General features: G+C 47.8%; 2 protein-coding genes across 3 annotated transcripts; one reads left to right on the forward strand and one right to left on the reverse strand.

Moving 5' to 3' along the window:
- Nucleotides 1-7880: 7880 nt before the first annotated feature.
- On the forward strand, nucleotides 7881-48122 carry PLPPR2 (phospholipid phosphatase related 2). Of its 2 annotated transcripts, XM_063931210.1 has the most exons (8): nucleotides 7881-8288; nucleotides 13832-13917; nucleotides 27055-27243; nucleotides 36098-36221; nucleotides 36317-36564; nucleotides 38017-38193; nucleotides 44066-44181; nucleotides 44709-48122. In XM_063931210.1, exons 1-8 carry the CDS (start codon nucleotides 8279-8281, stop codon nucleotides 44812-44814), a joined length of 1056 nt encoding a protein of 351 aa, XP_063787280.1. In that variant the 5' UTR covers nucleotides 7881-8278; the 3' UTR covers nucleotides 44815-48122. The 2 variants fall into 2 exon arrangements, with proteins under 2 accessions (XP_063787280.1, XP_063787279.1); XM_063931209.1 differs by lacking the exons at nucleotides 7881-8288; nucleotides 13832-13917 and having other exon boundaries at nucleotides 27025-27243; nucleotides 44066-44197.
- A 3938-nt stretch (nucleotides 48123-52060) lies between these two features.
- Nucleotides 52061-94942, reverse strand: EPOR (erythropoietin receptor). Its single transcript, XM_063931214.1, has 9 exons — nucleotides 94587-94942; nucleotides 72099-72225; nucleotides 71342-71380; nucleotides 69262-69437; nucleotides 63632-63804; nucleotides 59083-59233; nucleotides 55940-56024; nucleotides 55308-55395; nucleotides 52061-55214 (listed from the first exon to the last, which is right to left on the reverse strand). Exons 1-9 carry the CDS (start codon nucleotides 94708-94710, stop codon nucleotides 54576-54578), a joined length of 1602 nt encoding a protein of 533 aa, XP_063787284.1. The 5' UTR covers nucleotides 94711-94942; the 3' UTR covers nucleotides 52061-54575.
- Nucleotides 94943-144179: the final 49237 nt, after the last annotated feature.

Genomic DNA, 144179 nt, shown 5'->3' on the forward strand with positions numbered 1-144179 from the left:
GGGACAGGGAGCTTGCAGTGTGTGAGTGCAGAGGGGTAGGGGGATCGCAGTGTGTGAGTGCGGTAGGGGAGGGAGCTTGCAGTGTGAGAGAGTGGAGGGATAGGGAGCTCGCAGTGTGAGTGCAGAGGGACAGGGAGCTTGCAGTGTGTGAGTGCAGAGGGGTAGGGGGCTCGCAGTGTGCGAGTGCAGTAGGGGAAAGAGCTCGTAGTGTGTGAGAGCGGAGGGATAGGGAGCTCGCAGTGTGAGTGCAGACGGACAGTGTGCTTGCAGTGTGTGAGTGCAGAGGGACAGGGATCTCACAGTGTGTGAGTGTGGAGGGGCAGGGAGCTCGCAGTGTGTGAGTGCGGAGGGAAAGGGATCTCACAGTGTGTGAGCGCGGAGCGACAGGGAGCTCGCAGTGTGTGAATGCAGAGGGACAATGCACTTGCAGTGTGTGGGTGCAGCGGGACAGGGAGCTCGCAGTGTGTGAGTACAGAGGGATAGTGAGCTCGCACTGTGTGAGTGCAGAGGGGCAGGGAGCTCGCAGTGTGTGAGTGCAGCGGGACAGAGAGCTTGCAGTGTGTGGGTGCAGCGGGACAGGGAGCTCGCAGTGTGTGAGTGCAGAGGGACAGTGAGCTCGCACTGTGTGAGTGCAGAGGGGCAGGGAGCTCACAGTGTGTAAGTGCAGAGGAACAGAGATCTCGCAGTTTGTGAGTACGGAGGGAGCAGTGTGTGAGTGCAGAGGGGCAGTGAACTCGCAGTGTGTATTTCCATGAAGACAGTCATGAGTGCACAGACACTGAGTTGGACAAGAGATAGTAGCTATTCATCAGAGGCCAAAAGCTCTTTTTCCTACCTGTTTTCACTGTACTCCATGGGGGTCATTCAGACACCGCCGCTGATGCGGTCCACAATGCAGTTTGCCAGTGGCAGCAAACTACGCAGACATACACATTGCAGCTGCATTTCTGAAGAATGCGGCCACAATGTGATTGACAGCGGTGAACGTTCATGTGGCGGCGACATTGGCAAGGCGGGGCGAACGGGGACGGAAAAAATTGGCCACCGACCACCTGACAGCGCTGCCAGGCTGTGCTGCTAGGGGTCAACCTTAGTTCCGACACGTCCGCAATTTAATTCGAGATTCGGCCTCACACATGCTGGTCGGTCGTTCCCTGTGCTGGGAGGCCCTCAGCATGTGCGGAGATGAACGCAGATCTGGCTGCATTCATCTCTGAATAGACCCCTATATCCTTATTGGGCTCCGCCAATAATGAACCCACTGGCACAAGGTAACATCGGTTCTTGCCAATTTATCAACTATTGCGGTGTTTGTTATTCTAGATTTTAAAAAAAAGTATCCGCATGATTAAACTGCCCTTTTCAACCATTTTTTTTAAATAATAAATAATAAGAATTTACTTACCGATAATTCTATTTCTCATAGTCCGTAGTGGATGCTGGGAACTCCGTAAGGACCATGGGGAATAGCGGCTCCGCAGGAGACTGGGCACAAAAAGTAAAAGCTTTAGACTAGCTGGTGTGCACTGGCTCCTCCCCCTATGACCCTCCTCCAAGCCTCAGTTAAGATACTGTGCCCGGACGAGCGTACATAATAAGGAAGGATCTTGAATCCCGGGTAAGACTCATACCAGCCACACCAATCACACCGTACAACTCGTGATCTGAACCCAGTTAACAGTATGATAACCGTAGGAGCCTCTGAAAAGATGGCTTCCAACAATAAACAACCCGATTTGTTTGTAACAATAACTATATACAAGTATTGCAGACAATCCGCACTTGGGATGGGCGCCCAGCATCCACTACGGACTATGAGAAATAGAATTATCGGTAAGTAAATTCTTATTTTCTCTGACGTCCTAGTGGATGCTGGGAACTCCGTAAGGACCATGGGGATTATACCAAAGCTCCCAAACGGGCGGGAGAGTGCGGATGACTCTGCAGCACCGAATGAGAGAACTCCAGGTCCTCCTCAGCCAGGGTATCAAATTTGTAGAATTTAGCAAACGTGTTTGCCCCTGACCAAGTAGCTGCTCGGCAAAGTTGTAAAGCCGAGACCCCTCGGGCAGCCGCCCAAGATGAGCCCACCTTCCTTGTGGAATGGGCTTTTACAGATTTTGGCTGTGGCAGGCCTGCCACAGAATGTGCAAGTTGAATTGTACTACAAATCCAACGAGCAATCGTCTGCTTAGAAGCAGGAGCACCCAGCTTGTTGGGTGCATACAGTATAAACAGCGAGTCAGATTTTCTGACTCCAGCCGTCCTGGAAACATATATTTTCAGGGCCCTGACTACGTCCAGCAACTTGGAGTCCTCCAAGTCCCTAGTAGCCACAGGTACCACAATAGGTTGATTCATGTGAAACGCTGAAACCACCTTAGGGAGAAATTGAGGACGAGTCCTCAATTCCGCCCTATCCGAATGAAATATCAGGTAAGGGCTTTTATAGGATAAAGCCGCCAATTCTGATACGCGCCTGGCTGAAGCCAGGGCCAACAGCATTACCACTTTCCATGTGAGATATTTCAAATCCACTGTGGCAAGTGGTTCAAACCAATGTGATTTTAGGAACCCTAAAACTACATTGAGATCCCAAGGTGCCACTGGAGGCACAAAAGGAGGCTGTATATGCAGTACCCCTTTGACAAACGTCTGAACTTCAGGCACTGAAGCCAGTTCTTTCTGGAAGAAGATCGACAGGGCCGAAATTTGAACCTTAATGGATCCTAATTTTAGGCCCATAGACAATCCTGCTTGCAGGAAATGTAGGAAACGACCCAGTTGAAATTCCTCCGTAGGGGCCTTCTTGGCCTCACACCACGCAACATATTTTCGCCAAATGCGATGATAATGTTTTGGAGTTACATCCTTCCTGGCCTTGATCAGGGTAGGGATGACTTCATCTGGAATGCCTTTTTCCTTCAGGATCCGGCGTTCAACCGCCATGCCGTCAAACGCAGCCGCGGTAAGTCTTGGAACAGACAAGGTCCCTGCTGGAGCAGGTCCTTCCTTAGAGGTAGAGGCCACGGGTCCTCTGTGAGCATCTCTTGCAGCTCCGGGTACCAAGTTCTTCTTGGCCAATCCGGAGCCACGAGTATCGTTCTTACTCCTCTCCTTCTTATGATTCTCAGTACTTTTGGTATGAGAGGAAGAGGAGGGAACACATATACCGACTGGAACACCCACGGAGTTACCAGAGCGTCCACCGCTATTGCCTGAGGGTCCCTTGACCTGGCGCAATATCTGTCCAGTTTCTTGTTGAGACGGGACGCCATCATGTCCACCTTTGGTTTTTCCCAACGGTTTACAATCACTTGGAAGACTTCTGGATGAAGTCCCCACTCCCCCGGGTGGAGGTCGTGTCTGCTGAGGAAGTCTGCTTCCCAGTTGTCCACTCCCGGAATGAACACTGCTGACAGTGCTATCACATGATTTTCCGCCCAGCGGAGAATCCTTGCAGCTTCTGCCATTGCCCTCCTGCTTCTTGTGCCGCCCTGTCTGTTTACGTGGGCGACAGCCGTGATGTTGTCCGACTGGATCAATACCGGTTGACCCTGAAGCAGAGGCCTTGCTTGACTTAGGGCATTGTAAATGGCCCTTAGCTCTAGGATATTTATGTGAAGAGACGTTTCCATGCTTGACCACAAGCCCTGGAAATTTCTTCCCTGTGTGACTGCTCCCCAGCCTCTCAGGCTGGCATCCGTGGTTACCAGCATCCAATCCTGAATGCCGAATCTGCGGCCCTCTAGAAGATGAGCCTTCTGTAACCACCACAGGAGAGATACCCTTGTCCTTGGAGATAGGGTTATCCGCTGATGCATCTGAAGATGCGATCCGGACCATTTGTCCAGCAGATCCCACTGAAAAGTTCTTGCATGGAATCTTCCGAATGGAATCGCTTCGTAAGAAGCCACCATTTTTCCCAGGACTCTCGTGCACTGATGCACTGACACTTGTCCTGGTTTTAGGAGGTTCCTGACTAGCTCGGATAACTCCCTGGCCTTCTCCTCCGGGAGAAACACCTTTTTCTGGACTGTGTCCAGAATCATCCCTAGGAACAGTAGACGTGTTGTTGGAATCAGCTGTGATTTTGGGATATTTAGAATCCACCCGTGCTGACGTAGCACTACCTGAGATAGCGCTACTCCGACCTCTAACTGTTCCCTGGACCTTGCCCTTATCAGGAGATCGTCCAAGTAAGGGATAATTAATACGCCTTTTCTTCGAAGAAGAATCATCATTTCGGCCATTACCTTGGTAAAGACCCGTGGTGCCGTGGACAATCCAAACGGCAGCGTCTGAAACTGATAATGACAGTTTTGTATCACAAACCTGAGGTACCCTTGGTGAGAAGGGTAGATTGGGACATGGAGATAAGCATCCTTGATGTCTAGAGATACCATATAGTCCCCTTCTTCCAGGTTCGCTATCACTGCTCTGAGTGACTCCATCTTGAATTTGAACCTTTTTATGTAAGTGTTCAAAGATTTTAGATTTAAAATTGGTCTCACCGAGCCGTCCGGCTTCGGTACCACAAACAGCGTGGAATAATACCCCTTTCCCTATTGTAGGAGGGGTACCTTGATTATCACCTGCTGGGAATACAGCTTGTGAATAGCTTCCAATACTGCCTCCCTGTCGGAGGGAGACGTTGGTAGAGCAGACTTCAGGAACCGGCGAGGGGGAGACGTCTCGAATTCCAATTTGTACCCCTGTGATACTACCTGCAGGATCCAGGGGTCCACTTGCGAGTGAGCCCACTGCGCGCTGAAATTCTTGAGACGGCCCCCCACCGTGCCCGAGTCTGCTTGCAGAGCCCCAGCGTCATGCTGAGGACTTGGCAGAAGCGGGGGAGGGCTTCTGCTCCTGGGAAGAGGCTGCATGGTGCAGTCTTTTTCCCCTTCCTTTGCCCCGGGGCAGGAACGAGCGGCCTTTTTCCCTCTTGCCCTTATAGGGACGAAAGGACTGGGTTTGAAAAGACGGTGTCTTTTTCTGCTGAGAGGTGACCTGGGGTAAAAAGGTGGATTTTCCAGCCGTTGCTGTGGCCACCAGGTCCGATAGACCGACCCCAAATAACTCCTCCCCTTTATACGGCAATACTTCCATATGTCGTTTGGAATCCGCATCACCTGACCACTGTCGCGTCCATAACGTTCTTCTGGCAGAAATGGACATCGCACTTACTCTAGATGCCAGGGTGCAAATATCCCTCTGTGCATCTCGCATATATAGTAATGCATCCTTTAAATGCTCTATAGTTAATAATATACTGTCCCTATCCAGGGTATCAATATTTTCAGTCAGGGAATCCGACCAAGCCACTCCAGCGCTGCACATCCAGGCTGAGGCGATCGCTGGTCGCAGTATAACACCGGTATGTGTCTATATACCTTTTAAGATATTTTCCAGCCTTCTATCAGCTGGTTCCTTGAGAGCGGCCGTATCAGGAGACGGTAACGCCACTTGTTTTGATAAGCGTGTGAGCGCCTTATCTACCCTAGGGGGTGTTTCCCAACGTGCCCTAACCTCTGTCGGGAAAGGGTATAGTGCCAATAATTTATTAGAAATCAGCAGGTTTTTTTTTCGGGGGAAACCCACGCTTTATCACACACCTCATTTAATTCATCTGACTCAGGAAAAACCACTGGTAGTTTTTTCACACCCCACATAATACCCTTTTTTGTGGTACTTGTAGTGTCAGAAATGTTCAATGCCTCCTTCATTGCCGTGATCATGTAACGTGTGGCCCTACTGGACATTACGTTTGTCTCGTCACCGTCGACACTGGCGTCTGAGACGCCTGAACAGGCACTAATTGATTTGTCGGCTGTCTCATGTCGTCAACAGTTTTTTGCAAAGTGCTGACATTGTCACGTAATTCTTTAATTACTACCATCCAGTCAGGTGTCGACTCCCTAGGGGGTGACATCACTAACACAGGCAATTGCTCTGCTTCCACATCATTTTCCTCCTCATACATGTCGACACAATCGTACAGACACCCAGCACACACACAGGGAATGCTCTGATAGAGGACAGGACCCCACTAGCCCTTTGGGGAGACAGAGGGAGAGTTTGCCAGCACACACCAGAGCGCTATATATATACAGGGATAACCTTATATAAGTGTTACTCCCTGTTATAGCTGCTGTATTTATATATTAGCTGCCAATAGTGCCCCCCTCTCTGTTTTACCCTGTTTCTGTAGTGCAGGACTGCAGGGGAGAGTCAGGGAGCCGTCCTTCCAGCGGAGCTGTGAAAGAAAATGGCGCTTGTGTGCTGAGGAGAAAGGCTCCGCCCCCTTCACGGCGGCCTTTTCTCCCGCTTTTTTCAGGAAACTGGCAGGGGATAAATGCATCCATATAGCCCAGGAGCTATATGTGATGCATTTTTTTTAGCCATATATGGTTTTTATATCGTTTTTATTGCGTCTCAGGGCGCTCCCCCCCAGCGCCCTGCACCCTCAGTGACCGGAGTGTGAAGTGTGCTGAGAGCAATGGCGCACAGCTGCAGTGCTGTGCGCTACCTTATTTGAAGACAGGAACGTCTTCTGCCGCCGCTTTCTCCGGACCTCTTCGCTCTTCTGGCTCTGTAAGGGGGCCGGCGGCGCGGCTCCGGGACCCATCCAGGCTGAACCTGTGATCGTCCCTCTGGAGCTAATGTCCAGTAGCCAAGAAGCCCAATCCACTCTGCAGTCAGGTGAGTTCGCTTCTTCTCCCCTTAGTCCCACGATGCAGTGAGCCTGTTGCCAGCAGGACTCACTGAAAATAAAAAACCTATTTAAACTTTTACTTCTAAGCAGCTCAGGAGAGCCACCTAGCTTGCACCCTTCTCGTTCGGGCACAAAAATCTAACTGAGGCTTGGAGGAGGGTCATAGGGGGAGGAGCCAGTGCACACCAGCTAGTCTAAAGCTTTTACTTTTTGTGCCCAGTCTCCTGCGGAGCCGCTATTCCCCATGGTCCTTACGGAGTTCCCAGCATCCACTAGGACGTCAGAGAAAAATAAATAAATATATAAATAGATGTGTTTTATTTATTAATTTATTTTATTAAAGAGCTAAGGGTCTATTTATGAAGCAGTGAAAAGTATGGAGAAGTGAAATAGTGGAGAAGTTGCCCATGGCGACCAATCATCATTGAAGTAACACTTATAATTTGCATACTATACAATTGTACGGAGCAGCTGATTGGTTGCCATGGACAACTTCTCCACAGGCTCACTTCTCCACTCTTTCACTGCTTCATGAATAGACCCCTAAATGCTGAAATATGGTCTTTCAGTTTACAGAGGAGTTTAGAGAGAGATAAAATATCAGCTCCCAACTGTCATTTATTAAACACAAGATGTAGCATGGCAGTTAGGAGCTGATTAGTTGATACTTTATTTCTCTCCACTGTATCTCTCTCCATGCTTTGATAAATCTCCCCCTACAGTATATACGCCAGCTGGCGTATACAAGGGAGGTGACAACAACACAAAATATCTCTGTATCCTACGTTGCTTATATATAAACTTACTGCATATTATGCTTTTCATTCAGAACCACATCGCCTGAAGGGTCCGATCGCAGAACCCAGAACAGAACTCTGCAAACTGTACGTGTCGCTGGGACAAATATAAAACAGGACCCCATTTGGGAATGTTATAGGAAATACAGAGTAGATGCCCTCAGTTGTCCGTGGGATGCCACTAGTAACACTTTGCTAATACTGACTGACATAATACCTTTGTAGGGAAATGATTATATAGTATAGTCTTTCCCTGAGATATACAGCAGGGGGCGCTGTTCCTGTAGCCAAACTCAGGTACAGAGAGGTGGGTGTCATAGTCATACAGCATATGCCGTCAGATTACTAATGAGATCCCCCATGGCTGTTATACTCCTCCTTTTCTGCCCTCCATCGCTCCATTCTTTTCCTCTCCTCTCATTGTCTGTCCCTCTCCATCTATCCCCTCTATTGCCTCATTCATTATTCCCTGACATTCCCCATTCCCTGACATTCCCTTCTCCCTGCAGTTACCTCTCCTGTCACTTCCCTCCTTTTCCTCCTATTATCTCCTATTCTCCCGATTGATATCGCTCCTGTCTGTATTTCCCTCTCTCCCCTCACTCCATCCTTCAGCATCCTTCTCTATTCCCTGTACATTCCCTTTGCTCCCTCCTTATCCTTGTAGGCTGTGTTCAGGGAGGGAAAGGACATGTCTGCCAGCTGTCTCTCCTCCCTATGATCTGACACCCCGAAGCGTGATAGGGAGAGAGAGAATATCTGCACGATGCCAGCAGGTCTGTGATAAACTGGGGATTAGAGGGTATACCCAAATTATCTGGGGATGTTCATCACACTTCTCCTAACACTCTGTATATGACAGAGCTAATCATTATTACAGTACCCCAGCCCCTAAATGTCTTATTACCCCTGTAATATCCCATTACATTAAACCAGATCCTGATTGTCTTATTACCCCTGTAACATCTTATTACAGTAACCCAGCACCTGAGTGTCTTATTACCCCTGTAACATCTTATTTCAGTAACCCAGCTCCTGAGTGTCTTATTACCCCTGTAACATCTTATTACAGTAACCTAGCTCCTGAGTGTCTTATTAACCCTGTAACATCTTATTACAGTAACCCAGCTCCTGAGTGTCTTATTACCCATGTAACATCTTATTACAGTATCCCAGCTCCTGAGTGTCTTATTACCCCTGTAACATCTTATTACAGTAACCCAGCTCCTGAGTGTCTAATTACCCCTGTAACATCTTATTACAGTAACCCAGCTCCTGAGTGTCTTATTACCCCTGTAACATCTTATTACAGTAACCCAGCTCCTGAGTGCCTTATTACCCTGTAACATCTTATTACAGTAACCCAGCTCCTGAGTGTCTTATTACCCCTGTAACGTCTTATTGCAGTAACCCAGCTCCTGAGTGCCTTATTACCCCTGTAACATCTTATTTCAGTAACCCAGCTCCTGAGTGTCTTATTACCCCTGTAACATCTTATTTCAGTAACCCAGCTCCTGAGTGTCTTATTACCCCTGTAACATCTTATTACAGTAACCTAGCTCCTGAGTGTCTTATTAACCCTGTAACATCTTATTACAGTAACCCAGCTCCTGAGTGTCTTATTACCCATGTAACATCTTATTACAGTATCCCAGCTCCTGAGTGTCTTATTACCCCTGTAACATCTTATTACAGTAACCCAGCTCCTGAGTGTCTAATTACCCCTGTAACATCTTATTACAATAACCCAGCTCCTGAGTGTCTTATTACCCCTGTAACATCTTATTACAGTAACCCAGCTCCTGAGTGCCTTATTACCCTGTAACATCTTATTACAGTAACCCAGCTCCTGAGTGTCTTATTACCCATGTAACATCTTATTACAGTAACCCAGCTCCTGAGTGTCTTATTACCCCATGTAACATCTTATTACAGTAACCCAGCTCCTGAATGTCTTATTACCCCTGTAACATCTTATTACAGTAACCCAGCTCCTGAGTGTCTTATTACCCCTGTAATATCTTATTACAGTAACCCAGCTCCTGAGTGTCTTATTACCCCTGTAACATCTTATTACAGTAACCCAGCTCCTCAATGTCTTATTACCCCTGTAACATCTTATTACAGTAACCCAGCATCTGATTGTCTTATTACCCCAGTAATATCTTATTACAGTAACCCAGCTCCTGAGTGTCTTATTACTCCTGTAACATCTTATTACAGTAACCCAGCTCCTGAGTGTCTTATTGCCCCAGTAACATCTTATTACAGTATCCCAGCTCCTGAGTGTCTTATTACCCCTGTAATATCTTATTACAGTAACCCAGCTCCTGAGTGTCTTATTACCCCTGTAACATCTTATTACAGTAACCCAGCTCCTCAATGTCTTATTACCCCTGTAACATCTTATTACAGTAACCCAGCATCTGATTGTCTTATTACCCCAGTAACATCTTATTACAGTAACCCAGCTCCTGAGTGTCTTATTACCCTATAACATCTTGTTACAGTATCCCAGCTCCTCAATGTCTTATTACTCCTGTAATATCTTATTACAGTAACCCAGCATCTGAGTGTCTTATTACCCCTGTGACATCTTATTACAGTAACCCAGCTCCTGAGTGTTTTATTACCCCTGTAACATCTTATTACAGTAACCCAGCTCCTGAGTGTCTTATTACCCCTGTAACATCTTATTACAGTAATACAGCTCCTGAGTGTCTTATTACCCCTGTAACATCTTATTACAGTAACCCAGCTCCTGAGTGCCTTATTACCCCTGTAACATCTTATTACAGTAACCCAGCTTCTGAGTGTCTAATTACCCCTGTAACGTCTTATTACAGTAACCCAGCTCCTGAGTGTCTTATTACCCCTGTAACATCTTATTACAGTAACCCAGCTCCTGAGTGTCTAATTACCCATGTAACATCATATTACAGTATCCCAGCTCCTGAGTGTCTTATTACCCCTGTAACATCTTATTACAGTAACCCAGCTCCTAAGTGTCTTATCACCCCTATGACATCTTATTACAGTAACCCAGCTCCTGAGTGTCTTATTATTACCCCTGTAACATCGTATTACAGTAACCCAGCTCCTGAGCATCTTATTACCCCATAACATCTTAGAACAGTAACCCAGCTCCTGTGTGTGTTATTACCCCTGTAACATCGTAGTACAGTAACCCAGCTCCTGAGTGTCTTATTACCCCTGTAACATCTTATTACAGTAACCCAGCTCCTGAGTGTCTTATTACCCCTGTAGCATCGTATATCAGTAACCCAGCTCCTGAGTGTCGTATTACCCCTGTAACATCTTATTACAGTATCCCAGCTCCTGTGTGTTTTATTACCCCTGTAACATTTTATTACAGTAACCCAGCTCCTGAGTCTTATTACCCCTGTAACATCTTATTACATTAACCCAGCTCCTGAGTGCCTTATTACCCCTGTAACATCTTATTACAGTAACCCAGCTCCTGAGTGTCTTATTACACATGGAACATCTTATTACAGTAACCCAGCTCCTGAGTTTTATTACCCCTGTAACATCTTATTACAGTAACCCAGCTCCTGAGTGTCTTATTACCCCTGTAACATCTTATTACAGTAACCCAGCTCCTGAGTTTTATTACCCCTGTAACATCTTATTACAGTAACCCAGCTCCTGAGTGCCTTATTACCCCTGTAACATCTTATTACAGTAACCCAGCTTCTGAGTGTCTAATTACCCCTGTAACGTCTTATTACAGTAACCCAGCTCCTGAGTGTCTTATTACCCCTGTAACATCTTATTACAGTAACCCAGCTCCTGAGTGTCTTATTACCCCTGTAACATCATATTACAGTAACCCAGCTCTTGAGTGTCTTATTACCCCTGTAACATCTTATTACAGTAACCCAGCTCCTGAGTGTCTAATTACCTCTGTAACATCTTATTACAGTAACCCAGCTCCTGAGTATCTTATTACCCCTGTAACATCTTATTACAGTAACCCAGCTCCTGAGTGTACCACTAAACTGTTTAACGCCATTATATGATAATCACGACTTGACCTCTTGTATAGGGAATTATTACTTCTAGTTATTGCTTCTGGAATGGTTCTGTGGGTATGGGTTGTTGGGTCGACCCAACTTAGGTCGACACTCATTAGGTCGACCACTGAAGGTCGACATTGCCATTAGGTCGACATGTATTAGGTTGACATTGGTGCTAGGTCGACTTGTACTAGGTCAACAGGTCAAAAGGTCGACATTAGGTTTTTTACTGTTTTTGGTGTTGTTTTCTCCATAAAGTGACGGGGAACCCAAATTGGTGCACCGTGTCCCCTCACATGGCTCGCAATCATAGTCCACGTGGATCGTTAAGTATGAAAAAAAAAATGGGAAAAACTCATGTCGACCTTTTGACCTGTCGACCTAGTACATGTTGACATAACAGCCATGTCGACCTAATGGCATTGTCGACCTTCAGTTGTCGACCTAATGAGTGTCGACCTAAGTTGTGTTGACTTAACGACCGTAACTCGGTTCTGTTCATACGTTACCTCTACGCGTTTGCTTTTTTGTTGTTGAACAAACAATGGCAAAGTATAATCTGATATATGTGATTAAAATGGCCTGATTTTAGGACTTGGCGAAGACTTGATAATTGGAAATGTAGGGCCTAATTCTGAGTTGATCGCAGCAGCAAATTTGTTAGCAGTTGGGCAAAACCATGGGGGTCATTCCGAGTTGTTCGCTCATTGCCGATTTTCGCTATGCTGCGATTTGTTGCTAACTGCGCATGGTACGCAGCGCGCATGCGCTAAGTTAATTAACACAAAACTTAGTAGATTTGCTAGTGTTCGAGCGACGATTTTCAGTCGCACTGCTGATCGGTGAATGATTGACAGGAAAGGGGCGTTTCTGTTTGGTAACTGAGCGTTTTCCGGGAGTGTGCTAAAAAAACGCAGGCGTTTCAGGGAAAAACGCGGGAGTGTCTGGAGAAACTGGCCGAACGCAGGGCGTGTTTGTGATGTCAAACCAGGAACTAAACAGACTGAGCTGATCGCAATCTAGGAGTAGGTCTGGAGCTACTCAGAAACTGCAAGAAAATATTTACCGTTTCTGGGCGGTAATTGAGCGTTTTCCAGGAGTGTGATAAAAAACGCAGGCGTGTCAGGGGAAAAGGCGGGAGTGTCTGGAGAAACGGGGGAGTGGCTGGCCAAACGCAGGGCATGTTTGTGACGTCAAACCAGGAACTAAACGGACTGAGCTGATCGCAATCTGTGAGTAGGTCTGGAGCTACTCAGAAACTGCAAGGAATTATTTAGTAGCAGTTCTGCTAATCTTTCGTTCGCTATTCTGCTAAACTAAGATACACTCCCAGAGGGCGGCGGCCTAGCGTGTGCAATGCTGCTAAAAGCAGCTAGCGAGCGAACAACTCGGAATGAGGGCCCACGTGCACTGCAGGGGGGACAGATATAACATGGGCAGAGAGAGTTAGATTTGGTTGGGGTGTATTCAAACTGAAATCTAAATTGCAGTGTAAAAATAAAGCAGCCAGTATTTACCCTACACAGAAACGAAATAACCCACCCAAATCTAACTCTCTCTCTGCAAATGTTATATCTGCCACACCTGCACTGCACATGGGGGGTAATTCCAAGTTGATCGCAGCAGGAAATTTTTAAGCAATTGGGCAAAACCATGTGCACTGCAGGGGAGGGACAGATATAACATGTGCAGAGAGAGTTAGATCCTGTCAATCACTTTACGATCACCAGAACGAAGAAAAAACCTTGTAATGCCGTGAGTAAAATTCCTAACTGCATAGCAAATTTACTTGGCGCAGTCGCAGTGCGAACATTGCGCATGCGCAATTAGCGGAAAATCGCTGCGATGCGAAGAAAATTACAGAGCGAACAACTCGGAATGACCACCCATGTGCACTGCAGGGGGACAGATATAACATTTGCAGAGAGAGTTAGATTTGGGTGTGGTGTGTTCAAACTGAAATCTAATTTGCAGTGTAAAAATAAAACAGCCAGTATTTACCCTGCACATAAATGAAATAACCCACCCAAATCTGACTTTCTCTGCAAATGTTATAACACCTGCAGTGCACATGGTTTTGCCCAATTGCTAACAAACTTGCTGCTGCGATCAACTCAGAATTACCCCTGTAGTGTCCTATGTCTGTGTAGAGTGTATTATGGTCATGTCCAGTGGTCAGGTCATGTTAGGGGTGGTTGGATCGGTGTAATGTGCAGTTGATGACGTGTCCCTATAAATGGGCCCTTTGAATGGTTCATAATGTCTCTCCTTGGTTCCAGGTTATGTCGGAGTGCCACACATGGCAGCACATGAGACTGAGATTAAGAGCAGCACCTCGATCATCCCATGTTTCCTGTTCGTGGAGGTACTGACTAGTTCTCATGCCCCCTCCTCTCAGTCTAACACCTTTCTCCTATGTAGTCTCAGCCCCCCTTTGTCTTCCCCTCCCGCCTCTCTCTGGCTGTCTCTCAGCGCTCTCCTCCTGCCACTGATGGACAGTACTTATGTATTTGCTCATTGTGCGTTAGAGTGTGAACAGCGATCGGGGAGAGCGTGGCTGGTGGTGAGCGTGAGCTGAGATGATGTGACAGAGAGTGGAAGTCTCCAGGGCCGTCTTAACAGTAGTGTAGGCCCCTGGGCACAGCAATGCGCTGGGCCCCCTACCCATCCTTAAGAGGTAGGCGTGTGGATGCTATCAGCGGCAGCTTTGATGTCCCGCGGGCGGTAGGGGGTGTTCTATCTTCTGCTCAGCATGTAGGACCTGGAGCAATAATTTCTGCTAATTTCGCCTTTACTGCACAGATGGGGCTAAACTATAGAAGGGGGCATTGGGCTGAATGAAGGGGCCCTGGTGCATGACTTCCAGGGTGGTAGGGGGGTGTTTAACACGTAGGGAAGGGGTGGATAGTGGAGTGGGCTTAATATTTATAATTTTTTGGTGGGAGGGCAGCTTGCTTGACTGCAGATATCTCAAGTTCCTGAAAATATATTTCTTAGCTTTAAATGGGATACAAAACTAGAGAGTCCCACCTTTCAGATAGTTCTGGTGACTTGGGGATCAGAGTTCAGGAGCCAGAGCAATTCACCAATGAAATTCTAAAACTGCATACTAGCCGTGTGGAGCTGGAGCAGGGACCATCTGCTTGAAGGTTGATATCTCTGGTTTTGGGCATAGTAGAGACTAGCTGCCAGTGTATTCTGAAAGGGGAGAGTCACAGCTTTTGGATTATACCCTCAGACAAACTCTAAGTTAGACAGAACCGGAGATATCCGGCTGGGAAGAGCAATTAACAGGCTTGGATGGGGAACACTGCTTTCAAGTCGGATATCTCCGGTTCCCCAGGGCCGATTTTCAAAAATCTGGTACCCGTGGAAAGAGGGGACCCTCAGCTATCAGCCTAGGGCCCTTATACTGCTGGGGCCCTTGGGCAAGAGCCCATTGAGCCCATACGAAAAGACGGCCCTGGAAGTCTCCTATGAAGATATGAATAATGAAAGACAATGGAATAATAATTAGAATAACAACAATAATAAATTGAGGAGATTCAGATGGGAAGCAGTCAGGATCCCGGCTGTCGGGAACCCGACAGTCAGAATACATATGCCGGGATCCCGACACTAGTCTGAATGCCGACACCGGCATTCAGAAAGGGGGCAACATCCAGGCACCGGAGTCCCGACAACCGGGATCCCAAACAAGGAGGCACCGCGGTGCTGCAGAGGTAAGCCGTGGAGGGGGAAGGGGGGGGAAGGTTAGGTTTAGGCTGCATCCCGGGAGGTTAGGGTTAGGCTGCAGAAAGGGGGGTTAGGGTTAGGCACCCTTCTCGGTGGGTTAGGGTAAGGCTGCGGTCGGGAGGGTTAGCTTTAGGCACGGGGATGGAGGGTTAGGATTAGGCACCTATGTGGGGTTGTTAGGGTTAGGCACAAAGTGGGAGGTTAGGGTTAGGCTGTGGGTAGGGAGGGTTAGGGGGGTTGAGGAGAATCTAGAACACCCTTTACTCGCCCCTGTCACTATTTTAAACTCCTGGATCCCGGCGTCGCTATTTCGCACACCGGGATACCAGACGTTGGGATCTTATACTGATACCATACAGACAAGTGACATACAGGGCATGATGTAAAGTCACACGTATACTAGAGATGAGCGGGTTCGGATTCTCTGAATCCGAACCCGCCAGAACTTCATGTTTTTTTTCACGGGTCCGAGCGACTCGGATCTTCCCGCCTTGCTCGGTTAACCCGAGCGCGCCCGAACGTCATCATGACGCTGTAGAATTCTCGCGAGGCTCGGATTCTATCGCGAGACTCGGATTCTATATAAGGAGCCGCGCGTCGCCGCCATTTTCACACGTGCATTGAGATTGATAGGGAGAGGACGTGGCTGGCGTCCTCTCCGTTTAGAATAGATTAGAGAGACACTTGATTTACTAATTTTGGGGAGCATTAGGAGTACTCAGTACAGTGCAGAGTTTTGCTGATAGTGACCAGTGACCACCAGTTTTATTTATAATCCGTTCTCTGCCTGAAAAAAGCGATACACAGCACACAGTGACTCAGTCACATACCATATCTGTGTGCACTGCTCAGGCTCAGGCCAGTGTGCTGCATCATCTATTATCTATATATAATATTATATATATCTGTCTGACTGCTCAGCTCACACAGCTTATAATTGTGGGGGAGACTGGGGAGCACTACTGCAGTGCCAGTTATAGGTTATAGCAGGAGCCAGGAGTACATAATATATTATATAGTGAGTGACCACCAGACACACAGTGCAGTTTATTTAATATATCCGTTCTCTGCCTGAAAAAAGCGATACACACAGTGACTCAGTCAGTCACATACCATATCTGTGTGCACTGCTCAGGCTCAGGCCAGTGTGCTGCATCATCTATATATATTATATATCTGTCTGACTGCTCAGCTCACACAGCTTATAATTGTGGGGGAGACTGGGGAGCACTACTGCAGTGCCAGTTATAGGTTATAGCAGGAGCCAGGAGTACATAATATTATATTAAAATTAAACAGTGCACACTTTTGCTGCAGGAGTGCCACTGCCAGTGTGACTAGTGACCAGTGACCTGACCACCAGTATATATAATATTAGTAGTATACTATCTCTTTATCAACCAGTCTATATTAGCAGCAGACACAGTACAGTGCGGTAGTTCACGGCTGTGGCTACCTCTGTGTCGGCACTCGGCAGCCCGTCCATAATTGTATATACCACCTAACCGTGGTTTTTTTTTCTTTCTTTATACATACATACTAGTTACGAGTATACTATCTCTTTATCAACCAGTCTATATATTAGCAGCAGACACAGTACAGTGCGGTAGTTCACGGCTGTGGCTACCTCTGTGTCGGCACTCGGCAGCCCGTCCATAATTGTATATACCACCTAACCGTGGTTTTTTTTTCTTTCTTTATACATACATACTAGTTACGAGTATACTATCTCTTTATCAACCAGTCTATATATTAGCAGCAGACACAGTACAGTGCGGTAGTTCACGGCTGTGGCTACCTCTGTGTCGGCACTCGGCAGCCCGTCCATAATTGTATATACCACCTAACCGTGGTTTTTTTTTCTTTCTTTATACATACATACTAGTTACGAGTATACTATCTCTTTATCAACCAGTCTATATATTAGCAGCAGACACAGTACAGTGCGGTAGTTCACGGCTGTGGCTACCTCTGTGTCGGCACTCGGCAGCCCGTCCATAATTGTATATACCACCTAACCGTGGTTTTTTTTTCTTTCTTTATACAGACATACTAGTTACGAGTATACTATCTCTTTATCAACCAGTCTATATATTAGCAGCAGACACAGTACAGTGCGGTAGTTCACGGCTGTGGCTACCTCTGTGTCGGCACTCGGCAGCCCGTCCATAATTGTATATACCACCTAACCGTGGTTTTTTTTTCTTTCTTTATACATACATACTAGTTACGAGTATACTATCTCTTTATCAACCAGTCTATATATTAGCAGCAGACACAGTACAGTGCGGTAGTTCACGGCTGTGGCTACCTCTGTGTCGGCACTCGGCAGCCCGTCCATAATTGTATACTAGTATCCAATCCATCCATCTCCATTGTTTACCTGAGGTGCCTTTTAGTTGTGCCTATTAAAATATGGAGAACAAAAATGTTGAGGTTCCAAAATTAGGGAAAGATCAAGATCCACTTCCACCTCGTGCTGAAGCTGCTGCCACTAGTCATGGCCGAGACGATGAAATGCCAGCAACGTCGTCTGCCAAGGCCGATGCCCAATGGCATAGTACAGAGCATGTCAAAACCAAAACACCAAATATCAGTAAAAAAAGGACTCCAAAACCTAAAATAAAATTGTCGGAGGAGAAGCGTAAACTTGCCAATATGCCATTTACCACACGGAGTGGCAAGGAACGGCTGAGGCCCTGGCCTATGTTCATGGCTAGTGGTTCAGCTTCACATGAGGATGGAAGCACTCAGCCTCTCGCTAGAAAACTGAAAAGACTCAAGCTGGCAAAAGCACCGCAAAGAACTGTGCGTTCTTTGAAATCCCAAATCCACAAGGAGAGTCCAATTGTGTCGGTTGCGATGCCTGACCTTCCCAACACTGGACGTGAAGAGCATGCGCCTTCCACCATTTGCACGCCCCCTGCAAGTGCTGGAAGGAGCACCCGCAGTCCAGTTCCTGATAGTCAGATTGAAGATGTCAGTGTTGAAGTACACCAGGATGAGGAGGATATGGGTGTTGCTGGCGCTGGGGAGGAAATTGACCAGGAGGATTCTGATGGTGAGGTGGTTTGTTTAAGTCAGGCACCCGGGGAGACACCTGTTGTCCGTGGGAGGAATATGGCCGTTGACATGCCAGGTGAAAATACCAAAAAAATCAGCTCTTCGGTGTGGAGGTATTTCACCAGAAATGCGGACAACAGGTGTCAAGCCGTGTGTTCCCTTTGTCAAGCTGTAATAAGTAGGGGTAAGGACGTTAACCACCTCGGAACATCCTCCCTTATACGTCACCTGCAGCGCATTCATAATAAGTCAGTGACAAGTTCAAAAACTTTGGGTGACAGCGGAAGCAGTCCACTGACCAGTAAATCCCTTCCTCTTGTAACCAAGCTCACGCAAACCACCCCACCAACTCCCTCAGTGTCAATTTCCTCCTTCCCCAGGAATGCCAATAGTCCTGCAGGCCATGTCACTGGCAATTCTGACGAGTCCTCTCCTGCCTGGGATTCCTCCGATGCATCCTTGCGTGTAACGCCTACTGCTGCTGGCGCTGCTGTTGTTGCCGCTGGGAGTCGATGGTCATCCCAGAGGGGAAGTCGTAAGCCCACTTGTACTACTTCCAGTAAGCAATTGACTGTTCAACAGTCCTTTGCGAGGAAGATGAAATATCACAGCAGTCATCCTACTGCAAAGCGGATAACTGAGTCCTTGACAACTATGTTGGTGTTAGACGTGCGTCCGGTATCCGCCGTTAGTTCACAGGGAACTAGACAATTTATTGAGGCAGTGTGCCCCCGTTACCAAATACCATCTAGGTTCCACTTCTCTAGGCAGGCGATACCGAGAATGTACACGGACGTCAGAAAAAGACTCACCAGTGTCCTAAAAAATGCAGTTGTACCCAATGTCCACTTAACCACGGACATGTGGACAAGTGGAGCAGGGCAGGGTCAGGACTATATGACTGTGACAGCCCACTGGGTAGATGTATGGACTCCCGCCGCAAGAACAGCAGCGGCGGCACCAGTAGCAGCATCTCGCAAACGCCAACTCTTTCCTAGGCAGGCTACGCTTTGTATCACCGCTTTCCAGAATACGCACACAGCTGAAAACCTCTTACGGCAACTGAGGAAGATCATCGCGGAATGGCTTACCCCAATTGGACTCTCCTGTGGATTTGTGGCATCGGACAACGCCAGCAATATTGTGTGTGCATTAAATATGGGCAAATTCCAGCACGTCCCATGTTTTGCACATACCTTGAATTTGGTGGTGCAGAATTTTTTAAAAAACGACAGGGGCGTGCAAGAGATGCTGTCGGTGGCCAGAAAAATTGCGGGACACTTTCGGCGTACAGGCACCACGTACAGAAGACTGGAGCACCACCAAAAACTACTGAACCTGCCCTGCCATCATCTGAAGCAAGAAGTGGTAACGAGGTGGAATTCAACCCTCTATATGCTTCAGAGGTTGGAGGAGCAGCAAAAGGCCATTCAAGCCTATACAATTGAGCACGATATAGTAGGTGGAATGCACCTGTCTCAAGTGCAGTGGAGAATGATTTCAACGTTGTGCAAGGTTCTGATGCCCTTTGAACTTGCCACACGTGAAGTCAGTTCAGACACTGCCAGCCTGAGTCAGGTCATTCCCCTCATCAGGCTTTTGCAGAAGAAGCTGGAGGCATTGAAGAAGGAGCTAAAAGGGAGCGATTCCGCTAGGCATGTGGGACTTGTGGATGCAGCCCTTAATTCGCTTAACAAGGATTCACGGGTGGTCAATCTGTTGAAATCAGAGCACTACATTTTGGCCACCGTGCTCGATCCTAGATTTAAAGCCTACCTTGGATCTCTCTTTCCGGCAGACACAGGTCTGCTGGGGTTGAAAGACCTGCTGGTGACAAAATTGTCAAGTCAAGCGGAACGCGACCTGTCAACATCTTCTCCTTCACATTCTCCCGCAACTGGGGGTGCGAGGAAAAGGCTCAGAATTCCGAGCCCACCCGCTGGCGGTGATGCAGGGCAGTCTGGAGCGACTGCTGATGCTGACATCTGGTCCGGACTGAAGGACCTGACAACGATTACGGACATGTCGTCTACTGTCACTGCATATGATTCTCTCAACATTGATAGAATGGTGGAGGATTATATGAGTGACCGCATCCAAGTAGGCACGTCACACAGTCCGTACTTATACTGGCAGGAAAAAGAGGCAATTTGGAGGCCCTTGCACAAACTGGCTTTATTCTACCTAAGTTGCCCTCCCACAAGTGTGTACTCCGAAAGAGTGTTTAGTGCCGCCGCTCACCTTGTCAGCAATCGGCGTACGAGGTTACATCCAGAAAATGTGGAGAAGATGATGTTCATTAAAATGAATTATAATCAATTCCTCCGCGGAGACATTGACCAGCAGCAATTGCCTCCACAAAGTACACAGGGAGCTGAGATGGTGGATTCCAGTGGGGACGAATTGATAATCTGTGAGGAGGGGGATGTACACGGTGATATATCGGAGGGTGAAGATGAGGTGGACATCTTGCCTCTGTAGAGCCAGTTTGTGCAAGGAGAGATTAATTGCTTCTTTTTTGGGGGGGGTCCAAACCAACCCGTCATATCAGTCACAGTCGTGTGGCAGACCCTGTCACTGAAATGATGGGTTGGTTAAAGTGTGCATGTCCTGTTTTGTTTATACAACATAAGGGTGGGTGGGAGGGCCCAAGGACAATTCCATCTTGCACCTCTTTTTTCTTTTCTTTTTCTTTGCATCATGTGCTGATTGGGGAGGGTTTTTTGGAAGGGACATCCTGCGTGACACTGCAGTGCCACTCCTAGATGGGCCCGGTGTTTGTGTCGGCCACTAGGGTCGCTAATCTTACTCACACAGTCAGCTACCTCATTGCGCCTCTTTTTTTCTTTGCGTCATGTGCTGTTTGGGGAGGGTTTTTTGGAAGGGCCATCCTGCGTGACACTGCAGTGCCACTCCTAGATGGGCCCGGTGTTTGTGTCGGCCACTAGGGTCGCTAATCTTACTCACACAGCTACCTCATTGCGCCTCTTTTTTTCTTTGCGTCATGTGCTGTTTGGGGAGGGTTTTTTGGAAGGGCCATCCTGCGTGACACTGCAGTGCCACTCCTAGATGGGCCCGGTGTTTGTGTCGGCCACTAGGGTCGCTAATCTTACTCACACAGTCAGCTACCTCATTGCGCCTCTTTTTTTCTTTGCGTCATGTGCTGTTTGGGGAGGGTTTTTTGGAAGGGCCATCCTGCGTGACACTGCAGTGCCACTCCTAGATGGGCCCGGTGTTTGTGTCGGCCACTAGGGTCGCTAATCTTACTCACACAGCTACCTCATTGCGCCTCTTTTTTTCTTTGCGTCATGTGCTGTTTGGGGAGGGTTTTTTGGAAGGGCCATCCTGCGTGACACTGCAGTGCCACTCCTAGATGGGCCCGGTGTTTGTGTCGGCCACTAGGGTCGCTAATCTTACTCACACAGCTACCTCATTGCGCCTCTTTTTTTCTTTGCGTCATGTGCTGTTTGGGGAGGGTTTTTTGGAAGGGCCATCCTGCGTGACACTGCAGTGCCACTCCTAGATGGGCCCGGTGTTTGTGTCGGCCACTAGGGTCGCTAATCTTACTCACACAGCTACCTCATTGCGCCTCTTTTTTTCTTTGCGTCATGTGCTGTTTGGGGAGGGTTTTTTGGAAGGGACATCCTGCGTGACACTGCAGTGCCACTCCTAGATGGGCCCGGTGTTTGTGTCGGCCACTAGGGTCGCTTATCTTACTCACACAGCGACCTCGGTGCAAATTTTAGGACTAAAAATAATATTGTGAGGTGTGAGGTAGTCAGAATAGACTGAAAATGAGTGTAAATTATGGTTTTTGAGGTTAATAATACTTTGGGATCAAAATGACCCCCAAATTCTATGATTTAAGCTGTTTTTTAGTGTTTTTTGAAAAAAACACCCGAATCCAAAACACACCCGAATCCGACAAAAAAAATTCGGTGAGGTTTTGCCAAAACGCGTTCGAACCCAAAACACGGCCGCGGAACCGAACCCAAAACCAAAACACAAAACCCGAAAAATTTCAGGCGCTCATCTCTAACGTATACCGTGGCCAATTTCATTAATATTTAGACACCCACTTGCAGCATCTTGCGGCGTTGCAATTCCATCTCGCTGCATATGTAGGGGCACCAGGGAAACGTGCACCAGCCCCGTAGCAGGTGCCCGGCCCTGCAGGCCCTATACAGGACAGTCACACATTTTGGTATCTGAAAGAACTAATGGGAAAAGACGCTGTGTGATGGGACCTAATGGGAAAAGACGCTGTGTGATGGGACCTAATGGGAAAAGACGCTGTGTGATGGGACCTAATGGGAAAAGACGCTGTGTGATGGGACCTAATGGGAAAAGACGCTGTGTGATGGGACCTAATGGGAAAAGACGCTGTGTGATGGGACCTAATGGGAAAAGACGCTCTGTGATGGGACCTAATGGGAAAAGACGCTGTGTGATGGGACCTAATGGGAAAAGACGCTCTGTGATGGGACCTAATGGGAAAAGATGCTGTGTGATGGGACCTAATGGGAAAAGATGCTCTGTGATGGGACCTAATGGGAAAAGACGCTCTGTGATGGGACCTAATGGGAAAAGATGCTCTGTGATGGGACCTAATGGGAAAAGACGCTATGTGATGGGACCTAATGGGAAAAGACGCTGTGTGATGGGACCTAATGGGAAAAGACGCTCTGTGATGGGACCTAATGGGAAAAGATGCTGTGTGATGGGACCTAATGGGAAAAGACGCTGTGTGATGGGACCTAATGGGAAAAGACGCTCTGTGATGGGACCTAATGGGAAAAGACGCTGTGTGATGTGACCTAATGGGAAAAGACGCTCTGTGATGGGACCTAATGGGAAAAGATGCTGTGTGATGGGACCTAATGGGAAAAGACGCTCTGTGATGGGACCTAATGGGAAAAGACGCTCTGTGATGGGACCTAATGGGAAAAGACGCTGTGTGATGGGACCTAGAAGTGGATCAGCATACTCTTAATCGTCAGAATTTCAGTGCTACAGCCCTGATTCACAGACCCCAAAAGGAGTAGGGGCTTATCGTATACCAGATGTTACCCATAATATGAAAGCTGATTAGTAAAATCGGGGTATGATTATTTTATCTCGGTTTAGCATTTTTCCAGTTCGGGAGATATGGTGAGGGCGGTTCTGGACATTGTTAGACTCATTTGGTGCAGTCTACTTTGTCTTCAGTTTCACTTTCAAGTTGGCAATATTGGCAGGTGTGATGGAACGGAGGGAGTGAGGAGATAATGGCAGGATGGGGGAGGGATGAGGGCATAGGAAGCCATTGACTTGTGTGATGGATCCTATATCTTAGTGTGATGGTAGCGGGCAGCCTGTGATATGATGCAGTGTGAATAGGGAGCCTGTGATAGGATGCAGTGGGAGTGGGCAGCCTGTGATATGATGTAGTGGGAGTGGGGAGCCTGTACTATTATGTAATGTCAGTAGGGAGCCTGTGATAGGATGCAGTGGGAGTGGGCAGCCTGTGATATGATGTAGTTGGAGTGGGGAGCCTGTGATATGATGTAGTGAGAGTGGGGAGCCTGTACTATTATGTAATGTCAGTAGGGAGCCTGCGATATGATGCAGTATGAGTGGGGAGTCTGTAGTGGCAGTGGTGAGCCTGTGTTATGATGTAGTGAGAGTAGGGAGCCTGTGATAGGATGTAGTTGGAGTGGGGAGCCTGTGATATGATGTAGTGTGAGTAGGGAGCCTGTGATATGATGTAGTGGCAGTGGGGAGTTTGTGATATGATTCAGTATGAGTGGGGAGCCTGTGATATGATGCAGTATAAGTGGGGAGTCTGTGATAGGATGTAATGGCAGTGGGGAGCCTGTGATAGGATGCAGTATGAGTGGGGAGCCTGTGATATGATACAGTATGAGTGGGGAGCCTGTGATAGAATGTAGTTGGAGTGGGGAGCCTGTGATAGAATGTAGTTTGAGTGGGGAGCCTGTGTTATGATGTAGTGGCAGTGTGGAGCCTGTGATATGATTCAGTATGAGTGGGGAGCCTGTGATATGATGCAGTATAAGTGGGGAGTCTGTGATAGGATGTAGTGGGAGTGGGCAGCCTGTGATATGATGTAGTGGGAGTGGGGAACCTGTAATAAGACGTAGTGGGAGTGGAGAGCCTGTGAAAGGATGTAGTGGGAGTGGGGAGCCAGTGATATGATGTAGTGGGAGTGGGGAGCCTGTAATAGGATGTAGTGGGAGTGGGGAGCCTGTGAAAGGATGTAGTGGGAGCGGGAAGCCTGTGATAGGATGTAGTGGGAGTGGGGAGCCTGTGATATGATGTAGTGTGAGTAGGGAGCCTGTGATATGATGCAGTATAAGTGGGGAGTCTGTGATAGGATGTAGTGGGAGAAGGGAGCCTTTGACAGGATGCAGTATGAGTGGGGAGCCTGTGATAGGATGTAGTGGAACTGGGGAGCCTGTGATAGGATGTAGTGGAACTGGGGAGCTTGTGATAGGATGCAGTATGATTGGAGAGCCTGTGATAGAATGTAGTTGGAGTGAGGAGCCTGTGATAGGATGCAGTGGAACTGGGGAGCCTGTGATAGGATGTAGTGGGAGTGGGAAGCCTGTGATATGATGTAGTGGGAGTGCGGAGCCTGTGATAGGATGTAGCTTGAGTGGGGAGCATGTGATATGATGTAGTGTGAGTTGGGAGCCTGTGATATGATGCTGTATAAGTGGGGAGTCTGTGATAGGATGTAGTTTGAGTGGGGAGCCTGTGATAGGATGTAGTGGAACTGGGGAGCCTGTGATAGGATGTAGTTGGAGTGGGGAGCCTGTGATAGGATGTAGTGGGAGTGGGAAGCCTGTGATATGATGTAGTGGGAGTGCGGAGCCTGTGATAGGATGTAGCTTGAGTGGGGAGCCTGTGATATGATGTAGTGTGAGTTGGGAGCCTGTGATATGATGCTGTATAAGTGGGGAGTCTGTGATAGGATGTAGTGGGAGAAGGGAGCCTTTGACAGGATGCAGTATGAGTGGGGAGCCTGTGATATGATGTAGTGGGAGTGCGGAGCCTGTGATAGGATGTAGCTTGAGTGGGGAGCATGTGATATGATGTAGTGTGAGTTGGGAGCCTGTGATATGATGCTGTATAAGTGGGGAGTCTGTGATAGGATGTAGTTTGAGTGGGGAGCCTGTGATAGGATGTAGTGGAACTGGGGAGCCTGTGATAGGATGTAGTTGGAGTGGGGAGCCTGTGATAGGATGTAGTGGGAGTGGGAAGCCTGTGATATGATGTAGTGGGAGTGCGGAGCCTGTGATAGGATGTAGCTTGAGTGGGGAGCCTGTGATATGATGTAGTGTGAGTTGGGAGCCTGTGATATGATGCTGTATAAGTGGGGAGTCTGTGATAGGATACAGTATGAGTGGGGTGCCTGTGATAGGATGCAGTTGGAGTGGGGGGCCTGTGATAGGATGTAGTGGAACTGGGGAGCCTGTGATAGGATGTAGTGGAAATGGGGAGCTTGTGATAGGATGCAGTATGAGTGGGGAGCCTGTGATAGAATGTAGTTGGAGTGAGGAGCCTGTGATAGAATGTAGTTGGAGTGGGGAGCCAGTGATAGAATGTAGTTAGAGTGAGGAGCCTGTGATAGGATGTAGTGGGAGTGGGGAGCCGTGTAATAGGATGTAGTAGGAGTGGGGAGCCTGTGATAGGATGTAGTGGGTAGCCTGTAATAGGATGTAGTGGGAGTGGGGAGCCTGTAATATGATGTAGTGGAAGTGGGGAGCCGTGTAATAGGATGTAGTAGGAGTGGGGAGCCCGTGAAAGAATGTAGTGGGACTGGGAAGCCTGTGATATGATGCAGTGGCAGTGGGCAGCCTGTGATATGATGCAGTATGAGTGGGGAGCCTGTGACTTGATGTGAAGGGAGTGGTGATTGCTCCAGGGTCCTTCACTCACTTTCCAGAATCCTTCCACAAGTCTCTGACACATCGCTAGCTTTGTCTGTCTTCACTGTCTTTTGCGCCTTCATTTATTCGTCTCAACTCCTTCCATTTTCCTTATTTATATCTGTATTTGTATTAGATTTTTAGCTCTCCCTCTCTCTCATTATATCCCCACCCTACATCTGTATGTACTGTATTCTATACATCCTGTAATAACCCCTCATCTTCCCATTTGTACACTTAACTGTCGCTTATTATTCTTTTTTTCTCGTCTCTGTCACCCCTTTCTCATTTTTTGCCATTGTCCCTCCAATCATTTTCCTTGTCTCTGTCGTTGTCACCTCACATGTAGTTTTCCTGCCTCAGGCACTATAGTTATTATCTCTCTTTTTCTTATTGGGCTAGTGTGTTGTTTCACCTCATATAACTACCTCCGCAGTGTCTCCAGCCTCTCTGCGTGCCACCTCTCCGGTATACTGGTTCTATCTCTCCCCTCATCTCTGTATATTATTACCTCTCCTGTGGGGTTTCTTTCCCGTTTGTTCCCTTCATCTGGGTACCCACCTCTGTCTCTGTCCATCCCGTCTTCCTGTACCCACATGACAATTTCCCTCTCTCACTTACCCCTCCCTGTGTGTCTCTTTCACCTTTTGTGCTTGTCTGCTCTCCCTAATGTCATTCTGCGCTCCCTTCTTCCATCCCCTGTCACTTGCTGTTCTCCTTCAGCCCCCTCTGTCAGTGTTTCTTGCTCCTCTGAGAAGATGCTCTATTTCCAGCTTGTTCTTATGGCCGGCACGGTGATCCTCTCCTACCACTTTGAGTACACAGACACGTTCCCCATCCACTCCCAGGGATTCTTCTGCTACGATAGCACCTTGTCCAAGCCTTATCCGGGCCCTGAGAGCGCCAGCCGGGCCCCACCGCGACTTCTGTACCCGCTGATCACTGTGCTGCCTGTCCTTACGGTATGTATACCTGCTGTTGGAGTGCACACTGAATGTGGGGACTCTGCACTTGGGTGTAGAACTTACAGACGCGCTGTCTGTAGCCGACACACTGTGACATAATGTAACCGGACTGTAAAAAATTCTCATTGCACAATTTTTTCATGCTGAATATGCCCCACAGAGGCCGTATGACAGCAGGGGTTCCGTGCAGCACTCATACAGGACAGGAAGACTGTGTACTGACCTGTTTATTGTGCCTGTGAGACTGTGTGGACCGCGGCAGACGCTGATCATTTCATACTTTAATGCACATTTCCTCCCTATCCTCAGTGGGCATAAAATTCTCTAATATACATCATATATAAGTGTAGATGTAAGACATATAGAGGCAAAGCAAAAAAAAAAAGTAACTTTGCACCTGGACAACAAACCATGTTGCACTGCAAGGGGTGCAAATACATGGATTTATTTTGCATGCAGGGTAACTACAGGCTTCTTTTTGCATGTAGTCCACAAATGCTGGACAGCTTTATAGTGACACTACAATTTAGATTTGAGTTTGGACACGCCACTCCACAAATGCAAATATTTACCCACATTTTCTTCCTCGTCTCCTTCTCCAGGAGCAGCCTAGAGAGGACACGTACTGTAGGTAACCTCTTAAGTAGGAGGTTGTTGGGATAGGGAAGATCTAGCCCCTCTGCTGGGTGTATGGATAGCCATTGGTGTTAAACATCGATTGGTACCATCGATGGTTAACCTCGATGGTGTAAAACTATCTGCAAGAGAACCATCGATCATTTAACCCACCGATGGTCATCCATGCTCTTCTATTTACCGGGCTGCAGGCCAATCAGAAGCCTGGGGCAGGGTTTTGTGGTTATCCGAGGGCGGAGCTAGGCTCCATGTCTCCGGTACCTTGTCGGAAAAAAACCCACATCGGGTTGTTTAATACTGTCAATGGTAGGAAACAATCATGTTCTCCTTCATCGATGATAACAGTATTCATCATCGGTTATAGACCATCAATGATATTGATTTATCGATAGTCGATGGCCATCCCCGCTTGGGTGTCCAGGTGCTGCCCAAAGAATCGTGAGTCTCCCACACCATGTATGTCTGCCCCTCCTGCAGTGCAGTGTGGTTTTACCAAGGTGCCAAGTTACTTGTTGTTTTTGCTTCACTCCCAACTCTGACTCAACTCTTCATGTATTAATTAAATCTTGAACTACGCCCTGTGGCTGTGTAGCATATTGCGCCTACATTTCAGCTGACCACTGTTATAGATTAAACAATAAATATTAGAAAGTAGCTCTCATGTGTGGGTGTACTCAGGTACTGAGGTAATGGTCAAGTAGGATACTTGAGAACAGCATACAGGTAAGTGTAAATATGTGCTAATGCTATGTGTATTTAACAGCTGTTTGTTAATGAGGGTGGTGGTGCACTATAAGCCCCTACACCTGCCTTGTAGTATTTGGGTCACCACCCAGCCGCCGTAGCTCTCACTGTGTGGGTGTCCTCCTCACTTAAGAAGTAAATGGTCAAGTAAGACACTGGTGAACTTGAGAACAGCATACATAAGTGTAAACGTGTTTATGCTATGTTTATTTAGCAGCTGTTTGTTAATGTGGGTGGTGGTGCACTAATTGCCGCTACCCCTGCCTTGTAGTATCTGGGTCACCACCCAGCCGCCGTAACTCTCTCCCTTGTCAGGCTCCTGTAAGTCACAGGTGACAATTAGGTTTCCACAGCACATGCACATGATAACGGCTAGGCAAATGTAGCGTAGAGGCAGGTGCAGAAGTGCACAGCACTTCTAATGGCAAAGAATGGGAGCCGGCTCATCTAATGATAGGGGTCCGGTATATGAGGACCACAGTGGCCATGTCGATACCTTCATTGTGTTGACATTTCTAATGTGTCCCTAACCCTAATGCTAACCCCTAACCCAAACCCTAATGCTAATGTTGACATTTCAATCTTATCATTCTGAAAATGTCGGCAATTTCCAGATATCGACATGTTAGATATTAACACCATGTCAAGCTGCTGGTGTCGACATTTATCAATGCCGACATAGGAAATGTCAACTATGCGACTGAATACCAATGATAGGATAAGCAATGTAACTGTGAAGTGGAGAAGTGAGCCAGTGGAGAAGTTGCCCATGGCAACCAATCAGCATTGACGTAACATTTATAATTTCCATACTATCAAAGTATACAGAGCAACTGATTGGTTGCCATGGGCAATTTCTCCACTGGCTCACTTCTCCACTTTTATCACTGCTTAGTACATGTCCCTCTTTATTTGTATCCGCCTATAGCTTACGGGTAACTGCAGTCTTGTGTTTCTGAGCAAGCACTCACATTGTCATACTTATACTCACATGCAGGTAAAGGCTGTATCCCAACAGGATCTCTGCAGCCTATTTATCACAACCCAGATCAAGTGGTGAAGCTGATTTTTATTTCACAGCAATAAATAAATCTCTTATCACCGCAGTTTAACCAAATATATCGCCAGAGCAGCTGAGAGGCTAAAATCCCCTGCAGATACTGGCCTAGACTGGTAAGGGTTAATAATGTGCTGCTTTGCCTGGCCGCTCTTTGCAAAGGAGCTCATGCATGAGACTGATTTGTGCTCTCAGTCCCACTAATGTGTGTGTGTGTGTGTGTGTGTGTGTGGGGGGGGGGGGGGGTTCGAATATTTAGAAATGGAGTAGTTATTTACTTTAAAAAAAGGCCCTCTGTGTATTGAAAAGACTTTATGCAAAGAGCATAGTTTTTTTTTTAATGTTTATAACAGAAACATTTAGAATGATTAAAATAATACAATCAAGATATGTGTTACTTATATATATAATCTTTGTATTATTCTGATCATTTTTAAAGTCCGAACTCCGGTGGGAATACAGGGACTGTCAGGGGGGAAGGAACAGAGCTGTGGAGCTGCTGTGGCCAATAATGCAGAACACAGCACAGGGGGAGGAGCTATCAGAACTGCCTCACTAAGGGGGTGGAGCTTGAGGCAGTCTCATGTGACCTACTCAGGAAGTTCCATACCTCCCAACTGTCCCATTGGGGGACAGTCCTGTTTTTCTGGGACTATCCATCCCACCTGTGGGTCGCACTGTCCAGCGGTGAATGGGGGGGGAGTCAATGCGCATAGCGTCTATTTACCATGAGAGGGCCTGGGGGCATGGCCAACAGCTCAAAGAGCGCTGGTCATGCCCCTACAACGGCGAAAACGGGGCGATTGCGGAACTTCCCATGAGGCCATTCCCCCTAGCCTGGAGGCCACACCCTAAGAACCCAACCAGGAGCAGCCAATGTGAATGAGAAGCTGATGACCAGGACAGCTAAAATACAGGGGAATGTGCTGGTGAGTGGCTGCTGGCGCTGGGTAAGGGGGGCACAGAAACATGTTCATCACATCAGACTAGTCTATCTATTCTCATAAATGATACAAAGAGCAATTGATTTATATTCAAACAGCAAGGTATCTGCAAATTATTTCATATTTAGAATATTCACTAAAGCCCACTGTATAATTTGATAAGTTATGAAATATAGAGAAACCTGATTCCAGAAATAATAAAGACTATCTTCATTGCAGATCTTAGACTGGTGTTACTGTCCTATGGCACACTAGGGGTTTCTTTATTTGCTAGGAGTTTTAATATACTCAATGTTCCTGTGCATAGTTATACACTATACAGCATAATGCATTTTCAGAATATAATAACAATTGGTGTGGGCTGATGCCTTGAATCATATGATCTGTTGTTGTACTGACCTGTTTCTGTTAGGTTAGGCTGCAAGGATCTGGCATATAGCAGAGAGACTTAGGGTGGGATGTATTAAAATACATTGCCGTCCCTCGCCACCTACCGCAGCAATGCCAATCGCACATGTACTTACATATGCGATTAACATCGCAATGCGGTGACGGAGGCCCCCCGCGATACCTGTGAGAATGTGTGCGTGGGGTCTTGTCACCTCCCTGGTCTCTCCCTCTCCTCCCTGGCCGGGAAGCAGACAGCAGGCTGTCCTGGGCACTAACTCCTCCCTGCAGCTGGAAAGACCTCAGGCTGTGTTGCTAGGGCGAGGAGGAGTTTAGCTTCTGGGACCAGGGCTGCCTGGACTGAGGTATGCCGGGGGGGGTGGAGGCATCAGCGGCGTAGGGTAGAGGAGGCATTCGGGGCGATACCCTCAGGGGCAAAAACGCGGCAGCCGGAGGTTAGTACATATGAAAATGCAGTAAAACCCTGAAAATGTGGTTTTACAGCATTTTTTCCTTTAGTACATCCCGCCCTTAGACACAGTAGGATTAGAGCATATAGCAGGGGGACAGAGACACAGTAGGATTAGGGCATATAGCAGGGGGACAGAGACACTGTAGTATTAGGGCATATAGCAGGGGGACAGAGACACAGCAGGATTAGGGCGTATAGCAGGTTGACAGAGACACAATAGGATTAGGGTGTATAGCACGGGGACAGAGACACAGTAGGATTAGGGCATATAGCAGGTGGACAGAGGCACAGTAGGTTTAGGGCATATAGCAGGGGGACAGAGTCACAGTAGGATTAGGGCGTATAGCAGGGGGACAGAGACATAGTAGGATTAGGGCATATACCAGGGGGACAGAGACACAGTAGGATAAGGGTGTATAGCAGGGGGACAGAGACACAGTAGGATTAGGGCGTATAGCAGGGGGACAGAGGCACAATAGGATAAGGAATGGGGGAGGTCATTATCATTGGGGACTTTAATTACCCGGACATAAATTGGAACACCGAAACAGTAATACAGCTAGGGGTAACAGGTTTCTTAAACATTCTAAAAGATCATTAATTGTCCCAGGTAATCGAGGAACCAACTAGACATAGGACTATACTGGACCTAGTACTAACTAATAATGTGGAGATAATATCAAACTCTAAAGTAGGGGAGACCTTGGGAAATAGCAATCATAATATGATCACATTCGATATTAGCTTCCAAAAACAACACTTTAGGGTCTAACTAAGACTTTTAACTTTAGAAAAGCTAATTTCAACTTGCTGAAACAAGCAATGAAGGACATCAATTGGGAAACTGTATTTCATGGTAAGAATACTGCTGAAATGTGGGATGTTTTTACAACTGTGCTCAATAAGTACACTTATTTGTTAATTCTCAAGGTCAACACAAACAGTAGTAGTAAATTCAGACCGATGTGGCTTAATAAGAAGGTCAAGGAACAAATGGATAAAAAGAGGCATGCTTTCAAAACATTTCAAGGAACAAATGGATAAAAAGAGGCGTGCTTTCCAAGCATTTTCTGACAGGAAGACGGAATCATTCCAGTACTACAAGGAATGTAACAACAAATGCAAAAAAGAAATCAGAGCAGCTAAAATAGAAAACTAAAAACAAATCGTCAAGGAGAGTAAAACAAACCCTAAAAAGTTCTTTAAGTATATAAATGGCAAAAAAGTTAAAAAAGGAGAATATTGGACCATTAAAGGGCGAGTTGGATGTCTTGATTAATGATGATAGGGAAAAAGCAGATTTATTGAATAAATTATTTTCATCAGTATTCATGAGAGAGGACTGGTTGACGGGAGTAGTGCACAACATAAGCTATGATAGCGACCCATTGCTAAGTACTTGGTTAAACGAGGAAGTAGACTTGGAGAGACTAAGTAAAATTAAGACAAATAAATCTCCTGGGCCGGATGGACTTCACCCTAGGGTTCTTATGGAACTTAGCTCAGAGCTATCGAGGTCCCTATATTTCATTTTCAGTGAGTCAATTACATAAGGAATGATACCGAAGGACTGGCATATAGCAGAGGTAGTCCCAACATTTAAAAAGGGAATTAAAACTCATCTAGGTAACTATAGACCAGTAAGTTTGACATCTATAGTGGGGAAAATACTGGAATGTATAATAAGGGACAGCATACTAGAGTACTTGGATACCTCCAAGGTTATTAATAGGAATCAGCATGGTTTTGTGAAGGACAGGTCATGTCAAACTAGCTTAATAAGCTTCTACGAGAAAGTGAGCAATAATATTGATCAGGGTAAAACACTGGATGTGGTCTTTTTGGACTTTGCTAATGCCTTTGACAAAGTCCCACATAAGAGACTGATTTTCAAATTAAGAGAGCTTGGGGTAGGAAACACTATTTGTACTTGGGTGAGTAATTGTCTGTACAACAGGGAACAGCAAGTGGTGATTAATGGGATGTTCTCTGAATGAGCCTCGGTGCTTAGTGGAATACCGAAGGGTTCAGTACTTGGGCCATTGCTGTTTAACATATTAATTAATGACCTAGGAGTGGGCCCGGAAAGCACAGTGTCAATTTTAGCAGACTATTCTAAACTGTGTAGAGTAATTAATTCAGACAAGGATGTTGAGTCTCTACAACAGTGATTTTCAACCTTTTTTTACTCGCAGCACACTGAACAATATTTTAAAATTGCCAAGGCACACCATCAGTTCCCCACAGAAAAAAAAACAAAAAACACACATTGGCCCTCATAGTAAAAAAAAATCCACACATATATTGGCCTACACAGAAAAAACAATAACATTGCTCCCCACATAAATCATATTACTCCCTATATAAATCCTATTGCTCCCCACATGAATTATTCACATTGTTCCCCCCATAAATCCTTATTCTCCCCACATAAATCCTATTGTTCCCCACAGGAGACAAAAAAAAAACAAATATTAGCCCCTACTGGTCAGCTGTCCTCCTCCCTGACCATCAGTGGTGGGGGTTGTTCATAGTGGAGTGCTGCGAATACTGAGCAGCCGGCGGTCGGGCAGGTGTGGATGTGGGTGGGCAAGGAAAGCTGTGTATGCAGGCAGGAACTGGAAGATGTGTATGCAGGCGAATGGGCTGACTGGATGGTGACCTATGATATCACACTGCTGCGTCTTCAAGGCATACGTCACGGCCGGAGCACGACTGATCCTCTAAGAAGAGCCCGGGCCAACAGTTCACTCTGAGGGTGCAGGAAGCTGCTCTGGCTCCGCGGCACACCTTACAACTGGTCTAGTGTGCCACGGCACACTGGCTGAAAAATCCTGCTCTACAGAATGACTTATCTAGACTTTAGGTCTGGGCAGACAAATGGAGTATGAGGTTAATATAGAAAAATTTAAAGTTATACACTTTGGGGCTAAGAACAATCGGGCAGCCTATAAATGAAATGGGGAAAATGTAGAGATAACGGTAATTGAAAAGGATTTGGGTGTGCTCATCGATAATAGACTTAGTAGCAGTACGCAATGTCAGAATGCAGCAACAAAAGCTAATAAGGTGTCAGCATGCATAAAACGGGGAATGGAGACAAGGGATGAGAGTGTAATCCTGCCACTGTATAAATCATTGGTACGGCCACACCTGGAATATTGTGTACAGTTCTGGGCACCTCACTATAAAAAGGATATCTTGGAACTAGAAAGGGTTCAGAGGCGAGCCACTAAACTGGTTAAGGGGTTAGAGCAGGCTTTTTCAACCAGTGTGCCGTGGCACACTAGTGTGCCGCGATCAGTTGAAAGGTGTGCCGTGGAGCCAGAGCAGCCTTTGCAATTTCAAGATGAACTGTTGGCCAGGGCTCTTCTTAGAGGATCAGTCATGCTCCGGCCATGACCTATGCCTTGGTGACGCGGCGGTGTGATATCATAAGTCACGGCCGCCGCGTCTCACCACTCAGCCATCCTACACATCTTCCAGTTCCTGCCTGCATCCACAGCTTTCCTTGCCCACCCACATCCACACCTGCCAGACGCCTGCTGCTCAGTATTCGCAGCACTCCACTATGAACAACCCCTGCCACTTAGGGACAGGGAGGAGGACAGCTGACCGGTGGGGGCTAATATTTGATATGTTATTTCTCCTGTGGGGAGCAATAGGAATTATAGGGGGAACAATGTGAATAATTCATGTGGGAAGTAATAGGATTTATGTAGGGAGCAATAGGATTTATGTAGGGAGCAACATGATTTATGTGGGGAGCAATGTGATTGTTTTTTCTGTGTAGGCCAATGTATGAATTTGTTTTTTACTGTGAGGGCCAATGTGTGTGTTTAGTTTTTTTTCTGTGGTGAACTGAGGGTGTGCCTTGGCAATTTTAAAATATTGTTTGGTGTGCCGTGAGTAAAAAAAGGTTGAAAACCACTGGGTTAGAGGCACTGAATTATGAGGAAAGATTTACAAGGTTAGTTTGCTTACACTGGAAAAGAGGCGGCTGAGAGGAGACATTATTAATATTTATAAATACATAAAGGAACAATACAAGGATTTATCAGACGATCTGTTTATCCAAAAAAACATGCTACACAGAACACGAGGACACCCCCTGAGGTTAGAAGGGGGAAAAAATCATATACAACGGAGGAAAGGGTTCTTCACAGTAAGAGCAGTAAGGATTTGGAATTCTCTGCCAGAGAAGGTAGTAATGGTGGATTCAGTCTATGGGGGAGATTCAAATGTTTGAAAAGTCAGTTGGGAGTCTGTTTTTTTCCTATCTAATAGACAGGAAAAACAGACACCCAACCGACTTTTCAAACATTTGAATTCCACCCAATAAGTTTAAAAATGGATTGGATAAATTCCTAACTGAAAGAAATATCCAAGGATATAGCATTTAAATGAAATAAAATTTTATAATACAGGTTGAACCCCATGGACTTTTTGTCTTTTTTCAACCTTATCAACTATGTTACTATGTAAGGGTGCCCTCTGGTGGCATAGTAGTAAGCAGACAGCTGTGCTTGTTAGGCCAGCCAGGATAAACCACAGAGACTGGGCCTGCATTTTCTTGCTGACACTGAATTAGATGGTTTTGTCTCACTACAGGTACTGCTGGGAGAGGTGACTACAGTCCTGATCAATCCGCGCTGGAGCAGCAGAGAGAGGATCATTTCCTGTGGAGACTGCTGTTTCTTCAACCCTCTGCTGCGCCGTGTAGTCAGGATCCTGGGTGAGGCTTCTGGCTTGATGACTTAAAAAACGGCCTAATGCGGGATAATGTTTATAATTAGAGTAACTGTACTGTCCGCTCTCTTTATTTCCCAGGACTATTCTCATTTGGTCTCTTTTGCACGGTCATCTTTGCCGGAGCAGTTCAGACAGTCACTGGGAATCAGACCCCTCATTTCCTGTCCGTGTGTCGCCCTAACTACACTGTTCTGGGCTGTGTGTCCCATACTCAGTATATATCCTCATATGCCTGCACTGGGGACCCTGATCTCATCAACGAGGCCCGAAAAGCATTCCCCTCCAAAGCTGCAGCCCTGGGCTGGTACTCTGCTGTGTATACAACGGTCAGTCCTGCTGTTTTTTATTGGGCATATTGTGTTGTGATAACAATTATAATAGGTGTGTGTGGGCCTTAACTTAAAATCTGTATCGTCGCTTATGGTGCCAATATGGATTGTAGTTGCGTTGCAATTCCTCTGTGTGTCACTGTGGAGTAAGCTTATTGTACCAAGCAAAGCCTTTCTAGCCTTGCAGGTCCTCCATTGCCAGGTATTAAGTTATGCCAACTGTAGAAGGTGATTCCTAGCTGCAGAAAGCAGGATATATAGCCACTGGCTCTGTGCTTAAGACTAATGGGCCCTACACATTAGGCGATGTGCCGCCGAGGTGCCCGACGGCCGATACGGCCGACGGGCGACCCGGCGGCGGGGGGGCAGTGACGGGGGGAGTGAAGTTTCTTCACTCCCCCCGTCACCCGGCTCCATAGACGTGCAGGCAAATATGGACGATCTCGTCCATATTGGCCTGCATGCACAGCCGACATGTCACCAGCGATGAACGAGCGCGGGGCCGCGCATCGTTCATCGCTGGTGACTCCACACTGCACGATATGAACGTTATCTCGTTCATTAATGAACGAGATCGTTCATATCGTGCAGTGATATCGGCATGTGTGTAGGGCCTATTACAGGTCAGATCTACCTGCGTCCTAGATCATGGTACTTGTCTTGGCAACAGTGTTGGACTGGAGCATGAAGGACCTACCAAGGAATGCAGTGGTAGGGGCCTAAGCTTAAGGGGTGTGGCCGGTCACTAGAGGGGGTGTGGCCAGCCATAATAGAGCAGCTTCGCCAACCATTAGAGATGACACGCAATGAACAGGGCCCCTTTATAAAGGAGGGGATAGGGGTGTGTCAGTACCACTCACTTTCATCCTTGATCCTGCCCCACCAAGTTACTGACCTTAGAGGAGGGGGTGGGACCTCAGGGAGTGGGGCCTACCATGGATTTCCCCTGTACACCGGTAAGCCAGTCCAACCCTGCTTGGCAATATATTCTATGCAGGTAGATTTATGTTGTTGTTTTTTCTACACATTATAGCTTTGAATATAGTTATTTTATTGTTGCTGAGTGCTTGCGCTAAAATTCTTATTTATTTTTGTACTGTTTTCATAGAGTTATTTATTGTCTATACTGACATTATATCGCTGTCACAATATTCTATATATTATTATTGATATCAAACTTAGGGGCAGATGTATTAACCTGGAGAAGGCATAAGGAAGTGATAAACCAGTGATATGTGCAAGGTGATAAACACACCAGCCAATCAGCTCCTCACTGTTACTTTACATATTGGAACTGATTGGCTGGTGCGTTATCACCTTGCACATATCACTGGTTTATCACTTCCTTATGCCTTCTCCAGGTTAATACATCTGGCCCATTATGCTTTGAGTGACGATATTGTTTGTGTACACTAATTGATTCTCTGCTTATTGTACGTGTGTGCACAGATGTACGTCACCCTCGTTCTGAAAGTAAAAGGTTCCCGGCTGGTGAAGCCCTCCCTGTGCCTGGCGCTTCTGTCCCCCTCATGGCTCCTCTGTCTGCTACGTGTGGCTGAATACCGGAACCACTGGAGAGACGTTCTTGCCGGCACTATTACTGGATCGGCCATTGCCATTTTCCTGGTAAGACATGGGGGAGGGGGGAGCAAAAATAAGCTCTGGACAATGCTCTAGAAAATCTTTGATTACACTGCGCACTATGATAAAATGATGGAAAATGTATAATAATTTGGATTGGAAACAATATCTAAAATTTGGCCTGAGTTGCACATATACTATAGTGGTCACAATTGTGGCCACTAATAGTGATCAGAGACCCATGTGAACAAACACCTGTATTCTGAGTCGTGGGCATCTATGTAACAGCGCCACAGCCAGCCCTTTGCGTGTGAGAGCAGCTGCCATGGCCAATATCTGCATTTGCTCAAGCACTAACCTTGGTGCAGGAGACCCGACTGAAATCAGATGGAACTCTGCATACACTTACCTGTAACTCTTGTCTGCACGCCCAGGAAATGCTTCCTCTACAACATAAGGTATTTCATACCCCAGCGTCTGGCGGTAAGGGGCACACTATCTTTCCCAGGTACATATAATGCCCAAACCCCCCCCCCCGCCCCTCTTCCTCCTCACTCCCCTCCACGTGCTTTTGTCACCCCTGGCCTTGAACTTGAAGGAGAAGTTGGAGACAAAGAGAGGTAGACAACAATAGGAGCTCACATGACCTACTATTGAATTAGTAATTGTTAAATCATTGGGAATTGTCCAAAGTAAACCTTCTCTTTGCTTTGTGGTCACCAGGTTCCTGATAGTGTTACAGGAATATTCAGTTTCTCTTTCTCATGATTGTTTCTGATGTAAATGGAACTAAACACAATAAAACTAAAATGTGCTAAATGCCTTACATTGCCCCTACCGGGACAGCTTATGTATTTATCCCATCAGGTGGCTTGGGGTGTGTGAGTATTTGCAGAGATCTGTCAGTGCCCACCGTCCTGTAGGACTTCCTGAGATTACGGTGATCTGAGGTGTAAGGGCCGGGCTAGTCCAGCTCACCCACCTTCTCTCCTTTAGGGGGTCATTCCGAGTTGATCGCTCGCTAGCAATTTTTAGCAGCCATGCAAACGCTATGCCGCCGCCCACTGGGAGTGTATCTTAGCTTAGCAGAAGTGCGAACGTTTTTATCGCAGAGCGGCTGCAAAAAATTTTTGTGTAGTTTCAGAGTAGCTCAAAACCTACTCAGCGCTTGCGATCACTTCAGACTATTCAGTTCCGGATATGACGTCACACACCCACCCAGCGTTCGCCCAGACACGCCTGCATTTTCCCTGGCACGCCTGCATTTTACCTGGCACGCCTGCATTTTTCAAACACTCCCTGAAAACGGTCAGTTGCCACCCAGAAACGCCCACTTCATGTCAATCACTCTGCGGCATCCAATGCGACTGAAATGCATCGCTAGACCCTGTGTGAAACTACATGGTTCGTTGTAATAGTACGTCGCGCGTGCGCATTGCGCCGCATGCGCAGAACTGTCGTTTTTTAGTCTGATCGCTGCGCTGCGAACAAATGCAGCTAGCGATCAACTCGGAATGACCACCCTAGTTCTTTCCTGATAGTAAGTACATAAAGCATTCTTGGTGTGAGAGGCTGACTCTGTTAGATGAGAGTAATACCTGCCAGTAGTCCCGATGTCTGTGAGTCACTGTCACCTCTCACTGCGTTTCTCAGGTGGATGTTTAATATAAGGGCCGGGGTTGCATAGGACATTCCAATTTCCGAAGTCAATGTTGCCCTCAGCTTTCAGAAAGGTTACAGATTGACTGAATCACCACCAAAACAGTTCTCTGACACCCATACACACCTGTGTCTGCCTCCACCTATTGAAGGAGGACACCACAATACTGTCACACAAATGTACCTGCTGATACACACTATGCTTTTCGTGAGTTAACACTTAATTCACCAGCATCCAAAGGGTTAATGTAGCCTGCACTAGAATGCAAAGCGTTAAAACAGTCAAGCTATCACTGACATAAAATAATTTTCTTCATTAAAGGCCTATGGAGTCACTAGGAGAAAACATATTGCATTTTAGATTTAATATCACAAGGTGCAGAGCATTGAACAGGTTGCGCAGACGCGTCGTACAGGTACAAAGCGGATCGTTGCTGTGCGATGGATTTAACGAAGAATCCATTCACACAGCCGATCGCAAGGAGATTGACAAGAAGAGGGCGTTTGTGGGTGGCAACTGACCGTTTTCAGGAAGTGTTTGGAAAAACGCAGACGTGTCCAAGCGTTTGCAGGGCGGGTGTCTGACGTCAATTCCGGGACCAAAAAGACTGAAGTGATTGCAAGGGCTGAGTAAGTCCAGAGCTACTCAGAAACTGCACAAAACTTTTTCGTCCCGCTCGGCTGCACACGCGTTCGCACACTTGCAATGCGAAGATACAGTCCCCCGTGCGCGGCGACTATGCGTTTACATGGCTGCTAAAAGTAGCTAGCGAGCGATCAACTCGGAATGAGGGCCCTAGTAATAAACAAAAGGATTACAACAATACAGAAATGTAAAGATTGACATTTTCCAATTTGATTTTACCAAGACCTGACCGTTTTCAATCTTAAGGGGGGTACACATGGGGCAGATGTGTGCTGAACGATCTAGCATAGACCGCTCAGCACACATCTCTCCTCCCACTCATCACACAGTGCCCAGCGGTGAAGTGGGCGATCTAACTAGATTGTGCCTGCATGCAGGGATCAGTACTAAATGCCGCCGGTCGGAATCCCGGCGGTCGAAATATCGACGCCGGAATCCCGACCACACAATCCCGACAGGGGTGGTGAGCGGAACGCAGCCCCTTGCGGGCTCGCTTCGCTCGCCACGCTGCGGGCACGGTGCCTCGCTACGCTCGGCACACTATTATATTCTCCCTCTATGGGTGTCGTGGACACCCACGGAGGGAGAATATGTCGGGATTGTGGCGGTCGGGATTCCGGCGTCGGTATTTCGACCGCCGGGATTCCGGCCGGCGGCATCTTGACCGCATCCCTGCATGCAGGCCAATCTAGGGGAGTCATTCCAAGTTGATCGCTCGCTAGCTATTTTTTACAGCGCTGCGAACAGATAGTCGCCGCCTACAGGGGAGTGTATTTTTGCTTTGCAAGTGTGCGACCGCATGTGCAGTCGAGTGGTAAAAAACATTTTGTGCAGTTTCTGAGTAGCTCAGAACTTACTCAGCCGCTGCGATCACTTCAGCCTGTCCAGGGCCGAAATTGACGTCAGACACCCGCCCTGCAAATGCTTGGACATGCCTGAGTTTTTTCTAACACGCCCAGAAAACGGTCAGTTGACACCCACAAACGCCTTCTGATGTCATTACCGTGTCACTCATCGCACCAATCATCACACAGGATAAGTAGCTAAGAGGGCTGGTCTTGTTTTGCACAAAATGTGTTTGCAGGCGCTCTGTTGCACAGGCGTTTGCACTCCTGCAAAGCGAAAATACACTCCCCCGTGGGCGGTGACTATGCGTTTGCACGGCTGCTAAAAACTGCTAGCGAGCGATCAACTCGGAATGACCCCCAATATTGGATAGGAAATGCCCCCTGGTTGTGAATTATAGCTGGTCAAATATTGGCCCTCATTCAGAGTTGATCGCTCACTAGATACTTTTTGCAGCCGTGCAAACACATAGTCGCCGCCCACGGGGGAGTGTATTTTCGCTTTGCAAGTGTGCGATTGCATGTGCAGCCGAGCGGTACGAAAGAGTTTTTTGCAGTTTATGAGTAAGTCTGAACTTACTCAGCCCTTGCGATTACTTCAGCCTGTCCGGTCCCGGAATTGACGTCAAACACCCGCCCTGCAAACGCTTGGACACGCCTGCGTTTTCCCTACCACTCCCAGAAAACGGTCAGTTGACACCCACAAACGCCCTCTTCCTGTCAATCTCCTTGCGATCGGTTGTGCGAATGGATTCTTCACTAGAAGTATTGCACAGCAACGATGCTGTTTGTACCCGTACCACGAGCGTGTGCATTGCGGTGCATACGCATGCGCAGTTTTGCCGGGTTTTTTTACTGATCGCTGCGCTGCGAAAATCGGCAGCGAGTGATCAACTCGGAATGACCCCATAGTCCAAACCCTTTTACATTGTATAAACTCTGATCGCTCACAGAACTCCCCATCATTAAACCAAGCTTAATCTTCTGCACATTTTCATATAGAAATTATATTTTTACTATTAGTTTCCTATGTATCTGTCATTTATAAGACTCACACATTCCGCATTTCTTGTATCTGTACTGAAATTGTCCCTCAGATTCCCTGAATCCTGATATATAAAGCCGTGTGCTGTCCGTTATATTTCCTGTGATCAGCGTATAATATATGCATGTTGTGTATTTCTCCTACGCCTCCTTATTAATTAGCAGGAAGGACACTTGCTGATAATCCTATTGGTACAGAATAGGCGACACTTGTTTGAAATTCACAGGCCCCTAAACTGTATGTTACGCTATTTATCTGACCACTGACCACTTGTCCCCTTTAAATTCTATTATTAATACAACATGTAGTGGCAGCTGGCCAGGCTGTGGGGAAGGGGGGGTTCTGAGCAACTGGAACTCCCCCTGCCCCCCCTTGAGTTTGCCTATGCTTGCCACTTAATCAACGCTAATATTTTGAGAGATCTTTTATAGACAGAGATATTTTCAATATGAATTCTTTGCTTGCACTTTTTGTCACAATTTCCTGCGTCTTACAGGAATGCGGCCTACTGGGAAAGGGGTGCTGCCGCTCTATGATGGGTTTGGTCTGGGAGTAGTGGTAATGGTACAGGCTGATGGGTGATGTGATTTTGCTATGTGGGCAGGTAGGAGGAAGCCATTATGTGGGGATATAACATAAAAGCACGGACAGGCCTAACGCTTTGGAGTCCTCAAAAACTAATATGAAGTTTTGTGAAATCTTTAGCTGCCCATAAGGTTGCCTGTTCTGTGCTCAATACCAATAGGATTGTCTGGAAAATGGCGGAAAATGTGGTCAGGAAGTGATTACTATTGGTCTGTGTATGAAGCATTCCCCTGACTGTGCTAAATGTGCCCAGTGCAGCCAGAAGTGATGCGGATGTTTGTCCCAAAACGTGAAAACATTTTTGGACACCCATTTACATGGACAAATAAAATGATGGTTCTGTAGCCGGGTTCTCGGTTCGTCGGCGCAGTGTGTCTCCTTATACGGTAACATCTGCATGCCAGTTACAGTTACATTGGTTATGTCATTTGCTGTATACACATTCCTGCCAGAAAATCCGAATAGTATGGGAAGAAGAGGTAGGTATAACATGACATTTGTATCATCTAGTGGATGAGGCAGATGATGACATTTGTTGAGGTGGAAAGGGCTTGAACTGATTTCTGTCACCATGGGAAGCCCCTGCCCACCTTGCAGGTAAGTAAGCATCATTGCGGGAGATTGGCCTGCTCACTTGGGACTCTGGGAAGTCTTAGCCTAGTTCGGGAGTCTACTGGTCATTGTAGGAAAGTACAGGGCACGTTGATGAAAATGTCCCCTCTCCTGCTATAAACCAACTGTGGCCCAGATTGATTAAGCCTTGGAGAGTGATAAATTGCCGCTGTTAAAGTACCAGCCAACCAGTTCCTGTCATTTTTCAAACACAAGCTGTAACATGGCAGCTAGGAGCTGATTGGTTGGTACTTTATCACCGAGCTATTTATCACTCTCCAAGGCTTCATAAATCTGGGCCTTAAAGCGGTTTTAAAAAACAGTTTCTTTAATTCAATATATTGTAGCGTTAGCGGAGCCATGCTCAACTAACCGCTTCAGTAGACCTTAGTCTGTGCAGATGTGCTTATGATGAATGAGCTGGATTGCCAGATTGCCCACACACGCCATTCCGAGGTGAGGTAACTGGTATCGCCAGCGTTCTGTGCCGGCGCTGCTTTCTCTGACCGTCTCTTCTGATTCCAGGTGACCTGTGTGCTGAATAATTTTGGGAGCTCAGCACCAGAAGAGGGAGACTTCCACCAAAAAGAGATGGAAGGAGTCCCTGTGTCTGAGAACCCTCTTCCGCCAGCATGTGATAAGTTAAGTGTGGTAAAGGTAAGGGGGTGACCCCATATGTTTTATCTAGAGCACTGGTTCCCAAACTTGGCCCTTAAGGACCCCCAACAGTTCATGTTTTCCAGTTTACCTAGCAGGTGCACAGGTGTACTCATTACTCACTGACACATTATAAAGATCCACAGGTGGAGCTAATTATTTCACTTGTGATTCTGTGAGGAGACCTGGAAAACGTGAACTGCTGGAGGTCCTTGAGGACCGAGTTTGTGAACCACTAATCTAAAGGAATAAGGATCAGTTGAACTGTGGTACAATGTGACCGTATAACAGGGGCATTTCATGCGTATCCAGAGGAGGCAGACATTTTGTGAGCTGAACAGGTGAAGGCAGCCATTTTGTGTGCTGAACAGGTGAAGGTGGGCTGAATGGATTCAGTTTTAGCAGCAAGTTTGAGAGTCACATGACCAGGATCATAGATATAAATTTGAATCCTTGGTGAATTTTATCCTTAATAAACATCTGTGACATCATCTCTCTCTCATCCTCACAGGATCCCGGGAATGCACCCCCAGATGTCACCTGACCCTCCTCCATGCCTCATTCCTGTCACCCCAGATGTTCTGATACCCTCCAACTGTATGACCAGCCAAGTATGAGACCCCGGCAGAGATCTGGGCCCGGATGGTGCTGAGGTTCATAGCTGGTGGACCCTGGCTGGTACATGGCAGCAGGAACGTCCAACATGCATGTCAGAGAATGAACTGCACCCTGTATCTCCACTCTGACACCTGTAATATAACACACAATGTTTTGTAGATTTTCAAACCGAGTTTCAGATTTCTCAAATCAAAATGAGCCCCCAATCTTAAGTACGTCACTTGCCATGTGCCATTGCAGTATTAAAGGAAACATACCCTACTTTTTTTTATAAAAGAATGTTGCTTAAATCATTTAGGCTCACAGCACGATGCAAAGGAATCACAAAGTCTACGACATTTGCACATTTGCATAGAACCCATAAAAATCGTGGCATAACAAATCTCCCAGCACTAGGAAGATTTTATATCGCCCACTCTGGTGGAATGTCCAGGAGACTCCTGAATTTGGAGGGAGAATAGGTGATTGTCCAGGAGAGTGCTTCCCTGCTGCAAAGTAGGTGGAGACATGGAGAAAATCACAAGTGAGCTCCACCCTCCTCCTTTCTTATGGCGCCCATACATCAGCAATCCATTGGGGCAATTCTGTCTTTTGCAGATGATTGTGTAAAATAAATCAACAATGTATGAGATTCATCAATCTCCAATTCCACAGAAAAAGTGATCAGAATCAGCGAATCACCGACCAGTCGGGACTGTAGATTGTACTGTAACAATCAGCCGATTTGCAGACCATTACTAGTATTTTACTAGTAAAAAGGGCATCTTCATGATTTGCAGATCTGCTCTATGGAGCTCATATTTACAATAGTTACTACCTATGCCAGTGGTTCTCAAACTGTTTGCCGTGGTACCTTGGAGTGCCTCGGGACACTTGCAGGGGTGCCCTGGGTTGGTGGTCCAGGACCAACTCAAAATATTTATGGTCAATATAATAGGCAAAACCAGCGCTGGTGGCTGCCAGTCATAAAATACTTGGACAAGCAGAAGCAAATCTTGTTCCTCACCACACAATTGAACCTAAGGATGACATACAAACACAATTTACAATCTCTCAATAAGAAACTTTTGGCCTAGGGGTGCCGTGAAAAGAATTCTGATACTCTAGGGTGCCGTAACTCAAAAAGTTTGAGAACCACTGACCTATGCGCATCACTGTATCACTTATAGGAAGGGGAGGAAGGGGTGCAGGTGAAAGGGTGTAAAACCTATCCACAATTAATGTATGAAGCCTTAAGGAGTGGTCCCAGGCTCATGTGTCTGATTGCACCAATGGCTATTACTGTTTGGAAGGAAAGAGTGTAAAGGGGGGTACACATGGAGAGATCCGTGTTTAAAATCTAAGCAATCTGACTTGATTGCTTAGATTTTAAGCACGGATCTGCCGTGTGCATGCCCGCCAGCGATAGCAATGCGCGGCCCCACACATCGCTATCGCCGGTGCAGGCTCAATCTAGTGGGTCGCTCACTTCAGCGCTGTGTGAAGTGAGCGCCCCCCCCCCCCCGCCCCCCTCGCTCAGCACACAATACGCTGTTAAGTCCTTGATTACTAGCTGTAGACAGAACGGTGCCATGTTTTCACTAATGCTTCTCCGTCCATGTATCTACCTTTATTCTGTCCTGTGATACAGACTCTTTCTATCAGCTGAGATGAATATAAGTGGAGCAAGGATTCTTTTGGACAATTTTGGGCGGTTTAGTAAAAAAGATGGGAAGCAGTGGCAGATGCAGAGATGAAATTGCAGTGCCATCCAGAATTCAAGTAGGGGAGCCACACCAACTGCCAGTGAGTCCCGGCTGGTGATGTTCGGCACTGCATTGGGTGGCAGTTGGTGTGTCGCCTCTATTTGGATTTTGGACCCCACCTCTGGAGTACCAGCCAATCAGCTCCTAACTGCAATGTTGCAGGCTGGGTTTGAAAAATGACAGTTAGAAGCTGATTGGCTGGTACTTTGGGGTCTATTTACTAAGCCTTGGATGGAGATAAAGTGCCAGCCAATTGGCTCCTAACTGCTATGCCACGGACTGTGTTTGAAAAATGACTGTTAGGAGCTGATTGGCTGGTGCTTTATCTCCAGTGACTTTATCTCCGTCCAAGGCTTGGTAAATAGACCCCTAAATCTCTCCACCCACTTTATCTACATCCAAGGCTTAGTAAATAGACCCCAATTATCCCACTTTATCTCCATCAAGGCTTAGTAAATAGACCCCAAATTATCCCACTTTATCTCCATCCAAGGCTTAGTAAATAGACCCCAATTATCCCACTTTATCTCCATCAAGGCTTAGTAAATAGGCCCCCTCCTCACACACAGTCATGTTAACTGTACGCGTTTTACAACCATCCTAACACCTGAAAAACGCGTGTTTGAAAAATACTGCCCAGTTTCCCTATATGTATTGGCGTTTTTACTAGTGTTTGGATGCATTGAAGTGGTAAGCACTTATTCCCATCCACTCGCAGTTGCTGCTGGTAGTGGCTGTGATGAAGGCTAAGCGCACAGTATTGCGGAATATGATTGCCGGTTCCTAGGACTGTAACATGGATGTGACATGGATGCAGGAAGGACAATGAGGAGCGCTCACAAATAAACATTTCAGCTCTGCAGATTGAGTCTGTCTAACTGTTCCGTAGACATAGAATCTGCATCATACTTGCCTACCCTCCCGGAATGGGCGGGAGGCTCCCGAAATTCGGGTGACCCTCCCAGCCCCCCGGAAGAGCAGGCAAGTCTCCCGATATCAGGGGTCACCCCCTGCCCGGCCGCCTACTTAACGAGGAAAGTGGGCGGTCCAGGCAGGCCATGACGCGATTCTTGTTGAATCGCGTCATCATAGCCACGCCCCCTGCCGTATAATGCCGGTAATAGCAGCATTACACAGCAGGGGGCGTGGCTTACATGACGCGTCCATCAGCCACGCCCCCGTTCTGCCTCTGGCCCGCCCCCCTCAGCACGTCACTCTCCCGGAGAGGGCAGCCCAAAAGTCAGCAAGTATGATCTGCATACATCATAGTCAGTTATCCGGATCGTTCCTCATTCTCTCACTCAGGAGAACTGATTACTGTGCTGCCATCAGTTCTCTGTCCAGAGGAATCGCAGCTGAGACGCACATCTTCATACTGTAGGCTAGAATTCCCCTTTCAGGTATATTATTAGTGATCCTTACGCCAGGCCATTTTGGGACCTGTATGAGCGCCGCTGTTGTAGTTGTTCCGTCCTCTTAGTCCTCTGCTTCGTATTATTTATACATTTTTATGTGAGTGTTACACAATGATGGCTTCTATTAAAATTGATACTGTCTTGTAAGCTGCGTTGGAGTCATTTAAATATTCCAATTTAGTGTTTTTGGGGGTCTATTTTCTAAGCCTTGGATGGAGATGAAGTAGATGGAGGTAAAGTACCAGCCAATCAGCTCCTAACTGACATGTCACAGGCTGAGTTTGAAAAATGAAAGTTAGGAGCTGATTGGCTGGTACTTTATCTCCGTCTGATTTATCTCCATCAAAGGCTTAGTAAATAGACCCCTAAGTCTTAAATACTGTAGGCATCATACCAGCGCTTTAAACATGGATGCCGCCAATAATGTGGGGTTTAATGTTAAACGTAAAGAGCAAATTCAAAATTGCTTTTACTGTACCATACCAAGGCCTCAGTGGCGTTTTAAGAGAGGAGGGGACCGGCGTGCAGCCTATGTTGCAGGCCCCCTCCTCTCCACCAGCAAGTAATAATGCCAGAGTCTACTGCACATGCGCAGGTATCCGGGAACATGGTGCTCGCGCTTTGTTCCTGGGGACATCTCCAGTGCACATGTGCAAATCACTTAGAAATGGCTGCGGTGGCCATTTTCCAAGTGATTTGTGCCCCCACTGCAGGGACTCCGGACGGCTTAAGAATAATATATAGGTGCAGGGTGTGCGGTATGGGTTCCCCTGGACCCAGGAGCCTGTGTACATCACACACACTGCACCCATTATAGAAATGCCTATGCAATGCCTAAAGATGTCCCTGTTGTATAGACTGTAGGCCCTCATTCCGAGTTGTTCGCTCGTTCTTTTCCTTCGCATCGGTGCGATTTTCCGCTAACTGCGCAAGCGCAATGTTCGCACTGCGGCTGCGCCAAGTAAATTTGCTAAGAAGTTTGGTATTTTACTCACGGCATTACAAGGTTTTTTCTTCGTTCTGCTGATCGGAGTGTGATTGACAGGAAGTGGGTGTTTCTGGGCGGAAACTGGCCGTTTTATGGGTGTGTGTGAAAAAACGCGGGAGTGGCTGGAGAAACGGGGGAGTGTCTGGGTGAACGCTGGGTGTGTTTGTGACGTCAAACCAGGAACGACGTGCACTGAACTGATCGCACTGGAAGAGTAAGTCTCGAGCTACTCAGAAACTGCAAAGAAAAATCTTTTTGCAATATTGCGAATACTTCGTTCGCAATTCTGCTAAGCTAAGATTCACTCCCAGAGGGCGGCGGCTTAGCGTGTGCACTGCTGCGAAAAGCGGCTAGCGAGCGAACAACTCGGAATGAGGGCCATAGAGCGACACATTCTGGGAAGGTAACAAGGTGCCTGTGTGACTGCACCTGGCAAGGTCGGTGCCTGTTGTAGAATGTAGCGGCTAGCATTTCTGCAAATAAAGTTTTGAAGAGCGATACGAGGCCTGATGCAGGTGTGAACGGAGAGAAGCAGCAGCGCCGCAGCTCTGTCCGAGAAGCCAGGAAATCTCTGTCGGAAGATAGAGACCCTGACCTTGTCACTCCCAGAAAACAAAGGCGACACACCTCCGTTTTGTAAAAACGGCTGCAGTAACCAAGCCCAAAATGGCTGTAGACTGTCAGTCACTTGATGATGCAGGACCAGTACAGCACATAGGTGCCTACCTTGCTGCACCCTATTCTGGGAGGCTGCAGCGTGGTAGGCTAATGGGGGCATGTCCTGCGGCAATGTGGGCAGCACAGGGGCGTGGCTGGCAGGAAAGTGAGCCATCTGGGGGCGTGGCATCATGATAGCATCATCGTGGCCCCGCTAGACAGTGCCGAGAAAATAGGCACTGTACAGCAGGGGGCAGAGCTACGATGACACAATTCAGCGCAAATCGCGCCACTGTATTCCCCTCAGACCGCCCACTTGTTCTCTGCTGTGGGTGGCCAAGGGGGAGTGCGGGGGGCTGCCAGCAAAAGCGGGAGACTTGCCCACCTTTCCAGGGGGCCGGGAGGGCCACTCAATTTCCGTGAGCCTCCTGGCCATTTCGAAAGGGTAAACAATAATTGTACAGCACATGCACAGTACAGGTCCGGCGCAAAGTAACGGCCATCAGTACTTTGCGTACTTTTCCCTTTTACGTTGGTACCTGAATCAGGCACACAGTTTGCATTATGGGAAAGGATAAAGTGAGCAAATGTAATATTGCAAATGTCACGTTACAGTTGCAGGTCATATATGATATTGTTTCTCTGTGGATCATTTCAAGTTGTTAATTTTACCCATACAAAGCAAAAGCATGTAGCGCCCTCTGTAGACTGAGGCCAGGTACTACGGCACTGTCAACTAAACAGTCACTGCTACCATGTAGAGTAGGCCTGGCCAACCTGTGGCTCTCCAGCTGTTGTGAAACTACAAGTCCCAGCATGCTCTGGCACAGTTTTGCTACTAGGGAATGGTAAAACTGTGGTACAGCATGCTGGGATGTGTAGTTTCACAACAGCTGGAGAGCCACAGGTTGGCCAGGCCTGAGTAGAGTATCAGCCGCAGGTGTTTCAGGGGTGATTGGAAATGCAATAGTTGTAAATAAGTTGTATATTGTACCGCCACAGGCTAAGATGGCAGTGGTATATTATGTCAACATTAGGAATGCCGACAACATAATGTCAACGTGGGTTGGATGACGACATTTGAGATGTCAACATTCAAAATGTTGGCACACTAAGTATGCCGACATTTAACAAGTCAGCATTCACAATAACGGCACTGACAAAAAGTCGTCGTTACACAAAGAATTTCCCCACACACACACACTTGAGGTATGAAAAAGGTTTTCCACCACAATACATTTCTGATAGTAATATACAGATTATTAATAAATAATCCATTAGTATAACAGCATAACATACAATTCTAATATTGTTTGATCAAGGTATTATTAAAATCTAAATATGAGCCTAATACCGGTGTACAACATAAGACAAAAAAAAAAAAAAAGACAATAAAAAAAACAAGACAAATACACACATATGGAAGTCCGTAAAAATTAGAGATGAGCGGGTTCGGATTTACTCGGTTCTTAATTCCAGAATTATCGCAAGTTCTTTTTTTCTGGATTTTTCTTATTGGCTAACCAAAAAGGAGATTCGGGTAAATCCGAGTAAAAGCGAACCCGCTCATCTCTAGTAAAAATATATTGTATTCAATCACAATAAAAATGATTCTTCACTCTAAAAGGTCCAAAATTGTGAAAGCATGTAGCTAACTCCAATTGTCATATCCAGTCATAATGCTCCATACGGTCACTGGTATAATAAGTCTTTTGTGGTCTTAAGTCCACTTACCCTCCTCCAGTGTGGTCAGTGGTAAATACCTTCTATAAACCACAATCAGGGCTGGATATAAAAGAGGTTTGCCAGCAAAACAATGGATTATGTACACCAGGTATGTATACTGGTTTTATAAATAAGAGGTTATGCACTGGGATATTCTTTGTGTAATGTATTCTATTAAGGGGTGGAGGACCCTTGCATTACCGAAGGCAGCAAACCATAACAACACCAGAACATTTTGGGAGCACAGCCTACAGCCATATTATGTAGCACATAAAGTCAACATTGCCAGAATGTCGACAGTGAGATGTCTAACTCTATCCCTAATTACAATTACATGTTGACATTCTCACAACGTTGACATTATGTCAGCGTCAACACCGTGAATGTCAATATTTTTACTATTTTGACATAATGACTACTGGGGACTATCTCTGAAGCAGTGAACAGAGTGAAGACGTAAGTCAGTGGAGAAGTTGCCCATGGCAACCAATCAGTGTTGAGGTAACATTTATCAAGTGGATTCTATAAAATTAGGCATAGCAGCTGATTGGTTGTCATGGGCAACTTTTCCACTGGCTCACTTCTCCACATTTTTCACTGCTTCATGAATAGACCCCTATGTACCAGGAAATACATTGCTTCCAGCCTGCGTATAATACAGAACTGTCATCTGCCTCCTCACTTATCACATTACAATTGGACAAATAATCGCACCTTTGGTAAAAAATAAAAATGTTTATTACAAAATGTATTTATAAAAAAACAAAACACAACACATAATCTCTACATATGAGCTGTAGGACACGCCATGCAGCCTATAGAACACCTGCAGCCTTATAAGCAGGACTGGAGGGGATTATTTACATGGCAAGGCTGTGGGTACAGGCAGGAGCCTATAGCTGTGACATAGGAAATAATGCACGACCTATTGTAAATTATATGCACACTAGGGATTACCAGCCATATATGCACTAGGGACTAGGCTATGGGATGATTCCCAATATTCCACATTACTCTATGTTTACGGCATTATTTCTTATAATACACAATATTTTGCACATAGAAGTGATGACTGTTTATAGACATTATTTGTAGGAATTTCTACATTTATATACATGATTTGTGTATTGTGTTATATATTGTGTTCTTGGGATTATTCCTTTCTACTCTGTAGAAGATACAACAGCCCATGTTTAGGGTGGTATTCATGTGATCTGCGGTCTGCTGACCGACAGTCACATGACCTCCTCCACCATCCCGCCGGCTCAGTATCCCGATGGTCGGCATGCCGACCAACAGGGACTATTTCCACTCGTGGGTGTCCAGGACACCCATAGAGTGGGAATAGAACCCGTAGCGACCGCAGGTCGCCACCAAGCCCGCAAGGGGCTTGCTGCACTCGCCCCTCCCCGCCGGGATCCCGGCGTCGGTATGCTGCCGGGATCCCGGCGTCGGTAAGCTTACCGGCGGTCAGGAGACCGCCGGTCAGCCATACTACACCCCATGTTTATATATACAGTATAGCTATTGGTAAAGCAGGACAATGTGCCACAGATATTTGTATATACTGTCACATTTATTCTCTCTGGCATCTCATTGTCACCTACAGATGCACATGGCTGAGGCGGCCATTTTGTTAGCTTGGCCAATACGCAGAATGCAGTAGAAGGCAAAGGCTTACTGATATGACCGGATTATAGTGCTTTTACAGATGCTTCATCTCCTGTAAAATGCTTCAGCCCTCACAGGCTTCATACACTGTGTGCAGGTGACCTGTGCATTATAAAGGGCTTTTATTTATTTATTTAAATATGGTAAAATGTGTGCGATATTTGCCTCAGGTATTTATTATGAGTTACTTTTTATATACAATACTGTCATAACAGCGTTTACCACAGATTTGCTGCTAGAGGACAATGTTTTTTAATGCAGTTTACACGTGCAAGATTACTCTATACTTGGCTAGAGATTGGCTGAGCATGATGGGTAAACAGGGTGTCCCCATGCTGTGCCTCCTGTGACTAGTATTCGGTTATAACAACATGCACAGAGGTCTAGTAGGGTACAGCAGGGATTTATGACTGAGGGGCCAGAATAGGAAATCCGCACTTTCCCCAGCTCCTCTCTGCTCTGTTCATCAAGGCCTATGAGGTGTCTACAACAATAGCTAAAGGCTCTTTACACGACCTATGTCTATAGCGGAAGGAATATCTCTTCAGGACAGGGTCGGACTGGGCCATAGGTGTACAGGGAAAATCCCCGGTGGGTAACACCCCTCCTCTAGTGGTCAGTAACTTGGTGGAGCAGGATCATGGATGAACTTGGGTGCTTGTTTTTTTTTCTCTATTGAAACTACACCAAGATTAGCCTTCCTGCCAATCAAAGTGGGTGGTCCTGACACACACCTGTTCCCGCTTCTTTGCATGTCCTCTTGTTGACCAAGTCCCTCCCTGGTGGCTGGCCGCAACCTCTCTGGTGGCTGGTCACACCCCTTACGCTTGGGCCCCTACCACTGCATTCCCTGCTGGGCCATCATGCCCCAGTCCAACACTGCTTCAGAATACACTGAATGACCACATTAATTATGTACATAAATGTCCGGCAGTAATCAGCTATTTTATGTAGTGATATAAGCAGGTATTCTATAAACAGGATGGGATCTGAAAATATCCTTAAATATCTGTGATGGAACGATTATAAATCTTTATACCGAATTCTATTATAAAGTAATTTTTTTACTTTTTCTTAGATCACAATAAAAACACACTTCTTTCCCCTTAGTGTTTTTGTTGCCTTGCCGTAAGACATTTTTGGTAGTCATTCTCTATCCCCCTCATACTATTTTTTTAAGAGCGTAGAACTGAATTATGAAAGAACGTTTCACTGTGGTATTAAGTTAGCCACGCCCACTCTGTGCTCATTAACACAAGACCTAGAAGTGCCTTAAAAATGGCAGCATAACATTATATACTAAGAAGAATAAAGAAAGACCATTTAAGGTAAATATCCCATTGCTCCACCATTATAGAATGAACCTCATAGTGTTATTCTATTTACAATCCACATTATCTCTAAATGTCCACAAACTCTGGCATCAACCTTTTTTTTTTTGTTATCTCCTCAATCTCTGAATGTGTCACCCGGGGTTTTGTTTGGCCAAGGACAGTTCCGTTTTCCCAGTGTGAGAGGCCTTGTCCATGACTTCTCTTTTTCATCATGACGCACAGTAACTAGCACTGGGAGTAGACCGGGGATAGGAAATGGCCACAAGGGCTGTTCTGGTAAAAAGTTGAAGACGGTGGAGGAGTTTCATCCCCTGACTCTGACATACCTAGGTATGCATACTTCAGAGGCTGCCGTGGAGGAATGGAACGTGTTCTTGGGGATAAGAGACCATCACATGTCTCCAAGACTGTGTACTCAAAGCTGGATCCTGGGCTCTGCTTTCCTTCCTCGGAATTCAGGGAGTCCCCTCTCACAATGATCCTGCATCCAGGCGCACCATTAAGAAGCTCACTTTTGCCCTCATCCACAGCGCTCTCCTCACCACTGGCTTCCTCCCGCAGACTAGACTCTTTTGGTCTTGCCTCTGGCCTCAAGGTCTTTTCCTCGCTTGGCACAGCTGCTGTACTGGGCTGCTCCCTCCGTACCTGTATTTGCCTCTGAGATACTACCCAAGACGAGAAGTGGGGCATCATATTCTCATCCAAACTGACATAACTGTCCTTGGGAGGCAGTTGTACAGAAGGCGGGAGGGATGGTGCTGCGTTAGGGAGCTCAGACAGCACTTCCACAGAAGAGACGGTGCCTTCATCAAATATATTCCTGGAGATCCATGTGAGGTAAGAGTCCGTCTGGTCTAACCACAGCTGCATGCAAATAATAAAACACATCAGCGAGCAGCCCTCCGGTGGAGAAGACAACATACCCGTACCACATTCAGCAAGGGATCTCATTGTTACCTTAAAATTTCCTTTGTGGGTTGTGTAAAGTTCCTTAAAGTGATGCTCAGGGCTAGGGATATTTGGCCAAGCTTTGCTCTTGAGGAACCTGAGGGGAGAAACTCAGTGAGTGTTTAAGATTCACAAGTACCATAATATGCCTAGCTTAAACCACATCTAGGTGTGGTCGGAGAAACGCGCTAGTCCTTCACTGTTCAGTCTTGCGGCTTCCCTATCCTTTACTCAGCGGGAACCCATGCAACTGCATCACTGGAGCCCCGCAGCAGTAGGGATCACTAAGGACCACCATGGAAGTAATCAAGATTTAATCAGGGCCCATGAGTACCGCTCCTTGGTGATTATTCAAGCTAACGCTAATTTTTAATATGCTACAATAAGATCTACTGCTTCCATTACACGCTGTCCTCAACTAAACTAAGATGAACTCCATACATACATGCGTATTTATCAACATCTAAGTGGCCACCTGTCTTTTATGTTACCAATTAACACTGATTTAATGGTACATCAGAGATTGAGATTGAATGTATTATTTTAACAAGTACTAGTCCTATTTATTTGTACATGTACCGCGTAGCCTCTCTATTTTATTTGTCATTTTGAACTACCACAATATAAAGAAGTTCCCTTACCTTCCATGGTATAAGGACACCAGGATGATTGCGGCAACTGGGATCAGACCACCGATGACAAATAACACGATGTGGAGTACATCACCTGGCAAGCACAGAAATAACTTATCATTCACCTGACTTCTCCTCCATAATCAATGTTGCATCCGCCCTTCCTTAATGCTTTCACCTTCTATCTGCCTCAACCAATGCACTATGAACATTCGAGTTGTTCACTACTGTCCCATTATAAGTGGAGGGGGCTGTTTCTCAGCACTTGCAATACCTATTTGTTGAGGAATCAGACTAATACCCCGTTCAGATTGCAATTGCCGGATCACACCCGGGAATTGGATACGGGTCCTTTCCGGGTGCGACCCGGCAATGGACCCTGTGAAAATGCTTCCTGACCCGGCAATATGCCGGTCGGGTTGCCATCTGCGGGCGGGGGCCGCGGCAGCATCTGGGGGGAGGGGGTGCGGAGGCGGCGCTGAATATGAGATCATCTCCGCGCCACCTCTCCCTATGCTGTGAAGGGGTACCGGGTCGCATCGACCCAGGTAACTTGTTCACACTGCTCCTGACACGGTAATTTCCCTGCAATAACCCTTCTTTATTCCCGGGTTGAATTATCGGACCAGGCGACCCGGGAATTCAGCAGTGACCAGTTCACACCGTACAGCGACCCGTGTCAATCCGGCAATATACCAGGTCAATGCAGGGTTATTTGTGCAGTGTGAACGTGTATTAGTGTGCCTGATTCAGATGTGGCTGGAGGTGCTGTTGGCAGCAGTGATAGTGCTGTATGGTAATTCAGCAGAAGGCATCTGGTATAAGTAGATCACCTGTGACACCATCGGCTGGATGCGGGACCGTGGGGGTTGCACTGGCCGGACGCTGCAGACCCAACAAAAGAGGCCAGGAAATCTCTGTCCTCTTATGGAGATCCTGGCGACACACCTCCGTTATGGGAAACGTCCGCCTTTGCCGCCTCCTACCGCTCCCAAACGGCAGCAGAGCGTCAATCACAGTTTGATCGACCTCTACAACAATTACAGAATATACTGTGCAATAAGCAGAGACTCTGAACGCTAGAAGGCTACTGTGATAATGTAGGGAAAAAAAAGAGAAAAGTTTTAAAACCAAAGACTAAAAAAGGTAACACTGTAACTAGGGAAGAAAACTTCCAGTTATTAGTAAAGTTGCATATAAAAAGGAGTCTTGCAGGGCTCTAAATGCTTGTAAAAAAAAGATTAGTATTAGTAGATGGTTGAATTTTATATAAAAATCCTGTGCTAATAAAATCCTCAAAATAATTCAGCAATTTATATTCTAATTTTTCAGCTGCTGCATTTCAGTGGTAGATTAGCGCAATAAAATCCACTTGGACAGAAAAGACAATATGTTCAGATATGATCCAGGGCTATTTAGAATAAGTACACCAATATAGGTGAATAAATTCACGACTCTGCAAATAAATGTATATAGAAAAATGTAGGTCAACAAAACCCCCAAAAAAATTTGAGTCTTTATTTTAATGACTATTTTCTCTATATCGAAAAATAACCAAAACCTTCGTTTATTTTTTAAAAACTTTGCTTTTGTCCATTTAAAATATTAAAGTCTTTGAATGACCATATAAGAAGAAGCGTGTTTTAGTAAGTAATGGAGGGGATGAGCGGGGGGAAAGCAAGTGGTATTCTGACCCTCATTACATGTAAGCAGTTTGTAACTATTCAGATAGCTAAACCATGTCCATGTCTCAATGGATGGACAATGAGATTTCTGGAACTGTAAACCTTTTATTAATACAGACTGGAATGATTGTCCATATAATATAGCTGTAGTTCTGCAGAATAGATCACTGTACATGTAACACATAAGAGAATAAACAGTGCATGGAAGTAAGATATAAGTCTCTGGGGTAGAGGAGACTTAACACAGCCTGTCAGCAACTCATGCACAGATAACTGAGTAGCAACAAACATGGAGTATGAGGGTGGATTATATTTGGGGCTAATACGTGAAAGTCCGTACAATTACAGAAGAAATACGAAAAATATTCATTTCTAAACTGTTTTTTTAATATTCTGTTACAGTAGTTTTTTTTTAAGTAATTCAAGTTTATAACAAAAGTTTGTTTTATTTTTACATACAATAAAGTTATGAAAATAGGGACATTTTCTTAAAATCCATAATTTCATTCTGATAGCTACAAAAGCAAACTTTTTCAGGTAAAACTAATTTTTCTTTAATTAGTAATGTGGAAGAAATAAAAATCAGATATGCAAAATCCAGACTCAAAATTCGTGTTGACCGGTGAATTATCACAATAAAAATATGTATCATTTACAGCGCGGATGGTGTAACACATTTATTAAACAGATACTCCCAGTTGTTCTTTCTCTTTTTCTTCCTTCTTAGGGGTTAGCCACCACTTTCTGGTGACTAGCGTTCAGACTCATCCACTCATCACACTGAAAACTGAGGTATCCACACTCTAAGTCGACACCAGTTAGGTCGACACCCATTAGGTCGACACCCATTAGTCGACAGTGGATAGGTCGGCACTAGAAATAGGTAAACACGGCCTTTAGGTCAACATGAACAAGATCGACATGAAAAAAGGTCGACATGAGTTTTTCCAAATGTTTTTATTTTTTTGGACTTTTTCATACTTTACGATCCACTACGATTGGGAACGGTAACCTGTGCCGAGCGCAGCGGTAGCGGAATGAGGCACCTGGCCCGCAGCCATGCAAGGGGACGCGGTGCACTAATAGGGGTTCCTGGTCACTTGACGGAGAAAACAACACAAAAAAACCCATAAAAAACTCACGTCAACCTTTTTTTCATGTTGGCCTTGTTCAGGTCAACCTAATGGCCGCGTCGACCTATTTCTAGTGTCGACCTATCCACTGTCGACCAATGGGTGTTGACCTAGAGCCCCATACCCGAAAACCGAAGGGCCTGGAATTGTCTTGTTTCCATTTGACAATGGGTTCAGTCTCATTTCTCACTACAAGCTGTTGATTGGTAACTGGTTCGGGCTTGTCTCCCTACTAGATGTATCCTTGGTATTAGGATTAGTGTAGGCCCACATTTGGTAACAGGTGAAGCCAATCACTAGAATCTGTCTGCATGTAATTGGAGCCACCACTCACCATTTGACGTCTGGAAAGTGACAACAGACCATTCGCTCCAGTAGCTATCATAGGGTATGTCAGTTTTGACCCTCACACTGACGGTGTATGTTGTTCTTTTGATAAGGTCACTGAGGAAAAGCTTCACATAACCATCTGTGTCCGCTGCAACCTAACAAGATGACAAAGTGGTGTATATACTGATATCAGCATGGAGACATATTACACTGGTCATGTCTGCATAGTACTCACACACAACATCATGCTGAGCTTGTATACACACATACAGCCTTATCACACATAGGAGAGAGCAGGGGTAAATGCACCAGGTTTATGCCAGGAGACAGCAGGGTAAATCCACCAGGGTTATGCCAGGAGAGAGCAGGGGTAAATGTGACAGGTTTACCCCAGGTGAGAACAGGGGTAAATATGACAGATTTACGCCAGGAGAGAGCAGGGTAAATGCGACAGGTTTACGCCAGGAGAGAGCAGGGTAAAGGTGACAGGTTTATGCAGGAGAGAATAGGGGTAAATGCACCAGGTTTACCCCAGGAGAGAGCAGGGGTAAATGTGACAGGTTTCCCCAGGAGAGAACAGGGGTAAATGTGACAGGTTTATGCAAGGAGAGAGCAGAGTAAATGCGACAGGTTTACCCCAGGAGAGAGCAGAGTAAATGTGACAGGTTTACCCCAGGAGAGAACAGGGGTAAATGTGACAGGTTTACGCAAGGAGGGAACAGAGGTAAATGCAACAGGTTTACGACAGGAGAAAGGAGGGGTAAATGTGACAGGTTTACGACAGGAGAGAACAGGGGTAAATGTGACAGATTTACACCAGGACAGAGCAGGGTAAATGCGACAAGTTTATGCCAGGAGAGAGCAGGGTAAATGTGAGGTTTATGCCAGGAAAGAGCAGGGGTAAATACACCAGGTTTACGCCAGGAAAGAGCAGGGTAAATGTGACAGGTTTACGCCAGGAGAGAACAGGTGTAAATGTGACAGGTTTACGTCAGGAGAGAACAGGGGTAAATGTGACAGGTTTAGTCAGGAGGGAACAGGGGTAAATGTGACAGATTTACACCAGGACAGAGCAGGGTAAATGCGACAAGTTTATGCCAGGAGAGAGCTGGGTAAATGTGAGGTTTATGCCAGGAAAGAGCAGGGGTAAATACACCAGGTTTACGCCAGGAAAGAGCAGGGTAAATGTGACAGGTTTACGCCAGGAGAGAACAGGTGTAAATGTGACAGGTTTACGCCAGGAGAGAACAGGGGTAAATGTGACAGGTTTAGTCAGGAGGGAACAGGGGTAAATGTGACAGATTTATGCAAGGAGAGAGCAGGGTAAATGCGACAAGTTTACGCCAGGAAAGAGCAGGGTAAATGTGACAGGTTTACGCCAGGAGAGAACAGGTGTAAATGTGACAGGTTTACGCCAGGAGAGAACAGGGGTAAATGTGACAGGTTTAGTCAGGAGGGAACAGGGGTAAATGTGACAGATTTATGCAAGGAGAGAGCAGGGGTAAATGCAACAGGTTTACGCCAGGAGAGAACAGGGGTAAATGTAACAGGTTTACGCAAGGAGAGAGCAGGGAAAATGTGACAGGTTTACGCAAGGAAAGAGCAGGGGTAAATGTGACAGGTTTACACCAGGAGAGAGCAGGGGTAAATGTGACAGGTTTACGCCAGGAGAGAGCAGAGGTAAATGTGACAGCTTTACGCCAGGAGGGAGCAGGGGTAAATGTGACAGCTTTACGCCAGGAGGGAGCAGGGGTAAATGCAACAGGTTTACGCCAGGAGAGAACAGCGGTAAATGTGACAGGTTTACGCCAGGAGAGAGTAGGGATAAATGCGACAGGTTTACGCCAGGAGAGAGCAGGGGAAAATGCAACAGGTTTACGCCAGGAGTGAGCAGGGGTAAATGTGACAGGGTTACACAAAGAAAGATCAGGGGTAAATGTGACAGGTTTACTCAAGGAGAGACAAGGATTAAGTGTACTAGGTTTACGCCAGGAGAGAACAGTGGTGAATGCGCCGGGTTTACATCAGAAGCAGTGGCGCTTTAAGAGAGGAGGAGGCCCGTGTGCATTCTCCTCCATTCATGCCCCCTCCTCTCTGCCGGCAGCACTGAGAATCTGAGCACTAGAGGGCTCAGACTCTACTGCGCATGCACAGATCTCCGGGAAAATGGTGCGGCAGCCATTTTCCCAGTGATTTCTGTACTGCACATGTTCAGAACTCTGTGAAAATGGCTGCTGCATCATTTTCACTGTAATTTTAACAACGCTGCTGACGTCGGCGCGAGACTCCGGAGGGGTGAGTATTTAAAAAAATGGGTGCAGCGTGTGCATCAGTGACGAGAAGAGAACAGTGGCATATGTGCCAGGTTTATGCCAGGAGAGAAAAGAGGTAAATGTGCCAGGTTTACACTAGGAGAGAACGGTGGTAAATGCACCAGGTTTATACCGGGAAACAGCAATGGTACATGCCCCAGGTTTACGCTAGTAGAGCGCAGTTGTAAATGCGCAAGGTTTACACCAGGAGAGAGCAGGGGTAAAAGCAGCAGGTTTATGCCCGGAGAGAACAGTGGTAAATGCACCTAGTTTAAAGGTAGGATAAAACAGTGATATATGCTCCAGGTCTGCTCCGGAGATACAGGGGCAGATGTATTAACCGGGAGAAGGCATAAGGAAGTGATAAACCAGTGATATGTGCAAGGTGATAAAGGCACCAGCCAATCAGATCCTAACTGTTAATTTACATATTGGAGCTGATTGGCTGGTGCCTTTATCACCTTGCACATATCACTGGTTTATCACTTCTTTATGCCATCTCCAGGTTAATACATCTGCCCCACTGTCCAGATTTATCAGACATTGGAGCGTGATAATTTGCATGGTGATACACTGCCAGCCAATCAGCTCTTAACCGTCATGTCACAGGCTGTGTTTTAAATATGATAGTTAGGAGCTGTTTGGTTGGTACTTTATCACCGTGCAATTTATCACTCTCCAAGGATTGATAAATCTGGTTCTAGTGTGACAGAGTTAGCATCCAATGCTAAAGTTACCGTTCCCACAGTAAGTACAATACTATAATGAAGTGTCATAAACACAATGCCTGTGTGACTGTGAACAGTGTGATTAATGTGTACCATGTCAATCACAATTAAATACAGACCTTCTGTTCCCCTTTAAAAACCAATCTTCTGGCCGATTGCAAATATCACTGAATTACTGTGAACAGATTGCAGGAGACACCATAATAATTTGTGTACAATCAGTGGGAGGGATCCAGATGCACTCAGCCAATCAAGAATGTTTCAAAATCATCATACACATCAGGGCTTTAACTTGCAAGCTACGCACCTCTTGTGTATTTGGTGCGGTCCGGCTAAGTCGCATTTGCATGAACACGGCTTTCCTGTACCCTACCAGTGCTTGCACCCACCATCCTATGTTCTACTTCTCTAAGTGCAAGGAGTTGTAAGCACAAGACACACATGGACGGAGGCATAAGACTTTCTGCACGCATGTGTAGTATGAAAATGTGTGTTTCACACAAAAAGATGACACGTACGTCCAGCTCTGCATCAGTCGTCTAGTCAGGAAGGGATGCCGTTACCATGTCGACAATCAGAAAGTCGACACCACAAATTAGACAGTTATGATGTTGGCATTGTTGATATTTCTAAATCTGCAGAATGTTGACATGAGGATTAGGGTTAGGCAGTAGGGGGAGGGTTAGGCACTGAGGGGAGGTTTAGTGACAAGGGGTTAGGGATGGCCATCAACCATTGATGATTCAAAATAACTGGTGTTCTATGGCCGATTTAGAGTAGTTTTTCTCATCGATGAGGGAGAACCAGATGGTTCCCCGCCATTGATGATAGACAACCACTGAATTTTTTAAGGTGTCAGGACAAGGAGCCTAGCTCCGCCGCTGAAACTCCTATGAAGCCCCGCCCCATGGCTCTGGTTGACCTGCAATTAAATAGTAAAGCCAGGATGACCATCTGTGGGTGAAACCATCAATGGTCCCTTGCAGATGGTTTCACACCAATGGATGGCCATCCCTACAAGGGGGAGAGTTAGGGTTAAGCACTAGGGGCCGGGTTATGCACTAGGGGGAGGGTTGGGAAAAGAGGGAGGGTTAGGGTTAGGCACTAGAGGGAGGGTTAGGGTTGAGAACTAGGCTGAGGTTTAGGTACTACGGGGAGGGTTAGGCATTAGTGGGAGGGTTAGGGTTAGGCTGTAGGAGGTGCGGTTAGGGTTACACATATCCGGATAACAGCTGGAAATTACCACCAGGTGACCGTCAGACCCAGAAGACATAGCCAGAGCTGCTGGAGATCTGATAGCAGGTAAGTGAACGCTGCACTGGGACAGACCGTTTTGATGACATTCTAATCATGTCTATATTTCATCTGTGTTAACAAGGTCAATGTCAACATGCTGCACCCCAACATTACTTTCATGTCAAATTTCTCATGATGAACCTCAACAAAATTTACCGACCCCGTCAAGATATGTTGTAGCACTGTCCTTGCACAAGAAATAGTCTGTATTACTTACCAAGTCAAACATCTTTGTTTTCTGTAATTCGCTTTTGGTGGTTGAATAATTCACTTGGTATACAAAGGCAGTAGTCAGAGGAAAGGTATTGGAAGGGTCTTTCACGATGACCAGCAGTCCCAGTGGGGTCACCTGTTCCCTAACTGTCACGTTTTTCAATGGCTGCAGATATACTTCATAGAGAAAAAGGGAAACGTTATCAGTTTACAATCCGCTGCAATCCCTGCTGCACCTGAGTATAATATATTTGTTTATTAACAGTTATGTTTATAGCGCACCCATATTCCACAGCGCTTTACAGAGAATACTTGCCCATTTACATCAGTCTCTGCCCTAAAATTCCCTTATCACTATAGGTCTGCTTCATGTGGATAGGTTTGAACATTAGAGTGCAAGCTCTGCGGACACAATTTAATTTTCCCAATATTAATGATTTTATCATGTGTTCTCTCTTTAATGAGACCCGAGCTTTGCGGGGCATGGCTGTAGATGAGTGATGCACTTAAGCGAGGTTCAGTTTGCAACAGATTTTGACAACTTTGAAAGTGAAGAATCTACAGTACTTACAAACACCTTGCAAGACATTAACACATATACAGATGTGTCCTCAGACGTATGCAACAGACTTGGCATAATTTAGACACTCCAACGTGGGCAGCGTAGCATATATCTTGCTCCAATGACTGCGTATCAGCCACATCATAGCCACACACAAATCCGCTCACAGTGTACCAGAAAGGCATTGTATGGGAGCAGTATTTGGAAGACATTCTGTTCCTTGTAGTGCTAATGGGAGATCCTGGGGGTGGCTCCCGGGTAAGTTAGCTCTCTGTCTGGATGTGTTTTAGTAATAGCCTTTATCATGAGGCCCTACTGTAGACAAATCACATGGCCCTATGAGGGCATTGCTATTATGTAGTGTTAGGACTGCTGATATGAGAGATGCCGTGAAGTGGCTCAGCAGCTAGATATGCGTTTGCAAACATGTGTGACCAATTCTTTGAATTTCTATTACCAGATACTGTAGGTTCAGTTATGGTTACAGGTGATATTTAGTGTGCTGGGGGAATACCAGGGGGGGGGGGGAGTGCCCCCCCCTGTCTGCTGTTTGTTTGTGACCCCTCCCCCTTTCTAGCACCTGATATATAATTATCTCCAGGAATGATTGAGCAACTGCCATTGTTTGTCTGTTAGTGTACCAGAGATGCCAGGTTGCGACTTTGGCCGCTAAGGAATTGGTATAACTTATGTCCAGAGTCGCGGCATAGCAGAATATTGCGGGAGGAAGAGCCATGGCTGCTTGTATCAGAACCCTTTTTACTCAATTTAGCCACACATATATATGCAAGCACCGTACCACATGCCCCAGTGCTCAGTGTACGACAGCAGTTTAGATTTATCACACCTTATAGGTTTTAGCAGTGTGAATAAAATACCAGCTTTGAAAAGAGGGGAAGCAGCTAGCTTCCCGACAGACGGGATCCTGAAGTCAGAGGCAATGCCGGCGCACGGGATGACGGCGTCACATTACCAACAGCCAGCATCCCGATCGTCCGCACATCCTGGGGATCAGCAGCACCACTGTGTGTATCACAGCCACCGCTGTAACAGCTGGGATGCAGCTTTCAGACTCCCATTGGCTAGTTATAAAGTATATTAGAGTGTAACCTCAGCAGGAGTGTAACCTCAGCAGGTCAGTACATTGCAATGATTAGGCATATTTGCCGACATCATGGCTGCTCTCTCCGGGAGAGAGAAGCTAGGTCAGCTCAGCAGGGGGATGGGGCAGGGCTATGATGCACAGAGGGGGTGGGACGTGTTGTCAGAGTGCACTGGGCTATCTGGTGCAGTGACGTCAGTCCACACACTTAGGGGCATATGTATTAAGCATGGAGAAGTGATAAAGCAGTGATAAGTGCAAGGTGATAACGCACCAGCCAATCAGCTCCAATATGTAAATTGGCAGTTAGGAGCTGATTGTCTGGTGCGTTAGCACCTTGCACTTATCACTGCTTTATCACTTTTCCAGGCTTAATACATCTGCCCCTTAGTGACTTAAACAGTAATGCAGGTTTATTTAGTAAACACAGGTGACTCAGATGTAACACTGATAACGGTAATCAGGAGCCCATATATCACACAAGGATACAGCATTAGGTAGTGGTACTTATCAGGAGATGTCTGTGGTGGTAAAGCATGGAGGACTGCACAGCCGTGCAGTCTGACTCCTACGGTAGAGAAGATGATGCATGCACTGGAAACGCTGTGAGTCTCTGTAGCTGAGATCTGCTCCCAGTCTCAGCTCTGCACACTTGTACACCAGGACTCTGTCTCTCAGTCTCTGTGTGTGTCACGCTCTCCTCACTCTCTCTGAGATGGAGGAACAGGAGCTAACATCATATAACTCCGCCTCCGAGTGACTCCTGGCACTAAAGGTCTAACACTAGGGAATGCACCTATAGACTGGTACACAGAAGGAGACAGGTACAGAGCACACCATGGGGGTCATTCCGAGTTGATCGCACATAGCAACTTTTTGCTGCTCGTGCGATCAACTAGACGCCGCCTATGGGAGAGTGTATTTCTGCATAGCAGGGCTGCGATCGCTTGTGCAGCCCTGCTATGCAAAAAAAGATTCCTGTAAAACATGACCAGGGTAAGAGTTACTTACCCTGTGCGATCGATCCAAGCGATGCAGGTCCCGGGATTGACGTCAAACGTCTGCCCTCCAAACGCCAGGACACGCCTGCGTTGAACTCACCACTCCCCGAAAATGGTGATTATCTGCCCCGGAACGCCTCCCCACTGTCAATCTTCTTGCGATCGCGCTAGCGATCACTTTCTTCGTTCTTCTGGTCGTTGCCCGGCCACGGCTGTCACTGGGCAATGACGCACGTGCGCATTGCGGGTGGGTGACAACCAGCAGCGTGCGAACGGGTCGGTATGACCCGCCATATCCTAACAGGACGGAGGCAGAATGGGGGCGAAGGCGGAATGAGGGCGTGGTTACTGCATTGTGCCATTTAAGCCACGCCCTCGCTTTGTAATGCCGATATTACCGGTATTACACTGCGGGGAACGTGGCTATGATGATGCGATTCAGTTAGAGTCGCGTCATCGAGTGCCCGGACCACCCACTTTACTCACTAAGTGAGCGGTCAGGCAGGGGGGACCTTTAAAATTGGGAGACTTGCCTGCTCTTCCCGGGCGGTTGGGAGGGTCACCTGATTTTCTGGAGTCTCCCTTTCAATCCGAGAGAGTAGGCAAGTCTGTTATTAGGTCTTTATTTCCCTGCAACTGCTCCACCAAGGGCTCGCACAGTACACATGGGGTCTGATTCTGGGTCGTTTGAAATGCCAGTAGAGATTAATGGGGCAGATGTATTAACCTGGAGAAGGGATAAAGAAGGGATAAAGAAGTGATAAACCAGTGATAAGCGCAAGGTGATAAAGCATCAGCCAATCATTACAGGTTTGAAAAATGACAGTTAGAAGGTGACTGGCTGGTGCGTTATCACCTTGCACTTATCACTTCTTTATCCCTTCTCCAGGCTTCATACATCTGCCCCAATAAGCCTTATGAAGAAAGAGCCACTAGTATGAGGTGTTCATGGACCACTGGGCTGAGTGCAAAATCAAATACATTGGTTGCCATGGAGACAGAGGCTATGCTGTAAAGCATGGGTCTTCAACCTGCGGCCCACCAGCTGCTGTGGAACTACACATCCCAGCATGTCCTGCCTCAGTTTTAGCATACCTTAATAGCAAAACTGTGGCAGGGCATGCTGGGATGTGTAGTTTCACAGCAGCTGGAGGGCCACAGGTTGAAGACCCATGCTGTAAAGGGTGTGGGGTGATTGGTGTTGTTAATAATGTTTTGGCAACACCACTCTGCACTGTTTTCACCAATGGGGATGGCTGCTCCATTTGCACCTAGGGGTAAATTTACTAAGATGGGAGTTCTATTTCAGATGGGATGTTGCCCATAGCAACCAATCAGATACCAGGTATTATCTTCTAGAAGGTGCTAGATAAATGAGAAGTAGGATCTGATTGGTTGCTATGGGCAACATCCCCTCTGAAATAGAACTCCCATCTTAGTAAATTTACCCCCCAGTGTTCACTTTGGCAGCACGTTCTGCATAGGGATCAATGATCGATGTAACAAGCCCTCAACAGAAATAAAGTGGAGGAGTTGCCCACAGCAACCAATCAGATCCTGTCTATCATTTAATAGAATGCAATAGTGAAATTATAGCTAAAATCTGATTGGTTGCTATGCCCAACACCTCCACTTTTCATTTTTAGGGCGGGATGTACTATCCTTCGCCCCCCACGTTAAGTGCCGTTTTCTCTCCGTTCACACTCACCGCTCCACTGCCCGCCGCTTCCCCTTAACTCCCCCATTCTGCTTTCTTATTTCCCTCTCCCTCCTCTTCACCGCTGCGGCCACGGAGTTCTACTATCGCAGCGCTCCCCCTGTCGGTTGGCGCATGCGCACCACTCACTTTTTATTTGTATTTTTTTAGGGCATGCGCACCTAGCCTTTCTGGACGGGTCCTGGAGGCTTCCTGCGCCGCAGTTGCAGCTTCCGGCCTTGCGCATGCGCCAACCGCCATGGGGAGAGGGAAATAAGAAAGCAGACGGGGGAGTTAAAGGGGAAGCAGCGGGTAGCGGAGCGGTGAGTGTAAACGGAGAGAAAACGGCACTTAACGTGGGAGCGAAGGATAGTACATCCCGCCCTTAGAAGCTTTAGTAACTCTACCCCTGGGACTTACATAAAGGTGGAAGTACTGATCTGTCCTTGATGCATAAAATACATTTTGACACTAAATGGTCCATTCATACTTGATGTTGGGCTTCAGGGGCTAAAACACACATTTACTAACATTTAATAAATCAATATAAAAAAATCCGCTGTTAGGAAATGTGTGCTTTAAGGGCCAATTTATCCATCCACCATCCACATCCAATGCAGATGGCATGTGATAAAATCAACCCAATCCCCGCGCTTTAATAATTTATTACATTGCCCAGATGTATCAATTATCGCATGCACGTAAAAAATACCCTGATGTCCTGCTGTGCATGTGCCATTACCGCCGACACCAGCGCTACCGCCGCCGCCGGGGCGTCTTCTCAATCAGATCCCTCCCAACGTCCGCTGTGGTGCGTATCATTCGGAACATATACAGGGTATGCAGGTAGCATACCGACAGTCGGAATCCCGGCAGCCACAATACAGACGCCGAGATACCGACGAGGGCACCATACCACCGCCCGTATACCGGAACAGAACCTGTAGCGAGTGTATCGAGCCCGCAAGGGGCTTAGTTGCGCTCGCCCCCCTGCTGGCATTCCACCGCTCTGGATGCCGATGTTGGCATATTGACATTAGGCATCTCGGGCGGCGGTAAATCAGACTGAACCCAAATACAGAAGGACTCCCGGGGTCATAAACCTGGAAATCCTATCATTGCAAAGGACAGATGTTTTCGGGAGAGCTGTCCTTTGCAACTGTTATCGTAATTCTAGGTTATTAATGCCGGTATGTACCTGATAAGTGGTGGGATGTATCGCATCCACAATGTGATGCGTAGTACATCCAGCCCCAAGCGTTGTGTCTCTTACCGATGTCTGTTGGGAAGAACTCTCTCTTCCACATAGTGGTGTGTTCCCGGTTATCCATCACTGATATGGCATAGGAGGACATTGCAAAGTACTCCACATGATCCACCGGAAACTGGCACATGTGCCACCATGTGTCATTAGAGGCTGGCACCACCGTCAGGTTGCATGGTTCCATTCTGGAAAAGAAAATAATGGTGACGTCACATTACAGTGCAATTCTTCTTAGGCTCATTACCGTCCGCACATTTCTAGTCTGTTTTTCTGGCCTGACACACTTAACGGAAGGACGTCAGAGGAGGTGAGAGAAGGGCGGCATTTTTTAAGTTGATATTATACCATATATAAAGTGCAAGGTAAGCAATGTGCTCACTGTATTGCGCACTTAGGGGGTAATTCCAAGTTGATCGCAGCAGGAAATTTTTTTAGCAGTTGGGCAAAACCATGTGCACTGCAGGGGAGGCAGATATAACATGTGCAGAGAGAGTTAGATTTGGGTGTGGTGAGTTCAATCTGCAATCTAAATTGCAGTGTAAAAATAAAGCAGCCAGTATTTACCCTGCACAGAAACAAAATAACCCACCCAAATCTAACTCTCTCTGCAAATGTTATATCTGCCTCCCCTGCAGTGCACATGGTTTTGCCCAATTGCTAAAAGATTTCCTGCTGCGATCAACTTGGAATTACCCCCTTGGTACATAAATGTACTGTATTGTATATGATACAGAAGGGTAAGCATTTTATCAGCATTTCCGATTGAAAAAAGACAGTGTTCTGTTTCCGTTAATTCTTGTTTTTTTTGGTGGGTCCAGAACCTAAATGATTTAGAGGTCTATTTATTATTATTTCTTACTAAAATAATGTGAAAAGGGGTGTTTTCACACCCTTTTCACATTATTTTAGCAGCACCTAAATGTATTAAAGGGCATTTGGAGCAGTTTTCATGAAAAAACTGCTCCAAACCCTTTAATTCACTTTTTTTTAGTAAGCCACATCGCATTCGCCATACTTATAATGGGAAATGCGATCTGACCAGATTTACTAAAAAAAAAATGTGAAAAAACACCGCAGTGTGCCCTGTGATAATCTCACCAGCTCAGGCTGGCGAGGTCACAGGGCAGCACTGCGATAGGGAGGCATTTGCCCAGCTTTCTCTGCCCCTGGCAGAGAAAGCTGAGCGGGACCGGGCTACAGTGATCAGCTATGTGTATCCGATGCACACACAAGCTGATCAATGTGTAAAAAAAAATAAAAAAAACATACTCACCTGTCCAGGGAGCCGGTGTCTGCTGCTCCGGTGAGCGCTGCCGGGCACCGGCCCCCATGTGCCTCATTGTGACCCCGGTGCAGTAAAGTGACGAAGTCATCGCAGCACACAGGATCTGGCGCCCGGCAACACAGCAGAAGCAGCACGGACCAGCTCCCTGGGCAGGTGAGTATATTATCCTGCTGAAGGCGGAATCCGTGGCGCGCGGGGGTAGTCAAGACGGGGGGGGGGGGGGGTTGACCAGGCGACGGCGGTAGCGGCGATGTTGGCGGGGGTGGCATATGCGCAGCAGGACATCGGGGTATTTTTTTATGAAAAATACCCGGATGATGCTACGAAGAGGCATCGCAGGGACAGAGCTTGACCGCAGCTGGTACTTTGTCTCCGTCCACTTTATCTCTCTCCAAGGCAGCTCCCATACATGAGCAATCACAATGTATTGTTTCACAGATCCTGTGATTTTTTTTCCCTTTTCCTATTCACATGTAGAAAGTGTAAGTAATGGGTGGTGCTACTGCTACTACCCACTGTCCCCACTACTACCACAATGAAGCCTTCTGTTATAAAGTACTAGTTACCAGCCCAGTAATGTTAGCGCCGACAGCTGTGCCGCCCAAACAGAGCAAGACTTCAATTGCTCCATTGGGCGCCTTCTAGTGGCTGCCGGCGTGCAAAGCACTTGAATCCCCCCCATAGAGATGAGGAGCAGCGTTAGCCTTTTATTATATAGGATTGTGGTGTATAGAAGACTCACTAAGGTTGTAAAGTGATTTAAAGCCTTATAGCATTATACCACATTAAATACATGCAACTTACCTTTTATTCTGCGTTGTTTGGTTTTGAGAACTGAAGACCCTGAAAGAAGAAGAGGCCAGGTATATTTTTCATACAGGACTGTAGCAATGTGGGTTAATGTATAATAAGCTCATCATACAACACGGGTAATACAGCATATGTAGGCAGTCCCAAGCCAGTCTAGGTAGTTATACAATATACTGTACTAAAATAGCTTGGGCGAAGTCACTATAGACTTAACTAGGTAAAGAGGGGGTTACATCATATTGGTTGAACCCCTCCCCCCCTCGCAGTACACCATACTCTCCAACTGTACCTTTTTGGCAGGTACAGTACCTTTTTTTTATGGTCTGTACCGATTTTTGGCTCTCCAAACCTCCATTGAAAGTATAGGAAAAGGGGCGTGACCATGCCCCCTTTACCGTGGCCATGCCCTTTCCTAATTTGTACCAAGTTTTATGTTTCAAATGTTGGAGGGTATGAGTACACTCTGTTCCACCCTGCCCCCCCCCCCTTTCCACTGCTCCACCCCATTTCTTCCCCTGCTATGTATCCGCCTTCCACTTTGCCCCACCCCCTCCCCCTGTATAAATGTAGCCCTCCCTGGTGCACACTCCATCTGAGATCTCTACTGCGGTCCCCCCATGTTAAATTCTGGGGATCCTTTATTTATTCTAAATCCCACCCCCACACACACACACACATGCCTCCTTTCCTCAAAATAGTTAGAAATAATTTAGTAACTGTGCCGCTTATAGCCGGAATTGATAGAACTCACGGTGCATAATAGGAGAAGGTGTAACTTGAGACGTCCGATGAGTTGCTCTCCCAGAAACATGTCAGATCATACAGGTGAGTTGTGAAGCAGAAGGGAAGTACAGACTTATTTTCAATGACTTTGTACACTGTAAGAAAATAAATGTATATTATTATGTGGTATGTAAAGGTAATGCTATACATATAATATTGCAGATAGTATATACATTGTCATTTCTGCTGCTGCTACAAATCTGAACTGGATAGGTCACACTTCATAGCATTAGAATCGGTGAGAGGGCTTGGTGATTATATCAGAATACATAAGAAATGCCGGCGGTTGGGATGCCGGCGGTCACATGATTGACCACGGCATCCCGACACTGAAGATGACGACATTGGTGGGGGTATTTCTACCCCCCTTCCTCCCTTCGGCCCCTACTCAAACCCTTGGGGCCAACCCTCCGGAGTGTCTGCTATGGCTAACACTCCCTCTAGTGCCTAACCCTAATCCCCCTGGTGCCTAACCTTAACCTTCCCCCCCCCCCCCCCCCCCCCCCCCACCTGTGCCAGGAAAAGCGTGAGACTTACCTACCTTTCTGGGGGACTGGGAGAGTCACATGATTTTCGGAAGCCTCCCGTCCATTCAGGGAGGGTAAACAAGTATGCTCTAAGCCTGAAACCCAATACTCACCTTCAGGATGGAATAGGAATATACACAGCGCTATAAAAACTGGATATGGAAAAATAATAATCACAATTTATTATAAAAAATTGTTGCAACAAATAAATTCATATATATAAAAACATTTCTTTGTCAATTAAAAAAGTGTCAGAATAGGGCAGGCACAGCAGATTTGTTTGGTAAGTTACCACACGAGGAAGCCGGGCATGATACACTGGTACGAGTCCCTGGAATAGTAGCCACAGTCCTGGGTGCAGTTTTCAATGCTAGCAGATAGAGTCCAAGTGCAGAGGCAGACCTTTACGTGCTTAATTCCGGACTGGAATGGGTCCTATTTGAAAGCTGGATCTATTACGCCTTAATGGACTTCTGCAGTTTTCCCAATTTGCCAGTCCGGAATTAAGCACGTAAAGGTCTGCCTCTGCACTTGGACTACTATTCCAGGGACTCGTACCAGTGTATCATGCCCGGCTTCCTCGTGTGGTAACTTACCAAACAAATCTGCTGTGCCTGCCCTATTCTGACACTTTTTTAATTGACAAAGAAATGTTTTTATATATATGAATTTATTTGTTGCAACAATTTTTTATAATAAATTGTGATTATTATTTTTCCATATCCAGTTTTTATAGCGCTGTGTATATTCCTATTCCATTGTCTATCCAGGGACTAACTATCCCTTTAACAGCAGCTTAAAGGTCAAGCATACCTTCTTAACAGCGCCGGACAAATTACCTCAGTAATTTTGTTTTCTGCACTCACCTTCAGGATGTTGACTGTCGGTGATCCGGCGCCGGTCTCCTGAATAGTATTGCGTTTCCGGCGTCAGTCACATGACCGCCGGCATCCTGACAGCCAGGATGCTAAACGCATCCATTATCTCCTAGCAGTGTAATAACTAGTGATGAGCGGGTTCGGATCCTCGGGATCCGAACCCGCCCGAACTTCACCTTTTTTTTCACGGGTCCGAGCAACTCGGATCCTCCCGCCTTGCTCGGTTAACCCGAGCGCGCCCGAACGTCATCATCCCGTGGTCGGATTCTCGCGAGATTCGTATTCTATATAAGGAGCCGTGCGTCGCCGCCATTTTCACTCCTGCATTGGAGATGATCGTGAGAGGACGTGGCTGGCGTCCTCTCAGTTTGTATGTTCAGAGGGCTGCAAATTGTGCTGCAAATATCTGTACTCAGTGTGCTGCAAATATCTGTGCTCAGTGTGCTGCAAGTGCAAATATCTATGTTCTCTGCCTGAAAAACGCTCCATATCTGACTGTGCTCAGTGTGCTGCAAATATCTGTGCTCAGTGTGCTAATTGCTTTATTGTGGGGACTGGGGACCAGCAGTATTATATAGTAGGAGGACAGTGCAGAGTTTTGCTGACCAGTGACCACCAGTATTATACGTTCTCTGCCTGAAAAACGCTCCATATCTGTGCTTCATTGTAGTATATAGTAGGAGGACAGTGCAGAATTTTGCTGACCACCAGTATAACTATATATATAGCAGTACGGTACAGTAGTCCACTGCTCTACCTACCTCTGTGTCGTCAAGTATACTATCCATCCATACCTGTGGTGCATTTCAGTTTTGCACAGTTTGCTGACCACCAGTATATACTATATAGCAGTACGGTACAGAAGGCCACTGCTCTACCTACCTCTGTGTCGTCAAGTATACTATCCATCCATACCTGTGGTGCATTTCAGTTTTGCACAGTTTGCTGTCCACCAGTATATAATATATAGCAGTACGGTACAGAAGGCCACTGCTCTACCTACCTCTGTGTCGTCAAGTATACTATCCATCCATACCTGTGGTGCATTTCAGTTTTGCACAGTTTGCTGACCACCAGTATATACTATATAGCAGTACGGTACAGTAGGCCACTGCTCTACCTACCTCTGTGTCGTCAAGTATACTATCCATCCATACCTGTGGTGCATTTCAGTTTTGCACAGTTTGCTGTCCACCAGTATATACTATATAGCAGTACGGTACAGTAGGCCACTGCTCTACCTACCTCTGTGTCGTCAAGTATACTATCCATCCATACCTGTGGTGCATTTCAGTTTTGCACAGTTTGCTGTCCACCAGTATATAATATATAGCAGTACGGTACAGTAGGCCACTGCTCTACCTACCTCTGTGTTGTCAAGTATACTATCCATCCATACCTATGGTGCATTTCAGTTTTGCACAGTTTGCTGTCCACCAGTATATAATATATAGCAGTACGGTACAGTAGGCCACTGCTCTACCTACCTCTGTGTCGTCAAGTATACTATCCATCCATACCTGTGGTGCATTTCAGTTGTGCGCAGTATATATAGTAGTAGGCCATTGCTATTGATATATTACTGGCATATAATTCCACACATTAAAAAATGGAGAACAAAAATGTGGAGGGTAAAATAGGGAAAGATCAAGATCCACTTCCACCTCGTGCCGAAGCTGCTGCCACTAGTCATGGCCGAGACGATGAAATGCCATCAACGTCATCTGCCAAGGCTGATGCCCAATGTCATAGTAGAGAGCATGTAAAATCCAAAAAAATAAAGCTCAGTAAAATGACCCAAAAATCTAAATCAAAATCGTCTGAGGAGAAACGTAAACTTGCCAATGTGCCATTTACGACACGGAGTGGCAAGGAACGGCTGAGGCCCTGGCCTATGTTCAAGGCTAGTGGTTCAGCTTCACCTGAGGATGGAAGCACTCATCCTCCTGCTAGAAAACTTAAAAGACTTAAGCTGGCAAAAGCACAGCAAAGAACTGTGCGTTCGTCTAAATCACAAATCCCCAAGGAGAGTCCAATTGTGTCGGTTGCGATGTCTGACCTTCCCAACACTGGACGGGAAGAGGTTGCGCCTTCCACCATTTGCACGCCCCCTGCAAGTGCTGGAAGGAGCACCCGCAGTCCAGTTCCTGATAGTCAAATTGAAGATGTCACTGTTGAAGTACACCAGGATGAGGATATGGGTGTTGCTGGCGCTGGGGAGGAAATCGACAAGGAGGATTCTGATGGTGAGGTGGTTTGTTTAAGTCAGGCACCCGGGGAGACACCTGTTGTCCGTGGGAGGAATATGGCCATTGACATGCCTGGTCAAAATACAAAAAAAATCACCTCTTCGGTGTGGAATTATTTCAACAGAAATGCGGACAACTGGTGTCAAGCCGTGTGTTGCCTATGTCTAGCTGTAATAAGTAGCGGTAAGGACGTTAACCACCTAGGAACATCCTCCCTTATACGTCACCTGGACCGCATTCATCAGAAGTCAGTGACAAGTTCAAAAACTTTGGATGACAGCGGAAGCAGTCCACTGACCACTAAATCCCTTCCTCTTGTAACCAAGCTCCTGCAAACCACACCACCAACTCCCTCAGTGTCAATTTCCACCTTACACAGGAATGCCAATAGTCCTGCAGGCCATGTCACTGTCAAGTCTGACGAGTCCTCTCCTGCCTGGGATTCCTCCGATGCATCCTTGAGTGTAACGCCTACTGCTGCTGGCGCTGCTGTTGTTGCTGCTGGGAGTCGATCGTCATCCCAGAGGGGAAGTCGGAAGACCACTTATACTATTTCCAGTAAGCAATTGACTGTCCAACAGTCCTTTGCGAGGAAGATGAAATATCACAGCAGTCATCCTGCTGCAAAGCGGATAACTCAGGCCTTGGCAGCCTGGGTGGTGAGAAACGTGTTTCCGGTATCCACCGTTAATTCACAGGGAACTAGAGACTTGATTGAGGTACTGTGTCCCCGGTACCAAATACCATCTAGGTTCCATTTCTCTAGGCAGGCGATACCGAAAATGTACACAGACGTCAGAAAAAGAGTCACCAGTGTCCTAAAAAATGCAGTTGTACCCAATGTCCACTTAACCACGGACATGTGGACAAGTGGAGCAGGGCAGACTCAGGACTATATGACTGTGACAGCCCACTGGGTAGATGTATTGCCTCCCGCAGCAAGAACAGCAGCGGCGGCACCAGTAGCAGCATCTCGCAAACGCCAACTCGTTCCTAGGCAGGCTACGCTTTGTATCACCGCTTTCCATAAGAGGCACACAGCTGACAACCTCTTACGGAAACTGAGGAACATCATCGCAGAATGGCTTACCCCGATTGGACTCTCCTGGGGATTTGTGACATCAGACAATGCCACCAATATTGTGCGTGCGTTACATCTGGAAAAATTCCAGCACGTCCCATGTTTTGCACATACATTGAATTTGGTGGTGCAGAATTATTTAAAAAACGACAGGGGCGTGCAAGAGATGCTGTCGGTGGCCCGAAGAATTGCAGGCCACTTTCGGCATTCAGCCACCGCGTGCCGAAGACTGGAGCACCAGCAAACAGTCCTGAACCTGCCCTGCCATCATCTGAAGCAAGAGGTGGTAACGAGGTGGAATTCAACCCTCTATATGCTTCAGAGGATGGAGGTGCAGCAAAAGGCCATTCAAGCCTATACATCTGCCTACGATATAGGCAAAGGAGGGGGAATGCACCTGACTCAAGCGCAGTGGAGAATGATTTCAACGTTGTGCAAGGTTCTGCAACCCTTTGAACTTGCCACACGTGAAGTCAGTTCAGACACTGCCAGCCTGAGTCAGGTCATTCCCCTCATCAGGCTTTTGCAGTAGAAGCTGGAGATATTGAAGGAGGAGCTAAAACAGAGTGATTCCGCTAGGCATGTGGGACTTGTGGATGGAGCCCTTAATTCGCTTAACCAGGATTCACGGGTGGTCAATCTGTTGAAATCAGAGCACTACATTTTGGCCACCGTGCTCGATCCTAGATTTAAAACCTACGTTGTATCTCTCTTTCCGGCAGACACAAGTCTGCAGAGGTTCAAAGACCTGCTGGTGAGAAAATTGTGAAGTCAAGCGGAACGTGACCCGTCAACAGCTCCTCCTTCACATTCTCCCGCAACTGGGGCTGCGAGGAAAAGGCTAAGAATTCCGAGCCCACCCGCTGGCGGTGATGCAGGGCAGTCTGGAGCGAGTGCTGACATCTGGTCCGGACTGAAGGACCTGCCAACGATTACTGACATGCATGTCATCTACTGTCACTGCATTTGATTCTGTCACCATTGAAAGAATGGTGGAGGATTATATGAGTGACCGCATCCAAGTAGGCACGTCAGACAGTCCGTACGTATACTGGTAGGAAAAAATAAGAATTTACTCACCGGTAATTCTATTTCTCGTAGTCCGTAGTGGATGCTGGGGACTCCGTAAGGACCATGGGGAATAGACGGGCTCCGCAGGAGACTGGGCACTCTAAAGAAAGATTCAGTACTATCTGGTGTGCACTGGCTCCTCCCTCTATGCCCCTCCTCCAGACACCTCAGTTAAGGAAACTGTGCCCGGAAGAGCTGACATTACAAGGAAAGGATTTTGGAATCCAGGGTAAGACTCATACCAGCCACACCAATCACACTGTACAACTTGTGATAAACTTACCCAGTTAACAGTATGAACAACAACTGAGCATCACTCAACTGATGCTTCATAACCATAACCCTTTGTTAAGCAATAACTATATACACGTATTGCAGAAAGTCCGCACTTGGGACGGGCGCCCAGCATCCACTACGGACTACGAGAAAGTCCTCCAAGTCACGAGTAGCCGCAGGCACCACAATAGGTTGGTTCAAATGAAAAGATGACACCACCTTTGGCAGAAACTGCGGACGAGTCCGCAATTCTGCCCTGTCCATATGGAAAACCAGATAGGGGCTTTTACATGACAAAGCCGCCAATTCTGACACACGCCTAGCTGAAGCTAAAGCCAACAGCATGACCACTTTCCACGTGAGATACTTTAGTTCCACGGTCTTAAGTGGCTCAAACCAGTGGGATTTCAGGAAATCCAACACCACGTTAAGATCCCAAGGTGCCACTGGTGGCACAAAAGGGGGCTGAATATGCAGCACTCCCTTAACAAACGTCTGAACCTCAGGCAGTGAAGCCAGTTCTTTTTGAAATAAGATGGATAGGGCCGAAATCTGGACCTTTATGGACCTGGAATTTTAGGCCCATAGTCACACCTGACTGTAGGAAGTGCAGGAATCGACCCAGCTGGAATTCCTCTGTAGGGGCCTTTCTGGCCTCACACCAAGCAACATATTTTCGCCATATACGGTGATAATGCTTTGCTGTCACGTCCTTCCTAGCCTTTATCAGCGTAGGAATAACTTCATCCGGAATGCCCTTTTCTGCTAGGATTCGGCGTTCAACCGCCATGCCGACAAACGCAGCCGCGGTAAGTCTTGGAACAGACAGGGCCCCTGTTGCAACAGGTCCTGTCTGAGAGGCAGAGGCCATGGTTCCTCTGTGAGCATTTCTTGCAGTTCCGGGTACCAAGTCCTTCTTGGCCAGTCCGGAACAATGAGTATTGTTTTCACTCTTCTTTTCCTTACGATTCTCAGTACCTTGGGTATGAGAGGAAGAGGAAGAAACACATAGACCGACTGGAACACCCACGGTGTTACCAGTGCGTCCACAGCTATCGCCTGAGGGTCCCTTGACCTGGCGCAATACCTTTTTAGCTTTTTGTTGAGGCGGGACGCCATCATGTCCACCTGTGGCAGTTCCCACCGACTTGCAATCTGCGTGAAGACTTCTTGATGAAGTCCCCACTCTCCCGGGTGGAGGTCGTGCCTGCTGAGGAAGTCCGCTTCCCAGTTGTCCACTCCCGGAATGAACACTGCTGACAGTGCTTGCACGTGATTCTCCGCCCAACAAAGAATCCTGGTGGCTTCCGCCATCGCCACTCTGCTTCTTGTGCCGCCCTGGCGGTGTACATGAGCCACTGCGGTGATGTTGTCTGACTGAATCGGCACCGGTTGGTTGCGAAGCAAAGGCTCCGCTTGACTCAGGGCGTTGTATATGGCCCTTAGTTCCAGGATATTTATGTGCAGACAAGCCTCCTGACTTGACCACAACCCTTGGAAGTTTCTTCCCTGAGTGACTGCCCCCCATCCTCGGAGGCTTGCATCCGTGGTCACCAGGACCCAGTCCTGTATGCCGAACCTGCGGCCCTCGAGAAGGTGAGCACTCTGCATCCTCGCATGGAACCTGCCGAAGGGAATGGCTTCGTATGATGCCACCATCTTTCCCAGGACTCGCGCGCAGTGATGCACCGACACCTGTTTCGGTTTTAAGAGGTCTCTGACTAGAGTCACGAGCTCCTGAGCCTTCTCTGCCGGGAGAAACACCTACTTCTGGTCTGTGTCCAGAATCATGCCCAGAAAGGGCAGACGCGTCGTAGGAATCAGCTGCGATTTTGGGATATTCAGAATCCAGCCGTGCTGTTGCAACACTTCCTGAGAGTGTGCTACGCTGATCAGCAACTGCTCTCTGGACCTCGCCTTTATGAGGAGATCGTCCAAGTATGGGATAATTGTGACTCCTTGCTTTCTCAGGAGCACCATCATTTCCGCCATTACCTTGGTAAATATTCTCGGTGCCATGGAGAGCCCAAACGGCAACATCTGGAATTGGTAATGACAGTCCTGTGCCACAAATCTGAGGTACTCCTGATGAGGTGGATAAATGGGGACATGCAAGTAAGCATCCTTGATGTCCAGAGACACCATAAAATCCCCCTCTTCCAGGCTTGCAATGACCGCTCTGAGCGATTCCATTTAGAACTTGAATTTCTTCAGATAAATGTTCAGGGATTTTAAATTCAAGATGGGTTTGACCGAACCGTCCGGTTTCGGTACTACAAACATAGTGGAATAGTAACCCCTTCCCTGTTGAAGGAGAGGAACCTTTACAACCACCTGCTGGAGGTATAACTTGTGAATTGCTGCCAGCACTACCTCCCTTTCCATGGGGGAAACTGGCAAGGCCAATTTTAGGTAACGGTGAGGGGGCGTCACCTCGAATTCCAGTTTGTATCCTTGAGACACAACTTGTATAGCCCAAGGATCCACCCGTTAGCGAACCCACTGGTGGCTGAAATGTCGGAGACGCGCCCCCACGGCTCCTGGCTCCGCCTGTGGAGCCCCAGCATTATGCGGTGGATTTAGTGGAAGCCGGGGAGGACTTTTGTTCCTGGGAACTAGCTGCGTGGTGCAGCCTCTTTCCTCTACCCCTGCCTCTGGCAAGAAAGGATGCACCTCTGACTTTCTTGCTCTTTTGCGAACGAAAGGACTGCATTTGGTAATACGGTGCTTTCTTAGGCTGTGGCGGGACATAAGGCAAGAAATTTGACTTCCCAGCCGTAGCTGTGGAAACTATGTCTGAGAGACCGTCCCCAAACAATTCCTCACCCTTATAAGGTAAAACCTCCATGTGTTTTTTAGAGTCGGTATCCCCTGTCCATTGCCGAGCCCATAAGACCCTTCTGGCAGAAATGGACATTGCGTTTACTCTAGAGCCCAGCAGGCAAATGTCCCTCTGGGCATCCCGCATATATAGGACCGCGTCCTTGATATGTGCCAGGGTCATTAGAACAGAGTCCCTGTCCAGGGTATCTAACTCCTTAGACAGAGTATCCGTCCATGCTGCTACCGCACTACACATCCAGGCCGAAGCAATTGCTGGCCTCAGCAGCGTACCAGAATGTGTGTAAACAGACTTCAGGATAGCTTCCTGCTTTCTATCCGCAGGATCCTTTAGGGCGGCCGTATCCTGAGACGGCAGGGCCACCTTCTTAGATAAGCGTGTCAACGCCTTGTCTACCCTGGGGAAGATTCCCAGCGTAACCTGTCCGTTGGCGGGAAAGGATACGCCATCAGCAATCTCTTGGAAATTACTACCTTCCTATCAGGGGAATCCCACGCTTTTTCACATAATTCATTCAATTCATGTGACGGGGGAAAAGCCACTTCTTGCTTTTTCTCCCCATACATATAAATCCTCTTGTCAGGGACAGGATTTTCCTCAGAAATGTGTAACACATCCTTCATTGCCACAATCATGTAGCGGATGGCTTTAGTCATTTTAGGCTGCAACTTTGCATCATCGTCATCGACACTGGAATCAGATTCCGTGTCGACGTCTGTGTCAACTAACTGGGATATTGGGCGCTTTTGAGACCCTGACGGCCTCTGCGCTGTGGGAGCAGGCATGGGTTGAGACCCCGACTGTCCCAAGGCTACAGCTTTATCCAATCTGTTATGTAAGGAGCTTACATTATCATTTAACACCTTCCACATATCCATCCAATCAGGTGTCAGCCCCGTCGGGGGCGACACCACATCTATTTGCACTTGTTCTGCCTCCACGTATCCTTCCTCATCAAACATGTTGACACAGGCGTACCGACACACCGCACACATACAGGGAACGCTCTGACTGAGGACAGGACCCCACAAAGGCTTTTGGGGAGACAGAGAGAGAGTATGCCAGCACACACCCCAGCGCTATATAACCCAGGGATTACACTGTACCTTAGTGTTTACCCAGTAGCTGCTGTTTTTATATATATATATATATATATATATATCTGCGACTAAATTTATGTGCCCCCCCTCTCTTTTTTACCCTCTATTGCACCTATATACTACAGGGGAGAGCTTGGGGAGCGTCCTTCCAGCGGAGTTGTGAAGAGAAAATGGCGCTGGTGTGCTGAGGAAGAAGGCCCCGCCCCCTCAGCGGCGGGCTTCTGTCCCGTTTCTCATGTGTAAAAATGGCGGGGGCTCGCACATATATACAGTGCCTGACTGTATATATGTATACTTTTGCCATCAGGTATCTTAATTGCTGCCCAGGGCGCCTCCCCCTGCGCCCTGCACCCTACAGTGACCGGAGTGTGTGGGTGTGCTGCGGGAGCAATGGCGCACAGCTGCAGTGCTGTGCGCTACCTTAAGTGAAGACAGGAGTCTTCTGCCACCGATTTCGATGTCTTCTTGCTTCTGCTGCTTCTGTACTTCTGGCTCTGCGAGGGGGACGGCGGCGCGGCTCCGGGAACGGACGATCAAGGTTAGGTACCTGTGTTCGATCCCTCTGGAGCTAATGGTGTCCAGTAGCCTAAGAAGCGAAACTTAGCTGCAGTGAGTAGGTTTGCTTCTCTCCCCTCAGTCCCACGTAGCAGAGAGTCTGTTGCCAGCAGAAGCTCTCTGAAAATAAAAAACCTGACAAAATACTTTCTTTTCTAGCAAGCTCAGGAGAGCCCACTAGGAGCACCCAGCTCTGGCCGGGCACAGATTCTAACTGAGGTCTGGAGGAGGGGCATAGAGGGAGGAGCCAGTGCACACCAGATAGTACTGAATCTTTCTTTAGAGTGCCCAGTCTCCTGCGGAGCCCGTCTATTCCCCATGGTCCTTACGGAGTCCCCAGCATCCACTAGGACGTTAGAGAAAGAGGCAATTTGGAGGCCCTTGCACAAACTGGCTTTATTTTACCTAAGTTGCCCCCTCTCCAGTGTGTACTCCGAAAGAGTGTTTAGTGCAGCCGCTCACCTTGTCAGCAATCGGCGTACGAGGTTACTTCCAGAAAATGTGGAGAAGATGATGTTCATCAAAATGAATTATTATCAATTCCTCGGTGGAGACTTTAACCAGCAATTGCCTCCAGAAAGTACACAGGGACCTGAGATGGTGGATTCCAGTGGGGACGAATTAATAATCTGTGAGGAGGGGGATGTACACAGTGAAAGGGGTGAGGAATCGGACGATGAGGAAGAGGTGGACATCTTGCCTCTGTAGAGCCAGTTTGTGCAAGGAGAGATTGATTGCTTCTTTTTTGGTGGGGGCCCAAACCAACCAGTCATTTCAGTCACAGTCGTGTGGCAGACCCTGTCGCTGAAATGATGGGTTCGTTAAATTGTGCATGTCCTGTTTATACAACATAAGGGTGGGTGGGAGGGCCCAAGGACAATTCCATCTTGCACCTCTTTTTTCTTTCATTTTTCTTTGCATCATGTGCTGTTTGGGGACTATTTTTTTGAAGTGCCATCCTGCCTGACACTGCAGTGCCACTCCTAGATGGGCCAGGTGTTTGTGTCGGCCACTTGTGTCGCTTAGCTTAGCCATCCAGCGACCTTGGTGCACCTCTTTTTTTCTTTGCGTCATGTGCTGTTTGGGGACTATTTTTTAAATCTGACATCCTGTCTGACACTGCAGTGCCACTCCTAGATGGGCCAGGTGTTTGTGTCGGCCACTTGGGTCGCTTAGCTTAGTCACACAGCTACCTCATTGCGCCTCTTTTTTTCTTTGCATCATGTGCTGTTTGGGGACTATTTTTTTTGAAGTGCCATCCTGTCTGACACTGCAGTGCCACTCCTAGATGGGCCAGGTGTTTGTGTCGGCCACTTGGGTCGCTTAGCTTAGTCATCCAGCGACCTCGGTGCAAATTTTAGGACTAAAAATAATATTGTGAGATGTGAGGTGTTCAGAATAGACTGAAAATGAGTGGAAATTATGGTTATTGAGGTTAATAATACTATGGGATCAAAATGACCCCCAAATTCTATGATTTATGCTGTTTTTGAGGGTTTTTTGTAAAAAAACACCCGAATCCAAAACACACCCGAATCCGACAAAAAAATTTCAGGGAGGTTTTGCCAAAACGCGTCCGAATCCAAAACACGGCCTCGGAACCGAATCCAAAACCAAAACACAAAACCTGAAAAATTTCCGGTGCACATCTCTAACGTAGAGGGACAAAACTAGGTATTAAGAGTCCCACAAGATTTAATGAAAGGAGTAACCTACATCCATACCAGCTGTCATGCTAAGTGCCACATTGTACTACCTAGAGCAACATGGGGGGCAGCTACGTGAGGCTGGGCACTAGAAGGGCACATAGCAGCTGCAGCATTGTCTATGGCTCTGAGATAAAGGAGGCTTTACTCCCCTCCCCTTTCCCCCGGCCCCCTTTTCTTAAGAGGTCCGGGACCCCCAAACCTTAATCCGGCCCTGCATCTAGCCAATCACTGTCAGTCATGCTGTGGTTCAAGGAATGCCACTCTGCATGGTGTAAATAAAGATGGAACCTTGAAACAGTAAAGTAGGACCTCAGATATTTTAAATGTTGGGTCTCTGGAACCCACACAATGACAAACTCAGTGTGATCCCCTACACTGCGGGGACTACTTCCTCCATAGTCCCGTATCCTTACAGTGCACAGGGCCCCTTTCTACTACTCTGTACAAGAGACTGTTTTGGGTCTCCAGCAGAGGCGTATCTAGAGAGGAGGAGACCCATGTGCAGTCTCCGTGTGTGAGCCCCCTCCTGTCCCGTAGCCGGCATCGGCACTGCTAGCGCTCTGAGCACAGTGCCAGAGTCTACAGCGCATGCGCAGGACTCCAAAAAAATGGCTACTGTGCTCAGTGCGATAGCAACAGCAGCGCTGGCTACGGGAGAGGAGGGTGCAGAGGTTAAAGTGAGCCAGAACGGGGCGGAACTGCGTCCAGTCAGTTCCAATTGGAGACGGAACACAGTCCTGCCTCCTCCGGCTCGCCTAACCCATACCAAGTACCAGCCAATCACTTCCTACCTGCCATGTCACAGGCTGGGTTTGAAAAATGACAGGCGCCGATTGGCTGCTGCTTTATCTCCACCCACTGCATCTCCATCCAAGGCTTAGTGAATAGACCCCTCAAGGCCTTATTCAGGTTTGTTAGCAAACCAAAAAGTTAGCATTTGGGCAAAACCATGTTCAGTGCAGGTGGGGCAGATGTAACATGTGCAGAGAGATTTAAATTTGGGTGGGGTGTGTTCAAACTGAAATCTAAATTGCTGTGTAGAAATGAAGTAGCCAGTATTTATTATGCACAGAAACAATATAACCCACCCAAATCTAACTCTCTCTGCACATGTTACATCTGTCCCACCTGCAGTGCAATATAGGGAGTAATTCAGACCTGATCGCTGGGCAACGATTTTTGCAGCCCTTCGATCGAATAGTCTCTGCCTACAGGGAGAGTGTATTTTAGCTATGCAAGTGTGTGATCGCATGTGTAGCAGAGCTGTACAAATTGATTTTGTGCAGTCTCTGCGCAGCCCAGAACTTACTCAGCCGCTGCGATCACAGCAGCCTGTCCGGGACTGGATTTGACGTCAGACACTCTCCCTGGAAATGCATGGACACGCCTGCATTTTTCCAGCACTCCCTGAAAACGGTCAGTTGACACCCACAAATGCCTTCTCCCTGTCAATCTCCTTGCGATCGCCCGTGCAAATGGACTCTTCGCACAGACCTGTCGCTGACCGGCGATCTGCTTTGCAGCCATGCGACGCACCTGCGCATTGTGGTGCCTACGCATGCGCAGTTTGGGTCTGATTGCCCGCTGTACGAAAATGCAGCCTAGCGATCAGGTCTGAATTATGGGCCTAATTCAGACCTGATCGTAGCAGCAAATTTGTTAACAGATGGGCAAAACCATGTGCATTGCAGGAGGGGGGGGGGGGGGGGGGGGGGGGTGTAATATGTGCAGAGAGAGTTAGATTTGGGTGGGGTGTGTTCAAACTGAAATCTAAATTGCAGTGTAAAAATAAAGCAGCCAGTATTTACCCTGCACAGAAACAAAATAACCCACCCAAATCTAACTGTCTCTGCACATGTTACATCCCCCCCCCCTGCAGTGCACATGGTTTTGCCCAACTGCTATCAAATTTGCTGCTGCGATCAACTCGGAATTACCCCCCATGTGCACTGCAGGGGGGCAGATGTAACATGTGCAGACAGAGTTAGATTTGGGTGGGGTGTGTTCAAACTGAAATCTAAATTGCAGTGTAAAAATAAAGCAGCCAGTATTTACCCTGCACAGAAACATTATAATCCTCCCAATTCTAACTCTCTCTGCAAATGTTACATCTGCCCCCCCTGCACTACACATGGGGGTCATTCAGAGTTGATCGCTAGCTGGCGTTGTTCGCAGCGCAGCGATCAGGTTAAAATCGGCACTTCTGCGCATGCGTATGGCCCGCAGTGCGCACGCGCGACGTACTTTCACAAAAAACTATGCAGTTTCACACAAGGTCGAGCGACTCTTTTCAGTCGCTCTGCTGATCGGTGAGTGATTGACATGAATGGGGCATTTCTGAGAGGTAACTGACCGTTTTCTGGGAGTGTGCTAAAAAACGCAGGCGTGTCAGATGAAAAAGCAGGTGTGCCTGGGGAAACGGGGGAGTGGCTGGCCGAACACAGGGCGCGTATGTGACGTCAAAACAGGAACTAAATAGTCTGAAGTGATCGCAAGGTAGGAGTAGGTCTGCAGCTACTCAGAAACTGCTTGATAAAATTTTAGACGCCGTTCTGCGTTTTTTTCGGTTGCACTTCTGCTAAGATACACTCCCAGAGGGCGGTGGCTTAGCGTTTGCACTCTGCTAAAAGCAGCTAGCGAGCGATCAACTCGGAATGAGGGCCATGGTTTTGCCCATCTGCTAACAAATTTGCTGCAACGATCAGGTCTGATTTATGCCCTAGGCCCATACAGTTTTCTTTAAGGTTGCAATACATACATCTGCGCAGACAGTAAGGTAACCCTGAGCTTGCCGAACCAGAAACACCAGGACAGCTGAGTGCCACTCATTAACATAATTGTGATGGCAAATATTAGGCTGGGGCAGATTTTGAAAAGGTCGTAATAAGTTCTGATCACATCAAATTTCTATAGTTTCAGGTAAAAGAAAAAACGTTCCAATAGCTTCAGAGTAGCATAATACACCAGGCGATATATGGTATCACCGCTGGACGTGACAAATGCTATATTGTGTGCAGCAATGGCAGGCTCCAGCCCAGCGAATTGTACCACATATATGTACAGTGTTCTAAGAGTGCACTGAGGTGAAATAAAGACGTCATTTGCATTATCCCGGCACGTGCACGCAGCCGCCCTTCTTACAGACAGGCAACCGCCCTCCTGGTACAGTAAAACATAGGAGGCACAGGATTTGGCATTGGAGAAGGTCCTACAGGCCGATCTAGCCTGACCATTATTTCCGCGTGCTCTGTGGTGGGAGGTTTGTTTTTCTTTGAAAAAACAAAATAACTGCAGATGCGAGACAGAAGTTTTTACCAAATATGTACCTATGTTCCGGAACACGAAGTTCACAAACAGCATACACGGCTCAGTCCCCCTTCCTCATCAGGCATCTGGTGTGATAGATAAAAGGCTGTGACACAAATACTGCCGTCCTGTGACGAATGTTTTCCCGCTGAATTGTAATAAAATGTTTTTCTTCAAAAAATGCAAATGCTTTCAGGAGGTCACCTCATGTTTTCCTATGGCTCATTTAAAGCTATACAAACTTTAGGTCTGATTCGGAGTTGGACGGAAATTCATTGCCACATGCAGTTAAGCGATCTCTAGTAGGGACATGCAGGAGACATCTCTGTAGGAGACGCGCCTCATGCATGTAACTGCGACCCCAGCACTGCGACCGACGTCACAATCTGGGTTCCAACATCGCGACCACGTAGTCGGCCTGCTAAATAAGCCTCAGCTTGCGCAGCTGGGCAATGGAAGCAGGGGGCTGCGAGGCCAGGAAGTCTGCATGATAACACTTAGATTCTTGTCTCTCCCCTCCAAGAAAATGGGGGTGACACGCCTCCATTTCTCAGAACACATGCCTCACTCTGCCCCCTGCCCACCCCTTAAAGCCGCTGCCTATCAATCAGGCAGCAGCAGAGAGAATGACAGTCTACTTGCGCAGCCACAGACTTCCTATAATCAGGAATCTGCGTGAAGCCTCACTCCCGTGCCCTTGTTTCTCAGCTTCCACACTCCAGTTACCCTAATGTGCCACCGCCACGGCAAAATACAGCCACTTACACAAAAAATAAGTGTAATTACTCTTACTGTCTGCCTCGCAACTACCAGAACAGGATCTTCTTTAGCTGGAGAGACCCCAGGCCCTCTCACAAATAGGCCCACAACAATTAGAATGACAGTGTGCAGAAAAGCTCTCTTAGCATATGCATGTGGCAACAAAAAATGTGTGCACCAGTTTTTACCTGTGTGTGATTTGGGCCCTCATTCCGAGTTGATCGGTCGCAAGGCGAATTTAGCAGAGTTACACACGCTAAGCCGCCGCCTACTGGGAGTGAATCTTAGCTTCTTAAAATTGCGACCGATGTATTCGCAATATTGCGATTACTAACTACTTAGCAGTTTCAGAGTAGCTCCAGACTTACTCTGCCTGTGCGATCAGTTCAGTGCTTGTCGTTCCTGGTTGACGTCACAAACACACCCAGCGTTCGCCCAGGCACTCCCACCGTTTCTCCGGCCACTCCTGCGTTTTTTCCGGAAACGGTAGCGTTTTCAGCCACACGCCCCTGAAACGCCGTGTTTCCGCCCAGTAACACCCATTTCCTGTCAATCACATTATGATCGCCGGAGCGAAGAAAAAGCCGTGAGTAAAAATACTTTCTTCATAGTAAAGTTACTTGGCGCAGTCGCAGTGCGAACATTGCGCATGCGTACTAAGCGGATTTTCACTGCGATGCGATGAAAAATACCGAGCGAACAACTCGGAATGAGGGCCTTGGTTCATAGTTGCCCTTTCTGGATAATATTTGCAATTGTCAATGGGACAGTGCCACCCAGTGGTCAGATTACTGTGAAACTGTGAAGAATGCTAGCATGAGATTACATAGGAGCCTATTTATTAAAGGCATTTTTGGGGATTTCCACATTGTTCAGTATCCCCTGCATGTAGTAACAGTTTTCTGCAGCAGATATATATAGGGGGAGATGTGTCAAGCCTTGGAGGGAGATAATGCGGAGAAGTTGCTTGACCAATCAGATTCCAAATGTAATTTTAAAGACTGTGCTATAGAAATGACAGGAGCTGTTTGGTTCTTCTGGGTAATTTCTCCACTTTATCTCCCTCCAGGGCTTCTTACTCCCCCCCCCCCCCCCCCCCAATATCTGCTGCCAGTACACTTTATGCAACATAGTACACCCTTTTCATATTATGACATACAGTACATTGTCTACAGTTCATATTACAGTATTTCACATTACTGTGCCCTCAGTTCATATTGACAGTTGAGCCAAGAGAGGGGGGGAGAGGGTACAAATTACCTGGGCCCAGGTCCGATGGAGAGGCCCAGTGAGGGCCTAGGTCCCGTCCCACCCTTACCTGGCAGCAGCAGCTGCAGCTCTTCGCCTCAGCCCAGCACACGCTACTGCGTGCTGGGCTGCAGTGTGGCCAGGGAGGTGCTTAAAATACAATTTTTTTCTGTATATTTTTTCCAAGGGTGCATGGCCACGCCTCCTGTGATTACACCACGCCCCCTGAAAAGTACCTAAGCCGAGCCAGAGGCATGCTCCTGAGAGTTGGTGCTCCTCATGTGCTAGACACGCCCCCAAAGAGGTGTGGCCATGCCTCCAGCATGCTGCGGTCACACCCCCTCCAGAGAGGGGGGGGGCAGGAAGTTGTTGTACCAGGGCCCATGATTTCTCTTGGCAGCCCTGCATATTGAGCCACATTATAGTACCCTCACTTCATATTATGTAACAGTATAGTACCCTCCTGCTCATTTTATATACCAAATTACAATGAGCAGGTCCAAGGGCATAACTATATATACATATTGCAGGCCCCAAGGCAAAAGTTTGTAAGGGTCCCTATGTATCACCAAATGGGAAAAATGTATCTTTGTCAGGAAAGATGGGCCCCTCACAGCTCTGGGCCCCATAGCAACTGCACTCCCTACACCTATGGTAGTTACACCCTTGTATATAACACATGTAACTGTGACAGGGAAGGTGGCCCCTCTCAGCTCTGGGCCCCATAGCAGCTGCACTACCTGCACCTATGGTAGTTACACCCTTGTATATAACACATGTGACAGGGAAGGTGGCCCCTCTCAGCTCTGGGCCCCATAGCAGCTGCACTCCCTGCACCTATGGTAGTTACACCCTTGTATATAACACATGTAACTGTGACAGGGAAGGTGGCCCCTCTCAGCTCTGGGCCCCATAGCAGCTGCACTCCCTGCACCTATGGTAGTTACACCCTTGTATATAACACATGTAACTGTGACAGGGAAGGTGGCCCCTCTCAGCTCTGGGTCCCATAGCAGCTGTGAGAAGCTACACCCTCGCTCCTTAGGATCCATCACCATTAGTGGCTGCTTGCAGTTGCATTTGTGTCCCTGCAAGCCTTTGATAATACACTGTGCAGACACATAGGTGCCCATTTACCAATGTTTTTTAGCTAATTAAAACTAATTGCATATGATAGTGCTCCAGCCAATCAGCTCCATACGGTTATGTGTTTGAAAAATGACAGTTGGGAGCTGATTAGCCAGGGTATCATCTATCATACGCAACAAGTTTTAAATAGCTAAAACGCGTTGGTTAATGGGCCCCATAGGTTTTTATTGCCGCGATATGCAACGATAACAAATCACGTTTATCCAGGCTAAAAATTAGGCCATTGATAAATCGTCCCCTAAGCAATGACTGTTAATATAATATTACTCGGCAGAATATCCTACCCATTTTTTCCAATTTTTTTCCATGTGGAGGGATCTATTTACCAAAAGGTGACAATAGAAGAAACCTATCCCCGCTATTTACCATTAAAATGCCGCCAGGGCAGCCGAATAATACTCATCTCCGCGGCGATGCAGGCCAGGCAGAGGTAAGTATAGACCAAGTCCGGCTTCCCTGTTCCAGGGTTTATACCCATGTTGTCAGCTGCTGCCAGTTCTCCTGTGAGATATATGTAACGGTCACATATTTCTGGTGCTTGGTGCCAGTTGGCTGAGCATATTTTGCATGAATTCTCTGTGCACACGCCTGAACACTGGGCACACACATATGCACCATCCGTGCCTGCCACATGCGCACACTCCCGCATTGAGTATTGTGTGCGGGCGCCTGGAAGGGTGCGCTGCGTTCCGTGAAGATCTGAGTTTACATGTCCGCCCTGCTTGTGCTCAGAGTAAGCTCTGCAACTCATCAGAAATTACTGCCGTTGCTATGGGCAACTTCTCCATGGGTCTATTGTACGTCTCCATTCTTTTCACTGCTTGATACATCAACCCATCAAGTTCCTGTTTAACGGACAGAGCAGTAAGAGTGGAGCAATCCCTGTACTCTTGTTGCCTCACTGCATACATGGGTCATACTTGCCTACTTTGACGCCCCCCCCCCCCCCCCCACTATATAGTGCCAAGAAAATAGGCGCTGTATAGTGGTGGGCGGTGCTACGATGACACGATTCAACCCGAATCGCGTCATCAGGTGCCCTCGGACCGCCCACCTGTTCCTGCTGTGGGCGGATGAGGCGGGGTGCGGAGGGCCTGACAGGGAAAACGGGGGGCTTGCCCACCTTTCCGGGGGTCCGGGAGGGTGACACGATTTTCGGGTGCCTCCCGGCCATTCCGGGAGGGTAGGCAAGTATGACATGGGTACATTATATGCTATAAGTGACGTCCACAGTCCGTCCCTCTCTTCCCTGTCCTGGCAGGGTTGTGGATCATTAGGTCTATCAGCATCAGGTGGACATTCACTAAGTTGACTACATATAGTGACATGCACATGGTTGACCGATTCAAAAGGTCAGCAGGGTCAGTTGGTCTACATGTAAATGGTAGACACCTGCAAAGGTCGACAAGTATAAAAGGTTGACAGTGAAAAGGTTGACCTGCTAATGGCTGACACAGGTTTTATTTTTGTGTGTAATTTTGTATGTTGAACAATGTAAAAGCCAAATTAATGTACCGCACCCACTCATGAGGCTCGCTTTGCTCGTCGTGCTTCAGGCAAGGTGCCTCGCTCCGGTACCGCTCTACTCGGCACAGGTTACTATTCCCAATCTTAGTCCACGTCGATGGTAAAGGATGAAAAAGTTGGGGGGAAAAAAGAAAAAATACGAACAAAAAAAACTTGTGTCAACCATATGTGTGTCAACCATTGTCATGGCGAACATTTGAACCTTCCGACCTTAATCACTATCGACCTTTTCCATGTTGACCTTTTGACCATGTTGACCTAATGACCTTCGACCTATCATCCAGATACCCCCGGCAGAGTCTTCCATCCAGAGTCCTCACAGGAATCACAGGAGAAGCTGAGCTGTAATCGCTGAGTACTGTGGGAAATCAGTTTCAAGCAGTGACTGTGTGTTATTGCAAGCAGTACAGGGAGCTAGAACAATAGTATAACCTATATTACTAGGTATCCGTTCAGATGGTCGACCATGTTATGGTCGACAGTCATTAGGTCGACCACTATTGGTCGACATGGACACATGGTCGACACATGAAAATGGTCGACACATGAAAATGGTCGACACATGAAAGGTCGACACATGAAAAGGTCGACATGAGTTTTTTTACTTTTTTTTCTTTTGGGGAACTTTTCCATACTTTACGATCCACGTGGTCCACTACGATTGGAACGGTAATCTGTGCCGAGCGAAGCGATAGCGGAGCGAAGGCACCATGCCCGAAGCATGGCGAGCGAACGCGGTGCACTAATTGGGGTTCCCAGTCACTTCACGCAAAAAACGACACCAACAAAAGTTAAAAAACTCATGTCGACCTTTTCATGTGTCGACCATTTTCATGTGTCGACCATGTGTCCATGTCGACCATGTCAATGTCGACCAATAGTGGTCGACCTAATGACTGTCGACCATAACATGGTCGACCATTCATACCGGAACCATATTACTACTACCCAAATCAATCTAAGTAAATGCATCCCTATAACATTTCAAGGATTCTGCAATGGTTCTTGAAAATGTGAGCAATGATTAAGGCAGTTCAGTTGTTGACACATCCCCTGATCAAGCAATCCACACGGTATCTCCTACTGGCATCAGTACACCAGAAGACAAAACACATGGGCACAGAATAATGGTATGGGCACACAGCAGCTGCCACTAGGGATTGGCAAACCCCCCAAAACGAAGGTAAAATAATGCTTATGTGGCTGCAGTCGTACAAATAACAAGCTCAATACCATAACAGTGTAATACAACTATTAAATGTATAATATTAAAACACAATAATAATAATAATAATAATAATAATAATAATAATAATAATATATAATAAAACAAACAGCTAATAAAACAACTGTCTGATACACTAATCTTAAATTCAGTATACAGTAGTAAGAATGTGTCCTACAGTACAGGAGTGGCTGCACGGTATGAAGAAGCTTCTTGTTCGCTGTGGTTGGAATGATATCCAACAGTATCCAGTGGTTATTGCCTGGAAAGACTCCAGATGATATATTCCAAAATCACAATTAATCAAGAAGGTCTAAACCTAATGTAGGCTCACCATATTTTCCCTTTAACCTGGAACACTCATGAATTACACAGGTTCTGTGGCTGGCTGACTACAAGCCTGCATTTCACCTGGTTTTAAGCAGCCACAGAACCTGTGTAATTCATGAGCGTCCCAGGTTAAAGGGATAATACGGTCAGCCTACTAATAGCCATATATAGCCATTGTGCCTGGGAATTACATCAATACCAGGCTACCAGCATGCTTTGTAAATGTCAACTATCTGCCTCTTTCAGGATTGCTGTATCTCTGAGCAATAGGAGTACCGACGTTGGGCTACATACAGTATACTGTTCAATCAGAAAGTAAGGCAAAAAACTGTCCGCAGACTACTGAAGCTGATTTCATTGCGTGCAAGGATAGAATGGGTTCATATGGGAGGAAAGCCTGGCTTGTTCTCAGCTCACACCTCTATGGGGTGGGTAACCCTGCCCGGATAACCCACGTAGGATTAACCTCGCAGCTATATGAATCCACCCCAGTGAATGGCCACCTCTTTGCCCCTCCAGTACCTGTACTCCCACCGCCAGCCACTAATATAGTGAACGCAGGTGGAAGTGCAGGTGCCTGGTGCCACACTACGCTTCCTCCTGCAATCTCTAGTATGCACTTACCACTGGGAACCATTGCGGCTGGATGAAAGCTTTCCTCTGTCCCGCTGCATAGTATTATCCAAGTGACCAGCAACAGAGACCCACCATGAAGGGTCAGGGATTTTCTGGGCATCCACACACCCATGGTGTAGTAGGGTGTACCCTTCCAGCTTGGTATTCCTTCCCGTCTTTATGTATGGTACATGTGTTTCGTGCTGGTGAAGGTTTTGTGCCTCTGGCCTTTGCTGTACATTTGGTTTCTCTCTATCTCCAACAGTCCCTCCCGCTCTGCTGTATCTGGCACCTATAGTGTGAGACATGAAGCTACAGTCAGGCATCTGCAGAGGGAGATAAGGCTCTCGCTGGGTTCTCAGGAATCGCGTAGAACTAGTATAGTGTAGCTACAGGCAGCATTCATGAGGTTACATTTGGCACAACATAAAGTTGCCACCCATGCGTTATTTGCCAGACTAATTTTGCTAGTTTGTTTTTTAAAGAAAGTTTTAGTCGTTTTTTAAGAAAGGACATAAATGCAATATTATAATGCAAAAACATATTTCAGATTAGCTAGAACTTAAACGTACCCAAGGAAAAATAGGCTGCAGTATAATATTAATAAGTAGATCCCTGAAATCTATAAACCTCATATAGTCTGAGGATTGTCCGTAAACTTAAACCATAACATCTTAACACTTAACTATAATAAATAAAGACACGGAGACTTGAATTTGGCAGAAAATGTTAGCTATTTATTTAAATGAACCATTAACTGATGAATAATTAAACTAAAGTATGGTGGCCAGAAAGAACGGCTAAAACAACCCTATCCCATGAACAAAAAACCTATCTTATAAAAAACTGACATAAACCTTCCAACAAACAATAGGTATCCGCTCAACCTCCATCTTGACTACCCACACGTGAAGGTGATGAGGCTGCCCCCGTGAAGGTGGTCCAGCAGATGTAATACCAGTCAACGAAGGAGAGCGCACCTAAAAAACCAACCACCAAACGACCTCCAATCAACTCGTTTAATACAACAAAAGTTAACTTGCCGTTCTTTCCCGCCACAACAAAAACCGTGACAACCCAGACCACGGAAATAGCCAACGCACACAACACAATAAAACAAACACAACCAGTAGGGAGGGAGGGTGGGACGATTACAGCAGAAGAGGCTGACCCAGCCCCTTTACCAGGCTTAAAAACCCTTTCCACCTACCTCCAACGTCCACTCCTATTGGCTAACAATAAACTCCCATAATGCCTTACCGTCCTGCCCCCCCAGACTAGCTGAGATTTAACCCACTCCTCTCCTATTCTGTCAATTCGTTCTCCTAAACCTCATATAGTCTGAGGATTGTCCGTAAACTTAAACCATAACATCTTAACACTTAACTATAATAAATAAAGACACGGAGACTTGAATTTGGCAGAAAATGTTAGCTATTTATTTAAATGAACCATTAACTGATGAATAATTAAACTAAAGTATGGTGGCCAGAAAGAACGGCTAAAACAACCCTATCCCATGAACAAAAAACCTATCTTATAAAACACTGACGTAAACCTTCCAACAAACAATAGGTATCCGCTCAACCTCCATCTTGACTACCCACCCCCCGTGAAGGTGATGAGGCTGCTCCCGTGAAGGTGGTCCAGCAGATGTAATACCAGTCAACGAAGGAGAGCGCACCTAAAAAACCAACCACCAAACGACCTCCAATCAACTCCTTTAATGCAACAAAAGTTAACTTGCCGTTCTTTCCCGCCAACAGCAAAGTTCTGCCCAACAGCAACTACGCTCAGCCACCATACCCCTAACCCAAAGAACCAATCACCGAAAACAGATCCTCAAGGAAAATACCTAGTCCCTGCCTAGTCAAATGAACCCCATCCGGTCTAAACAAGTAGAAGAACCGAAACTTGATCCGCTGGTGCCACACCACAGCACCGCCAAGAGCCACCACAAACTTAGCAACTGCGGAATTTACCTTCTGCCGAGAGGCATCGATCGCCCTACAGTCCGCAACTCCACGCCAACAAAACCGCGGCACTATACAGGACCAGACAAGTCTACAGCCCGGCCAAGCAGCCGCAATCACCTGTAAGTCATGAACAATGGCCAATCTAAGATTCACTGTCTTCCTCTTACCCAGGTCGTTGCCACCTAAGTGTATCACCAACAATCTGGGCAGCCCAAAACGCTTAACCTGCTCCAAAAGGGTAACCTTCAGATCCTGCCACAACATCCCCCTAACTCCTATCCACCTCACGTTATCCGACCCAACAAAGCCAGGAGCCCCCTCCGAAGCCACCAACTCGGCTGCCCAAAAAACATAGGAGTGACCAATCACCAAAACACTAAACTCATCCTCTCGCCAACATATAAGGGAAAAAACAGACAAACAATTGTGAATATACAAAGGAAAGCAAAAACCCCAGACCAGAACAGGGACCAACTACAAGAACGAGGATCTGCCAAAAAGAAAAATGAATAGAGGACTATGAATTTCCTCTCAGACATGCTTCAGGCCAATCGAAGCAACAAAAAGAAACGGAAGGAAAACTTAAAATAAGAAAAAGGGGAATTGGGGGGGGGGGGGGGGTTGTTAGGGAGTGGAGGGTGGCGGAGGGGGGGGGGGGTATGGGGTCACACAGAATAACTTGGCTGGAGGTGAAACGTAAAACCCTGCTGAGGAACTTGTAATTAGAAGTAAATTAGCCGAATTGAATGAATTAAGCCAAATCAGTTTGTCAGTTCAGGCAAAAAATCGCAAAGCACTCCACACTCCAGACCCCCACTGCCAGCAGTGGCGAGTAGCTAGCCATCCGAGTAGGGAGGACAGGGGAGACAAACAATACAAACGAACAAACTGAACCGAAACGTAGAAACAGTAAACGAACAAAATGTTAGTAGAACAAACAACTCGCTCATGCAACAACGGGCCAAATGTAACGCTTATAAGCCGACGACTTCCAGCGGCCCAAAGCCTTAATTTCGTCCACTGCGTGCCCTGTAGCTGCTGCGGAAGTGGCGGCCCCAATTCTAAACGAATGCGAACCAAAATCCCGAGGGGAGAGGCCCAAACTGGACCGGCAGCGCCGCATCATCCAAGTAAATTGGTATTTCGTCAATGGCAACCCATCATAGTGCAGAAGCCAAGACCCTTCTAACAAGGGCCTGACCTCCGCATACCGATTAGCCAATGCCACCGGACAACAGGTCCCATTACCTGAAGGTGCCAAAGTGATCCAATGACCTCTACCCATCTGATCAGTTTTGGAGCGGCGCAGCCTGCATAGCACACACCCACGACAACATCCGCGCGCCGCATAATGGCATCCGACATTTTTGAAGCCGCAACCAACTCAGAGACCCTAAACGCTCCATGGAAAGCCATGGAAAAAGCCATCTGAAATAAAAGCGTTTCAAAATGGGAGTCCGCCACCGCCGCCACCGACCCCATGAGGGAAGAAAGCAGGGACGCATCGATAGGGCACCGACTATCAGGAGGCACCGGCGCAGAGCGCGCCCAACCTTTAAGCGCCTTCGTCAGCAGGAAACTCTTCGTAAAATCTGGAACACCCTTCAACTTTGAATAAAAGGATATTCCAGCGAGGTATCGAGACACCACGGCTCTCTATCTACCCGTCACGAAGAGCTGCAAAACGAAGTCCAGAAACAATCCCTGACCCCTCTTACCTCTAGGCCCTTGGTCACGGGAAAAGTCTTCCCATTCCTTCCAGGCCTGACGGTATCCCGTGAGAGTGGATGGAGCCAAAGATAGCTCGGCTAGCCCTTCCAATCCGCCATGATGACCTGCCAAACATAAGAAGGGCAGGGAAAACCCGCTGAATCTGCCTCCGGGGCCAATAAACGGAACCTATCCCACTGCTCCCTGGACAATGAATCGGCGATCCCATTATCAACCCCGGGGACGTGCTGAGTAGAGATGAGCGGGTTCGGTTTCTCTGAAACCGAACCCGCACGAACTTCATGTTTTTTTCACGGGTCCGAGCAGACTCGGATCCTCCCGCCTTGCTCGGTTAACCCGAGCGCGCCCGAACGTCATCATGACGCTGTCGGATTCTCGCGAGACTCGGATTCTATATAAGGAGCCGCGCGTCGCCGCCATTTTCACACGTGCATTGAGATTGATAGGGAGAGGACGTGGCTGGCGTCCTCTCCATTAGAAATTAGATTAGAAGAGAGAGAGAGATTGTGCAGAGTCAGACAGAGTTTACCACAGTGACCAGTGCAGTTGTTGTTAGTTAACTTTTATTTATTTTAATATAATATATCCGTTCTCTGCTATATCCGTTCTCTGCCTGGAAAAAAACGATACACAGCAGCAGCCAGTCACACAGTGTGACTCAGTCTGTGTGCACTCAGCTCAGCCCAGTGTGCTGCACATCAATGTATAAAAGGCAAAGCTTATAATAATTGTGGGGGAGACTGGGGAGCACTGCAGGTTGTTATAGCAGGAGCCCCCAGGAGTACATAATATTATATTAATTTAAAATTAAACAGTGCACACTTTTGCTGCAGGAGTGCCACTGCCAGTGTGACTAGTGGTGACCAGTGCCTGACCACCAGTATAGTAGTATATTGTTGTATGTATTGTATACTATCTCTTTATCAACCAGTCTATATTAGCAGCAGACACAGTACAGTGCGGTAGTTCACGGCTGTGGCTACCTCTGTGTCGGCAGTCGGAACTCGGCAGGCAGTCCGTCCATCCATAATTGTATTACAATATATACCACCTAACCGTGGTATTTTTTTTTCTTTCTTTATACCGTCGTCATAGTGTCATACTAGTTGTTACGAGTATACTACTATCTCTTTATCAACCAGTGTACAGTGCGGTAGTTCACGGCTGTGGCTACCTCTGTGTCGGCAGTCGGCAGGCAGTCCGTCCATCCATAATTGTATTATTATTATAATATATACCACCTAACCGTGGTTTTTTTTTCATTCTTTATACCGTCATAGTGTCATACTAGTTGTTACGAGTATACTACTATCTCTTTATCAACCAGTGTACAGTGCGGTAGTTCACGGCTGTGGCTACCTCTGTGTCGGCAGTCGGCAGGCAGTCCGTCCATCCATAATTGTATTATTATTATAATATATACCACCTAACCGTGGTTTTTTTTTCAATCTTTATACCGTCGTCATAGTGTCATACTAGTTGTTACGAGTATACTACTATCTCTTTATCAACCAGTGTACAGTGCGGTAGTTCACGGCTGTGGCTACCTCTGTGTCGGCAGTCGGCAGGCAGTCCGTCCATCCATAATTGTATTATTATTATAATATATACCACCTAACCGTGGTTTTTTTTTCATTCTTTATACCGTCGTCATAGTGTCATACTAGTTGTTACGAGTATACTACTATCTCTTTATCAACCAGTGTACAGTGCGGTAGTTCACGGCTGTGGCTACCTCTGTGTCGGCAGTCGGCAGGCAGTCCGTCCATCCATAATTGTATTATTATTATAATATATACCACCTAACCGTGGTTTTTTTTTCATTCTTTATACCGTCATAGTGTCATACTAGTTGTTACGAGTATACTACTATCTCTTTATCAACCAGTGTACAGTGCGGTAGTTCACGGCTGTGGCTACCTCTGTGTCGGCAGTCGGCAGGCAGTCCGTCCATCCATAATTGTATTATTATTATAATATATACCACCTAACCGTGGTTTTTTTTTCATTCTTTATACCGTCGTCATAGTGTCATACTAGTTGTTACGAGTATACTACTATCTCTTTATCAACCAGTGTACAGTGCGGTAGTTCACGGCTGTGGCTACCTCTGTGTCGGCAGTCGGCAGGCAGTCCGTCCATCCATAATTGTATTATTATTATAATATATACCACCTAACCGTGGTTTTTTTTTCATTCTTTATACCGTCGTCATAGTGTCATACTAGTTGTTACGAGTATACTACTATCTCTTTATCAACCAGTGTACAGTGCGGTAGTTCACGGCTGTGGCTACCTCTGTGTCGGCAGTCGGCAGGCAGTCCGTCCATCCATAATTGTATTATTATTATAATATATACCACCTAACCGTGGTTTTTTTATACCACCTAACCGTGGCAGTCCGTCCATAATTGTATACTAGTATCCAATCCATCCATCTCCATTGTTTACCTGAGGTGCCTTTTAGTTCTGCCTATAAAATATGGAGAACAAAAAAGTTGAGGTTCCAAAATTAGGGAAAGATCAAGATCCACTTCCACCTCGTGCTGAAGCTGCTGCCACTAGTCATGGCCGAGACGATGAAATGCCAGCAACGTCGTCTGCCAAGGCCGATGCCCAATGTCATAGTACAGAGCATGTCAAATCCAAAACACCAAATATCAGAAAAAAAAGGACTCCAAAACCTAAAATAAAATTGTCGGAGGAGAAGCGTAAACTTGCCAATATGCCATTTACCACACGGAGTGGCAAGGAACGGCTGAGGCCCTGGCCTATGTTCATGGCTAGTGGTTCAGCTTCACATGAGGATGGAAGCACTCAGCCTCTCGCTAGAAAACTGAAAAGACTCAAGCTGGCAAAAGCACCGCAAAGAACTGTGCGTTCTTTGAAATCCCAAATCCACAAGGAGAGTCCAATTGTGTCGTTTGCGATGCCTGACCTTCCCAACACTGGACGTGAAGAGCATGCGCCTTCCACTATTTGCATGCCCCCTGCAAGTGCTGGAAGGAGCACCCGCAGTCCAGTTCCTGATAGTCAGATTGAAGATGTCAGTGTTGAAGTACACCAGGATGAGGAGGATATGGGTGTTGCTGGCGCTGGGGAGGAAATTGACCAGGAGGATTCTGATGGTGAGGTGGTTTGTTTAAGTCAGGCACCCGGGGAGACACCTGTTGTCCGTGGGAGGAATATGGCCGTTGACATGCCAGGTGAAAATACCAAAAAAATCAGCTCTTCGGTGTGGAGGTATTTCACCAGAAATGCGGACAACAGGTGTCAAGCCGTGTGTTCCCTTTGTCAAGCTGTAATAAGTAGGGGTAAGGACGTTAACCACCTCGGAACATCCTCCCTTATACGTCACCTGCAGCGCATTCATAATAAGTCAGTGACAAGTTCAAAAACTTTGGGTGACAGCGGAAGCAGTCCACTGACCAGTAAATCCCTTCCTCTTGTAACCAAGCTCACGCAAACCACCCCACCAACTCCCTCAGTGTCAATTTCCTCCTTCCCCAGGAATGCCAATAGTCCTGCAGGCCATGTCACTGGCAAGTCTGACGAGTCCTCTCCTGCCTGGGATTCCTCCGATGCATCCTTGCGTGTAACGCCTACTGCTGCTGGCGCTGCTGTTGTTGCCGCTGGGAGTCGATGGTCATCCCAGAGGGGAAGTCGTAAGCCCACTTGTACTACTTCCAGTAAGCAATTGACTGTTCAACAGTCCTTTGCGAGGAAGATGAAATATCACAGCAGTCATCCTACTGCAAAGCGGATAACTGAGTCCTTGACAACTATGTTGGTGTTAGACGTGCGTCCGGTATCCGCCGTTAGTTCACAGGGAACTAGACAATTTATTGAGGCAGTGTGCCCCCGTTACCAAATACCATCTAGGTTCCACTTCTCTAGGCAGGCGATACCGAGAATGTACACGGACGTCAGAAAAAGACTCACCAGTGTCCTAAAAAATGCAGTTGTACCCAATGTCCACTTAACCACGGACATGTGGACAAGTGGAGCAGGGCAGGGTCAGGACTATATGACTGTGACAGCCCACTGGGTAGATGTATGGACTCCCGCCGCAAGAACAGCAGCGGCGGCACCAGTAGCAGCATCTCGCAAACGCCAACTCTTTCCTAGGCAGGCTACGCTTTGTATCACCGCTTTCCAGAATACGCACACAGCTGAAAACCTCTTACGGCAACTGAGGAAGATCATCGCGGAATGGCTTACCCCAATTGGACTCTCCTGTAGAGATGAGCGGGTTCGGTTTCTCTTATCTTATCTTATCTCTTATCTTTCTCACACAGTCAGCTACCTCATTGCGCCTCTTTTTTTCTTTGCGTCATGTGCTGTTTGGGGAGGGTTTTTTGGAAGGGACATCCTGCGTGACACTGCAGTGCCACTCCTAGATGGGCCCGGTGTTTGTGTCGGCCACTAGGGTCGCTTATCTTTCTCACACAGTCAGCTACCTCATTGCGCCTCTTTTTTTCTTTGCGTCATGTGCTGTTTGGGGAGGGTTTTTTGGAAGGGACATCCTGCGTGACACTGCAGTGCCACTCCTAGATGGGCCCGGTGTTTGTGTCGGCCACTAGGGTCGCTTATCTTACTCACACAGCTACCTCATTGCGCCTCTTTTTTTCTTTGCGTCATGTGCTGTTTGGGGAGGGTTTTTTGGAAGGGACATCCTGCGTGACACTGCAGTGCCACTCCTAGATGGGCCCGGTGTTTGTGTCGGCCACTAGGGTCGCTTATCTTACTCACACAGCGACCTCGGTGCAAATTTTAGGACTAAAAATAATATTGTGAGGTGTGAGGTATTCAGAATAGACTGAAAATGAGTGGAAATTATGGTTTTTGAGGTTAATAATACTTTGGGATCAAAATGACCCCCAAATTCTATGATTTAAGCTGTTTTTTAGGGTTTTTTGAAAAAAACACCCGAATCCAAAACACACCCGAATCCGACAAAAAAAATTCGGTGAGGTTTTGCCAAAACGCGGTCGAACCCAAAACACGGCCGCGGAACCGAACCCAAAACCAAAACACAAAACCCGAAAAATTTCCGGCGCTCATCTCTAGTGCTGAGCCCGAAACAGAATATTACATCGCATACAAGTCAGCACGAGTCGCGACAACACCCGGAGGACCCGCAGGGCCTTAGCCCTTTGGTTGTTAACCACGTGCACGACCCCTAAATTATCGCAGCGAAAAAGAATACTGCGATCGCGAAGGCGCTCCCCCCAAACCTCCAAGGCCACCATGATGGGAAAGAGCTCCAGCAACAACAGGTCGTTGGTCAGCCCCTCCCGCGACCAAGACTCGGGCCACGAAGCCGCGCACCAACCCCCGTCGAGATAACAACCGAACCCCGACGAGCCCGCCGCATCCGTGAACAACTGCAGGTCGAAATTGTCAACAAGCGGGGCCATCCAGATCAGCACACCATTGAAGTCCGCCAGAAACGAAACCCACACAGCGAGGTCTCTCCTAATCTCAGCCGAGAAACGGACAAAATGGTGTGGCCTGGACACCCCAGCCGTGGACCGCTCCAACTTCCGGCAAAAAACCCTGCCCATGGGAATCACCCGACAGGCAAAGTTCAACAGCCCGAGGAGGGATTGAGCCTCCCGCAACGTCACCTTACGCCACTCCAAGCACCGCGCTATGGACTCCTGAAGCCTCGCAACCTTGTCCCGAGGCAGCCGGCAAGCCCCTGCGACAGTATCAATCTCGATACCCAAAAAGGACAAACAGGAGAGAGGCCCCTCCGTCTAGTCCTCGGCCACAGGAACGCCAAAATGCCCCAACAAGGCACGCAGCGAAAACAATAGGAAACCACAGTGAGGAGAATGCGCAGGCCCCATACACAAAAAGTCATCAAGGTAATGCGCGATACCGCTACCTCCGCAAGAAAACTCCACACACCAATGTAAAAAGGTGCTGAACTTTTCGAAAAAGGCACACGAAACGGAACACCCCATAGGCAGACACTTGTCTACAAAGTATTCCTCCCCGACGCGGAAACCCATGAATCGAAACGACTCCGGGTGCAAAGGGAGCAAGCGAAAGGCCGATTCAACATCAAGCTTAGCCATGAGGGCCCCAGGGCCGCAGCCCCGTACCATGCCCAGGGCATCCTCGAAGACTGGTAAACCACCGAACAACACTCCAGTGGAATTGCATTGTTAACCGAGGACCCCGATGGATAAGACAAATGCCGAATGAGCCGGAACTTACCCGTGGCCTTTTTGGGCACGACCCTCACCGGGGAAATAATCAAATCCTCGATAGGCGGCAGCGCAAAGGGGCCCGCCATTCTCCCCAGGCGAACCTCCTGCTCGACCTTTTCCCGAAGCACGTCAGGGAAATTCCGAGCAGACTGCAGGTTCCTGGCGGCCCGAACTAAAACTTCCTCCTCCACCGGCAAACAAAAAGCCGACGCAAAACCATCATGCAGAAATTTAGCGTTGTCTCTGTTTGGGTACCACCCCAACCATTTGAGCATGGCCCCCAAACGAACCGGGGACGGTGCCCTAACTAGCGGCAATCCCCGCAGCTGGTTTTCCGTCTGCGCCCCGGCTGCCTTAGCTCCCGGCCGACCCGCGCGAAAGCAATTGGAACTCGGGTGTGATCCATTACATCGCAAGCAAAGGGGTCGAAAACAACACCGTTGACCGAGGGGGCACGCGGAATTGTTGAACGCGGAGCACTTCCCCTTCGCCTGCTGCGCAGAATGGGCCGCGCTCCAGGGGCGGCGCGGCGCAGCCTCAAAGGCGGGCCGGGATTGATTCGCCACCGCGGTCAGAGTCACGGACCCCCCTTTCGCCACCATTTTCATATCCTGCGCCCGTGTGACCCGAAGCCATACCTCCACATCTTTGCACCCGAAGTCAATGATGTGCAGGCAATCGTGCTTCTGACGGAACTGCTTGTCATAATGCAGTCACGTATCGTCCTTAGACTGACGCTGCATGTCATGCACGAGGTGAATGTACCTGATGACGTTGATGTCAGGGCGATCCTCCAAGTAGCAGGCCGCGAAGACGCAGAAACCCGCCAACCAATTGTCGTAAGAGCGAAAGGCCTCCGCCCCAATACCAAGCGCTTCCTTACCTTCCCTCTTGGTGTCCTCCGTCAATGTGAAAAGGTCGACGTATTCCCCCCGCCTAATCTTCTTCCTGCAACTCTCACGCAACCCCCGCAACACCGCCGTGTAATCGCAGCGAACTGCACCCGGCAAATTTCGCAGCCTCCTTTCCCTACGGGAACTACTACCGCTCTTCCTAGACCGCTTATCCCGGTGCCGCGCCTCACGCCACGCGTACTTGCAAGCCCTCTTTTTAGCCTTCGTGGAGCTACTAGCTGCTGACTGCAATGAGGAAGAGGAAGAAGACCTACTGGACCTACTGCCGGAAGAAGAAGAAGACCCACGAGACACAGTAACTGTATCGGTGTCCCACTCACCGGTTGGCCCGCTTCCTGAACGCGAAACGCCCGCCACGACCGGCTCCTCTTCCCGATCGTCACCCGCATCCAAATCTGAAAAAGAAGGGAATGCCGCCACGGGTGCCGAAGCCTCCTCGGCGGGGATGAAAGCAGACGCCCCTGCGGGCAACAGGGCAGTGCCACCCAGCAACGCAGCGGCGTAGCCCATAGCGCGACACGCCTGGAGAAACTGCGCCATGGCGGGGCCAGGAGCACCAGGGAGAACGGCCGCGTCGACCAAAGCAGGAGCCACGGAAACGCCACCCGGGGACAAAGCCGACAAAAATGGCGCAAACGCCGCCGTCATTGCTGCCGCAACGGCAGAGGGATCCGGAGCCGCAGCCCCAATGGTCCCCCCTCTCGTCGCCGCCGTGCCGTCCCCGACTGGGACCGGCGCCAGACGGCCTCCGCAGACCCGCAATCTCCTGCGATGCGCCAGCCGCCCCCCTCACTGCCCCGGCCCCCACTAGCCCCACCCACATGGGGAACCGGATGGCCACCGTTCCCAGATCGCACCTCCCCTCTCTGGCCCCGCACTGTGATGACAGAGGCATCCTGGGAGCCCCGCCTGCTGGAGCGGGGAGAGCTCCCAGGAAGCACGAGTGCCAGCCGCAAAACAGGAGCCGCCTGGAAGGGGCGGCCAGTGGATGAGCCACTGGCCGCAACCCTAAACACAACCCCCTCATCATCTGGGGACCCCGGAGCGACTCTCAGCGGTGGAGGGTGCGGGGACCGCGCACGCCCCCGAGCCGTCACAGCCGGAGAGGGATTCCCCCCTCCGACCGCCCGATCTCATCCTCCGCCGCCCAGCGCCCCGTCCCTCACCAGCCGCCGCTGCACCGGGAGAATCCCCCGGCGCCCGCAGGTCAGCCAGCGTGGGAGCGGACGCACGCGCCGCCGCGCGTGCCCGCGGACGGGCACCCGCATGCAGCAGCAGATCAGCAGCGTGGTGAGCAGCTCTGGGTGGGGGGGGGGAGCGCACTGTAGGGACATATGTAGCTGGCACTGGGGGCATATCTGGCACTGCAGGGACATATATGTAGCTGGCACTGGGGGCATTTCTGGCACTGCGGGGACATTTATATAGCTGGCACTGAGGGCATATCTGGCACTGCGGGGACATATATGTAGCTGGCACTGGGGGCATATCTGGCACTGCAGGGACATATCTAGCTGGCACTGGGGGCATATCTGGCACTGCGGAGACATATGTAGCTGGCACTGGGGGCATATCTGGCACTGCGGGGACATATATGTAGCTGGCACTGGGGGCATATCTGGCACTGAGGGGACATATGTAGCTGGCACTGGGGGCATATCTGGCACTACGGGGACATATGTAGCTGGCACTGGGGGCATATCTGGCACTGCTGGGACATATATGTAGCTCCCACTGGGGGCATATCTGGCACTGCGGGGACATATATCTAGCAGGCACTGGGGGCATATCTGGCACTGCGGGGACATATATGTAGCTGCCACTGGGGACATATCTGGCACTGTGGGGACATGTGTATCTGGCACTGTGGGGACATGTGTATCTGGCACTGAGGGCATATCTGGCACTGGGAGCATATATGTATATGGCACTGGGGACATAGCAGGCACTGTGGGGACATGTGTATCTGGAACTGGGGGCATATATGTATATGGCACTGGGGGGCATATCTGGCATCGTGGGGCATATATATAACTGGCACTGTGGGGCATATCTGGCACTGTAGGGACATGTGTATCTGGCACTGGGGGCATATCTGGCACTGTGGGGGCATGTGTATCTGGCACTGCGGGGCATATATTTATCTGGCACTGGGGGCATATATGTATCTGGCACTGTGGAGCATATGTGTACCTGGCACTGTGGAGCATGTGTGTACCTGGAACTGTGGGGCACATGTGTATCTGGCACAGGGGGCACATATGTATCTGGCACTGTGGGGGCATATATGTATCTGGCACTGTGGGGGCATATATGTATCTGGCACTGTGGAGGCACCCGTTTGGCGTTTTTATATGTATGTGGCACTGTACTGGGGCATTATATGTATGTGGCACTGTACAACATGACTAAAAACAAGGTTATGACACAAGGTCATACTCCTACAAACATCATACCAAAAGATGTGCGCACAAAAATGGGGTGTGGCTTTGTGACAACTAGGCCACGCCCCCATGTTTGCGCGCGCGCATGATACTGGCTCTTCCCCTTGACTACAGATCTTTTCTGGCTCTTTGCCTCTGACTGGTTGGCCACCCTTGCATTGGAGAGTGCAACTTTTGGGCCCCTACATAACTATATACAGTAAATTCAGCTGCTGCATGAATGATAATGTACCAGATTAATAACAGCAATGCACTGTAGAAAATACACCACAGTCCAGTATAAGGTAATGTGTAGAATGTATAATTCAAGTGCACAGTCTGGGACCTGATCCTTAGAGCAGGAGGTCCCCCCCCCCCCCCCCCCCCCTTCCCGGGCAGTGGGGCCCACCGGTGGTTTCCCCTGTACCCCTGTGGGCCAGTCCAAGCCTGGTGACGGGCAAAGAGTAGGGAAGCATCCTGAGATGGCGAACCTGAACTCCATGGAGTAGCGGAAAGTTCCGTTCCTTCATGAATCGCACTCACCATACTAAAGTAAGGTGATGCGATACAGCCGCGGAGCAAGAAGTGCCACTGGAGAACTCAGGAACTTCTCCACAGTAACCTGCTCCGTGAATAGCATGTAGCAAAATATTACTTTACTTCTGAGGTGTCACTTCAGCTGACCACATGCAACGGTCTGCTGCTTGCTCCCCTGCACATCTTTCTGTATCATCCTTATATATGGGCGACACTCTTATCTGCTGAGCTCCTGTTTCTTCCCGTGCTTTTGAACTCTATTTACTGAGGATGTGAAGTAGGCTGGGTACACACTAGCACTGTGTTTGTGTCAAGAATTGCAAATCGCATGTAAAGAGAAGACGAATATAAATACTACATGCTGGTGCATGCGCCTGATAGTCGGTCCAAAGGCAGTATACATGTGACTTGTATGGGCTCGCTTGTACTGGCAAATGCAGGCAGAAAGTGATCCGAGGATCCTCCATTTGGGGTGCTGCCCTTGCCTGCGGACGTGTGGAGACAGTTGCGGGTATTTAAACTGGACTTTTAGGTACCCTCTGGCATGTGTCCTATGAGTGGTAGAATGAAAGTCATCATTGGCACTTTTGGCCTCAGACCCCAGTTCTCAATTACAGATGCATCAGGTGAACAACTGCAACCATGCACCAAAAGGCACAAGGCCTGCTCCGTCCAAAGAAGGAAGGATGACAGATACAATACAAACACAGAGGGCCCTTACTGGTGTTATTTTGTCACTTGATTGGGCGTTCACTACAGAGCCCTGAAGACAACACCCACCCACACAACTCTCTAACTTCAATGGGAACCAGACCGCAGGCATCTAACTTAAAAACAACACAGGTCCCTAACTGGTGGGAAACGGGGGCAGAGTTTTGCAAGGAAATGGGTGGTGAGGGATCCGGTGAACTCTCACCTAGACCTATAGGGAGCAGAGGGGCAACAGGCTTAATACCCGACTTGACATACCCACAGCCCAGCGCCAATGCTACCAACTTGTGCCTTTGGCCTAGTGTCTGAATATACTGTGGCCATGGCCTAACACCTATGCTAATAATTTGAGCCACAAGACTACTGTACAAACTTTACTGATTACACTTGATTATGATTAAATAAATAAACGTAAAACAATAAGGCTGTATGGCTCCACCTCCCAATTTCCCCAGCCTGTCCAAGTGCTAGCCAGTGCTGGTTGCCATTTAAAACAGGAGGGCAACAACTTTGGGCCCTTCTTTAGGAGATAAAGCCAACTTAAGGCTAGGCAAGGAAATCGGCGACATGTCATCCCTGCGTCACAGCAGAAGGTGCCAAAAAACAGCATGGCTTCCTGTCTTCCTTCTCAGACTACCAGCCCCCCAAACAGAAAAATATCTGATGGTATGGGGGGATGGGACAATTAGCAGTACATTCATATATATGGACGATTAATTTTAATGTCACTCTGTATATCTCCAGAGAGAGAGGAGACTGATGTGTGCAGACAATATAGTGTCAATGTGTGTGTACGGTATATGCCCATGTAAGTACAGTGCAGGAGAGAGAGGAGACAGATACTGTATGTGTGGACAGTTCAATGTCACTGTGTGTACTGTATATTCCCAGGTAAGTACAGTGCAGGAGAGAGGAGACAGATGTGTGTAGACAGTACAATGTCACTGTGTGTACTGTATATTCCCAGGCAGTGGCACAACGGGGGTGCGGGTCTAGGTAAGTACAGTGCAGGAGAGAGGAGACAGAGGTGTGTAGACAGTAGAGATGTGCACTTGAAATTTTTCGGGTTTTGTGTTTTGGTTTTGAGTTCGGTTCCGCGGCCGTGTTTTGGGTTCGACCGCGTTTTGGCAAAACCTCACCAAATTTTTTTGTCGGATTCGGGTGTGTTTTGGATTCGGGTGTTTTTTTCAAAAAACCCTAAAAAACAGCTTAAATCATAGAATTTGGGGGTCATTTTGATCCCAAAGTATTATTAACCTCAAAAACCATAATTTCCACTCATTTTCAGTCTATTCTGAATACCTCACACCTCACAATATTATTTTTAGTCCTAAAATTTGCACCGAGGTAGCTGTGTGAGTAAGATAAGCGACCCTAGTGGCCGACACAAACACCGGGCCCATCTAGGAGTGGCACTGCAGTGTCACGCAGGATGGCCCTTCCAAAAAACACTCCCCAAACAGCACATGACGCAAAGAAAAAAAGAGGCGCAATGAGGTAGCTGTGTGAGTAAGATAAGCGACCCTAGTGGCCGACACAAACACCTGGCCCATCTAGGAGTGGCACTGCAGTGTCACGCAGGATGGCCCTTCCAAAAAACACTCCCCAAACAGCACATGACGCAAAGAAAAAAAGAGGCGCAATGAGGTAGCTGTGTGAGTAAGATAAGCGACCCTAGTGGCCGACACGCAATGAGGTAGCTGTGTGAGTAAGATAAGCGACCCTAGTGGCCGACACAAACACCGGGCCCATCTAGGAGTGGCACTGCAGTGTCACGCAGGATGGCCCTTCCAAAAAACACTCCCCAAACAGCACATGACGCAAAGAAAAAAAGAGGCGCAATGAGGTAGCTGTGTGAGTAAGATAAGCGACCCTAGTGGCCGACACAAACACCGGGCCCATCTAGGAGTGGCACTGCAGTGTCACGCAGGATGGCCCTTCCAAAAAACACTCCCCAAACAGCACATGACGCAAATAAAAAAAGAGGCGCAATGAGGTAGCTGTGTGAGTAAGATAAGCGACCCTAGTGGCCGACACAAACACCGGGCCCATCTAGGAGTGGCACTGCAGTGTCACGCAGGATGGCCCTTCCAAAAAACACTCCCCAAACAGCACATGACGCAAAGAAAAAAAGAGGCGCAATGAGGTAGCTGTGTGAGTAAGATAAGCGACCCTAGTGGCCGACACAAACACCGGGCCCATCTAGGAGTGGCACTGCAGTGTCACGCAGGATGGCCCTTCCAAAAAACACTCCCCAAACAGCACATGACGCAAAGAAAAAAAGAGGCGCAATGAGGTAGCTGTGTAAGTAAGATAAGCGACCCTAGTGGCCGACACAAACACCAGGCCCATCTAGGAGTGGCACTGCAGTGTCACGCAGGATGGCCCTTCCAAAAAACACTCCCCAAACAGCACATGACGCAAAGAAAAATTAAAGAAAAAAGAGGTGCAAGATGGAATTGTCCTTGGGCCCTCCCACCCACCCTTATGTTGTATAAACAGGACATGCACACTTTAACCAACCCATCATTTCAGTGACAGGGTCTGCCACACGACTGTGACTGAAATGACGGGTTGGTTTGGACCCCCACCGAAAAAGAAGCAATTAATCTCTCCTTGCACAAACTGGCTCTACAGAGGCAAGATGTCCACCTCATCATCATCCTCCGATATATCACCGTGTACATCCCCCTCCTCACAGATTATCAATTCGTCCCCACTGGAATCCACCATCTCAGCTCCCTGTGTACTTTGTGGAGGCAATTGCTGCTGGTCAATGTCTCCACGGAGGAATTGATTATAATTCATTTTAATGAACATCATCTTCTCCACATTTTCTGGAAGTAACCTCGTACGCCGATTGCTGACAAGGTGAGCGGCGGCACTAAACACTCTTTCGGAGTACACACTTGTGGGAGGGCAACTTAGGTAGAATAAAGCCAGTTTGTGCAAGGGCCTCCAAATTGCCTCTTTTTCCTGCCAGTATAAGTACGGACTGTGTGACGTGCCTACTTGGATGCGGTCACTCATATAATCCTCCACCATTCTTTCAATGGGGAGAGAATCATATGCAGTGACAGTAGACGACATGTCCGTAATCGTTGACAGGTCCTTCAGTCCGGACCAGATGTCAGCATCAGCAGTCGCTCCAGACTGCCCTGCATCACCGCCAGCGGGTAGGCTCGGAATTCTGAGCCTTTTCCTCGCACCCCCAGTTGCGGGAGAATGTGAAGGAGATGTTGACAGGTCGCGTTCCGCTTGACTTGACAATTTTCTCACCAGCAGGTCTTTGAACCCCAGCAGACTTGTGTCTGCCGGAAAGAGAGATCCAAGGTAGGTTTTAAATCTAGGATCGAGCACGGTGGCCAAAATGTAGTGCTCTGATTTCAACAGATTGACCACCCGTGAATCCTTGTTAAGCGAATTAAGGGCTCCATCCACAAGTCTCACATGCCTAGCGGAATCGCTCCGTGTTAGCTCCTCCTTCAATGTCTCCAGCTTCTTCTGCAAAAGCCTGATGAGGGGAATGACCTGACTCAGGCTGGCAGTGTCTGAACTGACTTCACGTGTGGCAAGTTCAAAGGGCAGCAGAACCTTGCACAACGTTGAAATCATTCTCCACTGCGCTTGAGACAGGTGCATTCCACCTCCTATATCGTGCTGAATTGTATAGGCTTGAATGGCCTTTTGCTGCTCCTCCAACCTCTGAAGCATATATAGGGTTGAATTCCACCTCGTTACCACTTCTTGCTTCAGATGATGGCAGGGCAGGTTCAGGCGTTTTTGGTGTTGCTCCAGTCTTCTGTACGTGGTGCCTGTACGCCGAAAGTGTCCCGCAATTCTTCTGGCCACCGACAGCATCTCTTGCACGCCCCTGTCGTTTTTTAAAAAATTCTGCACCACCAAATTCAAGGTATGTGCAAAACATGGGACGTGCTGGAATTTGCCCAGATTTAATGCACACACAATATTGCTGGCGTTGTCCGATGCCACAAATCCACAGGAGAGTCCAATTGGGGTAAGCCATTCCGCGATGATCTTCCTCAGTTGCCGTAAGAGGTTTTCAGCTGTGTGCGTATTCTGGAAACCGGTGATACAAAGCGTAGCCTGCCTAGGAAAGAGTTGGCGTTTGCGAGATGCTGCTACTGGTGCCGCCGCTGCTGTTCTTGCGGCGGGAGTCCATACATCTACCCAGTGGGCTGTCACAGTCATATAGTCCTGACCCTGCCCTGCTCCACTTGTCCACATGTCCGTGGTTAAGTGGACATTGGGTACAGCTGCATTTTTTAGGACACTGGTGACTCTTTTTCTGAGGTCTGTGTACATTTTCGGTATCGCCTGCCTAGAGAAATGGAACCTAGATGGTATTTGGTACCAGGGACACAGTACCTCCAACAAGTCTCTAGTTGGCTCTGCAGTAATGATGGATACCGGAACCACGTTTCTCACCACCCAGGATGCCAAGGCCTCAGTTATCCGCTTTGCAGCAGGATGACTGCTGTGATATTTCATCTTCCTCGCAAAGGACTGTTGGACAGTCAATTGCTTGGTGGAAGTAGTAAAAGTGGTCTTACGATTTCCCCTCTGGGATGACCATCGACTCCCAGCAGCAACAACAGCAGCGCCAGCAGCAGTAGGCGTTACACGCAAGGATGCATCGGAGGAATCCCAGGCAGGAGAGGAATCGTCAGAATTGCCAGTGACATGGCCTGCAGGACTATTGGCATTCCTGGGGAAGGAGGAAATTGACACTGAGGGAGTTGGTGGGGTGGTTTGCGTGAGCTTGGTTACAAGAGGAAGGGATTTACTGGTCAGTGGACTGCTTCCGCTGTCGCCCAAAGTTTTTGAACTTGTCACTGACTTATTATGAATGCGCTGCAGGTGACGTATAAGGGAGGATGTTCCGAGGTGGTTAATGTCCTTACCCCTACTTATTACAGCTTGACAAAGGCAACACACGGCTTGACAAATGTTGTCCGCATTTCTGTTGAAATACTTCCACACCGAAGAGCTGATTTTTTTGGTATTTTCACCAGGCATGTCAACGGCCATATTCCTCCCACGGACAACAGGTGTCTCCCCGGGTGCCTGACTTAAACAAACCACCTCACCATCAGAATCCTCCTTGTCAATTTCCTCCCCAGCGCCAGCAACACCCATATCCTCCTCATCCTGGTGTACTTCAACACTGACATCTTCAATCTGACTATCAGGAACTGGACTGCGGGTGCTCCTTCCAGCACTTGCAGGGGGCGTGCAAATGGTGGAAGGCGCATGCTCTTCACGTCCAGTGTTGGGAAGGTCAGGCATCGCAACCGACACAATTGGACTCTCCTTGTGGATTTGGGATTTCGAAGAACGCACAGTTCTTTGCGGTGCTTTTGCCAGCTTGAGTCTTTTCATTTTTCTAGCGAGAGGCTGAGTGCTTCCATCCTCATGTGAAGCTGAACCACTAGCCATGAACATAGGCCAGGGCCTCAGCCGTTCCTTGCCACTCCGTGTGGTAAATGGCATATTGGCAAGTTTACGCTTCTCCTCCGACAATTTTATTTTAGATTTTGGAGTCCTTTTTTTACTGATATTTGGTGTTTTGGATTTTACATGCTCTGTACTATGACATTGGGCATCGGCCTTGGCAGACGACGTTGCTGGCATTTCATCGTCTCGGCCATGACTAGTGGCAGCAGCTTCAGCACGAGGTGGAAGTGGATCTTGATCTTTCCCTAATTTTGGAACCTCAACATTTTTGTTCTCCATATTTTAATAGGCACAACTAAAAGGCACCTCAGGTAAAAAATGGAGATGGATGGATACTAGTATACTTATGGATGGAGGAGCGACTGCCGACACAGAGGTAGCTACAGCCGTGGACTACCGTACTGTGTCTGCTGCTAATATAGACTGGATGATAATGAGATGAAATCAATATATATTATATCACACTAGTACTGCAGCCGGACAGGTAGATATATTTATTATGTAATGACTGATGACGGACCTGCTGGACATTGTCAGCTCAGCAGCACCGCAGACTGCTACAGTAAGCTACTATAGTAGTATGTATAAAGAAGAAAGAAAAAAAAAACACGGGTAGGTGGTATACAATTATGGATGGACGAGCGACTGCCGACACAGAGGTAGCTACAGCCGTGGACTACCGTACTGTGTCTGCTGCTAATATAGACTGGATGATAATGAGATGAAATCAATATATATATATATAATATCACTAGTACTGCAGCCGGACAGGTATATATATTTATTATGTAATGACTGATGACGGACCTGCTGGACACTGTCAGCTCAGCAGCACCGCAGACTGCTACAGTAAGCTACTATAGTAGTATGTATAAAGAAGAAAGAAAAAAAAAAACCACGGGTAGGTGGTATACAATTATGGATGGACGAGCGACTGCCGACACAGAGGTAGCTACAGCCGTGGACTACCGTACTGTGTCTGCTGCTAATATAGACTGGATGATAATGAGATGAAATCAATATATATATATATATAATATCACTAGTACTGCAGCCGGACAGGTATATATATTTATTATGTAATGACTGATGACGGACCTGCTGGACACAGTCAGCTCAGCAGCACCGCAGACTGCTACAGTAAGCTACTATAGTAGTATGTATAAAGAAGAAAGAAAAAAAAAACCACGGGTAGGTGGTATACAATTATGGATGGACGAGCGACTGCCGACACAGAGGTAGCTACAGCCGTGGACTACCGTACTGTGTCTGCTGCTAATATAGACTGGATGATAATGAGATGAAATCAATATATATTATATCACACTAGTACTGCAGCCGGACAGGTAGATATATTTATTATGTAATGACTGATGACAGACCTGCTGGACACAGTCAGCTCAGCAGCACCGCAGACTGCTACAGTAAGCTACTATAGTAGTATGTATAAAGAAGAAAGAAAAAAAAAACCACGGGTAGGTGGTATACAATTATGGATGGACGAGCGACTGCCGACACAGAGGTAGCTACAGCCGTGGACTACCGTACTGTGTCTGCTGCTAATATAGACTGGATGATAATGAGATGAAATCAATATATATATATATATAATATCACTAGTACTGCAGCCAGACAGGTATATATATTTATTATGTAATGACTGATGACGGACCTGCTGGACACTGTCAGCTCAGCAGCACCGCAGACTGCTACAGTAAGCTACTACAGTAGTATGTATAAAGAAGAAAAAAAAAAAAAACCACGGGTAGGTGGTATACAATTATGGATGGACGAGCGACTGCCGACACAGAGGTAGCTACAGCCGTGGACTACCGTACTGTGTCTGCTGCTAATATAGACTGGATGATAATGAGATGAAATCAATATATATATATATAATATCACTAGTACTGCAGCCGGACAGGTATATATATTTATTATGTAATGACTGATGACGGACCTGCTGGACACTGTCAGCTCAGCAGCACCGCAGACTGCTACAGTAAGCTACTATAGTAGTATGTATAAAGAAGAAAGAAAAAAAAAAACCACGGGTAGGTGGTATACAATTATGGATGGACGAGCGACTGCCGACACAGAGGTAGCTACAGCCGTGGACTACCGTACTGTGTCTGCTGCTAATATAGACTGGATGATAATGAGATGAAATCAATATATATATATATAATATCACTAGTACTGCAGCCGGACAGGTATATATATTTATTATGTAATGACTGATGACGGACCTGCTGGACACTGTCAGCTCAGCAGCACCGCAGACTGCTACAGTAAGCTACTATAGTAGTATGTATAAAGAAGAAAGAAAAAAAAAACCACGGGTAGGTGGTATACAATATTATATATATATTATATACAATTATATATATATATATATATATATATATATATATTAAACTGGTGGTGACTGGTGGTCAGGTCACTGGTCACACTATCAGCAACTTGCAAGTATTACTCCTAAGCAGACAATCACAATATATATTATACTGGTGGTCAGTGTGGTCACAATGGCAGTGTGGCACTCTGGCAGCAAAAGTGTGCACTGTACGTTATATGTACTCCTGAGTCCTGCTCTCAGACTCTAACTGCTCCCCACTGTCAGTGTCTCCCCCACAAGTCAGATAATATACAGTCACACTATCTATCACTTCAGCAAGTAACTAGTACTCCTCCTAATGCTCCCCAAAATTACTACTGTGTCTCTCTCTACTGTCTCACTCTCTTCTCTATAAACGGAGAGGACGCCAGCCACGTCCTCTTCCTATGAATCTCAATGCACGTGTGAAAATGGCGGCGACGCGCGGCTCCTTATATAGAATCCGAGTCTCGCGATAGAATCCGAGCCTCGCGAGAATCCGACAGCGGGATGATGACGTTCGGGCGCGCTCGGGTTAACCGAGCAAGGCGGGAAGATCCGAGTCGCTCGGACCCGTGTAAAAAAACATGAAGTTCGGGCGGGTTCGGATTCCGAGGAACCGAACCCGCTCATCCCTAGTAGACAGTACAATGTCACTGTGTGTACTGTATATTCCCAGGTAAGTACAGTGCAGGAGAGAGGAGACAGATGTGTGTAGACAGTACAATGTCACTGTGTGTACTGTATATTCCCAGGTAAGTACAGTGCAGGAGAGAGGAGACAGATGTGTGTAGACAGTACAATGTCACTGTGTGTACTGTATATTCCCAGGTAAGTACAGCGCAGGAGAGAGGAGACAGATGTGTGTAGACAATAGTGTCAATGTGTGTACTGTATATTCCCAGGTAAGTACAGTGCAGGAGAGAGGAGACAGATACTGTATGTGTGGACAGTTCAATGTCACTGTGTGTACTGTATATCCCCAGGTAAGTACAGTACAGGAGAGAGGAGACAGATGTGTGTAGACAGTACAATGTCACTGTGTGTACTGTATATTCCCAGGTAAGTACAGTGCAGGAGAGAGGAGACAGATACTGTATGTGTGGACAGTTCAATGTCACTGTGTGTACTGTATATCCCCAGGTAAGTACAGTGCAGGAGAGAGGAGACAGATGTGTGTAGACAGTACAATGTCACTGTGGGTACTGTATATTCCCAGGTAAGTACAGCGCATCAGAGAGGAGACAGATGTGTGTAGACAATAGTGTCACTGTGTGTACTGTATATCCCCATGTAAGTACAGTGCAGGAGAGAGAGGAGACAGATATGTGTGGACAGTACAATGTCACTGCGTGTACTGTATATCCCCAGGTAAGGACAGTGCAGGAGAGAGGAGACAGATGTGTGTAGACAGTACAATGTCACTGTGTGTACTGTATATCCCCAGGTAAGTACAGTGCAGGAGAGAGGAGACAAATGTGTGTAGATAGTGGCATTGTCCCTGTGTGTTCTGTATATCCCCAAGTAAGTACAGTGCAGGAGAGAGGAGACAGATGTGTGTAGACAATAGTGTCACTGTGTGTACTGTATATCCCCAGGTAAGTACAGCGCAGGAGAGAGGAGACAGATGTGTGTAGACAATAGTGTCACTGTGTGTACTGTATATCCCCAGGTAAGTACAGTGCAGGAGAGAGAGGAGGCAGATATGTGTTGACAGTACAGTGTCACTGTGTGTACTGTATATCCCCAGGTAAGTACAGTGCAGGAGAGAGGAGACAGATGTGTGTAGACAATAGTGTCACTGTGTGTACTGTATATCCCCAGGTAAGTACAGTGACAGGACAGAGAGGAGACAGACATGTGTAAACAATACAGTGTCACTTTGTGTACTGTATATTCCCAGGCAGTGGCACAACGGGGGTGCGGGTCTAGGTAAGTACAGTGCAGGAGAGAGAGAGATGTGTGCAGACAATACAGTGTCACTGTGTGTACTGTATATCCCCAGGTAAGTACATTGGCAGGGTCATTGGGGGTCATTCTGAGTTAATTGCTCGCTAGCTACTTTTTGCAGCTGTGCAAATGCATAGTCGCCGCCCACTGGGGAGTGTATTTTAGCTTTGTAAGTGTGCGAACGCCTGTGCAGCCGAGCAGAACAAAAACAGTTTGTGCAGTTTCTGAGTAGGTCTGAACTTACTCAGCCGCTGCGATCACTTCAGCTTGTCTGGTCCTGGAATTGACGTCACACACCCGCCCTGCAAACGCTTGGACACGCCTGCGTTTTTCCAACCACTCCCTGAAAATAGTCAGTCGATGCCCATAAACGCATTCTTTCTGTCAATCTTCTTGCGATCGGCTGTGCAAATGGATTCTTTGTTAAATCCATCACCCAGCAATGATCCGCTTTGTACCCGTACGACGCGCCTGCGCATTGTGGTGCATATGCATGCGCAGTAGTGACCTGATCGCTGCACTGCGAAAAACGGCAGCGTGCTATCAGGTCGGAATGACCCCCATTGTGTGTACTGCAGCTAGGTCCCCTCCTAGCATGCACAATTTGCACCAAGGGGCATTATCACTGCAACATAGGGGCATGGTTACACCTCCCTTGCACTCCCAGGGTCCTACTAGTAATTTGTACCCGCCCCCTCTTGCTCTGGGCAACCCTTTATAACCCCAGGTAAGTACAGTGACATGAGAATAAGTGCTCCACACAAAGAAATATTACAGGGCAGCATGGAGTGAATGACAGCCAGTTTGGGTGTGCACGCAGCTAGCAGAAGGCTGTATATACCACAGGATAGGGTGGAGATACAGCAACAGACTCAATGCTCTCTCTGCCTTTATCTGTCCCCGCAGACGTAGTCCCTCCTAAACTTCTGTGCTAGTACAAAGCCGTGGTCTGCCCTTCCGCTGCTAGCCTGCTTTATGGGTGCCTACAGCCCTACACAATGCTATAATGTCATACCCACACACAAGGACATCTTTCACGGAAAGGGTGAGGCCCTTGTAGGGTAACAGGCGCAAGTGTGTACACGGGACAGTGACAGAACACAGGAAATGTTGAAACGAATAGGTTGTCGACAAAACGTCCCAGGTGGTCTAATGGTGACTTACCTGGTACTGCGGGTCTGGTGGCTCTAGTGGTATGTTCCGGGTTCGGCGCTTAGGTGATGACAACTTCCAGCAGATCCAACCAAAAACCTTCCTCTAGTGCAGGGGTGGGGAACCTCAGGCCCGAGGGCAGTATAAGGCCCGCAGAGCCACTTGATCCGGCCCGGCCAGGCTCACCTAACCGAGGGAGATGCTGAGCGCCAGCTGAGATTTTGTTACTAGCGAGTGCACCAGCTTCTTCCCCTCAGCAACAGCCGGAGGCAGGAGCTCAATCCTGAGCTCCGGCTTCCGGCTCTGGCAGTGTGTGGGCGCTATGGGAGAGATGTCATGACGTCTCTCCCATAGTTCCGAGGAGCGGGCGGCCAGGCGGAGGGCAACGGGCCGGAAGCAGGAGCGGAGCTGGTATTGTGTTTTTTCTTTTCTTTTAATGTATGTGTGTAAGCGGCGCTACTAGGAGGCATATCTAATGGGGCATATTTAATGGGGCATAACAACTGACTGGGGGCATATCTAATGGGGCATAACAAGTGACAGGGGGCATAGCTAATGGGGCATAACAAATGACGGGGCATATGTCCTGGGGCATAACAACTGATGGGGTATATCTACTGGGGGCATATCTACCAGGGACAGGCTAATTTTTAAGTTGATAATTTTTGTATGGCCCCCGAAGGATTTTATAAATATCCAAATGGCCCTTGGTAGAATAAAGGTTCCCCACCCCAGCTCTAGTGTCTAATCCTAACTAACTCTCCTGTAGCCTAACCCTAACCAAATGTCCTGCAGCCTAATCCTTACCCTCCCCTCCCGTTGCCTAACCCTAACCTAGGGGACAATTCAGACCTGATCACTCGCTAGCTGTTTTTTGCAGTCCTGCGTTCACATAGTAGCCGCCCCAGTGTATTTTAGCTGTGCAAGTGTGCGATCGCATGTGCAGCCGAGCGGTACAACACAACTTTGTGCAGTTTCTGAGTTGCCCAGGATTTATTCAGCTGCTGCGATCACTTCAGCCTGTCCGGGGCCGGAACTGACTTCAGACACCCGCCCTGCAAACGCTTGGACACGCCTGCGTTTTTCCAAGCACTCCCTGAATACGGTCAGTTGCCGCCCACAAACGCCTTCTTCCTGTCAATCTCCTTGCGATCGGCTGTGCGAATGGATTCTTCGTAAAACCCAACGCACAGCAACGATCCGCTTTGTACCCGTGCGACGCGCCTGCGCATTGTGGTGCATACGCATGCGCAGTTCTGACCTGATTGCAGCGCTGCAAAAAACGCTAGCGAGCGATCAGGTCTGAATTACCCCCCAAGTCTCCCGCAGCCTAATCCTAAACCTCCCCTCCTGTATCATAGCTGTGCCAAAAAACGCAGATCTACGATCAAAATCTTTGACATGCGGAGGGACGACCAGCACATGGCAAGTCCGCCCCGCATGCCGGGTCCCCCCCCCCCACAGACATGCGAAAGCGTTGCACGGCAGCGATGCTTTCACACCTGCCGAGTAGCTCTCCATGCCTACGCAGCCTAGCTCCGAAGGCAGGTGGCTACCCGCCATGTTTTTGGCCGCAGCAGCTGCATGTGACGTCACACCGGCGCCGCAACCCGCTCCAGCAACAGTCCGGGCACGCCTCCTTTGTCTGGACCGCGACCCCCCCATGACACCACAACGCCGTCCCAATGCCGCCAACCTGCCTCTGCCTGTCAACCAGGCAGAGGGGATCGCACATGCGCACGCTTCACTGGCCTTCAGCCTGCGTACACTGCAGCGACCAGGTCTGGATTAGGCCCCAAGTCTCCTGAAGCCTGATCCTAACCCTCCCCTCCCGTATCCTCACCCTAACCAAGGCGGTCATTCCGAGTTGATTGCTCGCTAGCTAGTTTAGCAGCCGTGCAAACGCTATGCCGCCGCCCACTGGGGAGTGTATTTTAGCTTAGCAGAAGTGCGAACGCATGTGCAGCCGAGCTCTGCAAAAACAGTTTCTGCAGTTTCTGAGTAGCTCTGAACCTACTCAGCGCTTGCGATCACGTCAGCCTATTCGTGTCCGGATTTGACGTCATACACCCGCCCAGCGAACGCCCAGCCACGCCTGCGTTTTTTCAGACACGCCTGCGTTTTTGCAAACACTCCCTGAAAACGGTCAGTTGACACCCAGAAACGCCCCCCTCGTGTCAATCTTCTTGCGGCCGTCAGTGCGACTGAAAACTTTGCTAGAACCTATGCAAAACAACAAATGCCTTTGTACCCGTACGTCGTGCGTGCGCATTGCGGTGCATACGCATGTACAGAAATGCAGAATTTCAACCTGACCACTGCACTGCGAACAACGGCAGCTAGCGATCAACTCGGAATGACCCCCAAAGTCTCCTTTAGCCTAACCCTGCCCTCCTTTAGCCGAACCCTAACCAGCTCTCATACAGCCTAATCCTGACCTGCAGTTCTATTTCCAGAGCACGCAGGGAGAAGTATATTGAAAATAAAGTGGGTGTTCCTGGGTAGTGACAGAAAGGTGCACTGGGCGGAGGGGGTGGGGCTAGGTGACGCAAATTGGCAAATTGCAGCATTTGCCACCACCCTTTCCAGTGGAACCACGAATTGCGATAGTTTTCTCGAGTTGGGGATAGTGCCTAATGACATGTAAGCCCGGCCCTGCCCCTGCCATATCAATGGTGCAAGTTTCAATGATGTGACCGATGGTCGCATATAAGGACGTACCTAACAGTGTTACTGCGTGTACGGACGCTGACAGTGGGCGCTTTAGCTCTTGCGCATTCAGCCGCAAAGATTTACACAACAACTTTGTACCAGCACTTGCATAAATTTGTAGGCAGACGACCGCCAATAGACAAAGCCGTAGGCGCTTTTGCATCCATATATGAATCAGAACCAATATGTCTATAGCGAGGCACATGACAGATCACCCTACAAATGGATCTTACATGGTTACTCAAGTCTTAGGGTCATAGTTTGTCTCCAGATAAGGACACTACATGTGTGGAGTTTGTATGTACTCTGTCTGTTTGCATTTGTATCATCCGGGTGCTATGGTTTCCTTTCAAACTCCAGAAATGTTCTGGTAGGTTAATGCGCTTTTGACTGAGAAATATTTTGCCTATATTTGGATATGCGTCTTCTTTTTACATGCAAGCTGTATACAACATGGGGTCCAGGGATTGTAGGGGGCATGCAGGCACGGGTACAGTACAGTAAGGGCGTGGTGTGGGCATATTGACTAACAACGTAGAAGATAGCGTCTGCCTGGAGGGACCTGACTTGCTGGTACGGAAACCCTGGTGCAAATTGCAAATTGATGATGATGATGATGACTGCAGGACCCCTCTGATTGGTTGAATTCATATAAGACACACCCATTATTGCAAGTATAGTTAAACTGCATCAACTGTGTTTTAAAATTAAAATGACACTGATTGTATGCTTGTTTAGTATATATGCTGTGGGAAGGGGAAGCTGCCCATATGTTCATGAGTAATGTCCTTTATGAAAACAAATTACTGTATATTTGTTCGGTTAGCGATTCACATGCTCCAAGCAGCCAACTTCAGTGCTTACAATCTGCAAAGTGTATGTACTGTGGACTGTCACTATCAGCCCTTATTGGGGGTCATTCCGAGTTGATCGCTAGCCGCTTTCGTTCGCAGCGCAGCGATCAGGCAAAAAAACGGCAGTTCTGCACATGCGTATGCGGCGCAATGCGCATCGTACTCTTACAACAAACAATGTAGTTTCACACAAGGTCTAGCGAAGCTTTTCCGTCGCCCTGCTGGCCACAGAGTGATTGACAGAAAGTGGGTGTTTCTGGGTGTCAACTGACCGTTTTCAGGGAGTGAGTGAAAAAACGCAGGCGTGCCAGATAAAAACGCAGGTGTGGCTGGTGAAACGTAGGAGTGGCTGGCCGAACGCAGGGCGTGTTTGTGACGTCAAAACAGGAACTGAACAGTCTGAAGTGATCGCAAGCTAGGAGTACGTCTGGAGCTATTCTGACACTGCACAAAATTATTTAGTAGCCGCTGTGCGATCCTTTCATTCGCACTTCTGCTAAGCTAAGATACACTCCCAGAGGGCGGCGGCTTAGCGTTTGCACGGCTGCTAAAAGCAGCTAGCGAGGGAATGAGGGCCCTTGTACGCACACCTCCTGTTCTGGCGCATCTGAGCCTGTTGTGGGGAGTAACCTGCAGGCGCTGTATTGCGTGGGCTTCCAACTCAGAGCAGGATGCAATAGTGTCACTTCTTTCCGAACGCATTCTGCCACATTAGGGCAGCACGGTTGGTGTAATGGTTAACATTACTACCTCAAAACACTGACTTATAGGTTCAGTTCCCACCATGGCCCTCACTGTGTGGAGTTTGTATATGCTCCCGGTGTGCTGGAGACTCCGGCACCTACTGCGCCGTGGACAGGAGGGGGCCCAACCGGAATCTGCACATGGGCCTCCGCCTTTCTTAAAACGCCTGTGGTGGGTTTCCTCCGGGTACTCCGGTTACATCCCACACTCCAAATATATACTGGTAGGTTAATTGGCTGATGTGAATGGGGAAATATTCTCTGTAAATCGCTGTGGAATATGTGTGCGCTATATAAATAACATATATTACACTAAGCTGGGATTTTCACAGTCCAGTTTGGCTTTCTGGTTGATATAAAACTGGGTTAAATGTACATGTATGTGCGGCTTAATATTATGGTACTCCTACATTGATGTTACTCTTGTGATGGGATGTAGTCAGGATTCCAGCGGTCGCGATTCTGGCGGTCAGAATACTGACACCGGGATCTCAACCGCCAGAATGCCGGCAGCGCAGCCACAGCTATTCCCACTCCTGGGTGTCCATGACACTCGTGGAGTGGGAATAGAACCTGTGGTGAGCGCAGCAAACCATCGAGCCCACAGCGTGAATAGTGCAGCGCTCGCCCCCCTGCCGGCATTCTGGAGGTCGGATCCTGGCGTTTGTATTCTGACCGCCGGGATCCCGTACCCAACCGCTTGTGATGGGTACTCAAGTTACAGGGGAGATGTACTAAGTCTTGGAAAGTGATAAAGTAGAGGGAGATAAAGTACCAGCCAATCAGCTGCTAACTGTCATGTTACAGGCTGTGTTTAAAAAATGACAGCTAGGAGCTGGTTGGCTGGTACTTTACCTCTCTCCACTTTGGGGTATATTCAATCACAGTCGGAAATTGCCGTTTTGTCGGAAAGACGGCAGTTTCCGACTGGAATAGGTCGGAAGGGGTTTAATCCAGCCTCATTTTTTCCGACAAGGCGGGAAATCCAAATAGCCGCCAATCCGCGTGCGTCTGTCGGAAAGGGGACCAAATCCGACAGGTTTTGGTTCCCTTTTCCGACAATGTCAGTCCGACTTTACAAAAAGTCGGATTGTCATTGCCGCTGCCTCCTCCATCGACCCTGTGGGGAGCAGCGCCGTGGTGAGGGGAGCGGCGCCTGGTGAAGCGTGCAGCACCGGGGTCAGGGGAGCGGCACCGGGGTGAAGCGTGCAGCGCTAGAGTGAGGAGCGGCGCTGAGGTGAGGGGAGCGGCGCCGGGGTTGAGTGGAGCGGCGCCGGAGCAAGGAGAGAGGGGAGGTGAGCAGCAGCAGTGCCCAAATCCGATAGTCGGATTTGGCCACTCTTTGAATAGGGTTTGTCAGATCCATTCCGACAAATGCATGTCGGAATGGATCCGACTCTTATTGAATATACCCCTTTATCTCTCTTCAAGGCTTAAGTACATCTGCCCCTCAATAGGCAGATGATTTGTAAACATTGGTGTTGTCTCCCTTGGTAACACATATTGTACTGAGAGGTCTTACTTCGTTCTTTTTCTAACACTGGTTCCACTAGGTTTATGCCAGCGCAGCAATATATTCATATTTGACAGTTCTGAACTCTGACAGGAGCCAATGAGGAGCGTCCTGGGGGAGGGAGATAAGAGCAGAAAGGCGGGAGAGGGGAACGGGGTTAATACAACTGTGTTTTTGTTTACAATGGTAGAATCAGACCTTTAGCTGAAGTGTAAAGCGTTATCTTCCTGCAGCAGACCATGTCTTGTCTCATCTTTACCACGCAAGCTGTTTATTTCCTCCTGTGTTCCTGACACCGGGGAACAAACTCTCATTGGAGAAGCCACAGATTCCAAAACAACTTCTGTTTGGCCAGTGCTCCCGTACGATATAAACACAAGTGGCAGGCACGTCCGTCTGTTTTTCGCTCCAGTATTACGCAATGTCCATATTTATGGAGTTGGGCGATTATCGTCCAATTGCACACGTCATGGTCGTACTGCGCATTCACTAGCGCAGAGAGCATTCATTTGCAAAGTGATTGACAGACAGGGACCGTTAGCCGGAGGTAACGGGGAGTGGCGGCAACAACTTGCGTCACGGCCGGTTTCTGGGAGTGTCAGCCTGCAACTGTGATACTGCACGCAGAAAACATGGAGCTAGTGTTTCGGAACCATAGAGTTAAGCAGGGCTGAGATAAACCATGCAGGTACTTGGATCTGCATCTCAATATTAATCCTAGTGGCTGAAACATTTGTATATATCTGTGCAGTGTCTGCGTACGGGATTGCAGCTGCTCATGCATTAGCGTACCACACTGAATCAGACCCTAGCTGAGTATATGCGACTTTAAGCAAATATGGACGTTTCAGCTAACGGCTGAGTGGGTGTAACCGGGAGGCAACTGGGCGCCTGTATGTAGGATGAGTGTTCCGTGGCAGAATCGTGGGCTATAGCTGCTTTGGCAAGTGGATGGGTAGGGGTGGTGTGCCCACATATACTGTATGCAGTCATCTCTGAATACAGGAGAATATCTGCATTTATTTCCTTGATTGCAATCCAGCTCTGAATCTGACCCTTTACGACTGATTTATTTGAGTAATAATGCATGTTTTCCTCTCTGGTGCCTCTGCTGCATAACAATAGGACAGCTAGCAGTAATTGTACTACCACTGTCCTTGGCAAATACGCTTCCCCATGCTTTTCCAGCAATGCTTCACCTATAGGTTAGACCGGTAACGCGTTTCGCAGACACAACCAAGCAGCAACGGACCTTTACACATCTGTAGCAGTAGAAGTGAAAACTGCAACAAAAGGTTTACCAATTACCTTATTGAGAGATGAACATACGCAGCCAGATCTGTGTTCATCTCCTCACATTCTGGGGGCCGCCCGACAAGTGTGAGGCCGCCTCCCGATGAGTCCCCGCATCAGAACTAAGGTTGACCCCTGGCTTCAGTGTCAGGTGGCCAGGCACCATTTTTTTGGGAGCGGCTGCATGTGATGTCACGCAGTCGCCCCAAAAATGGCTCGGCCAAACTCTATTCAGAACACACATCCCCCAAACGCCATGACGACGCCCTCCTGGTGGCTACCGCTGTCAATCACACTGCGGCTGCAATGTGTGAGGTCGCGCACGATGGCTGATGCACGTGCACAGGCCACCTAGATGTGGCCGCTGCATGCGAACGCGCGGCTGCATCCAGGTCTGACTAACCCCCAAGTGCCCAATTCTGCTGCGTTGGTCCTAATTTTGGGGCACTGGGGGTCATTCAGACCTGATTGCATGCTAGATTTTTTCACTGCGCTGCGATCAGGTCAGAACTGCGCATGGATATGCATCGCAATGCGCAGGCACGTCGTATGGGTGCAAAGAGGATCATTGCTGTGCGATGGGTTTGTGCGAAGAATCCATTCGAACAGCCGATCGCAACGAGATTGACAGGAAGGAGGCGTTTGTGGGTGGCAACTGACCATTTTCTGAGAGTGTTTGGAAAAACGCAGCGTTTACAGGGAGGGATCCTGACGTCAATTCCGGGCCAGGACAGGCCGAAGTGATCGCAGCGGCTGAGAAAGTTCTGGGCATCTCAGAAACTGCACAAAACTTTTTTGTAATACTCGGCACACTTGCAGAGCAAAAAAACACTCCCCTATAGGCGGCGACTATCTGATCGCAGCACTGCAAAAAATAGCTAGTGAGCGCTCAGGTCTGAATTAGGCCCACTGTCCCACATGCCTTTTGTCGCATTCCACTTCATCTTGCATGCATCAAATCTGCCTTTGCTATATGATGGGTGAGCAATTTAAAGTCAGATTAAGTAGACCTGCATTGTGTGAGCTGCTACAGTACAGCCGCTGTGTAACTACAAGCACCAGCATGCTGGTTGTGAGGGGAGATCCCTTTGGGAAATATGAGTGGGAGCCAACAGGCAGCAGTGAGTTTATTTCTGTTATATATGTGACAGTGGTGTGTCTGTGTGCTCACTGCTAGGATTATATATTTATACAAAGCACATATGTGTCATTGTGTTCCTTACAAGAGGAGAAAGGAATATAATGTTGGAGGCATGTATAGGGTAAGCACCATAAATAGAGTAGTTCGGTGGGAAGGTACGGGGGAATGTCATGGCATGGGCGAATCAGAGAGGGGCCCCAAAGCAGTGCAGTTTATCGCCCCATGGGCCCTAATCCAGCCCGGGTTGCTTCCAGGCTTTAAATCCAATACTAGGAGCTTGTTCGCCCAGGGCTTTGTGTGCAGTAGGCTTTACCGTGCAAGCTGCGTACACCGTATACTGAGGGCTCCTAATGATGGCCAACCTGTGGTTCTCCGGCTGTTGCTGAACTATATGTCCCAAAATACCCTCCCACAGATCAGCTGGTAAAGCATGAAGGGACTTGTAGTTAAACAACAGCTGGAGAGCCACAGGTTGGCCAGGCCTGGTGTAGTATGTCAGTGTATAAACAGGGCCAAGTGTAACATAAGTTGACCCCTTTTATACCCAACATTACTCACTAAATGTACTACTAAATTACTTGTACTACACTGTACTAATTGATTTTGATTTTACTACACTGTTATTTTTTTTAAACTTTATCTAAAAACTTGTTTATTGGTGGATCAGATGATCTAATATCACCACTGGGAGGGTAACATCTGCAGATCGGGGACCTGCTTACTACAGATAAGCATTTTATTCTACATGGTACAGGGCCAATTTATATTATACTCCTGTCTGTATACAGTTACATACTACAGCATTAGGTGCCCTCTGTATTATTGCTTGCTACAGATCTGATACCTGCCAGCAATGAGGTTATTAAAAAGATGGATTCCACCCTACATACAAGGGAATGTTGGATGCTTGTAATGGTCGGGGTGCAAAATGGCTTCTATAGTACCATTTTGGATTGCATTGTACTTTGTAATGTGTTGCTATATCTGACACCAGGGCCGGGCAAAAGTTTCCTCTGGCTCCCCCCCATCCAAAACAGGGTTAGTGTGCACGTCAAAAAGTAGGGACGTGGCTTCATGGGGAAAGGGGCACGGCCACAGAATAGTACCAATTCACATTATGCCACACCACACTGTTGTGTCCATCAGTCACTTTACACCACACAGTAGTACCCCTTATACACATTACGCCAGGCAGAGCCCCGTATACAACACAGGAAAAATAAAAAATAAAGATTCATACCATTTACATTATTTGTCATTTTTCCTTATAGTAATTCCCCTTACACATTATGCCACAAACTGTAATGCCCAATGCACATTATGCCACACAAAGTAATGCCCATTACACATTCTGCCACACACTGTAATGCCCATTATACATTCTGCCATACACCATAATGCCCATTACACATTATACCACACACCGTAAGGCCAATTACACATTATGCCACACACCATAATGCCTATTACACATTATGCCACACACCATAATGCCCATTACACATTCTGCCACACACCATAATGCCCATTACACATTATGCTACACACCGTAATACCCATTACACATTATGCCACACACAATGCACATTACGTATTATGCCACACACCGTAATGCACATTAAACATTATTCCACAAGGCGTAATGCCCATTCCACATTATGTCACACATCGTAACGCTCATTACATGTTATGCCACACACCGTAATGCCTATTACAAATTATGCAACACACCATTATCAGGTACTAGAGGTCAAGTAAGACCGCTAGTGTCTCCCTCCCTCCCTCCTTGGCGTTGGCTGCAGGGAGACAACACACGCAGCACCCTGTGCTTGTTGCAGCCGTTTTTAGTGTGCGGGTTGCGGGTGAGCAGAAGCCACTTGCGGGATTACTGCAGCCAAGCCCTCAGGCCGCAGAACCCCGGGCGGCCACCCTGCTAACCCGCACCTAAAATCACACCTGTATGACACATACAGACAGGGTTGGAAAGTCCTGTGACGTTAATGTCTGTGGTTAACCTGAACTTCATCTTGTTGTTACACTGACATTTTGCACCTGCTTTAGATACAGAAACTGCTAATCTTTGCTTAGCCAATGACACACAAAGATCATGTTTATACCTTATTTGGAGTGATGTTTCCGGGCTTTGTCATGACTTAAAAAACTGTGACATCATTTGCTGCATTAAGATGGTGTGATTTGAAGCACATCAAGCTGTCCTGGAGGCGTGCATGGCCAGGATTTCCTGATTGTATCCAGCCTAGAAGTGAGGATGCAGCTCTGGATACTACAACCACTAGAACATACCTTTTGTTAAGTACTAGGTGACTCATCGCGCCTTACGGGAGCTCTTCACACCGTCGTATGGGGCTACGCCCCCTTACCCTTGCGGCGTGCAATATTTGTATTATATGGAGTATTAACTCTAATCATAATTGTGTGAGTGGTTAAATATTGCAGGGACAAAGGGCGTGCAATGGTTAAGGGGTTGTAGCCCCTTGCAACGGCATGAACAGCGCACGCAGGGCCTGATGAATCACCTAGTAGGTGCTGTGGTTGGGGGATAGGCTGGTGCGGGGGAGACGCAAATGGGGCAGGGGGTTCCTGAGGTGCTGTGGGCGGGGGAGGGGCTGTTGCGGGGGTGCCATGGATGGGGAGGGTGCTTGGTTGCCGCGGGTGGGGGTCCGAAAGCGCTGTGGGTGCGGGGGTGCTGCGGATGGGGAAGAGGGGAGTATGGGGGTGCCACGGATGGGGCCCGGAGGTACTGCGAGTGGGGGAGGGGTGGGTAATTCTTCTCCTGCTTCTCCTCCTGGAAGCAGCTAAGCTACTGTCCTCCCTTTGCCAGTGGCTCTCCAGGAGAGTCGCGCAGCAGCCAATCACTATTGTTAGCGCCGGTGTCCCAACGTACCGCATTACAGGGAAGAAGATGCACTCAATAAACTACACCTCCCAGCAGGCCTTAGCGCCAGAATGCTTTGGCGCTAAGGGCTGCTGGGAGGTATCGTTTATTTAGTGCCTCTACTTCCCTGTAATGTAGCGCGTTGGAACACCTGCGCTAACAATAGTGACTGGCTGGCAGAACTGACTCGCTGAATCAATGTAAAAGCTGAGAGTGCTGTGAAGTGTCAGTGACACTGCACACCCACTGCACTGCACAGCACTGTCACCTTTTACATTGATTCAGCGTCCAGACCAGTGATGGCTAACCTTGACACTCCAGCTGTTGTTGAACTACACATCCCAGCATGCCCTGCTACAGTTTTGCTATTTGGCCATGCTAAAACTGATGCAGGGCATGCTGGGATGTGTAGTTCAACAACAGCTGGAGTGTCAAGGTTAGACATCACTGGTCCAGACATTACCCTCTGCGATATCACCCACTCTATCCATTACATTAGCCATCTCGGGGCTTCCAGGTTGGCAGCCCAGGTGCTGTGTTGCGGAGTCAGAGCCTCTGGGGATCTGGGCGCAGCTGTGGCGGGGAGGCACTTCTGTGACATCATGCGCAGAGGAGGCTCCGGGGCTCAGAGAGTATGCGGCGCAGGGAGGGCTTATGAAAGCCTTGCGGTGGGCTGCTTTCATACACATCTATGCTGGTGACAGCTGCAGCTTTTGTTCCACCTGCGACGCGGCTAGGGAACAGGCAGACTGGCAGCAGGACATAGAACGCTGCAGTAAAAGGATTTTTTCCCCCCCTGTCTACAGCGCAGAGACTTGCTGCAGATGCAGTGGCATACCCTCCAGCTGTACCTTTTTGGCAGGTACAGTATCTTTTTTTTATTGTCTGTACCGATTTTTGGCTCTCCAAACTTCCATTGAAAGTATAGGAAAAGGGGGGTGGCCACGCCGCTGTACCTGTGGTCACGACCCCTTTTCAAATGTGCAGATGCAGTGGACCTATTTTGGGGTGTGGACCTGGAGCTGCAGCTCCATCAGCCCCATTGTTAATCCTGCTCTGGGAACACACAGCAGCCAAAAGGCAGAGCCCCACACTGGATGTAACGTGTGTGGGAGGGAGTTTCTCGCCCAATCAGCTCTGGACTGGGTGTGATAGACCTGCTGCTAAACCAATGAGAGCTCCTAGCCACGCCCAGTGTTATCCACACAGTCACAGAGTGACAGATCTGGGCTATTATATAGGAGATAAAACTCAGGAAACAAGGATAAGAATATCATCTCACATGAAGCAAAACAGGAAGTTCATTCTGCAGTTGGTTAAAAATAAGATTTTGGTTACCTACCAGTAAATCCTTTTCTCGTAGTCCGTAGAAGATGCTGGGGTCCACATTAGTACCTTGGGGGTATAGACGGGTCCACCAGGAGCCATTGGCACTTTCAGAGTTTGAGAGTGTGGGCTGGCTCCTTCCTCTATGCCCCTCCTACCAGACTCTAGAAACTGTGCCCGAGGAGACGGACATCTTCGAGAGAAGGATTTTACACAGATAGTGGCGAGATTAACACCAGCTCACACATACAAGGCACATCAAGCTAACTAGCTTGAAACGCAGCAACCGCTGAAACATTACTAACCAAGAAACAATGCAGTGCTCAATTAAAACAAAGTTGTATTAAACCAAATAACGGTAGCAGGAAAACGAAGCGCTGGGCGGGCGCCCAGCATCCTCTACGGACTACGAGAAAAGGATTTACCGGTAGGTAACCAAAATCCTATTTTCTCTTACGTCCTAGAGGATGCTGGGGTCCACATTAGTACCATGGGGATGTACCAAAGCTAGCAGAACGGGAGGGAGAGCTCGGAGGCTCCTGCAGAACTGATTGACCAAACTTCAGGTCCTCAGCGGCCAAAGTATCGAACTTGTAGAACTTTGCAAACGTGTTCGACCCAGACCAAGTATCTGCTCGGCAAAGCTGTAAAGCCGAGACACCTCGGGCAGCCGCCGAGGAAGAACCCACCTTACGAGTAGAGTGGGTCTTAACAGTTGTAGGACACGGCAATCCTGCCGTAGAATACGCATGCTGGATAGTGAACCTGATCCAGCGAGAGACTGTCTGCTTAGAAGCAGGACACCCAAGTTTCTTGGGATCATACAGGACAGAGAGTCCGATTTTCTGTGACGAGCAGTCCTCTTCACATAGATTTTCAGAGCCCTTACAACATCCAAGGACTTTGATGAAATTGAGGAGTCAGTAGCAACTGACACAATAGGTTGGTTGATATGAAATGCCGAGACAACCTTCGGAAAAAAACTGGTGACGTGTCCGGAGCTCAGCCCTATCTTCATGGAAGATCAAGTATGGGCTTCTACAGGACAAAGCCCCTAACTCAGACACACGTCTAGCAGAAGCTAAGGCCAACAAAGTGACAGCCTTCCATGTGAGAAACTTGACCTCAACCTCCTGTAGACGCTCAAAACAGTCCGACTGGAGGAACTGCAACACCACGTGAAGAACCCAGGGTGCCGTAGGTGGCACAAAGGGAGGTTGGCTGTGAAGAACTCCCTTCAAAAATATCTGAACCTCATGGAGGACAGCTAATTGTTTCTGGAAGAAAATGGATAGGGCCGAAATTTGGACCTTTATGGATCCCAACCATAGGCCCATATCCACACCTGCTTGCAGGAAGAGGAGAAAACGTCCCAGTTGAAACTCCACCGTAGGAAACTTCTTGGACTCACACCAAGGCACATATTTTTCCCAAATACGATGGTAATGTTTAGACGTAACTCCTTTCCTAGCCTGTATCAGGGTAGGAATAACCTTGTTCGGAGTGCCCTTCCGAGCTAGTATCTGGCGTCAAACACAGCCGCGGTAAGTCTTGATAGGCGAACAGCCCCTGCTGCAGCAGGTCCTCCCGAAGCGGAAGAGGCCTCGGCTCTTCTAGCAGTATGGTGGTAATTCCACGTTGATCGCAGTAGGAATTTTGTTAGCAGTTGGGCAAAACCATGTGCACTGCAGGGGAGGCAGATATAACATGTGCAGAGAGAGTAAGATTTGGGTGGGTTATTTTGTTTCTGTGCAGGGTAAATACTGGCTGCTTTATTTTTACACTGCAATTTAGATTGCAGATTGAACACACCACACCCAAATCTAACTCTCTCTGCACATGTTATATCTGCCTCCCCTGCAGTGCACATGGTTTTGCCCAACTGCTAACAAAATTCCTGCTGCGATCAACTTGGAATTACTCCCTATATCCAGAAGATCCGCGTACCAAGACCTTCTTGGCCAATCTGGAGCAATGAGAATCGCTTGAACCCTTGTTCTCCTTATGAGCTTTAGCACTCTTGGAATGAGTGGGAGTGGTGGAAACACGTAATATAGCCCCTGAAGCCGTGTACATGGGGGGGTAATTCCAAGTTGATCGCAGCAGGATTTTTGTTAGCAATTGGGAAAAACCATGTGCACTGCAGGGGAGGCAGATATAACATGTGCAGAGAGAGTTAGATTTGGGTGGGGTGTGTTCAATCTGCAATCTAATTTGCAGTGTAAAAATAAAGCAGCCAGTATTTACCCTGCACAGAAATAAAATAACCCACCCAAATCTAACTCTTTCTGCACATGTTATATCTGCATCCCCTGCAGTGCACATGGTTTTGCCCAAATGCTATCAAAAAATAAGAATTTACTTACCGATAATTCTATTTCTCGGAGTCCGTAGTGGATGCTGGGGTTCCTGAAAGGACCATGGGGAATAGCGGCTCCGCAGGAGACAGGGCACAAAAAAGTAAAGCTTTTACCAGATCAGGTGGTGTGCACTGGCTCCTCCCCCTATGACCCTCCTCCAGACTCCAGTTAGGTACTGTGCCCGGACGAGCGTACACAATAAGGGAGGCAATTTGAATCCCGGGTAAGACTCATACCAGCCACACCAATCACACCGTACAACTTGTGATCTAAACCCAGTTAACAGTATGATAACAGAAAGAGCCTCTTAAAGATGGCTCCTTAACAATATAACCCGAATTTGTTAACAATAACTATGTACAGTATTGCAGATAATCCGCACTTGGGATGGGCGCCCAGCATCCACTACGGACTCCGAGAAATAGAATTATCGGTAAGTAAATTCTTATTTTCTCTATCGTCCTAAGTGGATGCTGGGGTTCCTGAAAGGACCATGGGGATTATACCAAAGCTCCCAAACGGGCGGGAGAGTGCGGATGACTCTGCAGCACCGAATGAGAGAATTCCAAGTCCTCTTTTGCCAGGGTATCAAATTTGTAGAATTTTACAAACGTGTTTTCCCCCGACCACGTAGCTGCTCGGCAGAATTGTAATGCCGAGACCCCTCGGGCAGCCGCCCAAGATGAGCCCACCTTCCTTGTGGAATGGGCCTCAACAGATTTAGGCTGTGGCAGGCCTGCCACAGAATGAGCAAGTTGAATTGTGTTACAAATCCAACGAGCAATCGTCTGCTTAGAAGCAGGGGCACCCAACTTGTTGGGTGCATATAGTATCAACAGCGAGTCAGATTTTCTGACTTCAGCCGTCCTTGAAATGTATATTTTTAAGGCTCTGACAACGTCCAACAACTTGGAGTCCTCCAAGTCGCCAGTGGCCGCAGGCACCACAATAGGTTGGTTCAGGTGAAACGCTGATACCACCTTAGGGAGAAAATGCGGACGAGTCCTCAGTTCTGCCCTATCCGAATGGAAGATTAGATAAGGGCTTTTATAAGATAAAGCCGCCAATTCAGATACTCTCCTGGCGGAAGCCAGGGCCAGTAACATAGTCACTTTCCATGTGAGATATTTAAAATCCACCTTTTTCAATGGTTCAAACCAATGGGATTTGAGGAAATCTAAAACTACATTTAGATCCCACGGTGCCACCGGAGGCAACACAGGAGGCTGTATATGCAGTACTCCTTTAACAAAAGTCTGTACCTCAGGAACTGAGGCCAATTCTTTTTGGAAGAATATTGACAGGGCCGAAATTTGAACCTTAATAGATCTCAATTTGAGACCCATAGACAATCCTGATTGTAGGAAATGTAGGAAACGACCCAGTTGAAATTCCTCCGTCGGAACACTCCGATCCTCGCACCACGCGACATATTTTCGCCAAATGCGGTGATAATGTTTCGCGGTGACTTCCTTCCTTGCCTTAATCAAGGTAGGAATGACTTCTTCTGGAATGCCTTTCCCTTTTAGGATCTGGCGTTCAACCGCCATGCCGTCAAACGCAGCCGCGGTAAGTCTTGAAAGAGACAGGGACCCTGTTGTAGCAGGTCCCTTCTCAGAAGTAGAGGGCACGGGTCGTCCGTGACCAACTCTTGAAGTTCCGGGTACCAAGTCCTTCTTGGCCAATCCGGAGCCACTAGTATTGTTCTTACTCCTCTTCACCGTATAATCTTCAATACCTTTGGTATGAGAGGCAGAGGAGGAAACACATATACTGATTTGTACACCCAAGGTGTTACCAGTGCGTCCACAGCTATTGCCTGTGGATCTCTTGACCTGGCGCAATACTTGTCCAGTTTCTTGTTGAGGCGAGACGCCATCATGTCTACCATTGGTCTTTCCCAACAGTTTATTAGCATGTGGAAGACTTCTGGATGAAGACCCCACTCTCCCGGGTGAATATCGTGTCTGCTGAGGAAGTCTGCTTCCCAGTTGTCCACGCCCGGGAAGAACACTGCTGACAGTGCTATTACGTGATTTTCCGCCCAGCGAAGAATCTTGGCAGCTTCTGCCATTGCACTCCTGCTTCTTGTGCCGCCCTGTCTGTTTACATGGGCGACCGCCGTGATGTTGTCCGACTGAATCAACACCGGTTTTCCTTGCAGGAGTGGTTCCGCCTGGCTTAGAGCATTTTAGATTGCTCTTAGTACCAGAATGTTTATGTGAAGAGACTTTTCCAGGTTCGTCCATACCCCCTGGAAGTTTCTTCCTTGTGTGACTGCTCCCCAGCCTCTCAGGCTGGCGTCCGTGGTCACCAGGATCAAATCCTGTATGCCGAATCTGCGGCCCTCCAATAGATGAGCCTTTTGCAACCACCACAGAAGATATACCCTTGTCCTTGGCGACAGGGTTATTCGCAGGTGCATCTGAGGATGCGACCCTGACCATTTGTCCAACAGATCCCTTTGGAAAATTCTTGCATGGAATCTGCCGAATGGAATTGCTTCATAAAAAGCCACCATTTTTCCCAGGACTCTTGTGCATTGATGTACAGACACCTTTCCTGGTTTTAGGAGGTTCCTGACAGGTCGGATAACTCCTTGGCTTTTTCCTCGGGAAGAAAAACCTTTTTCTGAACCGTGTCCAGAATCATCCCTAGGAACAGCAGACGTATCGTCGGAAAACAGCTGCGATTCTTGGAATATTTAGAATCCAGTCGTGCCGTCGAAGAACTACTTTAGATAGTGCTCTTCCGACCTCCAACTGTTCTCTGGAACTTGCCCTTTTTAGGTCGTGCAAGTAAGGGATAATTTAGATGCCTTTTTTCTTTGAAGAAACATCTTTTCGGCCATTACCTTGGTAAAAAGGCCCGGGGTGCCGTGGATAATTCAAACGGCATCGTCTGAAACTGATATTGACAGTTCTGTACCACGAACCAGAGGTACCCTTGATGAGAAGGACAAAATTTGGACATGGAGGTAATCCTTGATGTCCAGGGACACCATATAGTCCCCTTTTTTCCGGTTCGCTATCACTGCTCTGAGTGACTTTATCTCGATTTGAACCTTTTATGTAAGTGTTCAAAACATTTTAGATTTAGACTATGTGTCACCAAGCCGTCTGGCTTCAGTACCACCATATAGTGTGGAAAAATAATACCCTTTTCCTTGTCGTAGGAGGGGTACTTTGATTATCACCTGCTGGATATACAGCTTGTGAATTGTTTCCAATGCTGCCTCCCTGTCGGAGGGAGCCGTTGGTAAAGCAGACTTCAGGAACCTGCGAGGAGAAGATGTCTCGACTCTCCAATCTTTACCCCTGGGATAATACTCGTACGATCTAGGGGTCAACTTGCGAGTGATCCCACTGCGCCCTGAGACTCTTGAGACTACCCCCCCACCTTGAGTCCGCTTGCACGGCCCCAGCGTCATGCTGAGGACTTGGCAGACGCGGTGGAGGGCTTCTTTTCCTGGGAAAGGGCTGCCTGCTGCAGTCTACTTCCCTTACCTCTATGTCTGGGCAGATATGACTGGCCTTTTGCCTGCATGCCCTCATGGGAAAGGAAAGCTTGAGGCTGAAAAGACGGTGTCTTTTTTAGCTGAGATGTAACTTGGGGTAAAAAAGGTTGGATTTCCCAGCTGTTGCTGTGGTCCCCAGGTCCGATGGACCGACCCCCAAATAACTCCTTCCCTTTATACAGCAATACTTCCATCTGCCGTATGGGATCTGTATCACCTGACCACTGTCGTGTCCCTGACATCTTCTGGGAGATATGGACAACGCACTTATCTTGATGCCAGAGAGCAAATATCCCTCTGTGCATCTCACATACATATATATAGAATGCATCCTATTAAATGCTCTACATGAATAAAATATTTTCAGTCAGGGAATCCGACCAAGCCAACCCAGCACTGCATCTCCAGGCTGATGGCGATCGCTGGTCGCAGTATAACCACCGTATGTGTGTATATACTTTTTAGGATATTTTTCCAGCTTCCTATCAGCTGGCTCCTTGAGGGCGGCCGTATCTGGAGACGGTAACGCCACTTGATAAGCGTGTGAGCGCCTTATCACCCTAAGGGGTGTTTCCCAACGTACCCTAATTTCTGGCGGGAAAGGGTATAACGCCAATATTTGCTATCGGGGTAACCCTACGCATCCTCACACACTTCATTTTATTTTATCTGATTCAGGAAAAACTACAGGTAGTTTTTTCACTCCCACATAATACCCTTTCTTGTGGTACTTGTAGTATCAGAAACACGTAACACCTCCTTCATTGCCCTTAACGTGTGGCCCTAATGAGAAATACGTTTGTTTATTCACCGTCGACACTGTATTTTAGTGTCCGTGTCTGTGTCTGTGTCGACCGACTGAGGTAAATGGGCGTTTTTAAAAAACCCCTGACGGTGTTTCTGAGACGCCTGGACCGGTCCTAATAGATTGTCGGCCGTCTCATGTCGTCAACCGACCTTGCAGCGTGTTGACATTCTCACGTAATTCTCTAAATAAGCCATCCATTCCGGTGTCGACTCCCTAGAGAGTGACATCACCATTACAGGCAATTTCTCCGCCTCCTCACCAACATCGTCCTCATACATGTCGACACACACGTACCGACACATAGCACACACACCGGGAATGCTCTGACAGAGGACAGGACCCACTAGCCCTTTGGGGAGACAGAGGGAGAGTCTGCCAGCACACACCAAAAACGCTATAATTATATAGGGACAACCTTATATAAGTGTTTCTCCCTTATAGCATCTTTTATATATATACAATATCGCCAAAATCAGTGCCCCCCCTCTCTGTTTTAACCCTGTTTCTGTAGTGCAGTGCAGGGGAGAGCCTGGGAGCCTTCTCTCCAGCTTTTCTGTGAGAGAAAATGGCGCTGTGTGCTGAGGAGATAGGCCCCGCCCCTTTTCCGGCGGGCTCGTCTCCCGCTATTTTTGAAGTTAGGCAGGGGTTAAATATCTCCATATAGCCTCTGTGGGCTATATGTGAGGTATTTTTTTGCCTCTAATAAGGTTTTTATTTGCCTCTCAGAGCGCCCCCCCCAGCGCTCTGCACCCTCAGTGACTGTTGTGTGAAGTGTGCTGAGAGGAAAATGGCGCACAGCTGCAGTGCTGTGCGCTACCTTTATGAAGACTCAGGAGTCTTCAGCCGCCGATTTTGGACCTCTTCTCTCTTCAGCGTCTGCAAGGGGGCCGGCGGCGCGGCTCCGGTGACCATCCAGGCTGTACCTGTGATCGTCCCTCTGGAGCTAGTGTCCAGTAGCCAAGCAGCAAATCCACTCTGCACGCAGGTGAGTTCACTACTTCTCCCCTAAGTCCCTCGTTGCAGTGATCCTGTTGCCAGCAGGACTCACTGTAAAGTAAAAAAACCTAAGCTAAACTTTCTCTAAGCAGCTCTTTAGGAGAGCCACCTAGATTGCACCCTTCTCGTTCGGGCACAAAATCTAACTGGAGTCTGGAGGAGGGTCATAGGGGGAGGAGCCAGTGCACACCACCTGATCTGGTAAAAGCTTTACTTTTTTGTGCCCTGTCTCCTGCGGAGCCGCTATTCCCCATGGTCCTTTCAGGAACCCCAGCATCCACTTAGGACGATAGAGAAATCCTGCTGCGATCAACTTGGAATTACCCCCATGGATTTGAGCGTATTAGCAATTTTACGATTAGCCGGCTCTTTCAAGGCGGTGGATACTGGAACAGGTAAAACCACCTTTTTTGAGAGTCTGGATACAGACGCGTCAACAATGGGCGGGTTTTCCCATTTTTTTCTATCCTCCACAGGGAAAGGAAACGCCACCAGGACCCTTTTAGGGACCTGGAATTTTTTCTCAGGGTTTTCCCATGCTTTTTCAAAAATAGCATTTAATATTTAATAGCATTTAATTCTTTTGATGCAGGGAAGGTTAGCAAGGCTTTCTTATTTTCAGTGAAGTAAGCCTCCTCAACCTGCACAGACGTTGTATCAGTAATATTCAACACATCCCTAATGGCCTCTATCATCAACTTCACCCCTTTTGCAAGAGATGCTGTCCCCATCAACACATCCCCATCACCGTCCTCTGTGTCAGAATCGGTATCCGTGTCATCTTGCATAATCTGTGCAAGAGCACGTTTTTGGGAATATACAGCGGGGGGCCCTGAGGTAACAGAACTGGGCCAGACTGCCATAGAGCTCTGTAAAGCCTGAGTAGCAGACTCATTCTGTGCAACCCTAGTAGAAATCTGAGAAATCATATATTTGATAGAGGATAACCATTCAGGCTCCCTTGCTGGTATCTGTGCTAAAACAGAGCAATGATTACATGGAATGGGATCATCCTGAGAGGACATATCCTCTGCAGCATATGACACAGAGTCCCTGGACATAGCTTAATGGAGACCACACACACACACACACACAGGGGAGGGCAGACAGTTTCACCCCCAAGAATGGCAAGAGAGACACAGGGATTGGAGCCAACCCACACACAGCGCTTTTTAGATAAAGGGAGACCCCTACTAGCGCTGACTGTGCACCTTAATAGGTTACACAGCCTGTATACAGCGCCCCCCCCCCCCTTCTACTACCCCCTGGTACCATGAGAGATAGCTGCAGTTGTTCTGGAGGGACTTGCTCTTCACTGACAGTGTTGTGCAGGCAAGAAAAACAGGATTTTAATACCTACCGGTAAATCCTTTTCTCCTAGTCCGTAGAGGATGCTGGGGTCCACTTCAGTACCATGGGGTATAGACGGTTCCGCAGGTGCCATGGGCACTTAAAGACTTTTCTAGAGTGTGAACTGGCTCCTCCCTCTATGCCCCTCCTCCAGACCTCAGTATAGGAACTGTGCCCAGGGAGACGGACATTTAGAGGAAAGGATTTACTTTAAAGTTAACGGGGAGATTCACACCAGCTCACACTTCAACCATGCCGCACAACATGGCATTCAACATAACACATGCCGACGGGCATGAACTATTGCAGCAACATACTGAAAATAATTGTAACACAACACTTGTGTAACTACAACAACTAACTACTGCAGGTAAAGTACGCACTGGGTCGGGTGCCCAGCATCCTCTACGGACTAGGAGAAAAGGATTTACCGGTAGGTATTAAAATCCTGTTTACTCATACGTCCTAGAGGATGCTGGGGTCCACTTCAGTACCATGGGGTTATACCAAAGCTCCAGTATGGGCAGGAGAGTCCGGATGACCCTGCAGCACCGATTGACCAAACTTGAGGTCCTCATCGGCCAAGGTGTCAAACTTGTAAAACTTAGCAAACGTGTTTCCCCCTGACCAAGTAGCTGCTCGGCAAAGTTGTAATGCCGAGACCCCCCGGGCAGCCGCCCAGAATGAGCCCACTTTTCTAGTAGAATGGGCCTTCACCGAATTCGGTACCAGCAATCCTGCCGTGGAATGAGTGTGCTGAATCATACCTCTGATCCAGCGCGCAATGGTCTGCTTAGAAGCAGGACACCCAATCTTGTTGGGAGCATACAGGACAAACAGAGCCTCTGTTTTCCGTATCCGAGCCGTTCTTGCAACATAAATTTTCAAAGCTCTGACCACATCCATAGACTTTCATGCAGCGAAGGTGTCAGTAGCCACTGGCACCACAATAGGTTGGTTTATATGGAACGAGGAAACCACCTTTGGAAGTTCTCAACTCAGCCCTATCTTCATGGAAGATTCAGTAAGGGCTCTTGTGAGACAAGGCCCCTAACTCAGACACCCTCCTTGCGGATGCCAAGGCCAACAGCATGACCACTTTCCAAGTGAGAACTTCAACTCTATCTCCTGTAGAGGTTCAAACCAATCCGATTGAAGGAAGTGCAACATCACGTTAAGATCCCATGGTGCCACAGGGGGCACAAATGGAGGTTGGATGTGCAGAACCCCTTTCACGAATGTCTGAACTTCTGGAAGGGAGGCCAATTGTTTCTGAAAGAAAACTGATAAGGCCGAAATCTGGACCTTGATTGAACCCAATCGTAGGCCTGCATCCACACCCGCCTGTAGAAAATGGAGAAGACGTTCTAACTGAAAGTCTTCTGTTGGAGCCTTCTTGGTTTCACACCAAGACACATTTTCTCCAAATACGGTGGTAATGTCATGACTGAGGTTTTGTGAACCCGGTGTTAGTGAAGTCTGTGCGGGCGACTGGAGGATTATATGAATACTACCACTGACCTGGTTTGGGAGTGCTGTGGACTCGGGGTTTTCTCCGGTGACTGGGAAGAGGAACCGCAGGAGAGATGGGCGAATCTAGGTTCTCCTCATGCAGGATTAGGTCGGCAGACAGGAGGCACGCTGAAGGTCTCCTGAAAGACAGAACTGGAAAGGCGCTGATGAATCAGTGAAGATACCAGGTACAACTGCGCTAAAGTGCACTGGGTGCTTGGAGACACTGAGATGCTTGGAGAAACTAAGGTGCTAGGAGGCACGGAGGCGCTTGGAGACACTGAGGTACTAGGAGGCACGGAAGTGCTTGGACGCACTGAGGTGCTTGGAGGTACTGGGGTGCGTAGAGACACTGGGGTGCGTAGAGACACTGGGGTGCGTAGAGACACGGAGGTGCTGGAGGCACGAGGTGCTGAGGCGCGGGATGCTGAAAGCACAGAGGCACTGGAGGCACGGAAGTGCTTGGACGCACTGAGGTGCTTGGAGGTACTGGGGTGCGTAGAGACACTGGGGTGCACTGCGTAGAGACACTGGGGTGCGTAGAGACACGGAGGTGCTCGAGGCACGAGGTGCTGAGGCACGGGATGCTGAAAGCACAGAGGCACTGGAGGCACGGAAGTGCTTGGACGCACTGAGGTGCTTGGAGGTACTGGGGTGCGTAGAGACACTGGGGTGCGTAGAGACACTGGGGTGCGTAGAGACACGGAGGTGCTGGAGGCACGAGGTGCTGAGGCACGGGATGCTGAAAGCACAGAGGTACTGGAAGCACGAGGTGCTGAGTCACGGAGATGCTGGAAGCACGGAGGTACTGAGGCACGGAGGTACTGAGTCACGGAGATGCTGGAAGCACGGAGGTACTGAGTCACGGAGATGCTGGAAGCACGGAGGTACTGAGTCACGGAGATGCTGGAAGCACGGAGGTACTGAGGCACGGAGATGCTGGAAGCACGGAGGTACTGAGGCACGGAGGTACTGAGTCACGGAGATGCTGGAAGCACAGAGGTACTGAGTCACGGAGATGCTGGAAGCACGGAAGCCACAGGGATACGGGAGCTCTGGAGATCACAACTACAACAGCAGTAAAACTGAAACACGACAGCTGTGGTTTTCA

This window comes from Pseudophryne corroboree, chromosome 6, assembly GCF_028390025.1.
Source record: "Pseudophryne corroboree isolate aPseCor3 chromosome 6, aPseCor3.hap2, whole genome shotgun sequence".
Lineage (NCBI taxonomy): Eukaryota > Metazoa > Chordata > Amphibia > Anura > Myobatrachidae > Pseudophryne > Pseudophryne corroboree.

Bases quoted from the DNA above. Each gene is read 5' to 3' on its own strand.
- EPOR (XM_063931214.1), bottom strand. From the start codon at position 94,710: ATGGGTGTGTGGATGCCCAGAAAATCCCTGACCCTTCATGGTGGGTCT. The intron at 72,226-94,586 runs GTAAGTGCATAC...ATTTTCTTACAG, and splicing joins AGCCGCAATGGTTCCCAGTG to TGTACAAAGTCATTGAAAAT. The intron at 59,234-63,631 runs GTAAGTAATACA...TCATCTTGTTAG, and splicing joins AAACAAAGATGTTTGACTTG to GTTGCAGCGGACACAGATGG.
- PLPPR2 (XM_063931210.1), top strand. The intron at 13,918-27,054 runs GTACTGACTAGT...CTCTATTTCCAG, and splicing joins CATGTTTCCTGTTCGTGGAG to CTTGTTCTTATGGCCGGCAC. The intron at 27,244-36,097 runs GTATGTATACCT...GTCTCACTACAG, and splicing joins CTGTGCTGCCTGTCCTTACG to GTACTGCTGGGAGAGGTGAC.